We start from the raw sequence: 144,179 nt of genomic DNA, 5'->3' as shown, positions 1-144,179 counted from the left end.
ACCCATCGCTGTTAATCCACCCACTGATGTTACACCCATCACTGTTAATCCACCCACTGATGTTACACCCATCGCTATTAATCCACCCACTGATGTTACACCCATATCGCTGTTAATCCACCCACTGGTGTTACACCCATCACTGTTAATCCACCCACTGATGTTACACCCATCACTGTTAATCCACCCACTGGTGTTACACCCATCACTGTTAATCCACCCACTGGTGTTACACCCATCACTGTTAATTCACCCACTGGTGTTACACCCATCACTGTTAATCCACCCACTGGTGTTACACCCATCACTGTTAATCCACCCACTGGTGTTACACCCATCACTGTTAATCCACCCACTGGTGTTACACCCATCGCTGTTAATCTACCCACTTCTTTCGTAACACCCGCTTTCAGACACACATTTACCAGCCGATTAAACTCAACTCCACGATTTACGATGAAGTTGAGTGGCGACTAATATGTGCGGCCTGGAGCTCTGACGTTCTATGTTATTGTGGGCTATTCTTTGGGTGCTGAAATCAGTAGTGTTTGATTAAAACTTAATTTTATGTGAAGTCGGACTCGAGTCCGCCTACACTAATTGCCGCTCAACTCCATTGTAAATTGTGGAGTTGAGTTTAGTCGGCTAGCAGTTACCCATACTTAAGAAACTACCACTGGGAAACCTGCCATTGTTCTTATCTCCTCTACGGTCAGCACTTTTGTAGGAAGTTTGTGTATAAGTTACATGCCTTCTACATGAGTTTAGTATCTTCTTCTTGATTGGTATGTCTGGTCATTTGTGTGGGTGGCTTTATGAGATTACAATAGCGGTCTGTTTTGTTTTGTCTGTGACAAACTATTAGACATAAAAGACTCGCTCCGTCAGCACCCCTCTATCCGCCCCCTCGAGAAGATTTACCTTGCAATTTATATGCTATGCTAGTGTGTCAGAGTTGCCCTCAGGGCATATCTGTCTGGTATGTGGCAAACTATTGCTGTGTGCGTGTGTGCGTGCATGCTTGTGTGTTTTTTGAAGCCTGTATGTGTGTGTTTAGCATATAGAACCTAAAAGTATCAATGTGATTCCCTGGAAAAGAACCAGTATGTTTAGCAAACAGATCATCCGAGGCGTGTGTGTGTCTGGGAGTGCGTGTTTGTGTGTGTCTTTGTACTAAAGTGAATGAGCAGGTTCCCTTTTTAGACCTGTGGCATACAGTATACAGGGGAAAGAGGTCTTTGAAGTGCTGGGTCTGCCATCCATCTCCAAATTGCTGGCTTTCATTTCACGCCAGCTACTGCAGAGGCCAGGGCTATTAAAGAGAAACGCTCACTCGGCTCCTACCCCTGCCTACCAAATCTCCATGGTGAAACTACAGCTAGAGTACTAGGCCACTTACTCGGAGCACAACTTAAAGATATGGTGAGGAGATGATTATACTGTCAGAATGCTTTAGTGTAGGGCAGAACACAATATAGAGAACTACAGTGGGGTAGAGTAGAGAAGTAGAGAGTAGAGAAGACTCATTGTTCAGTGGAATAGAGTACAGTCAAACATAGCACAGATAGTAGAGAAGACTCATTGTTCAGTGGAATAGAGTACACTCAAACATAGCACAGTTAGTAGAGTAGAGAAGACTCATTGTTCAGTGGAAAAGAGTACAGTCAAACATAGCACAGTTAGTAGAGTAGAGAAGACTCATTGTTCAGTGGAATAGAGTACAGTCAAAAATAGCACATTTAGTAGAGTACAGCAGCGTTTCCCAAACTCAGTCTGGCTGTCCCTCTAAGTGCACGTTTGTTTTTTTACCCTCGCACTACACAGCTGATTTCAAACAATCAAAACTTGATGATGAGTTGGTTATTTGAATCGTCTGTGTAGTGCGAGGGCAGAAACCAACACGTGCACCCAGGACCAGGTTTGGGAAACCCTGGAGTAGATCACAGCAGGCGCATGAGATCCGTGTGACACTCTCCAAAGTGAACCTCTGATCTCTTACCGCAGGTGCTCCTCCGCCCCCAGCTTCTCAGTCCTCTGATCTCCAAAGCAAGGTGTCTACTTTACTCGCCAGGAGCCATAATGGATGCCAGCGCATTTAAAATTAACACTGGAGGGGGAGAAGGAAGGAAAACCCGGCCTATATCCATTGCCCTGCCGCTTTACCACAGTAGACAATACACAGGGCCTCCGTGAGTGTCTGAGGCAGGTTGTCTCTCCTAATGGCTTTTAGCTCTCAATTAGGCCCAGTGCAGGCTTTACGTAAGTAACAGACGGCTAGACAAAATGCTTTAACCATTGATAAGATGGAAAGTGTTACTCCTGAAGGATGTCAGTTCACCAGGAGGACTGCTCTGAACATAAGACCTCCACAAAGCCCAGATTAGCCTGCTCCTTTGTTGCAGGGAGCTGTGATCTCTGTGGCCAGACTCAACCCTGTCTGCTGATAATCTCACAGGACATGTTGCAGTAAAGGCTCTGGCTCGGCACAGAAAGAATAGGAGGTTGAACAATGGTGTGGTTCAGTACCTTTAACGATGGAGGAGAGGTTGGGCTAATCTGGAACAGGGTCTGAAGTGGATCAGTGTTATATGGTACCAGAACCCTGAGCTGGGCCGCAGGGCTGGCGCGGCTTGAAAGGCAGCGTAGGTTGGAGGAGCCCGGTCGGTTTTGTTGTTCACTTGTGTCTGGTTCTGTTTCCCGGGACGTAGAGGCGGTCATCTTGTTTTTATAAAAGCTATTTATTAGGAGTGAGGTCCCGCTCGGTTGTAGTGAAATGCGCTGTAGCCTCACTGTTTCAAATCATGCCGATTTTTGGGTAAGTCTGGCTTTGATGGTACAACAGCCATGGGTAGGCCTTAGACACACAGACTCACAGAGAAACACACATTTGACGCATGCATGCCCCCCCCCCACACACCAGTCCACTTGTATTTCATGATACTTCCTTGTTGTAGTGTCTATAAATTGAACTGAAAGACAGCCTCAGAAAATCAGTGTATTGGATTGATCTTCTCTCATTATCCCAGTAAATCCTCTATAGAGAGTTCCGAGACCTGGGATGGGATATCCTGCCCAGGCTTGCCCCTCTAGGTTCTGTCCATGGTGGGTGTGGTGCCTTCTCCCCAGGCCTGTCCATAAGAGAGCCACCGTGTCCCTGCTCCTTCTCTTACTCTGTCCTGCTCTCCCTCATGCTCCTGGGCCTTCACTTTGTGACCACATTTTTCCACTGAGATGTCTGCCTGGAAAGGGACGTTTGTCTGTGTGTGCGTGCTTGTGTCTGTGCCATTTTTGGAAGAGTCCCTGTTTTCTGTCTGCCCCAATGCTCAGTAGACTCATTGAGCTACGGAAGCCCAGCAGGTCCATTTCTCCTGTGGCTCAACCGCATAACCTGGGACGGAGCATCGGTTGGAAATGTGTCTTTTTTTCCACAGATCATAAAACGGAGAGCCTCCCCCGTTCTCTCCAGCCCATATTAAACAGCTCCATTGGCCTGGTTGCCGCTGGTTACAGTAAAAAATCAACACCTCGTCTGCCCCAGACTGAGGCATTTCAGTGTGTGTGTGTGTCCATCTCTGCTCAATCATCAGCAGGTCTGTGTGTGTGTGCTACTCCAGTGCCTGGGCCAAAACTCTCCTCTACCTCTGAAGCTCTGTAACTGCAGCCTCTGAGGGAGTTTGAGAAAGGGGGCTGTATTTCTTTCCCTGTAAATGTGCTGATGAGCATGTGTCTGACTTGGAACCATCTCATCAGTAGTAGACCACAGTGTCAGCCATTGCATCATACTAATTTACAATTATCTGCATTTGATGGATGATGACCCAAAAGTCATTGTCTGCTGTCAAATCAAATGACATTTATTCGTCACATGCTTTGTAAAGAACAGGTGTGGATTAACAGTGAAATGCTTACTTACAGGTCCTTCCCAACAATGCAGAGAGAAAGAAAATAGAGAAATAATAGAAAAGTAAAACAGTAATAATAGATACACAATGAGTAACAATAACTTGGCTTATATACAAGTGGTACCAGTACCGAGTCGATGTACAAGATAATTGAGGTAGACATGTACATATAACTAGGAATAAAATGACAGATGGTTAAAAGTAGCAGCAGTGTATGTGATGAGTCAAAGTTACTGCAAAAAGTGTCAATGCAGAACGGGTATCTATTTGGTTAACTATACTGAACAAAAATATAAATGCAACATGTAAAGTGTTGGTCTCATGTTTAATGAGCTGAAATGAAAGATCACAGAAATGTTCCATATGCTGGGGATAATGAAAGGCCATTCTAAAATGTGCAGTTTTGTCACACAACACAATGCCACAGATGTCTCAAGTTTTGAGGGAGCATCCAATTGGCATGCTGACTGCAGGAATGTCCACCAGAGCTGTTGCCAGATAATTTAATGTTAATTTATCTACCATAGGCCGCCTCCAATGTCATTTTAGATAATTTGGCACTACGTCCAACCGGCCTCACTACCGCAGACCACGTGTCACCATGCCAGCCCCAGGACTTCCACATCCGGCTTCTTCACCTGCGGGATCGTCTGAGACCAGCCACCCGGACAGCTGATGAAAAAAAGCTGTTCAGGGTCCCGTTGGTTCAAGACTCGGTGCATCGGTATTGCTTGCCGTGCGGTAGCAGGCAAGTCTATGATGGGTGACTGGACAATTTTTAGGGCCTTCTGACACCGCCTGGTATAGAGGTCTTGGGTGGCAGGGAGCTCAGCTGGGCCGTACGCAGTAGCGCCTTGTGGTTGGATGCCATGCAGTTGCCATACCAAACGGTGATGCAGCCAGTCAAGATGCACTCAATGGTGCCGCTATAGAACTTTTTGATCTGACGGCCCATGCCAAATATTTTCAGCCTCCTGAGGGGGAAGAGGTGTTGTAGTGCCCTCTTCACGACTATGTTGGTGTGTTTGGACCATGATAGATCCTTAGTGATGTGGACACTGAGGAACTTAAAGCTCTTGACCCGCTCCACTTCAGCCCCGGCGATGTGAATGGGGTCGTGCTCGGCCCTCCGTTTCCTGTAGTTCATAATCAGCTTCTTTGTCTTGCTGACATTGAGGAAGAGGTTGTTGTCTTGGCACCACACTGCCAGGTCACTGACCTCCTCCCTATAGGCTATCTCATTGTTGTCAGTGATCAGGCCACCAACGTGTCGTCTGCAAACTTAATGATGGTGTTGGAGTTGTGCGCGACCACGCAGTCGTGGGTGAACAGGGAGTACAGGAGTGGACTAAGCACGCACCACTGAGGGGCCACTGTGTTGAAGGTCAATGTGGCGGATGTGTTGTTGCCTACCCTTACCACCTGGGGGAAGTCCAGTATCCAGTTGCAGAGGGAGGTGTTCAGTCCCAGGGTCTTTAGCTTAGTGGTGAGCTTGTAGGGCACAATGTTGTTGAACACTGAGGTGTAGTCAATGAACAGCATTCTCACGTAGGTGTTCCTTTTGTCTAGGTGGGAAAGGGCAGTGTGGAGTACAATAGAGATTCCATCAACTGTGGATCTGTTGGGGTGGTATGCAAATCGGAGTGGGTCCAGGGTGTCTGGGATGATGGTGTTGTGAGCCATGACCAGCCTTTCAAAGCATTTCATGGCTACAGATGTGAGTGCTACGGGTGATAGTTCTTGGGCACAGGGACTATGGTGGTCTGCATGAAACCTGTAGGTATTACAGACTGTGCTGTGCACCCCTCATAAAGTGGTGTTTGTGATATACTGTACTGATGTTGTTTAATGTTAAGATGTCTCATGTAACCACTTTTTTTCAATTTTCAATCTTTTTTATTTCCTGTTTTTCCTTTTTATAGTATTTCTTGTCTTTCTGGTATCATTTTGATGTGCCAGTACCCTCCCTCTTCTCCCCGCTACTCTACCTGTAACACACCTGACGTGACATAATGTCCTCCTCTCCCCTGTCATTCACCCAGCCAGGTAGCGTCTGCCCACTCTAGCCTGTCTGAGACCTGTACAGTACAGTATAATATTTGGTGGGCAGGTATCCACTCGGGAAGGCAGTGGAGGAAACAATAGCAGGCCAGAACAATGGGCTGGTTCCAGATCTGTAGAGCCGTGCTTGGCCTCACCCAGACGCTACGTCTTATTTCCTCTTTGATTACTTTTGCCTGCCTCACGAGCGGTAGGCGCACTCACAGGCTTGTCTGTTTGTCCGTGAGAGAAAGGACAAAGAAAAGGCTTTTTGTCAGTGACTGGATTTTTGAGGCTGGAACACTTTTGTGATCATGTTGCATACCCCTTGACTTATTCCACATTTACAACCTGATTTCATAATTGATTACGTTTATACTTTTTTCTCCTATCTACACACGATACCCCATAATGTCAAAGTGAAAACATGTTTTTTGAATTGTTTTCAAATTGATTGAAAATGAAATACAGAAACATCTCACTTACATAAATATACACATCCCTGAGTCAACATTAGAAATACCTTTGGCTGCGATTACAGGTGTGAGTCTTTCTGGGTAAGTCTCTAACAACTTTGCACACCTGGATTCTACAATATTTACACATTCTTTAAAAACGTCTACAAGCTCTTGCCATAGATTTTCAAGCAGATTTAAGTCACAACTGTAACTAAGCCACTCAGGAACATTCAATGTCTTCTTGGTTTAGAAACTCCGGTGAATATTTGGCTTTGTGTTTTTGTTTATTGTCCTGCTGAAAGGTGAATTTGTCTATTGAATGTCTGTTGGAAAGCAGAAAAAAAGCACTGTTCTGCACTAACTGTAATTTTTATTCAGATATTTGGAACAACACAAATAAATAATCATAAGATTTAAAACTATAGAAATAGAAAAATATATACAAAAATAAGACTCATAAATGTCAAGAAGTAACAAAGACAAATAGAAACAAATTGTAGTTTATAAATGCAATTAAAGAGAAACTAATTATTGCACTATTACCCTATTGCTAACAAAAAACACACAAATAAAACTAAATTGCACAAATCCTGTCATGCCCTGACCATAGAGAGCACTTGTTTCTCTATGGTGTAGTAGGTCAGGGTGTGACTGGGGGGTATTCTAGTTTATTATTTCTATGTGGGGTTCTAGTTTATTTTTCTATGTTGGTGATATGTATGATTCCCAGTTAGAGGCAGCTGATAATCGTTGTCTCTAATTGGGGATCATATTTAGGTAGCATTTTTCCCACCTGTGTTTGTGGGATATTATTTTAGGTTTTGTGCATGTGCACCACATAGTCACGTTTCGTTGTTAGTTTATTGATGTATTGTTTTTGCTAAGTTTCACTTTATTAATAAATTATGTGGAACTCTACATCCGCTGAGCCTTGGTCCGTCTCTCCACACCTACGTGACAAATCCTATATTACACAAATAGTATAAAACACTAATAAAGAAGAGAACCTGATTATTACACTACTGCACTTCAAACAAGAAACACACAAACTAAATTGCACAACTGTCATCTAAACTTGACTTTTCTTGCCTTCCTTGATGCAAAGTCATCAATTACATCATCATAAGAAATCTGCCCAGCAATTGCATGGTTAATACTGATGACAGCAAGGCCACTAAGGCGTTCCTGTGACACGGTGGAGCTCAGGTAGGATTTGATGAGCTTCAGCTTTGAAAAGCTTCTCTCTGCTTCAGCTATGGTCACTGGAAGAGTAAGACAAATTCTGAGAGCAGTCCACAAATGTGGATACATTTCTGAGCTCCCATTCATGTATAAATATCTGCAGCTCAAGCAGGGCCATGGTCTTCGATGGCAAGTCAGGCAAGTTCTTCAGTTTCTGTGCAAGCTCTCTGCCATCCAAGTCTGAGTGTTCTTTATAGTGCAGTGTCATACTAAGGGCCTCACATTGTTCTGTCAGCTCCTCATTTGAGAGACTTTGGAAGGATGACGGCACTCCAAACTTCTCTCCCACATTTTCCAATGTGGAAAATCTTTCCTGAAGGGCTGAGGTTGCAGCACCAACAACGACATTGAGAAATGTCACCACCAGCTTCTCCAGGGCATCACTCAAAGGCGGATCAAATGATTTGTATGAAAAGTGCCGCTTTGTGGACCTCAGCCTTTTTTGTTGTAGAACGGCCTCTACATTCATACCCTCGCAAATATCCTTGGCTGATGTTTGTGCGGCCATAAAGCCTGTTGCCCTGTAGTTGCTGAGACCTCTCTCTGTTTTTCTGAGAAGACTGACTGCAACATCCACATGCATACTGGGAGACTGCATCAGCTTGCTTACATGTTGGATCTGGCTCAAGATGTCATACAACACCACTGTACAGATGCTGAAGCGGTACGATGGCCACATGTTTTTTCAGGATGGCCCATCGCTGTGTGAAGGCTGAGAACAAGGAGTACAGTTTGTGTAAGATGCCAAAGTAACCTGTGGCATCGACAGAGCTTTCAGCAGCATAAGGCACAACCAGGTTCAACGTGTGAGCCCCACATGGCACAAATAGAGCTCTTGGATTCATTTCCAGGAGTCTGGCTTGGACACCTTTGTTTTTGCCTCTCATGTTGGCCCCAATACCTTAAGACTGTCCTCTGCAGTCCTCAAAAGGAATTTTTGAGAATCAGGGATGCCAAATGTGGACTTCTCTGCCTCCAAAAAACCCTTAAAATGTTCCTTTATGTGGGGCTCCTTCAGTGACACAATTCTAATCACAATTGACAACTATTCAGTGTGGCTGACATCTGAGGTGCAATCTAGAATCATAGAGAAGAATTTTGCCAGCTTGATGTCACCATTATTGAAAAGACCTTGCTGCTCAACAAATCAATGAGTTAATTCTGTATTTGGTGGCCAAGGTAGCTGGTGGTGTGACTCGAGGTCCTTTTTTGGACATGGTTATGGTGCTCTTTCATGACTGGATAAAATTGTGCCATCAGTTCAACCTCTTTGAGGACATTTCCATTTTATGGAGAGCACAGTGTTTCTGTGTTGTGTCTTAGTGCCAGATTTCTAATTGCCAGAGACTGCACAATAGCAGTCAGACGTGTCAACACCTCTCTCCATCTTATCCTCTCAGCCTCCATAAGTGCCATCTCATGCTTTCAATTGTTTCCCTTCTTTTTATCCTCATTGCCAGTTATTTTCATGTTTTCATGCAGTTTTGGTGTTCTGGGCTGCCGTCATCTGAAGTCAGCAAAAAACTTGCATGATTCCAGTCAGTCAGTCCTGAGCTTGCTAAATTATTGTTCTTCTTAGAAAAGAGTTTGCAGCATAAGAGGCTGTTATTTCTTTCAGAATACACCAACCAACTTCTAGGGATTTCTTCACCACTCACCAAGGTCTTCCCGAAATACTTCTTCCATCACTCTCATTCCCTGGAAAGACAAAGTCAGGTGGTACCTCACTTGGTCCTCTGAAAACGAGTTGTGTCCGAATTCTGTCAGTCAGAACTGAAGGCCAGTTAGCAGGGTCTGTAGACAGTTGTTCGTCCTCAGCAGCAGGGTCTATAGACAGTGGTTCATCCTCAGCAGCAGGGTCTATAGACAGTGGTTCATCCTCAGCAGCAGGGTCTGTAGACAGTGGTTCATCCTCAGCAGCAGGATCTGTAGACAGTGGTTCATCCTCAGCAGCAGGATTTGGTGGGGATGCTGCTACAGGCATTTCTAATGGAGAGCACATGGGCATTAGTTTACACACATTATTCATAGCATTTATAGTGGTGGAACCTCCCACATACATACATACACAGTAATCATAAAATCATCATTGTTACCTACAATATCGAAACTTAAAACTTTGCAAAAGGGAAATTCTTTATTTTATGTTATGCAGGGATGCATACACAAACACATGTGCGTGTACCCACACATACCCACACGTGCGCACAAACACACCTGGAGAATCCTGCTGGGGAGAAGTGGAAGCAAATGGCTCTTCCTCCTCAGGCTCAGACAACATTTGTGAAGACAACTGTGGGGCTGAGGCTCCTCATGCTGAGGGTCCGAGATGATTCCTGAAGAGGCCTGTGTGGCTGAGGAGGTAGATGGCTCCTCATTCTGAGGCTCTGAGATGATTTCTGAAGAGGCCTGTGTGGCTGAGGAGGTGGATGGCTCCTCATCCTGGCCAGTGCCAGAGTGTGCTTGAAAATATTTCAGGAGTGCCCCTAAATACATTTGTTGCACAATTAAATATACCTGTCATTATGCACAATTTATCAAACTTTCAGAATAGGAACCAAATGAACCATACAATCTCCTTGGCTAATTCTAGGCATAAGACACCCCAAAAGACTCAATATATCACACAATATGCATAATACAGATGTCTTTTAAGTTAGCCTACAGCATTGTAAATTCCCCTTACTGAGCTCAGGACCTAGTCAATACAATCACAGAAAACCTTTATGATGTCACCTCAATGAAAGTTAACCAAATCAATAATGTGCTATTTAGGTTGTAATCGTTCTGCTGCAGGCTGTGAAATTATATCCAATGTTATGTAAGCTAGTTGGACAGAAAACTGAATATTGTTGCCCTATGTGTAATAGCATAGCAAGCAACATAGGCTAACAAACCTAAGTATTATACTAGCCTACATCATTACATGCATAATATTATACTCATAAAGAGATGACATAGCTGCATACCTTTTATCTTTAGTGCGTTTCTCCTCTTCTTTCCTCTTTTTACTAAACTGGGCATCTGGTGGCTTAGACCTTTTCTTATCCATTTGTGCTGATTTGGCACTCGAGCATCAATATATTATCCATCCCCCAACACTGTCAACTAAGAGTCAAGACTGAACCAAATCACCTTGGTGTGTGTGCAGACTGGTTTTATATTACTCTTAACGAGGTTTGTAATTGGGAGGCAACAGTACGTTCCAGAGTCTTAGCAAGGAAGGAAAGGTTGGAAATGGGGCGGAAGTTATTGAGGATGGTGGTGTCCAGGCCTGGCTGTTATAAGAAAGAAGTAACTGCAGCTGTTTTGTAGTTGGAGGGGACGGTTCCATGGGCGAGGGAGAGGTTGATGATGTGTGTGATATATAAACAGGGAGCAGGCAGGCTTTGATGAGAACAGTGGGGAGAAGGTCCAGGAAGAAAGTTGTACTCTTGGATGACATGATGAGTTTTGAGATATAGGGAGAGTCAATGGGAGCAAATTCGGACAGCCGGGTCTTAGGGGTGACGACTGGGAGGGGCAGCTGAGGGAGATGATGATCAATGATGAGTTTATTTTGGTGATCTTGGAGGTAGTAGAGAAGCTGTTGTCACTGGGCTGAAGTAGTCCGGGAGTTCTTTTTGGAGCTGTTGATGATGTTGGAGAAGTAGGTGGACCTTGCAGCACTGAAGGCATCTCTGTAGGTGGAGAGTTTATAGGCCTCAGTGTGGACATTTTGAGCCCAGACTACCTGCTAAGGTGCTCCAGGCAGCGGCTAGCTTGCTTCAGGGCGCGGAGTTCAGGGGTAAACCAGGGGGAGGAAAAGGAGACCGGTTTAGTTTGGAGGGGGGCCAGAGAGTTGAGGGAGAGCAGTATTGGATTGGGCAACTAGTTCATCAAATCAAATTTGATTGGTCACGTACACATGGTTAGCAGATGTTAATGCGAGTGTAGCGAAATGCTTGTGCTTCTAGTTCTGACAGTGCAGTAATATCTAACAAGTAATCTAACAATTTCCCAACAACTACCTAATACACACATCTAAAGGGGTGAATGAGAATATGTACATCAAATCAAATTTTATTTGTCACATATACATGGTTAGCAGATGTTAATGCGAGTGTAGCGAAATGCTTGTGCTTCTAGTTCTGACAATGCCGCAATAACCAACGAGTAATCTAACCTAACAATTCCACAACTACTACCTTATACACACAAGTGTAAAGGGATAAAGAATATGTACATAAAGATATATGAATGAGTGATGGTACAGAACGGCATAGGCAAGATGCAGTAGATGGTATCGAGTACAGTATATACAGTGCCTTGCGAAAGTATTCGGCCCCCTTGAACTTTGCGACCTTTTGCCACATTTCAGGCTTCAAACATAAAGATATAAAACTGTATTTTTTTGTGAAGAATCAACAACAAGTGGGACACAATCATGAAGTGGAACGACATTTATTGGATATTTCAAACTTTTTTAACAAATCAAAAACTGAAAAATTGGGCGTGCAAAATTATTCAGCCCCCTTAAGTTAATACTTTGTAGCGCCACCTTTTGCTGCGATTACAGCTGTAAGTCGCTTGGGGTATGTCTCTATCAGTTTTGCACATCGAGAGACTGAAATTTTTTCCCATTCCTCCTTGCAAAACAGCTTGAGCTCAGTGAGGTTGGATGGAGAGCATTTGTGAACAGCAGTTTTCAGTTCTTTCCACAGATTCTCGATTGGATTCAGGTCTGGACTTTGACTTGGCCATTCTAACACCTGGATATGTTTATTTTTGAACCTTTCCATTGTAGATTTTGCTTTATGTTTTGGATCATTGTCTTGTTGGAAGACAAATCTCCGTCCCAGTCTCTGGTCTTTTGCAGACTCCATCAGGTTTTCTTCCAGAATGGTCCTGTATTTGGCTCCATCCATCTTCCCATCAATTTTAACCATCTTCCCTGTCCCTGCTGAAGAAAAGCAGGCCCAAACCCTGATGCTGCCACCACCATGTTTGACAGTGGGGATGGTGTGTTCAGGGTGATGAGCTGTGTTGCTTTTACGCCAAACATAACGTTTTGCATTGTTGCCAAAAAGTTCAATTTTGGTTTCATCTGACCAGAGCACCTTCTTCCACATGTTTGGTGTGTCTCCCAGGTGGCTTGTGGCAAACTTTAAACGACACTTTTTATGGATATCTTTAAGAAATGGCTTTCTTCTTGCCACTCTTCCATAAAGGCCAGATTTGTGCAATATACGACTGTTTGTTGTCCTATGGACAGAGTCTCTCACCTCAGCTGTAGATCTCTGCAGTTCATCCAGAGTGATCATGGGCCTCTTGGCTGCATCTCTGATCAGTCTTCTCCTTGTATGAGCTGAAAGTTTAGAGGGACGGCCAGGTCTTGGTAGATTTGCAGTGGTCTGATACTCCTTCCATTTCAATATTATCGCTTGCACAGTGCTCCTTGGGATGTTTAAAGCTTGGGAAATCTTTTTGTATCCAAATCCGGCTTTAAACTTCTTCACAACAGTATCTTGGACCTGCCTGGTGTGTTCCTTGTTCTTCATGATGCTCTCTGCGCTTTTAACGGACCTCTGAGACTATCACAGTGCAGGTGCATTTATACGGAGACTTGATTACACACAGGTGGATTGTATTTATCATCATTAGTCATTTAGGTCAACATTGGATCATTCAGAGATCCTCACTGAACTTCTGGAGAGAGTTTGCTGCACTGAAAGTAAAGGGGCTGAATAATTTTGCACGCCCAATTTTTCAGTTTTTGATTTGTTAAAAAAGTTTGAAATATCCAATAAATGTCGTTCCACTTCATGATTGTGTCCCACTTGTTGTTGATTCTTCACAAAAAATACAGTTTTATATCTTTATGTTTGAAGCCTGAAATGTGGCAAAAGGTCGCAAAGTTCAAGGGGGCCGAATACTTTCGCAAGGCACTGTACATATGAGATGAGTAATGTAGGGTATGTAAACAAAGTGGCATAGTTTAAAGTGGCTAGTGATACATGTATTACATAAAGATGCAGTAGATGATATAGAGTACAGTATATACATATACATATGAGAGGAGTATTGTAGGGTATGTAAACATTATATTAAGTGGCATTGTTTAAAGTGGCTAGTGATACATTTTTTACATGAATTTCCATCAGTTTCCATTATTAAAGTGGCTGGAGTTGATTCAGTATGTTGGCAGCAGCCACTCAATGTTAGTGATGTCTGTTTAACAGTCTGATGGCCTTGAGATAGAAGCTGTTTTTCAGTCTCCCGGTCCCTGCTTTGATGCACCTGTACTGACCTCGCCTTCTGGATGATATCGGGGTGAACAGGCAGTGGCTCGGGTGGTTGTTGTCCTTGATGATCTTTATGGCCTTCCTGTGACATCGGGTGGTGTAGGTGTCCTGGAGGGCAGGTAGTTTGCCCCCGGTGATGCGTTGTGCAGACCTTACTACCCTCTGGAGAGCCTTTCGGTTGTGGGCGGAGCAGTTGCCGTACCAGGCGGTGATACAGCCCGACAGGATGCTCTCGATTGTGCATCTGTAGAAGTTTGTGAGTGCTTTTGGTGCTGCGCCTTCTTCACAACGCTGTCTGTGTGAGTGGACCAATTCAGTTTATCCGTGATGTGTACGCCGAGGAACTTAAAACTTACTACCCTCTCCACTACTGTCCCGTCGAAGTGGATAGGGGGGTGCTCCCTCTGCTGTTTCCTGAAGTCCACAATCATCTCCTTTGTTTTGTTGAAGTTGAGTGTGAGGTTATTTTCCTGACACCACACTCCGAGGGCCCTCACCTCCTCCCTGTAGGCCGTCTCGTCATTGTTGGTAGTCAAGCCTACCACTGTAGTGTCGTCCGCAAACTTGATGATTGAGTTGGAGGTGTGCATGGCCACACAGTCGTGGGTGAACAGGGAGTACAGGAGAGGGCTCAGAACGCACCCTTGTGGGGCCCCAGTGTTGAGGATCAGCAGGGTGGAGATGTTGTTACCTACCCTCACCACCTGGGGGCGGCCTGCCAGGAAGTCCAGTTGCACAGGGCGGGGTCGAAACCCAGGGTCTCTAGCTTGATGACGAGTTTGGAGGGTACTATGGTGTTAAATATAAATATACATATAAATATATGTATGAGCGGTGGCCGAGCGGCATTGGCAAGGTGTAATAGATTGTATAAAATACAGTATATACATATGATATAGGTAATGTAAGATATGTAAACATTATTAAAGTGTCATTATTTAAAGTGGCATTGTTTAAAGTGACTAGTGATCCATTTATTAAAGTGGCCAGTGATTGGGTCTCAATGTAGGCAGCAGCCTCTGTGAGTTAGTGATTGCTGTTTAGCTGTCTGATGGCCTTGAGATAGAAGCTGTTTTCTGGTCTCTCTGTCCCAGCTTTGATGCACCTGTACTGACCTCACCTTCTGGATGGTAGCGGTGTGAACAGGCAGTGGCTCGGGTGGTTGTTGTCCTTGATGATCTTTTTGGCCTTCCTGTGATGTCTGGTGCTGTAGGTGTCTTGGAGGGCAGGTAGTTTGCCTCCGGTGATGTGTTGTGCAGACCGCAATACCCTCTGGAGAGCCTTGCAGTTGAGGGAGGTGCAGTTGCCGTACCAGGCTGTGATACAGCCCGACAGGATGCTCTCGATTGTGCATCTGTAAAAGTTTGTCAGGGTTTTGGGTGACAAGCCGAATTTCTTCAGCCTCCTGAGGTTGGAGAGGCGCTGTTGCACCTTCTTCACCACACTGTCTGTGTGAGTGGACCATTTCAGTTTGTCTGTGATGTGTACGCCGAGGAACTTAAAACTTTCCACCTTCTCCACTACTATCCCTTCGATGTGGATAGGGGGGTGCTCCCTCTGCTGTTTCACGATCATCTTCTTTGTTTTGTTGACATTGAGAGGTTATTTTCCTGACACCACACTCCCAGAGCCATCACCTCCTCCCTGTAGGCTGTCTCGTCTTTGTTGGTAATCAAGCCCACTACTGTTGTGTCGTCTGCAAACCTGATGATTGAGTTGGAGGCGTGCATGGCCACGCAGTCGTGGGTGAACAGGGAGTCACAGGAAGGGGCTGAGCACGCACCCTTGTAGGGCCCCAGTGTTGAGGGTCAGCGAAGTGGAGATGTTGTTTCCTACCTTCAGCACCTGGGGGCGGTCGTCAAAGTCCAGGACCCAATTGCACAGGGCGGGGTTGAGACCCAGGGCCTCCAGCTTGATGATGAGCTTGGAGGGTACTATGGTGTTGAATGCATTCTTACATAGGTATTCCTCTTGTCCAGATGGGAAAGGGCAGTGTGAGGGTGATTGCATCATCTGTGGACGTTTTGGGGCGGTAAGCAAACTGAAGTGGGTTTAGGGTGGCCGGTAAGGTGGAGGTGATATGATCCTTGACTAGTCTCTCAAAGCACTTCATGATGACAGAAGTGAGTGCTACAGGACGATAGTCATTTAGTTCAGTTATCTTTGCCTTCATGGGTACAGGAACAATGGTGGCCATCTTGAAGCATGTGGGGACAGCAGACTGGGATAGGGGGAGATTGAATGAGTTGGGGGCGTGGTCAAGGGGCAGGGCAGAGCAGATGGCATCAGAAAGTTTGAGGGGGTCAACCGCTTTGATGTTGCGGAAGGAGATGAGGCGTTTGTCAGTGTTGTGGGGTGAGGATGAGGTAGAGAGAAATGAAGGATCTTGTAGTCAGACGATGGGAACAGGGAGGGGGACTAACCTACTTATAACCAGCTAGCATTAGAACCCACAGTCAAAACACATCTGAAACACAACCTTTGCCAGCAGAGCGAAAGCAAAGAGAGAGCGGAAACTTACTCAATGACATTGACGGCTGGGGCCCACACGATAGCAAAGTGGTGGCTGGGTTACCAGAGCGAGAGTCAGGGAGAGAAGTTCTAGCCGGCGAATAAGCAGGAGGAGGCAGGAGCTACACCGAGCCGTGGGAGAGTCAAATAGGGTAATCCAATAGGTATTCCAGAGGGAGGTATATGGTGAGGGAAATCCAAAATAGATAAATTCCCAAGGCAATAAACCAGAGGTGGGTCAGGGAACCAAGAGCCCAGCGATCAGAGGAAGAATCCAGGCAAGTGGAGGTGATCACAGCAGCGCTGTCCAGACTCAGAGGTAGGCCAACATCCAACTAGCAAGCTAGCTAGCACTAATATCCAAGCTTCCACGGTTTCTAAGAGTCACAACACTCCAGTAGCCTTAAAGTTGACAAAAACAACAGGCCGAAAAGTAGACAAAACCAACACTTAACGAAAAGCAGACGAGTGAACACTGTTACTAAACAGGTACCAGGGAGAAGCGGCAGTCAAGCACGACGCCAGCGATACTCTGGCCCGGAAATTACTCACTGCTAATGTTTTGCCAGTGTAATTGAGAATGCAGTGCATGCACTTTCTCATCCTACAGTTACAAATAACAACTCCTTTCAGAATATTAAGTAGCAGCCCAGTTAGCTCTTGGTCGGTATAGCCTATCCTTCTCTTTTAACTTTTAATTCTGTAATTTTTATTTAATCTCCCATTGATTAGATATCTCCTAACTTTTGCCCCACATGGAGGCTCTATGAATGTAGCCTATTTCCGCTTTGATGACTTATGATTGGCCAACAACAAGCTACACGCGCCATTCTCCACTCTCGTGGAAAGCAAGAGCAGCAGCATAAGTTATCACATTTCTCTCTCTCTCGTCTGCAGCTGTCGCATTCGGATCTGTATGGGCCCTTCCGGACAAGTCGGTTACAATTACACATACCCGATTACACATACCCAATCAAATCAGACCCAGACCTGTGATATTATCTAGAATTTGGCTCCCGGATCAGGTCTCGAGTACTCTAGTGCAGGTGGATCCGTGAAGACCTCTTAGTTCCAAGGTCTGCCCAAAACAGCCTTTAAACACAGGACTGGTAGTGCTGCCATGGAGGCCCAGACTGTAAAGCCACCCAAGTGTGCAGATCGCCTGCAGTGGGCTGGTTCTCCATCACCCACACCACCCTTGCCTGCGACCAGAACCCCCAGCACCCCCCTTCGGAATGAACCCAATTAAGGTGGTATTTAAAGAAAATTGGAGCAAGGCCGGATAAGTTGGGGCTTTTCCAAAAACCACAAAAGGAAAAGTCCAGGGCCACTCATAGGCAAAATATGGAATGGCTGCAGGACAAAAATGGAATGGCACTTTTGGGGGTTGATGGTGTTGAAAATATTTTTTGATATTCCCTTTTGATACTGTGATACTTTCTCTTACTCTTTACCAATACAGTATTCCCTGTGCCGAAAGTCTGTCTAGAAATGTATCCTCTGTATAATTCTAGCTGTGGCAAATTGGAGTTTAAATATAACCCATTAATCATGTGAATCTGTTCTTGGCAATGGTGTTTCTTATTCGAAACAGAGGATCAGGGAGAGATGGATGCTCAATAATGACTCTGACCAGGATGCATGGCTGCTTTTCCTCTCCTCTTGTCCATGCCTGCTGTGAGATCTGGCCCAGTGTAGAGTATAGACAGAAAGCAGCACTTCATAATGTGTGTATGGAGCATAGCCAGGACACTACAGGGGCCAAATCCACTCTGGCTCTTCTGTCTAAGCCCCTGGTTGGAAGAGAGGGGCCTCTGTGAAAGCACAGAGCCCCCTGGAGCTGAACAGTGAGGAGGAGTGTGGAGTGTGTCTATGGAGTGTGATAGTGTTGCCTGATCCAGTGGGCTGTCAGTATGAGTGTGTCTGAAGCAGTGTAGTATGTGTGAGTTGATCTGAGGGGATCTTTAGAGCCAGAAAGCTTGTCTGGGATCAGCAGTAATTGCCCACCTTGGTCGGGGACATTAGCACTTTTCTAGCGCTCTCTCTCTCTGATCTTCCTCCGCACTGTCATCTCTCAGGAAAATCCCCTCATGACTGAGCCCAGAATGTAAATGCGCAATTTTTACCTCCCCCCCACAAGTAGGCTTTGTTGCCTCTCCCATTTTGCTATTTTTTTATATTTTTATCTCAGCACTTAAAAGCAATTATACCCTAAATATGAATATTTTGGAACAGACGTTGCTATTCAAAAGTATTTTTTCCTCCCTTCATCTGTCTCCATTTTGCCTTATGGGCTAAATCAAAGGGAGGACAGTCAAGGTGTCTGGTGTCTGAAGATCTCACTCCCCGGCTGCAAAAAAGAGAGTTGTTGTAATGTGATCTCACGTTAAGGATGAGATCAAAACAATGGGGATGCGCCACGTCACTGCAGAGGAACCATGGTAACTGTTTCTGAGCCCAGCGATAAAGACTCCAGTCACCCTAGTCATAGACTGTTCTCTCTGCTAACCGCATGGCAAGCGGTACCGGAGCGACAAGTCTAGGACCAAAAGGCTCCTTAACATCTTCCAAGCCATAAGACTGCTGAACAACCAATCTTAATCAAATAGCCACCCGGACTATTTACATTGACCCCCCCCCATTTGTTTTTACACTGCTGCTACTCGCTGTTTATTATCTAAGCATAGTCACTTTACAAATTACCTCGACTAATCTGTACCCCAGCACATTGACTCAGTACCGGTATCCCCTGTAAATAGCCTCGTTATTTTTATGTAATTTCGAACTGCATTGTTGGTTAAGGGCTTGTAAGTAAGCATTTTATGGTAAGGCCTGTTGTATTCGGCGCTTGTGACGAATAAAATGTAATTTGATTTGATTTAACTACGAGACGAGAGGGAGTGGAACACAGTCACGTGCTGGCCACATGATGAGATAGGACTCTATAATGCAGAAACACTGTTGTGGATAGGAGGGCCACACAGCAGTGTCTGATATTCGCAGATTCAGGCTCAAAGTTGTCTGGATGTTTGTGTGATACTGCTGCTCATGAGGATGATGCCGATTATGTTAATTGTGCTCGTGCTAGATGATGATGATCACAGTGGTGACGATGAAGAAGAACAGAGTGATGATGATTTATCAGAGGCTGTGGATTGGCTTGGAATGATCCCTCTGTGTCAGTCCTCAGTTATTAGAAGACACGGGTCAATAGATCTGCAGACCACCCTTGTGTGCCATCTATCTACATCTACAAAGGAGCGGATAAGGTCCCACTTTATTTGGATAGACCAGATAGTCCATCTGTAGATGCTCTACAGATACTATCAACAAAATATCTGTTGATTAGCAACTGCTTGCTAAGGTTATCAGCCTCCAGCCTCCAGCCTCCAGCCTCCAGTATTTATGCTGCAGTAGTTTATGTGTCGGGGGGCTGGGGTCAGTTTGTTATATCTGGAGTACTTCTCCTGTCCTATTCGGTGTCCTGTGTGAATCTAAGTGTGCGTTCTCTAATTCTCTCCTTCTCTCTTTCTTTCTCTCTCTCGGAGGACCTGAGCCCTAGGACCATGCCCCAGGACTACCTGACATGATGACTCCTTGCTGTCCCCAGTCCACCTGGCCATGCTGCTGTTCCAGTTTCAACTGACCTGAGCCCTAGGACCATGCCCCAGGACTACCTGACATGATGACTCCTTGCTGTCCCCAGTCCACCTGGCCATGCTGCTGCTCCAGTTTCAACTTCCACCTGACTGTGCTGCTGCTCCAGTTTCAACTGTTCTGCCTTATTATTATTCGACCATGCTGGTCATTTATGAACATTTGAACATCTTGGCCATGTTCTGTTATAATCTCCACCCGGCACAGCCAGAAGAGGACTGGCCACCCCACATAGCCTGGTTCCTCTCTAGGTTTCTTCCTAGGTATTGGCCTTTCTAGGGAGTTTTTCCTAGCCACCGTGCTTCTACACCTGCATTGCTTGCTGTTTGGGGTTTTAGGCTGGGTTTCTGTACAGCACTTTGAGATATCAGCTGATGTACGAAGGGCTATATAAATACATTTGATTTGATTTGATTTGATTTGGTTATGGTTAGGGTTGGGTTTAGAATAAGGTTAGGTGTAGGGTAAGGTTTAAGGTTAGGGTTAGTAGATAGTTAGTTGAAATGTTACTAATAGTCTGTAGAGCATCTACAGATGGACTTTCCAAATAAAGTGTGACCGCAGATTATCTACAGAGAAAAACATGAGGTTACGCACACTAAACAGTAAACATGAGTACAGTATGACATTTTATATTGAAAACGGCACTGTCGTTATTGCCTCTCCATAGCAGCTTCCACTGGGAAGCATAAAGTGAAAGGAGGACTCGCATATCCAGTTTTAACAAGCCTTTGTTTTCCCATGTGACTGAAAACAGACTAAAACAATCATCATTTTACTCACTGCCTGTGCACACAGATGTAAAAAGCGATAGAGATAAAGAAAGAGAGCGAGAGATTGTGTATGTGAACTAGAGAGTGAGCATGTTCACTTCTCATGCAGGAAGTGAACAGAGACCTGGTCCACAGGGATACCCGTTTCCCCTTTTCGCCTCGCTCCCCCCCCACTCAACTCTAGATTCCACGGTAATGGAGGGAGGCCCGAGAAGAGCCTGGCAGAGGCTAGAAGTGTGTGTGTGTGCGTGTGTAATTTAATGTAGTATGAAGGAAGCACTAGCTCTTCACATGAACATGCGATTGTTATTCAGAGTTTACTGTGTGAGAAAGAGGACAATGTGTATCGATTATCAGGGAACTGTATTGGAAACAGTTCAACCGTGTGGATGTTTTTTAAAGACATTTCTGGGAAACCTTTTTTTTTCTCCCTCTAATTAGTTGTCCTACTGTAGGTCACTGATGATGCACAGATATATAAAGTTGAATCCAAAATAAGGAATCTAACTCATGCAAGAACCTAATACAGTGCATCAGTGTTGTTCTGAAATGGTCTGAAAGAGATTTGCTTTGCACTCTATTTCAAATGTTCATTTTTACTCTATGAATGTGGCCTAATCAAATGAGGGGTAATTTGGTACGAAAATATGAAGCTATGTGGACATTATGTAATGAAGGAACCCACAAAGAACAACTCAAACCCATTAAGTGGTCATAATTAAGAATGTGTATGTTGTGGTCTTGGTCAGTAAACCCCATGACCACCCACTGGACACAGACGTCAATTCAACATCTATTCCACGTTGGTTCAACATCATTTCATTGAAATAATGTGGAAACAATGTTGATTCAACCATGTGTGCCCAGTAGGCATGGTCTTAGTTAAGGAACTTGCGGTCTGATTGTCTGTCCTGCTGTAGTGGTCTTGCAGGGGAGTAAGGGAGAAGCTCTTTTTGTCTATAAAATAGCGCTGCTTCTCATTAAGTTATTATAAATAACCATTTTTTTATCCTCAACTCAAATTCATGTAGGCAGTTGATGATGTATGTAGTGTGAACTACATCACTTTAATAAAAAAGTAGCAAATTGAGAAGTGCATGCAACTGTATCATAATTATTCAACAGCACTTCACCTGCACCATATACAATGAGAACTGGACAGTCTGATCAAAGATGAGAGCAGAGTTTCTAAGCTTTTCCAACCATTTTGTTTCAAACTAAGCTCTGATACTGTGTCTCTCCACACAGAGGCATTACGTTTATCTACATCTGATAGTGTGATTTCGTCAGATTATTTTCTGAGCTGGTCCTTCGTCAATGATCCTCATGGGTCTCCGTGGTAACAGAGGTTTAGTTCCATGGAGAGTTCTTCCGCTGTGGGAACTGCATGGTGTTTGGAGAAACAGAGAACTGTCTCTGTAGAGTTACATTGTATGAGAAACTACTTTAAGTGGGAGATTCTCACCCATTCTTCTTCTGCATCTCTCTCTCTCCTCTCTCCTCTCTCTCTCTCTCTCTCTCTCTCATATATCATGTTCCTCAGTGTGAGAGGGGTTGTATCACTACTCTGATAGACCAAGAGCCCTTGGCTCTTCCCGTTCTCGGTCAATGTGTGGGAACCGTGATTTTGGACAGCAGCCGCTTTTCCCACCACCAGTCCAGTTGGAAAATAGACCCAGTCATACTAAGCACCCAAATCAAGCCAGTTTTAGCCCGCTTGCCTCTTCTCACGAGTTCTGGGAGGAGAGATCAGCAGCTCCAGAATAAGCTCTAATGGGTTTCGTATGCAGGTACCGCTAGGCCGCTGTGGTCATGAGAAATTATGGCTTTACGATCATGCACTCTTTCCAAAAAAAACATTTTACTTACTTCTTCCCAGTTTGTATTTATAAATAGCGTTTCTCATCTTTTCTTCTTCTCTAACTGAAAAATAGTATTTTCTCTTTCAATTGACTCGGTTTGACATCTCAATATCGGACACACCTTCTTTTGCAGGTCATTGGTTGAAGCCTTATTCAATCACACCTAACAGTCCAATCAGAGCTTTGTGGATGTACGCCCCATATGTTTATATAACACCCTGCACTGCTCTGGTTTCCAAATTTTTTGGTTCTTCACGTGTCTTTGGTTACTAGCCCGTTAAGCAGCTTTCTTCAGAAAACTAGCTCTCAACTTAACTGTCCCTTTCGGTGTGGGTTACTACCCCACCACAGAGCGTTGAGTGGCAAATGTTTATATTTTCAGGAATTCAGCTTCACTTTACAGAGTGAAGTTACCTAGGTTAGCTTGTTAGCAGAGCTTTTTGTCGTTAGCCAGCTACAGTTCACCTTTTGCCTGGCCAACTCACAATTGGCATTGTTAGCTAGCTAGCTCCACTGCTTTATCATCCTGCTAATATCGTCCGTTCTACCTCGAGATACTTGGTTTACACACAGAGTCGGCACTTGGTATCTCAAGCGGTGGCTCGGCTAGCTGGCTATCATCACTCAGGTGAAGATAGCGTCGCTGTTGGCTCTACTTTCACTACACTGAAAGTATAAATACGGCATTTTGTTTCCCACCACCCTGTTAAATAAAGTTTTCTGTTTCTACTTACCTTGCTCAAGCGCACATTAACCTGTGTTTCTTCCGACTTTCCATTGTAGTAGCAGTGCATGGAGTAGCTAGCTAGCCCCCCGGTAACTCGATTGGCTTTAGTCTGTCCGGGCGAAACGAGATGTCGACAGGCTTACCGGCCAAGTTGTCAGGGAAGGGGGAGAAAAAGCAGCACAAGCCTAGCAAAGCTTGCTCTGGCAATTGTGGGCATCACATGTCCGGTACGGATTCCCATCTGCTCTGTACTACTTGCCTCGGCGTTGAACACGCTATGGAGGATCTCGTCGACCACACAAATTGTGTGCATTGTGCTCGTATGGGCTCCGGTGTCCTTAGAGCGAAGTACACGGAAAGTATTGCCCAGGCCTCATCCTTGCTCGAGGACCACTTTGCTGACAACGAAGTCCCAGAGGAGGGAGAAGCTACTCAGGCATCCCCTCTGTCTGTGCTTCAGGCTGTTTTGGAGAACCCTCACCTTTCCCAGGGGGCGGACCTTAATTCCAACGAATCCGGAAGTGAGGACGACGGCATGTCTCTTGCCGCATCAGGCAGTGCCCTCTCTGACCAGGAGATGGAGTACGCCCTTGAATAATGTATCCTCTCTGCTCAGTTTGTGCTACCCAGCCAGACTGAAGAGGTAGGGCAGGAGTCAAAACAGTCCTCCCCTTATTCGAGGCAATCAGATGCTGCCATCCAACTTGATTTTGAGAATCTCACGCCTCCCCAACTTCTAAGAAGACTAGGATGGATACAATCTCCTCTCAGAGAAATTCTACATCCGTCTGACAACGTGTACCAGTCTTCCTGGGTGGAGCCACTCAAGGCACGGCATGGAATCATTGGGATGGCTCAGCCCGCCTTCTGTGGAGCCTTCCCTGGCTGAGCACTTCGACCCGAAGGCTTTGAGCTCTACTTCCTCTGCCCCCAAGCTCACTCATCCCAATCACTGCTTCACCGTGTCTATGTATGAGAGGATCTACCGATCTGCAGCTCAGGCTGGGTGTTCCGTGAACGCAGCTGCCCTCCTGTCCATCTACATGGAGGTGCAGGCTAAGGAGCTGTGCAACTCCCTGGCGAATGGTCGCACCATCACCCAGGAGAAGCTAATGGAGCAAAGTCACCTTGCCGACCATACCACCTGCACCCTCAAGTGTACCGCTGAGGCTTCTGGGAGGGTCATGGCGCACACAAACGTCGGCCAGAGAGCCCTCTGGTTGAACAACGCAAGGGTGTCTGAGAAGGGGAAGATCCTGAATGAACAGATTGATCCCACCAGGTTTGAGTCTAAGAAAAAGGAGACTGAGGCTCGGGGCTTCCTGATACCACAGAAACAAAGCCCCAGAAGCCCACGTTCTCCCAGTTTGTCACCATGAGGCCTCCCTCACAGAACTGGAGGATCCCTAAGAAGCCTCAGCAGCCTTCCTGGCAGCTCCGACCCAGGCACAGACTCAGTCCGCTCACCAGAAACATGGTGCCTCAGGGCACAGGCCTCACTCCAACGAGCAGCGGAGATCCCTTCCATCTAGAGGGAAGGGGAAGAAGCGGCACACCTAGCACAAGGTGTGGCGGCTCAAGGAGCCGGCAGAGCTCCTCTGACCTTCCGATCAAATCAAATTGATTTATATAGCCTCTTACATCAGCTGATATCTCAAAGTGTTGTACAGAAACCCAGCCTAAAACCCCAAACAGCAAGCAATGCAGGTGTAGAAGCACGGTGGCTAGGAAAAGAAAGGCCAGTCTCCTCGGGAGTCCTGCGACAGGTCACACATGGCAGCGGTGTAGCACGGAAGCCCCCCACCTCAAGATCCACAAACCCTCGTTGGGGCGGGTCAGCACCACTGTTCCCCAAGTTCAGTTCTCAAATAAAGAGTTTCCATCACATCCAGGCCCACGGCTGAGGATGATTGTTTTGCATAGGAACATTCTGAACAATCAACCTCTCGAGGGCGTCCTTGTTTGGCCACCAGGCCTGGCAGGCCCCCTGTGGGACGACTGCTACAGGGCTCCCCTGTCCCCCCCCAGAGGACAGGCGGGTTCCCTTGCTCCTCACAGAGAGCAGTGGCATGAGTGTGCAGTCCTACTCACCATAGACCAGGAGTACAGACTACAATTTGCAGGGGCCCCCCATGTTTCATGGGAATAGTGCAGTCCACAAGGGTAAGCGGGTTGAGTCCTCGGAGAACCGTTTGAATGGTTCTGAGAGAGGAAGCTCCCAGGGCTTTGATGCTAACACATCGCATGCTGTTAGATTAAATTCTGCCAAATGAGTGGTTCACCACAGACCTCAAGGATGCTTATTTCCACATCAGAGTTTATCCTGCACACAGGAGATATCTAAGGTATGCCTTCGACGTGGCGAGAGCGACGGCTTTTCGTCACTGCCTCTGAGTTTGCCTGGGAACATCAGTCATGTACAGGATGTGTCTGAGTCTTCTTGGGCTCATGGCCTCCATGATTGTGGTAGTTCTGCTTGGTCTTCTCCTCATGAGGAGCATTGGGTGACCTCCCTCTGCTTGGACCTGTTTCTCCACTGGCACATGCGCATGCTTCTCTCTGCAAAGTGTCTATCAGCACTGGAGAGACCCATAAGGCCGTTCTGCCCTACTGTGAGAGCCTTCATGCGCAAAGTAGTAACAAGGGATGGGGGGCAGTCCACGAACGGAGTACGGTGGGCTTGCCTCCGAACGTGGTTGCCACAATTCAGAGCGCCAGAGCCCCTTCTACAAGAGGTCTTTACGACCTGAAGTGAAGGGTATTCAAGAGGCAGTGTGAGAGATGCGAATTGGTAACCTTTCAGTGTTCCATCCCTGCCGTTCTCTCCTTCCTACAGCAATTGCTTGACAATGGCAAGGCCTTTGTCGTTAAGGTCTACTTGGTGGCGATTTCAGCCTGCCGTGTAGGACGAGGTGAGACGACGATTGGGGCACACCCTCTGGTTTGACATTTTATGTAGGGAGCGTACCGTCTCCGTCCAGTCTCCAAGCCACTTGCCCCGTCATGGGACTTGGGTCTGGTTCAGGATGCACTTACAGGCAATCACTTTGAACCCCTGGAGACAGTGGATCTTAAGACTCTGTCTTATAAGACAGCCCTGTTGCTCGCCTTGGCTATGGCCAAGTGCGTTTAGCGGCCTTCATGCGCTCTCGGTTCATTCTTCATGCACTCAGTTTGCCCCTGACTACTCCAAGGTTATGATTTGTCCTAACGCTCATTCCCATGACTTATAGTAGTCAAGCCACTGACCTCTTTCTCCTCCACCCTCCACCGTTCCTTTCTCCAGAGCAGCGACGCATTAACACGTTGTGTCCGGTGCGCACCCTCCACATCTACATGGACAGGACGAGGCCATTCTGGAGTTGTGACCAACTGTTGTTTTGCTTTGCCAAAACAACAGGTTCAAACAATGCCTCTCCCATTGGAGGCTATCGCCAAGGCGTACAGTTGTCGGGGATTGCAGTCTCCCCTGGTTGTCCAGGCACATTCCACTAGAGGAATTGCCACGTCAAGGGCACTGTTCAGAGGCATCTGTCTTGGAGATATGTGCTGCGGCTAATTGGGCTTCCCCTCACACTTTTGTGAGGTTCTATTGCCTGGACGTTACTGCGCCCTCCCTGGTACACACAGTCCTTGGCGCTGGAGGTGAGTAGGATGGATTATGTACATTATTATGTACCACAACAGGCTTTTCAGGAAACGGGCTATTTGCTATCGGGAATTGTCCCATAGTGAGATGTCGAACTTAGTCGACTGAAAGAGATCTTTGGGTTACGGTATTTAAAGAAGAAGATGAGGGAGACATCTCACAAGATTGCCCCTCTTGCACAACTCGGGTTCTTAGAATGAGGAAACTAGAGCAGTGCAGGGTGTTATATAGACATGCAGGGCCTGATTGGCCTGTTAGGCGTGATGAGGGCATGTCCAATGGTGAGATGTCTCCTTCAGAGAACCGGGGTTACATACCATAATCCAAAGTTTTATGTTGTATTACTGTCATCTAGCTGATGAGTTGTGTGTTTGCTCACATGCATTTTGGTGTTTGTGTACCAGTATGTTTGATTGCCATGTATCTGTGGGATTGCTCACTGAAGAATAAATCTCCCAATCTCCTCATACTGTAATACCATTCATCAAGCCGTCTGACTTCTATCACATCCATTCAACTTTGAGTGTGTTTCCCGTCTTCATGGAGAGCTACAGTTTTAGGAAGATGGAAACAACGAAGGAACAGAGGGAACATTAAAAACACTGAACTCTTCTCGTCGTATGTCTATGACAAAGCCAAAGCCAGATGGGAGTTCTTCTGGCCCTCACATGTGAAGCACATGCTCACAGAGTGTGTGAAAACAGCTGTAAAATTCCCCAGAGCTCTAGCTAATTGAAAGCTTACCATCTTCTCTTTGTATTTCCTGAGCCGTGGGGGAGCAGCGTGGAGGGACACTGGCTTTGTGATGAGACTAAAGGAAGTGGATGGGAGTGTTTAAGACAGCACAGATCTGTCATACACTGTGAAGTGGAGCGCCACTCTTTCTGTGTGAGAATCTAACCGGTGTGAGATCTGTCAGCGGGGATTCTCTGTGTGTGTGTGTGTGTGTGTGTGTGTGTGTGTGTGTGTGTGTGTGTGTGTGTGTGTGTGTGTGTGTGTGTGTGTGTGTGTGTGTGTGTGTGTGTGTGTGTGTGTGTGTGTGTGTGTGTGTGTGTGTGTGTGTGTGTGTGTGTGTGTGTGTGTGTGTGTGTGTGTGTGGGGGGGGGGGTTCTGAGTTAATTGAATGCAGTGGTGTCTGGAGCCTGTGTGTGCTCATCCTGAGGCTTTGTTGCCCACAGAAGGCCTGACAGAGCTAAACCCATACAGATGTAGGATCTTAATTTGAGCCAGTTTGCTACAGCAGGAAAATTATCCTGCAGCAACAGGAAATATGAATTATTATGGGGAGTAAGTAATGGATATTTTCGTAGGGTTTGATATTTTTTTTGTAAGGGGAAATCAAGTCTGAAATTTCTAATTAGAAATTACAAACTTCAGAAGCCTTTTTAAACCTCAAATACACCAAGTTTTTAGTTTCCCGCATAGCAGGAAAGTTCTCCCTCAACGTGGTGATCAAATTAAGATCCTACATCTGTACGGTGAAAAGAAAGGAGAGAATAAAAGAGGAGATGAGAGAAAAGAGTAGCTTGGGAGGAGAAGAAAGAGTTTAAAGGTAAAAAGGAAGAGAGAGAAAGCAGCATACCAGGGAGGGAGAAAGAAACAAGGGAGTGAAGGAAGCAGCGGACCTTTTCATGGCATCTCAAAAGGTAGAACTAGTTTAAGAGTTAGAGATTGTGGGCATTGTATTTCAGGTTAACCACAGAACTGATATCAGACCACCCTACGAGAGAGTGTGTTTAATCCTGTGGGCAGACATCAAATGGCCCAAATAGATGCCATCAGCACTGCATAAATTAACACCCAACCTTACAGTGGAAAAGAACGCCGACATTCCTAACTTTGACTCTTTTGTTTTTTAACAAGTGACAACTTGCCAAGGTGCACTGTGCTGAGATTGCCAGGGTGGTGTCAGATTCCTGGGACGTGCTTTATTTACGCCCTGGGTACTGCCGTGTTGACAGCTGTGGCGTTTGTGAGGCACTGAGGAGTGTGGGTAATTTGCCAATGAGAGGCGTACTGATGGTAGACTGGGGGATAATTAGGAGGGTAGGCTTGGGTAATGCACCACCATTGAGATGATGAGATGACAACACAGAGAGAAGGGTTTTGTATTTCTGGGTCTAAGCCTAAGAGGGCATTGGATGAGAACATAATTTGCCAGAAAGTCATGAATTAGAATGCATTGAGTTTGATTCAACTTTGAGATGTTTTCCTGCTTTGTACCCATTATACTGTACCCGTTAGTCTGCTGAGGTGATCCTGTTTGTATTTCTAGGGGTTGAATTATAACCTTTGCCTACGTGTTACCGTGTTCACTTTCAACACCTTCCCTTTGCTAACCATAGAGGTATTTACAATCCAGACTTTTCAATATTTAATGTCAGAATTGAAGAAGTATTATCCAGTGGAATGTCTTTGCAGTAAAGCTAATCATGTTGAAGAATTTGGTCGTAAATATTTGAGACCCCTCCAGTATTACTCAATGGTTCTATTGTGCTATAACTTGTGTTGACTTAACTTTTCTCCTTTTTTATTTAACTAGGCAAGTCAGTTAAGAACAAATTTTTATTTTCTATGACGGCCTAGGAACAGTGGGTTAACTGCCTGTTCAGGGGCAGAGCGACAGATTTGTACCTTGTCAGCTCGGGGATTTGAACTTGCAACCTTCCGGTTACTAGTCCAACGCTCTAACCACTAGGCTACTAGGCTATATTATAATTAGAATAAAAACAACGATCACGAGAAAAAGCTGAAATTGATGTTTTTTTTAATGAAAATTGTTAAAAACTACATTATCCGCACACTTTACAAGCACTTAATACAGTCTTTAAAGATATTACATGGATGAAAATTAAATTAACATATCAGCTTCAGACATACATGCTTTGAGCATTAAGAAAAAGGAAAGAGAGCAAAATGAATTAACATTAAGGTATAACAAAATGAAGAGGAGCTTCTTTAAAATAAACATCAAAAGATCCAACAGAAAATAAAATACAATTAAATTGTATCATTTGGCCTCCCTGTTTTGCAAATGTCATATGATATACACACAACCTCTTTCATAAGAGTTGTGGACATGTTTTCGACAGATCTTGGAAACCAACCAAGGCTTTACAAAAGTTACCACAAACAATTTGTGTAAAACAACAGATCCAAACTTGCAATGGAACAATATTACAGGCATTTCTTTGGTTTTGATATAACCACATCATATCAGGTACATCTTTGGTTTCTCATAGCTGCATGAATTTTGCCCAATCTAAAGTTAGGCCTTCAAACCCAAATGGATGAGTAGGAACACAGTCTAGGACATGCAATGTTTTCCCTCCACTCACCAGGAGATAGGAATGAATATTGATATTATTGATGGTCTTGAACAAGAATAAGGCATAGGGAAGTAGATACTGTATGTGATTAACCATCCCTAAATGGTAGAACATAGGCTCTCAAGAAGCCCCAACAAGTCTCATCCTCCTCCTTATCACAAAAGAAAAACTCTGCCAGTTTGTAACATGAGACACCTGACACCATGACTTAATTAAGTGGCTTTAACACAGCTCATACAAAGATGCTCTGTCCTGACATCATCTTAATCCTGGGCAGAGCCCTGAGCTGCTGGCACTAATGAGCAGTAAATTACAATAGGATGGAGAGAGATCCCGTTTATAAAGGCTTCAAAGGACTCACAGCTCATGAAGAACAAAGGGGCTTGTTTTTTTGTTAGGATTGCCCATGTTGTTGGTAAGAGGATCCCACTTTGACCTCCCTTCTCTTCATCCCTACTCTAGGTGTCCCCCTGGGGTACAGGGATCATGGCTGCGACAGCATGGGGAAAGGCCCTTGAGAATGTGCAGACCTGTACCTTTACCTCTGTCACTGCTCAATCTACTGTGGTTCTAGTAAGGATATCAGAAGCTTGTTCTCATATGAGCGGTGTGTGTGTGTGTGCATTTGAAAATGAGCTCACTTCATCGCTAATGTTTTGTGAGTCAGTTTATTCAGACATGCCAAAATGGTTTGAGATGAAGCCAATTAAAGTCTGAGGTTTCAGTCGTTCTTCGTGCAGGTTAGTATCTTTGTCTGATATACAAAGAAACAAGATCTGCATAGCCACATAATGTGGGTTGGATTGACAACTGTGTGCCTTAGGTATGTAACCATTTTTTCTCTCTCTGAAAGGAAAATCTGTGTACATAAAAGTTTATTATGATAATTGAATGTTTAGAACAGTGCAAAAAAAAAAGTTTTTTTGCGATGAGTTTGGGGCCTTAAGGAGGCTGGGGGGGATCTTTAATCTTTATAAGTAATGTGATTGGTGAAATCTGCTGAGATCTGTGGTTCTGATGGTGGAATATCATGAAAGTTTTTAGTGCATCTACGCTACATTGGAATACAAAATAATAACAATAGAAGTGTATTTTTTTCATAATTTAGGAGCAATATATTACACAGATTCAAATTTTTATATTAAACAACAAATGAACAAAATAGTTCTATAAAAAGAGAAGTTGGAGAGAATGCTAAATGATTTTGGGCATAAGTGAACATTTCCTTAAATTTGGCTCAAATAAATATAAAAAGTCAACTGTGCTATCCAGTTCAAACATACTATACTAAAACAGTTTGCATACAGAATGAAAAAAAAAGCACTGAGTGTACAAAACATTAACAACACCTTCCTAATATTGAGCCTCAATTTGTCGGGTCATAGACTCTACAAGGTGTTGAGAGCGTTCCACAGGGATTCTGGTCCATGTTGGCACCAATGCTTCCCACAGTTTTGTGAAGTTAGCTGGATGTCCTTTGGGTGGTGGACCATTCTTGATACACACTGGAAACTGTTGAGCGTGAAAAACATAGCAATGTTGCAGTTCTTGACACAAACCGATGAGCCTACTACCATACCCCATTCAAAGGCACTTTCATATTTTGTCTTGCCAATTCACCCTCTGAATGGCACACATACACAATCCATGTCTCAATTGTCTCAAGGCCTAAAAATCCTTCTCCTCCCCTTCATCCACACTGATTTGAAGTGGATTTAACAAGTGACATCAATAAGGGATCATAGCTTTCACCTGGATTCAGCTGGTCAGTCTGTCATGGAAAGAGCAGGTGTTCTTAATGTTTTGTACACTCAGTGTATATATCATAAGTAAAAATAAAGAAAACAGTCCAACAAACTAAAACAAAAGGAATCCATAAAATTCCTGCTTAAAAAAAAAAAATCTGCTAATGTCCTGTACAGTCTTCAAAATATCAGCTATTCTACTGCATAGATTATCAATACATTAACAACTTTACAGGGGAGCTTCACTCAGACATCAGTACAAATAGTACATTAAATTGTCAAGCAATGCAGAATTACTTTGAGACCATGTATTGTTTTTAATGATGTTTCATGGACTGAAGGGTGAATCTCCAAACCTCACACCAAATAAAAGCTTCAGAATCAACTGTTATGTTACATTAGCAATACAGCCACAAGCCATCTAGGGCAGGTTCTGAGACACTCGTGAAGCAAACATCATATTTGACCTCTGTTATCACCTGACAGTGAAAGGCCGTTGAGGCAGTACAGTCACTGGTCTGGATGCTTAGCTTGTAATGCCAAGAAAGGTACTGTCATCTGAGGGAAAAGGATCGTTTTGGTCGTGTTGGCTAGTTAACCACAATAGCACTAGCATTTTTTTCAGTTCATCAGCTGCATAGAGTGAATGGCTATGAAGGTTTTGCCTTTCATAGTCTTTGGTATGCATGTACCTGTTTTTCAAAAGATCCTGATATATTACTATGGCTTTTTGTTGTAACACCATAACATCTATTTACAGTTATTTTGCATTTCTTACTCATCAATTGAAAAGCATGAGATTTGTATGGTTTCAGAGCCTCAGAGAGTAGTCCCTGTCACAGTGCAGGATATACCCATGGCTTGCATAAAGGCAATCTCTGGCCATGGCATCCTGACAGACAGTGAATGTCTTTGGTCAACTAGGAAAAGGGTACGAAGCAAGTGCGCGAGAAATAAAATACAAACATGCAGCATTTATTTTTGGGGGAGGATTCATCTTTTTTTGTTCGTTCATCTTCTTTACTTTTGCTCTTTCTCTCTTCTCTCTCCTGCATTTCCTCTAGCTGTCTGACAGTCAATAAGGCCTCCAGACAGACTCGTCCATGCGTCCAGAGCCGCTCATGGCCGTGGGGGAGTTGCTGTGGCTGCCGTCTGCCTCCACCCCCTCGCTCTGGTTGTTCAGGCCCTGGTTCATCAGGCTGTTGCCCCCTCCAGAGGCTGAGACTCCAGAGCAAGGCAGCAGGCGGGTGGGGGAACGCTCACCCCCGGTCCCGGCCGGGCCCACCATGGAGAACTGGTAGGAGCCGGACCCGGTGCCATAGTACAGGTGGTAGGGGGAGGAGTTGGACTGGAAGTGGCTGCCCTGGTTCTGGTTTCCAGGGTAGGGCGGGGGCAGGTAGGTGTGATAGCGGGAGGAGGCAGACATGCCTGTCACACTGAGGCCTCCGATGCCTGTGCTGGAGGGGTTGGCTGAGTAGGTGAAGGCCCCTGGGTAGTGCATACGTGGGTCTGAGAAACGGGGGTCGGTCAGCGGGGACAGAGAAGGGAAGGTGGTCCTCTGGGGGAAGAGGTCAGCGGTGGGACCTGAGCGAGGGAGAGAGACATGACAGATTTGGTTTAGAAACTCCTGGCGCACATAGATCAAACTCATGGAAATGTTTCAGAGTCAAAGTGAGATAGGGACAGAGTTCCTTCCTTTGACAGGAAGCTGTAGTGAAGTACCACATCCCCAACTGACAGTGTGGGGCCTCCAGTCTACAACCCTGCAAACACTAGCTACAAGTAATAAACTGAGACATCAAGCTGTGACAGCACATCACCACACAGCTCTGTGAACCAGATGAAGTTATGAGTGTCCTCCCTCTCAGCCTTAACATAGCCCTCCTACAGAACCCTACCAGCTGAACTAGAGTAATGTACAGGAACAGTGTTCTCTGTTGTTTGTAGGAATGAAAAGAGGTATTGTCAGAGCAGAGTGGTGCTTTGAGTAAACACTGACAGCTTGTTGTGCAGCGTGTGCTGTTGTGTAACTCTACATACCGTACATCAAACTGATGAGAGAGAACAGGAAACTAAAGAGGTAACCATCCCATTCAGACAAACAGAGGGAGGGAGAGGGAGAGATTTCTATGTATTTGTGTATTTTGTAAAAGTAATGCAAGCCGTCTCAATGTCACATTCTTGTCAGTGCTAAACTATCCTGAAGTGTAGTCACATAGGTAACACAGCACACAAAAGCCAGCTGTTTTGACTTAAATTTCATTCCCTGATTTATTCAACTGATCTTGCTCAAGGGTTTGACTCTGCAGTTTTTCTCGCTGGGATTTGGGGCAGCTCCTGTCACCAGCATATTTCCTTAAACACAACACCATACCGCCCCCCAAAAAACATGCATGACTGCAGGGTTAGGCTGATTTTGCAGTTCTTTCCAAATGTGTGTGTTTCAAGTTTTAATGTCACGTACAGCGAAATGCCTTTCTTGCCAGCTCTGACCCCAACAATGCACTAATCAATAAGAATGTAATACTAAAAATAACAAGAGAACAAAAACACACAAGAAATACAAATAAGAACACGAGAAAGTAAGTAAGCATACTATATACAGGGTCAGTTCGTTTGTGTGTGTGTGTGTGTGTGTCTCTCTCTACCATTGATCTGGTAGCTGGCTGTTTTGGCTACAGCATGCTGCCACCTACTGTACTGTAGTATCTGGGTTTGATAGGTACATACAGGGACAGATACACACACCATGCATTGAATGTATGCACCTAGGCCTTCAGCTAGCCTACCTGTTGGATCAGTCAGGTAGAGAACCCATAAAGGCTCCACTTACAATTACCAATATTGACAACGGTGATTTTTCTTCTTCATTCCGTGTGATGTAGGCTTCTGTAAACCAATAAACTGATGTTTAATGTTAAACGGACTACCCTTGTATTTTAGTTGGGTTTTGACTGTCTCTATGCACACTCTCAGGACTCGACCCACTCACGCACACTGACACTCCAACACGCACATGACATGCACACACATTTATACTGACTCTACGCACGCGCACACGCGCACGTGCACGCGCACACGCGCACACACACACACACACAACCTTCGTTTACGCTGCTACTAATCTGTTTATCCTGTATATAGCTTCTTACTTTCCTCTGTTCTTCAATTTGTGTTTATTGTGTGGTTTCTGTTCTACGTTAGGTTATTTTCAATACTACATTGAGTTTGCAAGAAAGGCATTTCACTGTACTCGTGCATGTGACATTAAACCTTAACTCACTACTCGATCAGTTTCACTTCATTTTGGCAGGCAATCAGGAATGAAGGTTTGCTCAGGGTGCGGCAGTCAATCACCTCTGAGAAAGTAGGCCAACGGGAGCCATAGAACACCTGACAACTGTCACTCATCTCTTAGGTCATGTCTCACGGTTTTCTTGTAACTGAAGCCATGGTTTTTGGAATAAGAAATATATGTATTATGACATTAAATATGCAGCATAGGCCTATATCTGAGACTTATTATGGCTTTGTCATTTAGACTTTGTTATGGATTTTGGTTTTTGCCAATACCATTCCCATGCTCACCTGTGTCATTATTGGTAAGTCTCCCCCTCTTGCTATCCTACTGCAATGTTCCTTCCCTATATGCTGTTGCCCACAGTGTATTGATGTATAAAACATTAAGAACACCTACTATTTCCATGACATAGTCTGACCAGGTGAATCCATGATCCCTTATTGATGTCACTTGTTAAATCCACTTCAATCAGTGTAGATGAAGATGTTAAATAAGGACTTTTAAGTCTTGAGGCAATTGAGACATGGATTGTGTATGTGTGCCATTCAGAGGGTGAATGGGCAAGACAAAAGATTTAAGTGCCTTTTAAGATTTAAGCACCCGTTTAAGTGTGTCGAGAACTGCAATGCTGCTAGGTTTTTTACGCTCAACAGTTCCCCGTGTGTATCAAGAATGGTCCACCACCCAAAGGACATCTAGACAACTTGACACAACTGTGGGAAGCATTGGAGACAACATGGGCCAGCATCCCTGTGGAACGCTTTCAACACCTTGTAGAGTCCATGACCCGACGAATTGAGGCTGTTCTGAGGGCAAAAGGTGTTCCTAATGTATTGTAGAATCGGTGTATGTTTTAATCTAGATGTACATGGATGGATGTACATGGCTGGATGATCTTGTCAGTAGAACTTTATATGGCCTGTAGCATGGGTGATTTTCTAGTACATAGGAAAGAATGGCATATGTGTACTGATGAATAGTTAGTTATTGGGTAATGTGGGCATGCAGGTATGCATGTATGCTCTGGAATTTGATTGACTTCCTTGTCTTTTGCTGTGGCTTGGGAGTGCTCAACCTACATTGTGAATGCCAACACCAACAGGTGTGACATGGTTCCTTGCCCCCCCTCCCCCCGGCTGAACCTACTCATTTGTTTGTCTGATTCCACTGGATTTGGTTTGGATGGGCTCAGTGTTCCCACATGACTCTAGTATAAAATGTGGATTTGGATGGCAGAGAAAAGACAGGCTGTATTTGTGAAACAGCAAGTGCTTGCACGCCACAGCCCCGAGGGGGGAAGATGCTGAACTTGCACACCACAGCCCCGAGGGGGGAAGATGCTGAACTTGCGTGCCACAGCCCCGAGGCGGGAAAGATGCTGAACTTGCGTGCCACAGCCCCGAGGGGGGAAGATGCTGAACTTGCGTGCCATAGTCTTGTTGAAATGTCTTTCCCCTACGTCTGGAGAATTGGGTCCATTTTCAGCAACAAAAAAATATGTTCCTTTGCAATTTCCACGGCTCCTGCTTTCTTTTCTCAAGAACACATTTATTTTCTGCAGTTGAAAATCTCTTCCTTTTCGGATGAAGGGGGGTTAGTGAGGAGGGTTGGGGGTGTTGTTTCTTTTTCCAGAGTCTACCAGGCACCAGAGTCGGGCCCCGTATCTGATTTCACGCAAAGAAAATCCAAACCTTCAGCTGCTGTTGATTCAGTATAAGTGGAGTCGGCCCACTAATTCCTACCGGACTCCCAAAAAGCTCCCTTTCTCTCTCTCCCTCTCTGTCTCTCTCCATCTCTGTCTCCCTGATAAATATAGGCTTCAGGGTGGAGCCTGTATCTGTGGCACGGGGACTTGATGGCTCTGGCGGCTTTGGCCCACCCCACACATGATCTCTATTTAATTGTCGCCAGTGGAAACGTGTTGACTAAATTGCGGCGGGGAGAGGCTCCTGTATTTTGTCAGGGGAAACTCAACTGGACACTTATCACAACACCTTAATGGGGTTGTGTCCCGTCACAACCTTGGCGGTGGGCCAGCCAGTCTCCACCACTGTTTACCTCTCAGCAGCTCAGCTGCTCCCTCTAGAGGAGACGGGTAGATCAGCAACTCTCTACTCAGACACAGAACCACAGTTTTGCAATCTTCTGTTAGCTACCCTGATCTACACACAGCCCCCTCCTCATCGCTCTGCCAGCTAATTATAGGCTGAGGCTCTGCGGCTCCGGGGCTCTGGGGCTGTGGTAACAGCGGGGCTGTGGGTACAGGGGAGGAGGAGTGTTGGATCTTTGGTCCTGATGCGGCCTAGCTGGTAGCAGCGGCCCACCCAACACATGATCTCCATTAGGCTCAGCTGAAACGTGTTGACTAAATTGCAGGGACAGGAGTGGGGATGGACCCCAGAGGGCTGGTTGGTGCGGCCCGCCGTCTGTGATGTTCCCACTCTAAAAGGGGTGGCGGCTGGGAATCAAGTTTTTTTTAATAGAGAACACATTGTTCTAGCGCGCTCCTTTTTCTCCTTCACTCTCCTCTCTCTCTCTCTCTCTCGCTCCCTTGCTTGTGTGCACGTTCCCATATTGAGTTCTGCCACACCGCAGGAGCGGGGGAAATCTCTTTCTCTCTGTCTCTCTCGCTTGCTCTCTGAGGTCCACTAGTCCACAGTCAAGCGTGTAACCCAGATATGGAGGGAGGTTAGCCTCATTTGCTTAGGGGAGAAACTGATTTTGGTTGTTAACATAAGGGCGAGCTGAGTTCGCCAGTGAGGTGTGTGTATGTGGAGGGGTGTGGTGGTGGTGGGGGGGGGGGGGGGGGGGGATGCAAATCCAGGCCCTCACCTGTGAAATGTTTACTCAGGCTGAATGCAAACTGTGACGAGCAGCGTCCAGGGAATGGTGTCTCAGGCAAATAAGTGGAGGGGCGGGAAAGGGGGAGAAAACCTCAGACCAGTCTGGTCCAGAGAGAGAGAGATGGAGAGAGAAATCTCTTCTCCTTTCATCTCCTTCCCTCAGACCGCAGCCAGAGAGGAGTGACTGTCCCATGCTTCCCAGACCATCACTGATTTAAGAGTAGATTAGATTTTTTGTTGATGAGTTGTGAGAATGAAAAGTTATGTTACGAAAGTTTGGCCAAGAAATACATTGCCAGGGAAATAATGTTGGTCCACAAGCCAAAGAATAGGAGACACAAATGAACACAAATGATCCTTAGATGTTTGTTTAAGCGCTCAGGCCTTGGGGTTGGAGCTTCGCATCGGATGCAAATAGCCTTCACCTCTTACCGTGGCTCTTCTGAACTAGAACAACACGGTCAACAACCCCAAAGCCCTCTCCATTGCAGCCACTGTAGCATGTGAGCCCAGCAGGTTTTGCATGGCTCTACCTATCACTAGCAACACGATTGAGGCATTAGGGAGTTTGTGATGATACAACACCAAGATGTTCCTAATGCATGAATGAAGTTACAGCCGAGAGGAATGAGCCAATTGTAAGCTGGGGATGATTAGGTGACCATGAGGGCCAGATTGGGAATTTAGCCAGGACACCAGCGTTACCACCCTTACTCTTACAATAAGTGCCATGGGATCTTTAGTGACCACAGAGAGTCAGGACACTCATTTAACATCCCATCTGAAAGACAGCACCCTACACAGGGCAATGTCCCCAATCACCGCCCTGGGGCATTTATTTTAGGCCAGAGGAAAAGGTGCCTCCTACTGACCCTCCAACACCACTTCCAGCAGCATCTGGTCTCCCATCCAGGACCAAACCTGCATAGCTTCAGAAGCAAGCCAGCAGTTGAATGCAGAGTGGTATGCTGCTGGCCAATGAGTTCTGGCCAGGTGGCATGTGCACTCTTCGATATTATTATTGATCGTAATAGTTAAAAAATCTGTCTCTCTGGAATTGGATATGAAGTTCATGATTAGACATTAGGACTTCTGCCCACTACCGTTAGTCCCCATCAAACGCCAATTCCACTTTTCACACCCTAGTGAGTATTTTGCTCTGAAGTGAATATCTGTCAAGGGAATGTCTCGCTCGCGTAGTGTCAAAAGTAAATATGTCAATCTATACATTCCATCTCTGCGTATATTCCATCTTCTAGTCATTGAAAAATTATGAAACTGCTGCATTGTGTTTGGAAATCACTGACAGTCACATCTAAAGTCTGTTTTACAACGGGGGCTTTCTCTTATCAAACCTTTTGAAAACCATGATTTTCCAACAAGCCTAATTGATGAGTCATACAGAAGAGGCTTAGTATGAGGATCCACAAGGAGTAACATTGAATGGTGTGTAAGCAGATGACTCAGCAGGTCTGGTGCAGTGTGCTTCGGTGGTTTCTGGGAAGAGAACGGGTGGGTGGCTGTGGGGCAGGAGAAGAAGAGTGCCAAAACACCAGGGAGGGAGGGAGGAAGGGGGTGTTTTGGAATGTTCTGGGATCCAGAGCTCTGAAGGCAAACCAAAACGCATTCCCCAAAATGTCACAATGAGTGGAACGCCCATTGCATATCCTTCGTCCCAGCTCTTCCATTATCTCTATATTAATTCCACCTTGTCAAAGAGATGATTGACTGACTATTGATATGAAGCAGAGTGTCTTAATTGTTGTTCTCAGCTACTCCTGAAGATGTTGGATAGTGTGAATTGGCTAGGGTAATGTTGTGTATGTAGTCCAAGCCTCCTCAATCATCCCCTCTCTGTACATTTCATGCCTGTTTTCTCAGACTAGTAATTATGGCCATCTCTTATTGCTCACCACGCCTCTCGTACTGCTCAGTGATTGGGCCTGGCATGTTATGATTAAGCCTCAGAAACAAACAAACAACACAAGCAAACCTCTTTCCCATATAGGCCTGCACAGAGATATGACTTGCGCGGAAATGCACCTAAAACCGGGGTCATATAAGCAGAGCAGGATACTTGTTCACTTCCTACCGCTGTGCGAGGGTGTGTGAATGAGAGAGGCCGAAAGAAAGAGAACAAAACAAAAAAACGAGCGACAACAATAGAGAGAAAGCACAAGTGAGAAGTAAGGCGACGTAGAGCAGTTTGGGATAGGGGCCCCAGGTAGAGTAGATATAATATCTCTCTTACTTGACCATCTGAGGTCGTCCTCCACCTTGCATGTCTTCAGAGTTGGTGGGTCAATCTGGTCAGACCACAGGGCTGCAATGGACATAGATAGTATGTGTTAATGAAGGAGAATTTAGACATGACACTAGCCTGACACTACTGTAGTCTGGGCGGGTATGACAACGACCTCATTACATGAGTGTTTCTAATTCTGATGCACAGTAGAAGCGCAAGAGGATTAGAGAGAATTGTTTCCGGTTATGATTCTGTAGGTTCTGTGCATGTACTGTGTTCGAGTGAGGGGAGTGCAGATCTCTTCAATGCCCTAAAAAAAGCCAGCAACATGTCAAAGCTATCTGAGTGTGGTGGTTTGGCTGTCTACCTGTGACAGGCTTGCCTGTGCTGACTGAGCAGAGAGGAGGGCAGAAGGGGAGCTCTCACTGGAGTGAGACTAGAGAGAGGGCTTGGGAAAACAGGGCTGAGAGGCTGATGGAGCTAACAGAGATATTTTGGTTTCTCAGGGGTCTGGGAGGAGGAGGTGTGAGGCCTTTGTTGGCCTGTCCAGTCAGCGTGTCAGGGAGAGAAGAATCCTTACAAGCGCAGCGCGTGAGACCCTGGTTCACACTCAATGGCCACACCGCAGGAATCTGACAATTTGACATGCAAAGAGTGTTAGTTTGCTCTCGGACAGAGATAGGGCAATTGTTACAAGCCAAACTGTACGAATGAACCGTGGACCTCAAACACACATGCTTTTACTTGTACACGCACACACATGCACACACATGCCCACACATTCTCAAAAAACCACTAGTTCATATACAGATTCAGACATACTGATAGCAGTGAAACGGTTAGACGTTGGCAGTCATATACTGTATCTCCTGTTATGAACAAAAATATAAATGCAACATGCAACAATTTCACCGATTTTACTGAGTTACAGTTCAAATAAGGAAATCAGTCAATTGAAATTAATAAATTAGGTCCTAATCTATTGATTTCACATGACTGGGCAGGCCCACCCACTTGGGAGCAAGGCACACCCACTGGGGAGCCAGGCTCAGCCAATCAGAATTACAGACAAAAAATACTTGTCAGTTTCATCAGCTGTCCGAGTGGCTGGTCTCAGACAATCCCGCAAGTGAGGAAGCCTGATGTGGAAGTCCTGGGGCTGGCATGGTGACACGTGGTCTGCAGTTGTGAGGCCGGTTGGACGTACTGCCAACAACGTTGGAGGCGGCTTGTGGTAGAGAAATGGACATATAATTCTCTGGCAACATCTCTGGTGGACATTCCTGCAGTCAGCATGTCAATTGCCACTCCCTCAAAACTTGAGACGTCTGTGACGTTGTGTGACAAAACGGCACATTTTAAAGTTGCCTTTTATTGTCCCCAGCACAAGGTGCACCTGTGTAAGGATCATGCTGTTTAATCAGCTACTTGATATGCCACACCTGTCAGGGGGATGGATTATCTTGGCAAAAGAGAAATGCTCACTAACAGGGATGTAAACAAATTTGTGCACAAAATGTAAGAGAGATAAGATTTTTGTGGGTATGGACAATTTCTGGGATATTTTATTTCAGCTCATGAAACATGGGACCAACACTTTATATGTTGCGTTTGTATTTTTGTTCAGTATACTGCAACTCTAAAATGTGCAGTTTTTTCACACAACACAATGCCACAGAGTTTTGAGAGAGCGTGCAATTGTCATGCTGACTGCAGGAATGTCCTCCAGAGCTGTTGCCAGAGAACTGAATGTTAAATTCTCTACCATAAGCTGCCTCCAACGTCGTTTTAGAGAATTTGGCAGTACATCCAACCAGACAATGTGTATGGCGTCATGTGGGCGACCGGTTTGGGGATGTCAACGTTGTAAACAGAGTGCCCTATGGTGGCGGTGGTGTTATGGTATAGGCAGGCATAAGCTATGGACAATGAACACAATTGCATTTTATCGATGGCAATTTGAATGCACAGAGATACTGTGATCAGATCCTGAGGCCCATTGTCTCGCTATTCATCTGCTGCTATCACTTCATGTTTCATCATGATAATGCACGGCCTTATGTCGCAAGGATATTTACACAATTCCTGTGAGCTGAAAATGTCCCAGCTCTTCCATGGCCTGCATACTCACCAGACATGTCACCCATTGAGCATGTGTGGGATGCTCTGGGTCGATGTGTACAACAGCGTGTTACAGTTCCCGTCAATATCCAGCAACTTTACACAGCCATTGAAGAGGAGTGGGACAACATTCCACAGGCCACAATCAACAGCCTGATCAACTCTATGTGAAGGAGATGTGTTGCGCTGCATTAAACAAATGGAGGTCACACCACATACTGACTGGTTTTCTGATCCATGCCCAAACCTTTTTCTAAAGGTACTGTATCTGTGACCAACAGATGCATATCTGTATTCCCAGTCATGTGAAATCCATAGATTAGGACCTAATGAATTTATTCCAATTGACTGATTTCCTCATATGAACTGTAACTCTAACTCCGTAAAATCGTTGAAATTGTTGGCTGTTGCGTTTATATTTTTGTTCAGTATATTTATATTGCAGTTTTGACATGAACATACAGTAACTAAGGCCTGGAGAGTTCATGTCCCTGTCCCTAGCCGGGCTACAGTAACACTACACTATAGTATGAGCTGAGGAACAACATCCTAACCGCTATATTAGCAGTTGTGATCCTGACCTTGAGAGGGGCCAGGAACAGGGGGAGGAGGTGGAGGGGGATGTTCACCTATGCCCACACTGGGCCCAGGCTGGCTGGGATTGGGGTGTGTAAAAGCTCTCTCACCCCCGGAGCTACTCTACTTCCTCTCCAAAGGCCCGGATCAGCACTTAGCCTCTGAGAGGTCCCGCGCTTCGCCCCACAATGGGAAATTCTTACACATAAATGGGGTTATTCAGAAAGGTTTCGAAGCAGCTGGTGCGATCCGCTCAAGAAAATAAACATTTCCTTCAAATATTTTGATTGGCTGGTGGACAACGTCAATACCAGCGGCACAGATTACCCCTGTTAATATGAGTCTCAGCCCCCTGGGTGGGGATAGAGATTGGGGGAAGGGGGTAGGTGCATTAGGGGTAGAAGACGACGACCGCGTCACAAATATGAACGTTTTTGGGGTGGCATCAGCGATGGCTGGGAAGACACAAATAAACACATGCTCTGCTTTTTGAAGTACATTTGGAGATGAAAGGGCCAAAATGGCGTCTGTCCTCATGACTCCGGATTCGGCAGCGCCTCAGAGACATGTAATGCGCCTGTCGTAATGAAGCGTGTCATTGAGACACAGTGAATGCTGGGCCTTGTGCTGGCTTCCTGTTTCGCTTAGGCCCTAGGCGTCACCATGGAGAGATAGAGAGAGAAAGAGAGAGAGAGAGAGAGAGAGAGAGAGAGAGAGAGAGAGAGAGAGAGAGAGAGAGAGAAAGCGAGAGAGACGCCAGCAAGGAAGGGAGAGGGAGAGAGCGTGTTAGAGAGCGAGTGAGAGGGGAGGAACATGGCCTTGGCTCAGCTATGTGGGACATTTGATATGTCTTTTGAGCCCTCACTTAAACATGAGTAAAAACAAACACATCGACTGAAAAATCCTATGTTCTATTTGAGAGCCCCCTGCCCTGCCTCCCTTTCCCCTCTCCTCAGACTCAATAGAGACTGTTCATTGCGCACATGTAGTTTCTGTAATTGCTGAAATGTAAAGCTCGACCCGGCTCTGATGTTAAATTATAACTAACACAAACAGTTGAGTCTGGGAAAAAAGCTCTCTTTTCTCTTTTTCCAGCTTACTGTTTAGAGATGGCTTCAAAATAGTTTTTTTTAAATTGGAGAACAAAAACATTTTCAGTTTGAATAATTCAGATCTAACTAAGGTCACAAAAACAGAGTAACCACAAGTGCAGCTCTTAGGCACCATAACAAATAAACCCCATGGCGACCATTGATATATTATGTAAATACAGCGCGAGAGAAGTAAAACAGAATCTCTCGTCGCTGGTCTGGATTCCCGCTAGTTTTGGTTGCATTTGGCCTGAGAGCTCCTTTCCTGTATGGGTTTGGCACGGACCAGCATGCATTGCTGCCCAAATGGAGCTTGGAGCCAACAGCATCTCCACCAGGCTCACAGCATGGCCACCTCTCTCTGGTCTGACAGACAGTCAATGACCCACAAACCAACACAATAACCTAGTAAGCACATCTGGTACTAAACAGACATGGAGGCACGATGCTTTGACCTTTCCCTCTATAAGCATGTGCTATGTGCCCGGCTGCATGTTCCAGGGACTGGCATACTTGTGTCTTACAGTGACTCTTTGTTGGTTATAATTGGTTGATAATGTCATGCTGGGTGTTAGAGTGGTTTTGAGGTTTGAGGTAGACACAGATCCAGGATCAGATTACCCAACTCCACATCCTAACATTTACCATTAGGAGGATTAAATAATATCTGACCCTGGACTAGCGGTTAGGGGCTCTGGGTCTGATCAGGGCTGTTAGTGGTAGACTGGAGCAGGCATTCGCTTGGGGGGCCAGCCGGCTTGTTTATGTGGAGTAAACAGTGTGGTCAGTGTGGACAGGAGAGGAGGGGTAGAACCTCCCTCTAGCTAGCAGGACTCACAACCAGAGAGAATCTGGGATAGATTCACCTGTTTGACCTTTCACCACAGCAGAACTGCTGCAGATGTATGCCATTGGAAGAGTTTTGGTTTATTGGTGGAGTATCTACGGTAACCACCAGTAAATTGTTTTATTTTGACCCCTGCTATTTTGTAACCTATACCATACAGGTGCCACGGCTTAGCATTCGACCTTGTGAACAGTATTATATAATTAATACAACTAGAGTGTGTTTTATCACTCACAGCCAACACACACACACACACACACACACACACCACAAGTTTATTGGGCCCTCATCAAAGCAGTGGAGCACTTGACTAGATGGCCGAAAGGTATGCTAGTATCTGATATTCATCTCCAGTCAGAAAAACACAGGTGTTGGAACAAACAGCATGTTAAATGATACTACCTCAAAAGGCAAAATACTTTCTTTTGGATGATTCAATTGCTGCTGTCTTTTTTTCTTAAAACACATTTAAGTTAAAAGAGCAACTTTGTTCTGGCGATCTTGTTTAGTTTAGTCTCCTTTTGAAAAGGGAAAGAGGAAAACTGAAATCAGGATTATTTCTGTAGCGTCCCGTTGAGATCAAATATTTTTTCCATTTAATCTTAACGTCTTTGTCTGGATGGTAAGACTGGTATGAGCTGTAGACTTTATACCCAGGGTGTGTTAAGGAGATTGCATTCTCTAAAAATCATTAAAACACACATACACACACCACACACCTGACATTTAGTAAACCAGAATAACAATTTTGTAGTCGATTGTCTGAGTGTGAGATTTGCTTGACTGCCCTGGCAGAGCCACACACACAGCTCCCCACACGCCCTCCCGTAGGATCATTCCTCACGGCAGCCTCACCTGTGGTCACGGCTGAACAAAAACAAGCGGCTAGCCGAGCAAGCGCAGTGTCTGCCAGGGCTTGAATCCTGTCACTGCATGCGCTGTAATGAGCTCTTAATTATCCTGGCTGTCTAGAGCGCTAGCAGAGCTTGCAACATTGGCACGTAACTGTGTGTGTGGTGTGTGTTTGTTAGAACATACTGTGTGTGTGCGTGTTTGTTACCACATACTGTGTGTGTGTGTGTACGTCTGAGAATCCCGCGCAGCGTTTAGCAGACGTCTCAAAAGCGTTGTGTTGACAACAAAACTCTGTCTCTGTTTCATGGCTCAGACAACAATATGAAGCAAAGGGCTTCATTAGGAGATGATATTGTATTTTCTCACGTTGTCGTCAGCTGGAAAGTCCAGGTTTATGTGTGGATAATGGAAAACATTTTTTTTTGCAACAGAAAGGTGGGAATCAATTTAATTATAAAGTGTTGACGGCTCACTCATCTATTACCCTGTGATCCTCCGCAAAATACAACTCTGCCTGAGACGGCTGCCAAAAGCAGAGGCGTGTGTCGTGTTTATATGTAAATACATCCCTGTTTCCAAATATATTTATTACAAAAGGTACTATTTTAGTTTGAGCTGGGTTTGTAGTTGTGTGTTGTCTAAGCTGGCATGGAGATGCCCAGGTTTATGTCACTGGGTAGCTGAGAGGAGGGCGAATGTATCTTCATTGTTATTGAATTCTTTTAGCACTAGCCCTGAGCTACAAAGTCATGATGGTAATATCAGAGATTAAGGTGTGTGGTTTTACAGTCCTCCACGAACGCACACACGCACACACAGAGACACAGAGACAGACAGACACACACTCTTCAGAGAGGGCCCCTAGCACCTGCAGGTGTTGTGTGGAATCAGTTTGGAGCTCTATACCTCTCATCCCTGGCGGCTCTGAGCCACATTAATGTGTTGTGTCTATGTTGGAGGTGTGTGTGCATGTGTGTTTGTGTGTGGGGGGTTGTGCATATATATACGCCCCACGTGTTTGTGAGCGTGCCCTGTGTGTGTGTGTGTGTGTGTGTGTTCTACTGGTGCAGGTCTTTGAGATCTGACAGGCCTATGAAGAGGTAATTCATGCCCTAATCCTCCTGCAGCTATGCAGACAAGTACAGAGCCTTTCTTCACATGCCATCCCAGCATTGTCTGTACACCTCTCCTGCTAGACAATTTGGAGATATTAAGAAATCCCTTATGGATAAGTCCCTCTGGATAAGCTTACCTGCCATGGCCCTTCCATTGGCAGACAACACGCAGTAAAGTACAGAACCCAAACTTAATATCATGAAATATATATTGTATCTCTGTCTAAATGCCAACTAATCCTGGTCCTACTGGTCCACAACACTAGCAGATGATTTTCCTTGGCCATGTTCAGTACATTACATGGCACTTATAGAGGAACAACAACATCAGTTAAACTAAGTCCAAGCTGGTGCTGATAACCACAGTTGTGTAAGCTGAGCTGTACGATAGGTAGGTCCACAGTGGTGAGTCAGGAGCACAAGGCTAAACCCCATGAGAGATACACTTCCACCCACAGATAGCAAAACACTCCTAAACACACTGATAGAGACTCATTAACTGGGAAGTAGCCTTACTCTGTCTGTCAGCCTTAACCCCCTGCATGAGAACTAGGGAGTGGGTGGGAGAGGACAGCGTGTATGTGTGTGTGCCTCGTGTGTGTTTGTGTCTGTGTGTCTGTTCGTGTTTTGTCTGCACACATCCAGACATGCCATCACGTTAAGAAGCTCTGACACACAGTACCAGTCAAAAGTTTGTACACACCTACTCATTCCAGGGGTTCTTTATTTTTACTATTTTCTACATTGTAGAATAACAGTGAAGACATCAAAACTATTAAATAACACATATGGAATCATGTAGTAACCAAAAAAGTGATAAACAAATCAAAATATATTTTATATTTGAGATTCTTCAAAGTAGCCACCCTTTGCCTTGATGACAGCTTTGCACACTCTTGGCATTCTCTCAACCAGCTTCATGAGGTAGTCACCTGGAATCCATTTAAATTAACAGGTGTGCCTTGTTTAAAGTTAATTTGAGGAATTCTTTCCTCAATGTGTTTGGGCCAATCAGTTGTGTTGTGACAATGTAGGGGCGGTATACAGAAGATAGCTGTTCTTGCCATAAATAGGGCTAAAAAAAGCAAAGAGAAATGACAGTCCATCATTACTTTAAGACATGAAGGTCATTCAATATGGAACATTTCAAGAACATTGAAAGTTTCCTCAAGTGTAGTCGCAAAAACCATTAAGCGCTATCATGAAACTGTCTCTCATGAGGACCACCACAGGAAAGGAAGACCCAGAGTTACCTCTGCTGCAGAGGATAATAAATTCATTAGAGTTAACTGCACCTCAGATTGCAGCCCAAATAAATGCTTCAGAGTTCAAGTATCAGACACATCTCAACATCAACTGTTCAGAGGAGACTGTGTGAATCAGGCCTTAATGGTCAAATTGCCACAAAGAAACCACTACTAAAGGACACCAATAAGAAGATACTTTCTTGGGCCAAGAAACACAAGCAATGGTGATTAGGCTGGTGGAAATCTGTCCTTTGGTCTGATGAGTCAAAATGTGAGATTTTTGGTTCCAATCGCCATGTCTTGGTGAGACGCAAAGTAGGTGAACGGATGATCTCCGCATGTGTGGTTCCCACCATGAAGCATGGAGGAGGAGGTGTGATAGTGTGGGGGTGCTTTGCTGGTGACACTGTCAGTGATTTATTTAGAATTCAATGCACACTTAACCAGCATGGCTACCACAGCATTCTGCAGCGATACGCCATCCCTGGTTTGTGCTTAGTGGGACTATCATTTGTTTTCCAACAGGACAATGACCCAAAACACACCTCCTGGCTATGTAAGGGCTATTTGACCAAGGAGAGTGATGGAATGCTGCATCAGATGACCTGGCCTCCACAATCACCCGACCTCAACCCGATTAAGATGGTTTGGGATGAGTTGGACCATAGAGTGAAGGAAAAACAGCCAACAAGTGCTCAGTATATGTGGGAACTCCTTCAAGACTGTTGGAAAAGCATTCCAGGTGAAGCTGGTTTAAAGCATGCCAAGAGTGTGCAAAGCCATCATCAAGGCAAATGGAAAATAATCTAAAAGAAGAATAATCTAAAATATAAAATATATTTTTTATTTGTTTAAAAATGTTTGGTTACTACCTGATTCCATATGTGTTAATTCAAAGTCTTGATGTCTTCACTATTATTCTACAATGTAGAAAATAGTACAAATAAAGGAACCCTTAAATGAGCAGGTGTGTCCAAACTTTTGACTGGTACTGTATGTCTGAGAGCGAACTTCCACCCACGTACCCCCTCTCCCCTAAGACACACACACCTCCTTCCCCCTGTCTCCATTGCAGATCTGCCCTGTTGTGCCAGTCAGTCTGAGACTGACGTGATTGCGGAGGAAGCGGGCGGCTGTGAGATTCCTGAGGCTGTAGAGTGGTGTGGTGAACCAGCTCCAGCCCCAGTGCCTTGGCCAGGCTGTTTGGCAGTGATCAGGTTGCCACCTGGCCCCAGACTGGACCCTGTGACCGATGCAGGGCATTCGGGGACAGAGCTGGCATGAGTGAGCGGCCCCTGCCAGTAAATGTACTGGACCCTCCCCCGGGTCTGGGCTCTCATATCAGTAGGGAGGGTTGTACTCAACATGGGGCTTCAGCCTGCCACATACAGGCTAACTCAGCCCATAAAGCCCATTATGGGTCACAGTCAGACCATACAGGCTAACTCGGCTCATAACACCACAGCCATGAGCTGTTCACTCCCTTACCGTCAGGGCAGATGATATTGGAGCATGAGGTCCGATACAGGCTCAGAGACCGTTTCTATCTACAAGCCATCAGACTGCTGAACGCTTGAACTGGACTGACCAACTGGACCACCTGGACTGACCCCTGACTCTCTACACCTTAGCAAGCATTCACACAGACATAAACTCCTGTATTATACTTATTCCAAAAGGTTTATTCTATTCTACTGAGCCATTTACTTTATGTTCCTATTCTTATCTTTTATCTTATCTTTTTTTCTTAATGTTGTTTCATTGTCCAGAAGGAAGCTGCAAGTAACCATTTACTTGTAGTGTATACCATGTGTATCCTGTACATACGACTAATAAAACTTGAAACTGATAGAAAAGTCAGCTCTCACTGTCGGCAGGGAGAAGCATTTGTACCGCTAACCCCTATATACAGTGCTGTAGCAGAAGGTGGAGTGTTTTGTGATGAGTGAGCAACACTGACTTGGGACAGACGGTGTGAGTGAGTCAGTGTGATAGTTGTTCCTGTCTGGTCAGCGGCCCTACCTTGTATCTGGGACTGGGTAGAGGGCCCCAGGTGGCTCTGGGACATGGGCCGGGGCTGGGGGTTACCAGGCCCCATCCTCAGGCTGGCCCGCTGGTAGCGCTCAATCTCTGTCAGCCTATCAGAGAACTGCATCTTCTGGGGATCCTCCATCTTCACCCTGTGTCCTGAAAGAGAGCGAGAGAGGGAGAGAAAAAGAGAGAGAGAGGAGAGCCAAGTTACCACCTACACAGCCGGGAAATCATGGCTCTTTATTATTTTTTCCCAGCGGTACCAAATGGTCAAAAATAGTAAAAGCAATAACACATCCAAATGTTAGGTCTGCTGTAATATTTGAGTTGTATTTCCTCAGGTCTGGGCACCAGCAGTTTACAGCTTATTAGGTTTTGTGAGGGTTTGTTTAGAAGTGGAATGGTTATATTGGCAATGGCATCCCATTCTATTCTAAGACATAATTAGTGTGAAAACAGTGACAGAATTATATACATGAATAAAGGCCACTGTCCTCCACCAACTAATCTGATTCAGTCAGATTATATGAAAGCTTTCTTAGAAATATAACAGTACTCATAGAATGTTGACAGGCACTAAAATCATTAAAATCAGATAAACATTCATATAGGAATAGCACTAATACTCCGGTGTATATCAATAGTACTAGCACAATAATATAATTATAGTATGATAATAATAGTATGAAATTGTTTAACTTTACGGCATGAGAAAATTCTGCACTCAGAAGTACAACCCCAGACTGGGTCTGCTTGTCGAAATGGTGACTATACGTCATACAGCGACTCAGGTCTGACCAAGCAGTTACTCAGTGAGGGAAACACCCAGGAATTGCTCCTAGACTATATTACTCATCAGACTGGAACACACTGTGTGGACGGTTGCGCATATGTGCATGTGTGTGTGTGTGTGATGAGAGAGGTGGGAATGTACGAGAAAAAGCATATTTGGCACCTCGAATACATTTGATCTGAACAAGACTTGGAAAGACAAATCACTACACTCAAACCCAAATCACTTTGAATAGTTTTTCTTAAAAGTTATACTTGAAAGGCTAATTCCAGTGCAATCTCTCTCCAGCTTTGCTTTATCTTGGCCAGGTCGTAGTTGTAAATGAGAACTTGTTCTCAACTGGCCTACCTGGTTAAATAAAGGTATTCTCAACTGGCCTACCTGGTTAAATAAAGGTGAAATAAAAAAAGACATGTATTTAACATGTGGTGTCACAATAGAAAATGAAATTGTTGACATAAATATTGCCAGTGTATATTCTACACACACCTAAATGCCATAGGTGAGTCCGGATGAGGGACTCCTCTAATGGAGAAAGTGTTTTATATGTAACTATCAATGCAGCAGACACATGTCTGAAAGAGCATGTAAACATTGTGGTTTTCTCCCTGGCATCTCTAATGTGAAGTAATGGCTGGATTTGAATATTTTATCACTATATAAAGGGGGCCAGCAGACAGACTGATATGGATTTTGCCCATCCTCTCTCCAGACTTGACCCATGGTTAATATATCCTCCCTCCCTGCGACTTGACCCAAGGGTAATATATCCTCCCTGCCTGCGACTTGACCCAAGGGTAATATATCCTCCCTCCCTGCGACTTGACCCAAGGGTAATATATCCTCCCACCCTGCGACTTGACCCATGGGTAATGTATCCTCCCGTTTACCACTCTGTCCATTTGGTAGAGATCACTCCCTCTTCTCTTTTCATACAATATAAAATTCTCTATCTCGCCCCTGCCCTCCTTCCCACACACACAGACGTACACACACCAATGATGTGGACTGAGCTTGGCTCCCAAGTAGAATTGAACAGTATACAATGCTTCCAATGGCTAGATGCAGACACATTCAACACTCACATGCATGCACATAACAAAACATAGATAAATACCCATAACCCGCACAATCACCTCCCCCCCATCACACACACCAACACATTTTCTCTTGCCAGTAAAAAAAACACCCACACATGTTAACTCACATACTCACACTGGGATCAACACCCTCCCTTGTGTGTGTGTGTGTGTGTGTGTGTGTGTGTGTGTGTGTGTGTGTGTGTGTGTGTGTGTGTGTGTGTGTGTGTGTGTGTGTGTGTGTGTGTGTGTGTGTGTGTGTGCGTAATCCGTTACATGTAAAGGATGAAAAAAAAACGGTAATCCATTCCGTTACCAGCTAAAATATTGTAATCCGATTACAGATACTTTTGAAACTTCGAGGATTACTTTTAAATTCAGAAAGGGTGTTTATTTGACACCTTTCTGTTTTCTCAATGACATTCAAATGAGCATTGAAAAAGACGCAAGTTTGACCACAAGTCAGAGACCACTATGATGACACACCACATGTGTTTGATGGATCACAGGAAAATAGCAGGAATCGGCTTTAGGAGGCTAAGCTATGTCTTCCAATGATGCGACCAATGATTATCCAACTTGAATAAAGGTAAGAGGTAAGGATGACAGTAGTGGTGTAGCCTACGGGCGATATGGATATCACTTATTATTGATATCTACATAGCACATTGATGTGAATCACACTGCTGCTCTCTCATGTAGGTTTGCTCCTTGCTCCTTATTTGCTCCTTACGGATTGTGGTTGTTGTGGATGGCTGTTCACAAATGTGTATGTGTATTTTAACCCAGTAATGGTTGAATTGATTACGTTTAAACTGCCTATCAATCATTGTTTTTGCAACTAGTGCGGATACAAGCCTATGAAATAAAGGTTTGATGGGGTCCCTCCATCTAAAGTCCTCTGAGGCATTGTGTTCCATACCGTCAACCACTAGTTTCATTTAAGAAGACTAGTGGGGCGTTTATTGTTAAATCTAATGTGTGCTGATAAAAAAACATAGGCCTGATGGCCTAATGCTCAAACTTGCACACTTTTGATAGACTTGCATATCTGCATATATTATCAAGAAATCAAAGCGTAACCAACAAAAATGTAAACAATAGGTCTATAGCAAATGCAGTATATGGCATTCATTTTTCACATTCAAATAGCACTTTTAGGTAGTGCTCAAAGCAAGCCATTCCATGAGAGCAGCATTCATTTTTCAACTCGAGGCAATGAATCCAATCAGTCCTCCATGACAATAAAAATCATAAACAACAGAGTAGGGCTTTCTAATAAGTCCTTAGTTTTGGGCTTATGCTCATGTAAAACAATTTGGCTAATCTATATTTCGATATTTCCAAGTCCTATTTTGGAAGGGGTATTACATTAATTGGAATGACTGGAAATCTGTCAGACTTTGGAATTTAATGTAAATATACAATTGCATTATTATTGTTATATGTAGTAGAAAGTGATGGGTTAGAAGAAGCCTAAATAACCAACCCATAAAGTAAAATGCAACACCCATTTATGGCCAGCTATGTCAACTCTAACATTGATTTATCCTGCAATAGATGTCTTTCAATTGGTAATATAAATGTTTGTCTTCTAATGCCTCTTTAGGGGAAAGTCATCTAAAAGTAACGGAATGTAACCAGATTACGTTACTGAGTTTGGGTAATCCAAAAGTTACATTACTGATTACAATTTGACAGGTTACTTGTAACAGATTAAATTTAAAAAGTAACCTACCCAACTGTGTGTGTGTGTGCGTGTGTGTGCATATGGATGAGAAATGTGTCAATGCGGAGACCAGGGCTGTTGGACATCTCCAGCTGTTTGTGTTCCCTGTGTTGGAAGTCAGACTTGTAGTAGGATGCAGTAAAAGTGAGTGACCCCACCTATACACCCACCATCTCACTATGACACAGGGACACAGTCTACTCCAGACACACCCGCTTAAGCACACTTTTACAACTAGTATCTTGTTATTCACACATTTCTGAACCCGGTCCCCCTCCCAGTCCCCACACCATCGAGAGGGAAAGTGGGACACACACAGGCAGCTACAGAGCTTAGCTGGCTCCATCTCCCACACAGACACTGTGGCTACTGTCTGCTCCACCCCAGAGCAGGGGAGGCCAGGAGAAACGGCCCTCCAAATATAGACCAATAGTTAGTGCAGTTATTAAGAGATTTACACCACCTCAAACGGCTGAGGTCAGGGAAATGATACATCCCAGCTCTGTGGAAGAAGAAAAAAACAACCAGGGGGAAAATGTAGAATTGGTCACTTTTTCTGTGGCCTGTGGTGGTCTGGGATGAATTGGTTGGCGCTTTGGGGATGAAAGTGATTGTACCGCATGATCACACACACACACACAATCACACACACACACACACACACACACACACACACACACACACACACACACACACACACACACAGCAGTGGATCTAGTGGCTCAGGTCCAGCTGGCAGGGAGTGTGTGGCAACACACTGTACTGTACTTCCAGTAGAGGGTTTGGCCAGCCATGAGAGAGAACTATAGGAGCAGAGCTGAGGCTTCATTAGGACCATGCCTGGTGCTCATTACCCCAAACCCCACAGTTACTGTTAACACCACTAATCAACTCACATGGTCGACTCTAGCTCTCCTCTCTTCCCCCTCTTCATTCCCGACTTCCTCTCTGTCTGTCCCCTCTTTCTCCTTTTCTCTCTCTCGCCCTCCCTCCCTCTCATTTACTTTTTTTATAGAAGAGAAAACTTCAGCAGTTTCCCATCTGGAAGCTAACACAGTTTATACAGTATACACAACCTTCCTCCTGTTTTCTTCTGTTAGATATCATCACCACTCTAAGCCTCAGAGAGAGGAAATGGATTGGTGCGATGGAGGGAGAATGGATGATTGGCTTTTCTAGTCCCTGTCTTGGCCTTGGTTAAGAGACCGACAGAGCCCATGGCCTGCTTGCTGTTCAACACAGTGTTTAAACCTCTTTTCGGGTCTGACCCCAGCTTTTCCATGAGTGTGTCTGGTAGATTGCCAGAGGTTGACTCCCACTTTGCAGGGTCTTGACCATGGGTTTCTGCGTACCACGGACCCATTTCGGAGGGGATTGTGTGGTGGATGAATATTTTATGTGTCAGGGTGCACTTAGTAGAGAATGCACAGTTTTTTTCTCTATGATATCATAACCACAAGATAGAGCTGGGAGATGGAGGCCAACGGGGAGGCAGGGATGATGTGGTTCAAACACCAGCCCTCAATACATGGAAGAGGTAAAATGGATGCCAGAAGCTGTAGATTTACTAGCTTCCTCTCTAGATGGCTGTTGCATCATCTTACAGCATTATGAGGACTGTGACGAACACATAAAAAGGTTGATACAAAATGTCTGGTATTAATGATGTACTGAAAATCCATTTAACTGAAAATCGCTTTAGAAATAATGGCTGTGCCCTTCCCACCCAGCGTGTGTGTTTTTTTTGTTTTGTTGCCCAATACAATACCATTTTATCAGCAGATTAACTAAAGACATAGGGCCTTGATGTCCCCAATGTTTTTTTGTGCTCTTCAGAACATGTAGATAGGTTCAAGTATAACAGATAAGATACATCAGTGTGGGAAACTGACCCTGTGACTGGTCCCTTTGAATTGAAACACTGATGAGCAAAATGATCAACCCTGATCACCTACAAATTGCATTGAGCCACAAGGAGCGGGATGATGAAGGTTAGTATTTGGGAATTCTAGAGCTGTGCCTATGGGCAACTCTTACTCAGAGCTCACAACCCCTTCAGACGAGCCAATCTCAGCAAGTCCCGCCCTAACCCTCTAAAGCCCATATCAGTGGAACACATAGACAGTGTTTGCTCAGAGAGTGTTAATGACAGCTCATAAACACGGCCCGGGTCCAGCTGAATGATCACACGATACAGCTTTTTTTTCTAACATTGAAAGAAAGAAACATATGTTCCCTTCCAAAGAGAGACACATTGAACACAAGCTTTTTTTAGTAAAGGGCTGGGCGAGTTTTCAGGGGCAAAGTGAAACTCTATCTGGACTGCAAAGGGCAATACGTGCCTTGGCCAGGACCCAGGGCTGTGCTGAATATATTTGAAGTGTAAATATTTGTATTCGTCGTATAAATGGACTTGAAAGGCACTTGATAACAGACTAGAATTGGTTGAGTGCCTATATCAGACTGAAAACGTCTAGCGCACCTCTATAAGGACTATGGGCATGTCCATGTAAATGGACCCAAGTTCATAGGAGCATATCAAATTGGGTGTCAAATGAAAGCTAAGAGTCTATATTTTGGGGAAATTAAGGCATAGTTACATTTAGAAAAAAAACAATTGCAGAAGTAAAGGCTTTGATTTCTGGATAAACAGATTTACCAAAAAACAACATATTTTCTAATTTCTCTCCCTCATGAGGGAGGATAATAAAAGTTCACAGAAGTAACAAGTAAAGGTAGGCCTATCAATTGGTTATAGTGTTTTACTGATATACATTTTGTTTATGAATTATTAAGTGATTAAAACTCATAAAAAAATCAAAATTGGTAACGGAATTACCAAAAATTCTGTAGTGGAATTACTGCAACTGAATTGGCTACAATGGGAAATCATCACAAACCACAGTTAGGTCACCTGCTACTATCCGCCCTTCCACTGGCATACTGTTATGTTCAGCTCATAACTGTTTTATTTCTCTTTCTGTCGAACCAAGAGTGTTAAAAGTCTGAGTCTGGACAACCTCTCTATTTCTCTCTTACTTCTTTCTTTCTTTCTTTCTCTTTCTTTCTTTCTTTCTTTCTTTCTTTCTTTCTTTCTTTCTTTCTTTCTTTCTTTCTTTCTTTCTTTCTTTCTTTCTTTCTTTCTTTCTTTCTTTCTTTCTTTCTTTCTTTCTGACACCTACCCATGAGCCCCCTCTCTTTCCATTTAATATTGACAGCTTCCTCACCCACTGGGCACCGACCGACGCCAGACGTCCATGGACGTTGGAATTTGGTCAGTCCACCCTGGCCTTGATATTAGCATCCACAGACGGACCAGAGCTCTGCCTTTATACAATATAGGTGTACATAGTAAGGTAGGTACCTTATATGTTGGCACTGTACCAACAGCTGTAGAGCAGAGGTCTGTGTTTGTCACTCTATTGTCAAGACATGTTGATGTCAGCCTCTCCCTGTCTGTAGTGTGTGGATACAGCTGCTGAGATGATTCATTGAGACACAAAAACAACACATACAACTAACATGCTGCTGTTGTCTCTGTTCAGTGATGTGTCTGAATATGCATGTATTAAGGGAGGAACCTTTCAAGGCAATAGGCCTTGTACTTTCTATCCTGAACTATAAACTCTCTCAAACGGTTTCTTCGTCAGTCAGAAACGTCAACCTGCCTCAGAATGACAGTTGAGAGGGTGTTGGAGTGGCGTCGGTCGGTTCGCTAGTGAACTTCCGCTTTGTGTTGGCGCTCGAAGACGTTTCAACATCTGTTGAGCGAAGCATTGCGCACCTGTCTTCCTTTTCCTCCTCTCTTGACTATTTTGCCTCCTGCCTTTCCCTACCCCCTTTGACTTCCCCTTTCACTCTACTACTGGTGCCATCGAGACGCCTGAGGCTTTGGCGATCACACTGCCCCTACAACTCAAATCAATGACAGAGTTGGGTTTTAGAGGCTGTCCAATCATAGATCAGTTTAAGGCTGACCCAGAAGGATGTGAGGTTTATTTCTTAGTAGTGTTTGTGGCTGTCTAGTCTGGCTAAATGAGTTTTACAGACACACACAGAGACACGTAAACACACACACACACACACACACACACAATGAACTCTTTTAATGTCTCTTGTTATATACATTGACGTCCGGTGTCCACGTCATGAACTGAATGGATGCATTATTTCAGACTGTAAACTATCACCATGAGACGGAGGGCCTTTAGCAAGTAGTAAATTCCACCATGGGATTCCATGATACTTACGTGGCTGTGACTAGTCGACTGTCACTCTGCCCATGTTGCACACTGAGGTCTGTGTACTGGTGGGATTTCCACAGCCTACACCAATCTATCAGGGGAAGCTTAGCTAAGCCTGGCTCTCTTCCCAGCCTGTTACTGCTGTCTGTCTGTCTATCTCTGAGCAGATGCTAGCTATGCTTCCCCTGAGGACCATCCTCAGCCTGAAATCCTCCTGTCTACAGCAGGGCTGAGAGAGAATGTGAGACCGTGATCCAGTCTTGATGAAGGGATAAGGCTGTGTGTGTGTTGTAGTGTAGTTAGAAGTGTGTGTGTGTTTAGTGAGGAATAGGGGCTATGCCACACAGGGACAGCCCTACAGTGGTGCAGGTCAGGGCAGGCAGTGTGAGTGGAGGGGTGTAGGCTAGGCCCCATACAGCCGGATCCACTAACAATAAAGAGAGGCCTGTAGCACTGAGCAATCAGCCCTCTTTTGTCCCACTACACTACTGTACGTGTGTGTCTCTCCTCTGGAGAGGGGTGATGTGTGTCAGTAGGGCGGAGGCAGTAAAGGTGGGTGAGGAGGGGGGTTGTTTTTCAGCACTTCTGCTGCAGAACAGAGAGGGCCCTTTTTTGCCCCGGTGACAGATCCTATTAAAGAAATAAGCTGCACTGAGAGTGTTGTTTTAGCTCTGGAGGTGCGAGGCTGTAGGGGTTGCAGGGATGTGTGTGCAGGGGTAGCCAGGGCTTGCTAAGCAATGAGGTGTTGGTAGGAGGGAGGGGAGGTGTCCTCTCAGATCTGTGTGAAAGGAAAGCAACCATCGTCGTCACATGCGTCAACGCAATGCTAGCAGATGTGTCAAACGGTTTCTTATTCACACCTCGGTGCGCATGAACTTAGCTACGAGCACACGCAAGACCCGTCTGCACGCACACAAGACCCGTCTGCACACACACAAGGCATGTCTGCACACACACAAGGCCCGTCTGCACACATGCGCTCATGGGTCGCACAAACACTGCTCAGTGACAAATGACAGGAAGGTAGACTCCAGATGTGTCAAATGGGAGGTGTGAATTTTCTTGTGTATTTGCGTGTGTGTAAGTGCATGTGAATGTTTACAAGCACGAGTTTGTTTTATTGTTGCAATATCATGTTGTTCTACACTTTAATCTTGACTCCGATCAAGGTCAGCAGAGTGCCACAGGAAAAAGCCCTGTCCACATTCTCATAGGGGGAAATTCCAATTCCTTTCTTTTATGCCCTTTTCTCTCTACACATATTCTGACCTCGAACTTAAGCATGAGAATAGCATGCTATTCACCCGCTATTCGTTTGGGGTTGAAGATCTAAGAATTGAAGGTTTGGTAGAGGTGTGTCTACAGATGTACCGTATTCTGACCTTGACTTAATGCCCTCATAATTCCACCCCCCTTACATGAGAGGACACCACGAATAAGGACGAGCGACCTGTAGGTTGCGGAAAAACGTTTACCTTAAAAAAAATGTACGATAGAAATAACACCAATCTCCATGCACTGTAATTTATACATTGATTAGAACTACTGTATTGATAAGACCTGGGTATATGAGTAATCCGTTTGGATAAGGGGATTGGAAATATAAATTACAATGATTTTTGATCTATTTTACCCTATGATCACTGAAAAGTGAATTTCCACAGTAAAGTATCAATAGCTGTATTTATTCAGAATTTGTAGGCCTATAGCTTCATAATTTTTGGGGGGGATGACATTTGGAGACCCAAGCCAGGGCTGTAGCCTATGGAAACATGTTCACACTGACAGTAGCGTTGAACCTACAGAGTTGATTTATGCACTGTAGAATGTTTTTCATTATATGCCCAGACCTTTCCTCTTTTTTTGAATGACCATTTCTATCATATTAAATATGAAACACTATCAGCAGCCACCGTCAGTAATACACACATACAGTGCAATGACTGTTAGTTTTCTTCCATTTGTAGCCTACTTTTTGCATCATTCCATTCACCTTTCTTTCCTCCATCACGTCCGTGTGCCTTATGGCGTATTACATGATTGTCAATAATTAAGGGCATGTAGCCTATTTGAATAATTATGGAACGCAGACCATACCTAGCAGTTTAAACCTGGAGTCGCACAGTTCTGTGGTTAATGAGGATTAGGGTAGACTGTTGTTCAACCCCTGTTGTACACTTTTCTATTCTTCCAATATTTCATGGATTGAACAATTGAATATGGCAAATTTCAGGATGAATCAAACCCCTGTATTTTTTATTCAACAATGTATTTTGTTCATAAATGCTCTCCAACCCTGTTTATGTATGATTAATAAATATTTTCCTAACCCTAAATAATGTACAAGATCAGAGTATTTTTTTAAATCTACCGATTGGCGCTGAAAGGTGATGAATATGTGTGTACTTAGATTGCTTTCTGTCATTGATCCCTATTCTGAACCTGTCTGTCGAGAAAATGATATTTAAAGGTACACCATATTTAAAGGGGATGGCTTTAGATAAATGTCCTTACTGAAAACACTATTGAATGAAAACTCCACAAGAAAATATTTTGGCCAGCAAGTTGGATGGTTTTCAGCAGTTGAATGACATTTATTCAGTGTGCGTAAGGGAACCACGCCTGCAAAGCCCATTATGCACCTGTATATGTTAAGTCTGAATACCAACTACTGAGAAGAGTTTAAATCAAAACGCATAAAAAAGGAATAGATTTCCTAAGTCTGAATTGGGCCCATAGTCCAGACCAGACATTAATATGCTATAACAGGCTGGCCAGTGGTTAGTATTTGCTGCCTTTGTTAAAGTGATGTTTGAACCAGAGGCTGAAGAGCCAAGGCTTCTCTCCCCCATGTTTACCCAAGGGATTACTGACTCCTCCAGCTCTGGAACCAACATCTCCAAACACCTATTATTTGCTGACTGTTCCTTACCATTAAGTCCCAGAAAAATAAATATGTCAACCGCAGTCATCCACAGCGTTTTCCAGTAAGCCACAGGTACTCCTTCACACTATTCACCCCCTCCCCTCTCCATAGAAAAACTGTTTGTCATAATGCAGTAAGAGAGAAAACATTCCAAATCATGGGCTATTTATTTGTCTAAATCGAGATCTGAACTTTTATTAAATTAGGTCTAAAAGGTCGTAATGACTCCCTCCTGTATGGGTGAGTGTAAATAAGGAAGAAGCAGTAAACAGAGTGGGCTTATACTTCCCTCCATTGGTAGGTAAACAGGAAAGACATTTGGGGATGAAAGGGGGCTGAGTTTGGGTATGCAATTTGCCGTACTTCTCTCTGTTTCTGAGAAAAAGCGTCTAGGTTGCCTCACTTGCACCATCAGGCAGAATTAAAAGTACGGGCAGAGGCCTCTGTAAATAATTCTGTAATTCTTTGCGTGTCCACTTGCTGCGTATGACGTCAGCGAATACAAAGTGAAAAGGTTGTTGGAGGAAACCCCCCCGGGGCATGTGTGTGCACATAGCGAGGTGTGTGTGTGTCCCCAGACAGGAGCAGACTTGAGCCTATATAACTAACCTGAGGAGTAGAAAGGGGGCATAACAAAGCAGCAGACAATGCTATGCTCGTCCTTTTCTCCTCCTTGATAGAAACGTCTGCAGTCATGTCACAACGACTTTCAGAAAAGCAAACAGAGAGACACAGATGGGGAGAACTGAGGAAAAAGAGCCTGTGATGGGCTCTTTCTCTTCGCCTGGACCAGGCTGAGGTATTTAGGCTCATTTGCAGTGCTCTCACAAGGGAGCTTTAGTGGGATTATCTACAGTGGTGTGTTGTGTCTGTTTCTGTCTGCCTGTTTGTCTCTCTTAGTGTGTGTTTGTGTGTATGGAGGGTTTGGGGGTAGCTGAGAGGTTTGGGGGTAGCTGAGGCAGAGTGTTTCCCTTTAGGAGGTTGTACTCGATGCTGATGGATGGGTGTATAGGTCGCATCAGCCAGGGTCAAAGAAGCATCACCTCCACCCTCTCAGCCGTACCTCTCCACTAATGAAGGAACTTAATCATGCCATGGCTCTACAGGCCTCACCTCGGGCCTCTAACTGGATGGCCGAGGACACTAGCAGATGGAAGTATTATAGCATAGTCACTGTATACATGGCATATGCCAGCTCCCTCTTACCCCACTCCTGTACCTAGTCAGAGTGAATGATGTGAATGTTTGTCCCAGAACATAGGTTTCTTCTGAAACCAATCGAAAATATTCAATTTACAGACTGCATTCCAGCGGATTTATCAGTCAGTCAGTCAATATTTGCTCTGTTTCTAATCGCAGAGGCCAAGTGTGATGGGGAGACTGAGTCCAGAGAGAGCGCTCGCCATTGCCTCACGTCATTCCAAACAACACTCTCTCCATACCTCCGGCTTGACTGGCCATAGAAATGTGTGTCCTTTATGTCTTTAACAGCCCCTGTCCAATTCCACATCAGATGACATCACGGGTCTCTTAAAGGAGGTGTTTTTCTTCTTTGACATAAGTGCTGCTGCTATGTCACCATGTCTGCAGGTTGTGCATCTGGGAGTTTTAGTGAGGATGGCTGGGCTGGCTATGTGGTTAGGCAGGAAAGCACCCAACGTCAGACAGACGTGACACTTTTTTCTCTCCTGGCACTGGTACACCTGTAGGCTTTTTTCAAAAACACCCATCTCCATTTCAACATCAAAGTGGCCTTTGAGATAGCAATTGGCACCGAGGGCGAACCTTTCATGTGATTTGTGGAGCATAGGCGTGGCCGAGCTGCTGACTTAGGGTATGGACACACCTGGCAGGTGCACACACACACACACACACACACACACACAGCTGTGTGCACATAAACACATTAACACTCGCCTCTCTTTGTTTACTATGAAGAGAGACTGCACTGTCAAGAAAAATAGCAACGCAAATGTCATTGTCTATTTGCATTCTTTGTACAGTCTGCGTGCCAAATGCAAATAGAATCTACCTGCCCACCCTCCCCATACCCCCCCCCCCCCAATCTTCTGAAGCTGTGTGAACACACCCAACAGAATAAATATTGGCAACAAAACACAGCAATGATCAAGTGAATTCTGTACAAGTACAATACTGTGTGTGGGAAAGAGTGTGGTAGTATCATAGAAACAGGATAGAGAGCAGTAAAGGGCCTGCCATGACTGAATGCATGCATGCGCATACATATGTCTCTGTTTGCATGTATGTAAGCTGATGAACTGTACACACAGTGTCGTGCACCATGGCTGCCTCTACTGCCTCTCACCTAGGGTTGAGCTACGAAACAAGTGGTCCTCTTCCTCTGTTTTTCTCATAGTCATGTATGTTCTCAGCCCAGCCCCGTGTCCTTCGTCTCTGGTGAGTTCCTCTTTCTCAGGAACTGATTAACTCTGGGTGAGATACATAAAGTACTAACAGCCCTTCCCCTCGGAGGATATGTGATGGGTGATGTCATCACTCAGAGAGAGAAGACGGAGGCTAAATGCGGTTAGGGGATTAATTCAGCTGAACTCGGTAGGGAGGAGAGGGGAGAGAGAGAGGAAAGGGGGAGGGAAAGGTGTGTGTGTGGGGGGGGGGGCAACTGCATGCGAGCAGCGACAGGGAGGGTCTCAACACTTCAGTCATATCTTGCTTCCTATCGCACGTCTTCCTTCTCTCTCTCTGATCGTCAGCAGAACATTGACGTACACAAAGCTGCTTCTCAGAAAGCACAGGGTGGCTCTAATCAAAGAGACTGTGCTGTAGGGTTCACTTTGTAAAATGTTGCTCATAGGCCTACTGGACAGCAAGTGGAGTGTTTTGGGACGAAGTGACACAAAAGCAACATAGTGTATTTGAGGGGAAGAGGAAAATGTCTAATACTTTCAACATTAGCTGGAAAAAATAATGCGTGTCTGCAAAGCATTTGTGTGTGTTTCTGTGTATGGGTTTTTGGATCATGCTGTGTGAGGTGAGTGTTGTGTGTTTGGCAGATCATTGCCGCAGGGGAGCTTCCTTCCTGTCCGTCAGGTTTCCTAGCTGGATTTGTAAACGTTAATAAAACGCCTCCCTCAAACTGTACCAGCCTCTTTGCTGGCAGCCATGGAAATGCAGGCCCTACACAAACACACAGTAAAGCCCTGAGCAGCCTGACCCGCTCTACTCTGCCAGCCAGCCAACCGACAGGTGAACGTATGCAGGCCAACCAGGGAACAGGCTCTCATTCATCTCACAATGGGATAGAGGGATGGTCATCTGCTTTGATGTTATACTTAAACTTATATGCAGACAGCTGGTTAACTGAGGATATCATAAAGTCTGTGTTTTTAATTTTTTATGTATTTTTTACACTGAAATATTTAGGAAGGAATAATGTAAGGATTGTCATTATAAAGTACAAACGGGGTGGTGCCATTCTCTATTTGAGTCCACTCATATCATCCTTTTAAACCTTTTTAACACAAAATTCCCCTTACCTAAATTAAACCATGTCGCTGTATAGCAGGATGGGGCCTGGCCACCAGGGTGTATAGTGAATAAAAGGCCACTCTGATGCCTTGAGTGCAGACATGTAGACAGATAGGAGACTGCTTTACCGTATGTGCATGCTTGTTTCTAACTACAGGAAGCCAACACACTGCCTGTTTTTCTTCAGCAGTGCATGCACGCAGACACAAACAAAATGCAGTACATATAATTTACTACATACAGACATAGCCAGCAACTCTATCACATTTCACACAAACACAAAGGATATTATTATCTATTCCTCCCCCTTCCCTTTCTCCACACTGTTCTCCTCCATTTTCAACGCCTCGTCAAATAGCCTCCAGCCTGGCAGGCGATGCGCCACCCCTCGCCCTTCACCCCTTGCTAGGATCCCCATGTCCCCTCCATGTGGCATACAGAACCGCCTGGCTCCCTGCATTGGCCAGTTGGTCAGTTTTGACTGGGCTGAATCCACCCTATCCCAAATAAGCGTAGCAATTCACCCATCCGGGGCAACCACTAAAAACCTGTACAGTAGAACCATAATAAACATGATTTCTCAACAGGAAGGATCATTTAACCCTATACCCATCTGATCTGACTGGTGTCAGCCATGCATGGTCACACACACACACACCAGCAGCCTTTAGAGGTTGACTCATCCTTGTAACACAATCCTCCAGTCTTTCACATGATCACACATTAAACCACTTTGATATGCATCACTACCCAAATGATGGCTCTAACGGCTTTAGCATATTGGGCTAAATCTGTTAGCATAAACCATCTCTTTAAGAGTATTAAGTCAAGGAGCCACTTATGTGGTCACCCAGGTATGACCATTTGACCAGAGGCAGCAGGGTGAGGCCATAAGCGTTTGGTATTAGCTGCTTGGAGACACACAGCTCCTCTTAGCGGTCTCTGATTATGCATTAATACACTTTACCGTTTCCTCTGACAGTGCCACTCCCCACACCCTAATACCACACAGACACGAACACTGCTGCACCATCCAATACACAGCATTGTCTCCCATTAACTGCAATTGCTGGTCAACTGTTGTTGATCCTCCCACACACTGACCGTACCCACCCACACACACACACACCCACTCACACACACATGGACACGCACTCACATGGCTACATTTTCTTGTATCATCTGCATATGACTCATGTATCTCTTTTAGTCTCCAATGATGGCACCCTGTTCTCTCATCCCCTACACCAAGAATAACCTCTCTCTTTCTCTGTGAATCCCTCTACACACAGCTCCTGATATAGCAGCACATTAGACTTCTGACAAGACAAATATTCTCATGTACCCTGTAAGTACTCACGTCTGGGTTCCCTGGGCCCATCCACAGTCACTTTAATGGCACGGTGGTAGGTGGCCACCTGAGGAGGACCGGTGAAGACTGTGATGGTTAGAGTGAAGCTCTTTCCTGGGTTAGATAGAATAGAGAGGGCCTTGGTAAGTGAAATGCATCAGTAAGACATAGATTCAGGAGGAATATCATGTGTGAAGGTTTATAGGCGTGGGTAATTAATTGTGGAAATAAACCGATTTTTGTGGAACAAGCACTTTGGTAATGACCACCACAGTCAACTTGCTGAATTAAAAGTGCCTTCTGATATGCCTCCCTTTTAAGTTTGTGAATTAAAGGGACCACCTCTTTGATGAGCTGAACTGTGGGCATGATTTGAATTATTGAGAGAATGTATTCCAGATTCTCTGAAAGGCTTACAGCAACAGTTTATTGTTCAACAAGGCCGATTGTTGAACAATAAACTTGGGCTCTCATCCTTGAGCTCCCCATCTGCATGAAAGGCGTGGGGAGAGCGCTGGATCATGCAACAGTCCGTTTTTCATCTCAGGCTATGAAGCGGCGCTTTAATAAAAACAAGGCATAGCCTATCTTGTTAAAGAGACTGTTGGGGAAAAGGGAATCCTGGGGTGGGATAATTGACTACAAAAATGAAAGGATCTACTAGAGCGTTTTCCATTCATCAGTCAGCAACTATTTAAAGTGTGAATGCGCGGGCCAGGAGGAAGGAGAGGGAAGAGAGAAGGTTCTGGTCGAACGTCAGCTATGTGAGCGTTAGTTTTTAAAGGTGTGTAAACAAGCAAGTCCCAAGCCTTGAACTGAATATTCTGGTCCAGGCATTTTGGTGATTTGGACATGTAAAGACAATGGTATAATGTTCATATAATATACAGGCTGCGGCTACTAACCCGATCATCTTTTGAGAGGGGCGTGCGTGATGGTCAATTATAGAAATAACTGTGGTAATGCCTCACTCAGCATTAGGCTGTAGTTTGAAATTGGGTTTCGCTCTATGTCTATTAAGCATTTTCAAACGAAATCTTAAAATTTGGAATAATTATATTGTGCTCTGGATTTCCCGTCTTCCAATAAACACTGGTAATGGTTGTACGCGCTTTAAAGCTATTACACCAGGAGATTAATTTCGACGTGGTTTTCATCTGATTCTCACGTCCCCTAAACCTTTTAATTTTATCCATTAATTTATTTGATCACTTTCTTTGTTTAAAATCGATTACCAAAATGAGGTATACTTAGGCTATAGTTTTGCAAGTCAGTGCAATGACGCATGCAGGAAGGTGTTTTGTATGTGAAGTAAACTCTTCATTATTAATTATGTAAGATAGAGGTGCGTGACTCCTTCCGCTCACCTCGTCCGCTCCTGCCCACGAACCGCAGGTCGTTGAAGCGGGCGACCTGGTTCTTCATCACCGCAGACGCGTTCCTAAGCTCCGCTGAGTAGTTCTCGTCGTTCCCCGCCATCACTGTGACCAAAGTCCCGTCGGGCACATCACCGAGTGCGACAACCTGTGAGAACACAACGCGGTCAACCTGGATCACCATGCTAAACAAACACAGACTACACCAAACCACATCCGGTGGAAGAAAAGAAAACGCACCATAAAACTAAAATATTACACCTGATTTCCAATCCATTAAAAAAATAATTGTATATTTAATTAGAAAATATTTGGGTCCAAATATAAAGGCCTATTGTGCTATAGGTGGGTTAAATTACATGGTAAGATGCTTCCTTGAAGAAAGCTTGCAATTGAAACAATATTTTAAGCTATGGAAATGACTTTTACATTTGATCGGCCAATATCCAAATCGCTTTTAAAAAGAATGTTAGCACATTTTAATAAATAAGAATACGACCTCAACAAGCATTTTTACATTTGGATGTGATACAATAAAATATATTCAGGCTATTTTACAAAACATTACACTTTTAGCCCACGAATTCTATCACTTCCTGGTGTATAAATATAATTGATAACGTGCAGTGAAGCATCGTTTCATTGCTTCGAAATATGCAGATTTTATTCTGCACTGAAATGCCTTTCAAAATAGAAATGTAATAATAACTATATCAACTATAATTAATTAATTGTATTATTATCATTATTATGACTAAATTATAATTATTTGTATTATGTTGTATGCTAATTGTTCCTTCATTGTATGTAGGCCTATTTGCAGGTCGTGCAAATCCAAACACTAGGCTGTGTAAATGTCATATTCAATTGGGTCAAATGCAACAACAAAAAGCTACAAAAAAATAAATAAATACAATTATTTATATTACATAACATGGATCTGCGTAAACTTTGTAATACTAATGCCAGTTTATGCCCTGTTGGCTATATGAAGCTCAAGAAAACATAAAAAATGCCATTTGACACTTGAGTTCAAATTATTCTGCGGTAGCAGTAATACATCATTAGGTCGTTCATTATTTTACAAGTGCCCATTTGTAATTTGTAATTTGCCTTACCTTGAAAGCCACAGGGAGTGTCTTGTTGCACCTCCAGTGTGAGGGCAGCACGGAGCAGAGGAAGTTTGGGCTGTCCGTCCGGACCAGTTCGCCAGCGTGGTCTGACAGGACGTCCACCACATTCCTGGCCTCGGGTCGTGTCCTCAGCGGTCCAGGGGTGCCCATGGTCCCGCTGCCGTCTCCAATCTTGCTGCAGGGGAACGACGTGGAGGGCGGTGTGAACCGTCTGGTGGTGGTAGGGTCTACGGGAATATGCATCACAACAGCTTGGGTCACGGCCACTTCTCTAGGGGTTTTGACGAGTGTTCGGGGCTCTTTAAAAAAAAAAATGTATATTTTCTCGTTCTCTGACACTTGCTCCTTTGGTCTCGGCGAAGTCCAGTGGTTTACGCGATGATGGAGCTGAGCGCACGCAGCCCCCGGTTAATCTATCACGATGAGTCCTGGACTGTCCAGTGTGTGTAGTAGATGTCGTACCTTGCAGAGACGATACAGTTTAATGGTTGCGTGTTATATCATCTGCTCAGGATGTAGCTACCTGACAAACATCAAGTTGGTTTCTGTTTCTCACTGACTACAACAAAACCAAGAAACCGCAAACTCCGATCTAACCTCTTTCTCACTGTGCTCTGTTCTGGTTGCCTATGCTATGGCTCACTTTCTATTCTGCACTATTCAGCACTTGATGCGACGCCCCTCCACACTACAATTTTGGCCGCATATTAGAAAATAAAGGTCTAAGGCAAACTATAAAATCCAGTCGTTTTTGCAATATTCACGGAAGCTGACGATTCGAGTGCTGCTTGTTTGCGCTTCAACTTCACAGCAGAATGTTCTCAATCTTGTTTCACCCTCGGTGACTGAATGAGCTCCTTCAATTGAATTATGCTCATCGAGTCTCGCCAAAGTAGGCTACAGTGTACTCAGTAATTCACAGTTCTCGACGCAGAGTTTGATACGAAGAATTCCGATGGTTACACGCGGACGTCAAGTGAAGAAGTTTCTTTTTATTCAATGATTTTTGTTCCTCGGTATCAAATGTCCTGCCACTTGCCACATATTATCCTTAATGAAACTAAAAAGTAAGTCGAGATCCCAAAACTATTTTCTTGTGAACTATTCTCTCTCTAGGTTGAAATAGGCGCTTGACTGAGTGGTGGTGCGAGAGTGAAGACTGCCGTGATATTATTTACCCAAGTCATTTTACTGTTTAGTGGTTGGAGTGTGCGGATGACTTCGACCAATGAGTCGCCTGGGTTGGGCTTTCTTTCATTAGACCAATCAACGTCTCCGGAATATAAACGAAGTGAAGCGCTCTCTGCTTACTCTGTTATACTCACACGATATATTATTGACAGACTACGTATCTTGTGCTTTTCTACACTATGTGCTTAGTTGTTTTAATGTTTTGCACAGTTAGGCTACATTTATACGTAAAATTACAGCAACTGTTCTCATGCATTCATTATAGTGTTGAAATTACATCCGGCATCGCGGCTGAATGGTGAAGTTATAATGCTAAATAAAAGTTCGGCCTATTTGTTTATTGAAGATTTAAAAAAAACGTCGTGTTATGATTGATCAGTCTTCCTTCTTTATGCCTATATATGACACCGGCAAAATTATATAGGCTACTACCTTCGAAGAAATATAATCACATAATGCATTCTGCTTATATTAGCACATCACCGCAGTGTGTTTACATAGAGTCTGAAAATATAACAATAATTCAAGCTGGCGCATTTATTTGGTGACTGCAGAAGAGACATTTAGGGAAACATATATCATTTATATTTTGATGATAAGTAGGCCAGTCATATAATGTAACGTAGGTCTACTTATGATATTGTTATGGGTTTATACTCACAATTAGCAAAATGTAGTTTTACTAAAATTAATAGGCTGCTACATCTGAATGCATAATTGTCAATCAACTGCAATGTGCTATTTATCATGTCAGGAGTTCATGCACCTTTCAAATGACATATGGTTGATCAATATGAGTTGTGAATTTGATATGATTTTCCCATTCTTGTCCCTGCAATTCACTCCTGCTTTTTTTCAGAGAACATCAAAGGCATCTATGGATGAATGTGTTTGGTTTAGTACTATGTAATATAGAGTAATAGGCTTGGGCTAGATTAAATTAACCGTAGTGCTGCTAGGGTTAGAGACCTATTGACATAATATGTGGAATTAGCAATACACGTTTTGTTCTCTTTCTTTTCCTTTTAAAATATTATTTGTTACCCCCATATCCAGGGAAATGGGCTGAATTAGGCTAATGATGAGTACTATAAATAAATAATATTGGCCTCCATTTGACACAATATGCATAGTAGGTGCATCTTTGTAAATATAGCCTATATAATTACATATAATTGTCTTATCACTTTCATTCGATCACGCCAAATGGAAACTAATAGGCTTACATAACAACTACAATTGTGCCAAGTACAGTAGCCACAGGCAATTATTAATTGGAATTCCATCCATTAATAGGTTACTATGTACTGCACAAGAAACGACACACCCTGTTCAGTCCTTCCCAGGCAATGATGGCTCGCAGGCGCTAGTTGGCGCAATTTGTCTTTGTCAAATGGACCTGCTTTCAGTACAGAGGGGGTCTGGATAGAGAAACGGCATTTATACCATCAGAGAAATTAGAAATAACAACATATATACTATATACCTGCACCAAGACGAGAAAATGTGAGTCATAGACGACCTATTATCACCTGTGTCGAACTTGACGTTTTTTTGTTGTTGAAAATTCATCAGAAATTGTACTCGGGATCCCAAATAATAACATTTACATTATTTTCTGAATTAATGTATAGGCTTCTAAGGGGAAGTAAAAATCACTCAAGCTTTATTCGTTTAATGTCACCTTTTACTTTCTAATGAAGTTATGAATAAATGTGTTGTTTTACTCCCATAGCCGATCATTTCGATTAAGGACGTGGATTTTGTTTTAGAATTCTGACTTTTTTCCACCGCAGGTGTATGGAGGGATATTTACCATTTTGTCCAACGCACAATAAATTATGGAATAAACAAATATATGACTGTATAGCCCACATATCAAATAGCAGTTATTTAGTAAGCATACAAAAGTAAGCAAAAAACATTATGGAGATGACCTACAATCGCATTCGATATAGGCCTAGAGTACATATTAATACAAATCCAAAATTAAAATGAAATGTCAAATATTTGTGGATAACTTGTTTTTTATATCAAGAGGCATTTGATTGTTGGGGCTATTTTGTGGTGTTAAATGATCCATAGATGCACACAAACCACAAAGATATTAAAAACCGCTCCCATCAGAATTATGTCAGAAATGAATAACACAAAACACATCCAAGGATGGAATAAATACCTTGCAACGATTCATTGATGCAAGCTGTTACAATTTACCTCCCAAAGTGTGGATCTAAGGTCAATTTACCTCCCAAAGTGTGGATCTAAGGTCAATTTATCTCCCAAAGTGTGGATCTAAGGTCGATTTATCTCCCAAAGTGTGGATCTAAGGTAAATTTATTCGCCTTCAATTTTCCAAAGTACTGTTTAGTTGCAGGCAGTAGGCTGTATATTATTGCGTTACTGAAGTTAATTCCCAATGCGATTACTAATGTAGGTTAATAGTGTTTGATATATAATTATCCATGACAATAATTAGACTACTCATAATTAGACTATTTAAATGTACATTTAAATGTATTTTTCCCACTTATGTTGACTATACTAAGTGTGTGTGTGTTTGTTTGTGTGCGTGCATGCGCGCGCGCGTGTAGCGCGGGTACGTTTCTTCTGTAGTTTTTTATTTTAGATAGTAAGGAAATTGTGGTAAGGAAGGGATGGGAGTGGGTTTAGATGTACCCTTCATTTTCTTTATTATACTGATGTCAGTCAGATAGATACGAAGCCAAAGTCTTGCGGGTAGAGTGGCGAGGGAGATGGGATGAGAAAATTATACACTCTTCACGCCTGCCAAGGCCGAGACCGTTAGGAGGGAAGCCATTTTAAATCATATTTTAACAACACGAATTGGCGCCAAACACATTGATAACAATTATCACACAGCCATTGTCTGTCTATACAGTGCCTTCAGAAAGTATTCACACCCCTAGACTTTTTCCACATTTCGTTGTGTTACATACGGCCTGAATTTAAAATGGATTGCATTTAGATTTTTTAAATCACTGGCCTACACACAATACCACATAATGTCAAAATGTAATTAGGTTTTTCGAAAATTGTACAAATTAATGCAAATTTTAAAAAGCTGAAATGTCTTGAGTCAATAAGTATTCAACCCCTTTGTTATGGCAAGCCTGAATAAGTTCAGGAGTAAAAATGTGCTTAACAAGTCACATAGTAAGTTGTTTGGACTCACTCAGTGTGCAATAATAGTGTTTAACATGATTTTTTAAATGACTACCTCATCTCTGCTACTCTGTACCCCACACATACAATTATCTGTAAGGTCCCTCAGTCAAGCAGTGAATTTCAAACACAGACTCAACCACAAATTCCAGGGTGGTTTTCCAATGCCTTGTATAGAAGGTCACCTATTGGTAGATGGGTAAAAAATAAAGCAGACATTGAATATCTCTTTGAGCATGGTGAAGTTATTAATTACACGTTGGCTGTTGTATCAATACACCCAGTAACTACAAAGATACAGGTGTCCTTCCTAACTCAGTTGCCAGAGAGGAAGGAAATAGCTCAGGAATTTCAACCATGAGGCCAATGGTGACTTTAAAACAGTTACAGTTTAATGGCTGTGAAATGAGAAAACTGAGGATGGATCAACAACATTGTAGTTACTCCACAATACTAACCTACATGACAGTGAAAAGAAGGACGTTTTTCCCAAACTCGGTCCTCAGGACCCCAAGGGGTGCACGTTTACTTTTTTGCCCTATCACTACACAGCTGATTCAAATAATGAACTCATTATCGAGCTTTGATTACTTGAATCTGCTGTGTAATACTAGGGCAAAAAACAAAATGTGCACCCTTTTGGAGTCCCCAGGAGAGAGTTTGGGAAATGCTGCGTACAGAATAAAAATATTCAAAAACATGCACTAAAGTAAAACTGCCAAAAAATTTGTCAAATAGATTTACTTTATGTCCTGAATACAAAGCATTATGTTTGTGGCAAATACAAGACATAACTGAGTACCACTGTTCATGTTTTCAAATATGGTGGTGTATGCATCATGTTATAGGTCTGCTTGTAATTTATTTGCAAGGACTATGAAGTTTTTTAGGATAAAAATGTACGGAATAGAACTAATCACAGGCAAAATCCTAGAGGAAAACCTGGTTCAGTCTCCTTTCTAGCAGATACTGGGAGACAAACGCACATTTCAGCAGGACAATAACCTAAATCACAAGACCAAATATATAATAGAATTGATTACCAAGATGAATGTTCCTGAGTTTACTATTTTATTTTATTTTTAACGGCTTGAAAATCTATGGCAAGACTTGAAAATGGCCCTTGATCAACAACCTACTTGACAGAGCTTGAATCATTTTTAAAAGAATAATGTGCAAATATTGTACTATCCAGGTGTTCAAATCTCTTCGAGACTTGCCCAGCAAGACTGATTCTAACATGTATTGACTCAGTGGGTTGACTACTTGTCTAATCAAGATATATTAGTGTTTTATTTGTCATATATATATATTTTTTACAAATGTTAGAATGACAATTTAATCCATTTTAAAGCCACTTTGTAACACAACAAAATGGGGTTTGAATACTTTCTGAAGGCACTTCTGCTAGGCGGTTGTCTAGAGTGCAGACTGCATAGTGATGTGAGCCCTCAACGGTGTGAGCTGTCAGCAAACCTGTTTCTTTACGAAGAGAGAAAATTCTTAATTGCCAAATGACCTCAAAGATCAAGGCCTGTGGCTTTTGGAGAACAAGGGACATTTGTCTAAAACAGGTCATTCTTCTAATTATGAACTCATATGCCTAATATCTTCTGAGTTTCTATCTGAGTAGTTAGAAAGTAACTATTCAACCAACTGTTGAATATAATAATAACATCTTAAAATGTAAATGCTATATGATCTCAAAATGTAGGCTAAATTAGCTGAAGCTGCAGGGTGCATATTTCAGGACCTCATGTCTTCAAAAGTATCGCCTATCATTGTTCGCTATTTTGAGGCAATGAAAGAACTAAAGTGGGACAATGACATTGGCAACATTTCAGTCATCCTCCTGCCTCTGTTTATTATTAATATATGACCACACGTCCAGCTACCCTGCGCAGCGGTAACACGCGCTTCGGGTTCCTGTCATATTTATACTCCTACATTGCAACACGCAGTTTCTATAGTTTCAGCCACACAGACACTGAGGACGTAGCCTGTCGTGCCCCTGAACGATTTTTAATGATCCAAGTGGGTTCAGCTCAACCGAACGCAGAACTCCAGGAGGATGTCTAACCCCAGACCCACCTCACGCAGACGCTAGACTAGTTTTTACCCTCTACTTTTAAAACCCAGAGTTTTCAGCACTAGCCTCTATAGGCCCAGTCAAAACACTACATGCCTCCAGTTTGGAAAGAGTTTGGGGGGTTAGAGTAAGAATGGTTAGGGAGAGCTCCAACCAAAATGAATAGATTCCCATTTAAGTTTCCTCCTTTAAATCATATGAACTCTTACTGTGAACTGTGAACTGGCATATAAACCTCCAGCCCTTCTGTCCCCCTCTGTTTTCAAGAACTTAGGACCATATTACCATCAAGGTTTTCAGAAGAGAAATCACAGGAGAAACACATCACACACTTTCAGCCCTTTCATTCCCACTTGAGGCATGTTTTCAAATTAGCGTACTCAGGCCTGCCTTGCCCTGCATTCGCCAACCAACACACCAAACCATGGAAGATCAAGGGGAGTGGCAACGTTTTCTTCCTCTCCATTTTCATATGGTTTGGCTAATAATGAGACAGCATGTAAAAGCTAATAGTTTGAATATCATCCCCATTAGCTGAGAAACCCACACAAGCCTTTGAGGTGTCAACCTATACCCGACGCTATCATGCCCGCCACCCAGCCATATCTCCCATGGCTGATGTCACTTTAAAGAGGCTTTGATGGGGAGACACTTTCAGATATGTGAGGAGATACAAAAGTGAAATGTTCATTCTCAATATGTATATGAATAACCACATAAATACACAAGCTATTTTCAGGCGTGTGCACATGTGACATTGGAGGGGAACTTTTCTTTTGAAAAAGTGGGCTATGGGGCAATTAGAAATAGTTTGAGGTTAAATGATGACATAAGACAAAGATTTCTATCTTTAGCGGCTGTGGCGGTCGCACATTTCTGTACATTCACAAATTACAGGGCGAGTCTGGCCCTCAACCCACCGAACGCATTCCTTCTGAAAAGTGTCTGCTCGAATTTCAGCCGGGGGTTTTCTGCTCAGTGGAAATATGAGTGTTCTGAATGGACGACTCCTATGAAATGGAGTTTTATTCCTCTCGGATTAAATGAGCTCTACATTTGGGATCAGGGTATTTTTTTGTACCAATGATGGATTCTGTGGTATAGTTGAAATGCCAGAGCTGTTTACCCGCTGTCGTTTTTGAAATGCAGTTTGCTATGAAATGGACTTCTGCAGCTTGATATGACAAGAGTGTCAGTGATTAGTTTTCCAAGCATGACGTAAGTCATCAAAGCATTCTGTCCCTCGTCCCAAAGCCAAATCATATTCTAGCATTTGGATGTTTACACACAGACTATAGAGAGACTTTTAGAAGTAATCCTTCACAGATAAACTGGGTAAAGATTGTTTCATTTTGTATGGGGATTCTGATCTCCGATTGCTGATGTTTTCTCAAATGATGATTATATAATGTGTCAGCACATTGCAGTTGGTGGTCATTGTTGTCCATTATGATGTAGACCAGCAAATAGGAACCACATTGCTAGTTTTTATCATACCTTCTCAGATCTAAAGTGTTAGCCAATTACTCCTTCATCATACGATGTTCCATTTAGCTGCCTCAGATACGAGCACCACTACTCCTTTATTGAGATTACACAATCTTTCTTTTCTAATGACTTTAAACTAATTTGGGGTAAATCACAAATTGAATACTGTAGGCCTTCACTTGAGTATATGCATGTGATTCATGAGAAAGTCACGGTCTCATTGGGGATCCGTTTAGGCAGTCAGAATATATATCCCATAAACTGATGAATGAGCCTGTAACATTTCCAAAACCAGCAGCTAATTACTATGTAAGCATGACGAGCTGAAATAGTGCAGTCGCAGAGATAGACAACCAGCACATTCAGCTCATTCATCTTTAATCCACAGCCTACATGTTTTAAAAGGTGCGGAGTGTAGCCAAGGACTTATTAAAGTAAAATAATGGCGGCTGGAGTTGTCTCTGTCTTGTCTCTGGGCCTTACAGCTAGCTACAGTAACTGAGTGAATACATTGGTCGCGATGAAGAGGCCAGTCAGATCACTGTTATCAACACACTCCGAGACATTTGACATTTAACTCTCAGCACTTGAGAGAGATATAGGACAAACACCACATTGAGACTGCATGCAGAATTCTGCAAAAATATCCGCGGTGTACAATGTAAAACACCAAATAATGCACGAGCAGAATTAGGCCCATGCCCGCTAATGATCAAAATCCATAAAAGAGACGTTAAATTCTGCGACCACCTAAAAGGTAGCGATTCCCAAACCTTTCATAACAAAGCCATCACCTACAGAGAGATGAACCTGGAGAAGAGTCCCCTAAGCAAGCTGTCCCAGGGGCTCTGTTCACAAACACAAACAGACCCCACAGAGCCCCAGGACAGCAACACAATTAGGCCCAACACATGACAAAACAAAAAGATAATTACTTGACATATTGGAAAGAATTAACAAAAAAACAGAGCAAACTAGAATGCTATTTGGCCCTAATCAGATAGTACACAGTGGCAGAATACCTGACCACTGTGACTGACCCAAACTTAAGGAAAGTTTTGACTATGTACAGACTCAGTGAGCATAGCCTTGCAATTGAGAAAGGCCACCGTAGGCAGACCTGGCTCTCAAGAGAAGACAGGCTATGTGCACTCTGCCCACAAAATGAGGTGGAATTTGAGTTGCACTTCCCAACGTCCTGCCAAATGTATGACTGTCACGACTTCTACCGAAGGTAGCTCCTCTCCCTGTTCGGGCAGCGCTCGGTGGTCAGCGTCGCAGGTCTACTAGCCATCACCGATCACTTATTCCTTTTCTGTTTGTTTTGTCTTTGGTTCTGTTTCACACCTGGTTTCCTTTGCTTTCATTTCTGTGTGTATATATTTACCCTGTTGCCTGCCTAGGTTTGTGCGGGATTATTCTTTCATTATGATGTGCTCGGTGAGGTTATGTCGTTTTCACGGATTCTTAAGAGTGTTATTGTCGGAACTTTGTTTGTTCCTCCGTGCGTTTGTGCGGGTTCTCTATTGTCGAGGGCGTTGTACCTTTGTTGATTGTGTCATTCTTGTGTTGGTGGACTTTCCTATTAATGTACACTTCTCAGACATCTCAGCTCTCCTGCGCCTGACTCCTACACCTACCTCCTAAACGCAACACTATCACAATGACCATATTAGAGACACATATTTCCCTCAGATTACACAGATCTACAAATAATTATAAAAACAAACCAAATTTGGATAAACACCCATATCTATTGGGTGAAATTCCACAGTGTGCCATCACAGCAGCAAGATTTGTGACCTGTTGCCACAAGAAAAGGGCAACCAGTGAAGAACAAACACCATTGTAAATATCTCATATTTATGTTTATTTATTTGACCTTTTGTACTTTAACTATTTGCACATAATATGACATTTGTAATGTCTTTATTCTTTTGAAACTTTTGTGAGTGTAATGTTTACTATGAATTTTTATTGTTTATTTCACCTTTGTTTATTATCTAGTTCACTTTATTGACATACCAGCCCATGTCCCATGTCAATAAAGAGAGAGAGAGACGATAGAGAGAGAGACGATAGAGAGAGAGACGATAGAGAGAGAGACGATAGAGAGAGAGACGATAGAGAGAGAGACGATAGAGAGAGAGAGAGAGGGAGCCTCTCCTCTAGAGGGGGCTGCTGCAGACGTGACTAGGGGTGAGGTGACTGTACTGTATGTTCTGTTGTAGTAGTACTCATATACTCTCCCTCTGATACACCCTAGCATTTGTCCAATTCTTCTAAAGGCTGCACTAAACCAGACAAAAAAGTACTACACTATAACGATTGCATAATAATTCAATTTGGTAGCATGACAATTATCGGTATACAAAGATCAATTGACTTGTGTGACCTCACATTGACATGCTTTATCAATACCAGATCAAAGATGTTGTGTAAGAAATAGTTTCAAGTGGTTCGTGTTTGATTTGAAGGTTTAGATCAGGGTGTAGGGTTTACTCCGTGGTTAGACCCCACCCCTGTCACCCCTGTCCTTTAGTAGCAGTTCAAGGGGACACCTCCAGGCCTGCCCTGAGGACTCTCTCTGTGAACTCTCATGTCACCATTGGTCCGCCCTCACACATCATCTGTCGGGTACACTCGCTCCACGATGACAGTTAGAAGGCTGTGATGTGGTTATGCATGGTGTTTATTCATTGGAAAGCCACTAAGAGTACCATTGGATGATAAAGTCACGAAAAGAGCTGTGTTATTATAGGAGCACGTTTGGTTGAGTTTTGATCCAGTTGGTTGCGTGTGAGTTGTGGGCCCTTTCTTGCCGAGCTAGCGGATCCAGGATGATGTATTGTTGAGGGCAGTAGACTGATGACCTGACCTGAAGGTTGCCTCATCAACTCCATTATACTGCCACGTCTGATTAGGCTTTGAACCATGTTTTGTATACATTGACGTCATTTTGTAATTGGTAAATCATACACTTCAACTTCTGCACTCTGCAAACTTGAAGAGACTTGTTTATCCTCCAATAAGAATATTTAGCTTCATGGTGAAGTAGCTGATTGTATTTAGAGTGATCCTTACTTGGCCCTAACTGTCCATGACCTTAGTCTCTAAATGTGTCTCATGAATGCACCAACTCATCCATCGTTTGAGGTTTTTTAGTATGACTTGTAATCATTTCTCTTCTTTCTTTGTCTCTTTGTCTGTCTATAAGTTTGTCTGTCTGTGCAGGCACCCATCCCAGTGTTTCTTCCTCTCTCTGGTGAGTTCTTCTGATGCAAGGAAGGCAATCTGTAATCTGTAGTAATTGCATGTTGCAGAAAAACATTTTTCCGCTGTGGTAATCGCTGCAATATGTGCCTCGGCATTGCCAAAGTGACAGCAGCCCCACCCCCACCCCCAACACACAGACACACACACCCCCCGACTGGCTGACTCACTCTGGCTAGCCTCAGCCAACTGTGTCCGGCTACAGGAGCCGTGATCCTAACCTCCTCTGGATGGGGGAGATACGGTAGACAGACGGCTGTAGAATACAGAGGAACTAACTGGCAGGCAGCACACCTGTGGCAGCAGCAGCATCACGCTACATTCACCTTCAGCAGCAGATTTATAGTTCCTCCCAGTGACAGTTTAACTGCCATTCCACACCACTGCCAGAGCCGTGCCGGAGCCAGATCACAGCTCCAGCTAGCCTCAGCTACCACACGCAGGCTGACGCCAGGGCCAGGGAACCACTTGGGACAGGGAGGCAGCTCCAATTCTATGTCTGTGTGGTAGAGTTTTCAGAATGTGTTTTGTTGCGCATCGCACAAATAGGCTAAAAGGATATTATGAGCATACCGATATTCTGTTTCTTTGACAGTTATTCTTGCGACCAAATTCCCTTTAGTTACTTTCCTTAAAATGTTCTTTGCTTAATCATTGTTAATAGGCATAATTGAGCCCCTGGTGAGGAATTCTGTGAATCGAGCTAAGGTCAGATAAAGGTAGATATGTCTCCTGCTTCGGGCTATGACTGGGCTGTTGATGCATGTTTATCAAGCCATTGTCCACCACCCTACCACTCTAAAACTTCGACACTCCACCACTAACACTCCACCACTCTAAACTTCACCACTCTAACACTCCACAACTAACATTCTACCACTAACACTCCACCACTCTAACACTCCACCACAGTAACACTCCACAACTCTAACACTCCACCACTCCACCACACTAACACTCCACCACTCTAACACTCCACCACTCTAAAATCCACCACTCTAACACTCCACCACAGTAACACTCCACCACTCTAACACTCCACAACTCTAACACTCCACCACTCTAACACTTCACCACTCCACCACTAACATTCTACTATTAACACACCACCACTCTATCACTCCACCAGTCTAACACTCCCAACTAACACTCCACCACTAACACTCCACCACTAACACTCCACCACTCTAACATTCCACCACTCTGACACTCCACCACTCTGACATTCCATCAATATAACACTCCACCACTCCTCCACTCCACCACTCCACCACTCCACCACATTCTACTACTAACACCCCACCACTCTAACACTCCATCACTCTAACACTCCACCACTCTAACACTCCACCACAGTAACACTCCACCACTCCACCACTAACATTATACTAATAGCACTCCAACACTATAACATTCCACCACTCTAAAACTCCACCACTCTAACACTCCACCACTAACATTCTACCACTAACACTCCATCACTCTAACACTCCACCACTCTAACACTCCACCACCCACCACAGTAACACTCCACCACTCTAACACTCCACCACTCTAACACTCCAAATCAGTAACACTCCACCACAGTAACACTCCACCACTCTAACACTCCACCACTCCACCACACTAACACTCCACCACACTAACACTCCACCACACTAACACTCCACCACACTAACACTCCACCACTCTAACACTCCACCACTCCACCACTCCACCACCCCACCACAGTAACACTCCATCACTCTAACACTCCACCACTCTAACACTCCACCACAGTAACACTCCACCACTAACATTCTACTAATAGCACTCCAACACTCTAACATTCTACCACTCTAAAACTCCACCACTCTAACACTCCACCACTCTAACACTCCACCACTAACATTCTACTACTAACACTCCATCACTCTAACACTCCACCACTCTAACACTCCACCACCCCACCACAGTAACACTCCACCACTCCACCACTCCACCACCCCACCACAGTAACACTCCATCACTCTAACACTCCACCACTCTAACACTCCACCACAGTAACACTCCACCACTCTAACACTCCACCACTCCACCACACTAACACTCCACCACACTAACACTCCACCACACTAACACTCCACCACTCTAACACTCCACCACTCCACCACTCCACCACCCCACCACAGTAACACTCCATCACTCTAACACTCCACCACTCTAACACTCCACCACAGTAACACTCCACCACTAACATTCTACTAATAGCACTCCAACACTCTAACATTCTACCACTCTAAAACTCCACCACTCTAACACTCCACCACTCTAACACTCCACCACTAACATTCTACTACTAACACTCCATCACTCTAACACTCCACCACTCTAACACTCCACCACCCCACCACAGTAACACTCCACCACTCCACCACTCCACCACCCCACCACAGTAACACTCCATCACTCTAACACTCCACCACTCTAACACTCCACCACAGTAACACTCCACCACTAACATTCTACTAATAGCACTCCAACACTCTAACATTCTACCACTCTAAAACTCCACCACTCTAACACTCCACCACTCTAACACTCCACCACTAACATTCTACTACTAACACTCCATCACTCTAACACTCCACCACTCTAACACTCCACCACCCCACCACAGTAACACTCCACCACTCTAACACCACCACTCCACCACACTAACACTCCACCACACTAACACTCCACCACTCTAACACTCCACCACTCTAACACTCTACCACTTCACCAATCCACCACTCTAAAACTCCATCAATCTAACACTCCACCACTCCAACACACTAACACTCCACCACTCTAACACTCCACCACTCTAAAACTCCACCACTCCACCACTCTACAACTCCATCAGTCTAACACTCCACCACTCTAACACTCTACCACTCTAAACCTCCACCACAGTAACACTCCACGACTCCACCACTAACATTATACTAATAACACTCCATCACTCTAACACTCCACCACTCTAACACTCCACCACCCCACCACAGTAACACTCCACCACTCTAACACTCCACCACTCTAACACTCCAAATCAGTAACACTCCACCACCGTAACACTCCACCACTCTAACACTCCACCACTCCACCACACTAACACTCCACCACACTAACACTCCACCACTCTAACAAATCAAATCAAATCAAATTTATTTATATAGCCCTTCGTACATCAGCTGATATCTCAAAGTGCTGTACAGAAACCCAGCCTAAAACCCCAAACAGCAAGCAATGCAGGTGTAGAAGCACGGTGGCTAGGAAAAACTCCCTAGAAAGGCCAATACCTAGGAAGAAACCTAGAGAGGAACCAGGCTATGTGGGGTGGCCAGTCCTCTTCTGGCTGTGCCGGGTGGAGATTATAACAGAACATGGCCAAGATGTTCAAATGTTCATAAATGACCAGCATGGTCGAATAATAATAAGGCAGAACAGTTGAAACTGGAGCAGCAGCACAGAGCACTCCACCACTCTAACACTCCACCACTCTAAAACTCCACCACTCTAAACTCTACCACTAACATTCTACTACTAACACTCCACCACTCTAACACTCTACCACTTCACCAATCCACCACTCTAAAACTCCATCAATCTAACACTCCAACACAGTAACACTCCACCACTCTAACACTCCATCACAGTACCACTCCACCACTCTAACACTAACATTATACTAATAACACTCCACCACTCTAACACTACCCCACTACCCCACTCCACTCCACCACACTAACACTCCACCACTCTAACACTCCACCACTCTAAAACTCCACCACTCTACAACTCCATCAGTCTAACACTCCACCACTCTAAACCTCCATCACAGTAACACTCCACCACTCCACCACTAACATTATACTAATAACACTCCACCACTCTAACACTCCACCACTCTAACACTCCATCACTCTGACACTCCACCAGTCTAACACTCCATCACAGTAACATTCCACCACACTAACACTCCCCCACTCCACCACACTAACACTCCACCACTCTAACACTCCACCACACTAAAACTCCACCATTCCACCACTCTAATTCTCCACCAGTCTAACACTCCACCACTATAACACTCCACCACTCCACCACACTAACACTCCACCACACTAACACTCCACCACTATAACACTCCACCACTATAACACTCCACCACACGAACACCCCACCACACGAACACTCCACCACTATAACACTCCACCGCTCTAACACTCCACCACTCTAACACTCGACCACTCAACCACTAACATTCTACTACTATTACTCCACCACTCTAACACTTCCCCACTCCACCACTTTAACACTGCACCACTCTAACACTCCACCACTTTAACACTACACCACTCTAACACTCCACCACTCTAACACTCCACCACTCTAACACTCCATCACTATAACACTCCACCACTAACACTCCACCACTCTAACACTCCACCACGCTGGTTTGCTATGTGTGATTGTGGCGCATGTTTATGAGGTCACCATATCAATCCCCCCCACCTCCGTCCCACGTCCCACACACTGTACTGTGAGACTGTGGCATGAGTTGATGAAGTCCTCGCCCAGCATTTCACCAATCCAACAAACAGCTTCTCGATGTGTAACTGTGGCTAGACGTGGCCCACGTTTGTGAAGTCATTACGCACTGCATCACCACTCCTGTACTCAACACAGCCCCAAGACATGTTAGCTCACTGATGCTGCACTTCCTCACACTCCACACTGGGTAACCACACACCTATGGTGGGCAGGGACAAAAGTAATGCCATGAGACATTTATAGATTCAGTGTACAGACACTGTGATTACATCCAGACTGTCCACAGTGAGGTGAGCAACCCTTTCCTCTCTGAGCTGCTGCCTGGTGCCCTGCTGCACAGCACTGCCTATCAAACCACCCAGCAGTTGAACTTCCCTCTGTGTATTAAATGGTCTCTGAGAGATCAAACATGTCACCCTGACGAGAAGAGGAGACAGCTCGGAGCTCTGGAAGCCTTTCAGTCTGACAGCCAAGCACGTTTGACTGGCAAACAGAGACATTTTTTCCCTTCCCCCTGCCAAAATGGGAGTATGTCTGTGATCCTGTAGCTCGACATCGCACACAAATATAGAAGCGCAATGAGAGACCCAGCGAGGGGTGAACCCTAGCCCGCCGGCTCTGAAAATAAGTTGAGGCGTCCCTCTCGCACAAAGGCAAAGCCCCATAACTCAGTTTTTTTCCCAAATGAAATCGCATGTGAACCGAATATTAGGAAGTGTGCTTGGCTGCCAACAGCCGCCAAGCCATTATAGCCCGGCCTGTTAACCACATTTTCACCAGCAGACAATGCCCCTTTGTCCTCGTGTGTGGCTGTCCCCTCTGCCGGAACCCAGAGAGGAGCCCTGTACAATTAAACAGTGTGGATGAGGAGAGGGGAGCAGAGAAGAGGAGAAGAGAAGAAAGATGGAGATTGGGGAGAGGAGAGCAGAAGAAAGGGGAGGAGAGGTGGAGAGGAAAGAGGATGTATAGACTGGAGTGTCAGTTCTGTTCTCTAGTTAATTAGTCACAGTCGTGTCAGCAGGAGGCAGGGGAGCCTGCCTTCATGGCCAGAGGAACCTTTCATGTGGTTACTCACGGAATGCTGTTGTTCATTCCTTCCTGCAACAAAAGCCACATGTTTTTATTTTTTTGTAGAGTATAGGCTGTCCCCATGGAAATATGAAGGAACAAGACAAGGTATGTCACGTATGAGTGGTATGACTGCTAAGAAGAAAAAGGCTGTCTGGTGAGGAATTCACCAAACAATCCTGACTGTGCCAATATGATGATCTTTGGTTCATGTTGTTAAAAACATTTTGGACCATAAACTGGCCACCACCCCCTTTGCCTTCAGGACACTCTAACACATTGGTGCCTACTGTAAAATACAATATATTTAAGTAAAAATACTTAAAAGTATAACTTAAGTAATGTAAATGATGTCTGAGTGTTGGAGTGTGCCCTTGGCTATCTGCAAATAAACAAATAAAAATGCATTCTTGTTTGCCTAATATAACGATTTTTTTTTTAAATATTTGAATAAATTATATTTATTTTTAATACTTAAATATATTCAAAACCAAATACTTTTAGACTCTTAATCAAGTAGTATTTTACTGACTTTCAATTTCACTATTTCACTTGAGTCAAGTATCTTTACTGTTACTCAAGTATGACAATTGGGTACTTTTTCCACCACTCTCTGCACTGTCTACACACTCACTCACTCACTCACTCACTCACTCACTCACTCACTCACTCACTCACTATCTCATTTGCTGTCTAAGCAGCTACCCTGCCCTGTTAAACTCCTTCATCCTTGTTTGGGTATTTAACGGAGGTCATCCCAGGTTCTGTCACACATTCAAGTGTAAAGACGCCTCAAAGAATTTCTAGATATTGAAATCGCATGTATTTCTCTTCACTGGAGTTCAATCTCCTCGGCCCTGTCTAGCTCACTGGAGAGCGAGACTAGAATAAAACCGTGACCCAGCGCCTGTTTCCTGACAACTGTCCACGGTACTTTCCACTGCAGACTTGAGACAACTCTGAAAGCAGCGAGCGACTGCACTGGGCCTGAAGGCTTTCATTCCGATGCAGGAAGGGTGTGGCTCCTCTCAGTCAGAGAGTTTAAAGAGTCTCACAGACATACATTATTTTCATCACCTGCAATACAACCACTCCTTTGAACACAAAATCATTACTGTCAATCATCAAATTGAACCCAATTGAGTTTGAATGAAATCCTGAGAAGAGAAGAGACCAGCTGTCATCACTGTGATTTTACTTGAACTCTCGTCTCTTCTCTGAACTTTTACTGTGTCCGGACAGACGGACACTATCTCTCTCCATTGCATGCAGCTCTCTCTGTCTCTCTATGAGTTCCATGTGTCCATGTGGCTGAATGTTTCCTCTCATAATCTTTGTGACTAATCACTAGTGATGTTGCCCATGAGTGGTTAGCACCCTGCCCCATGCAGTGCAATGTAGTGTACTTTCCTCACCCTCTCTGTGACTCAGAGCCTCTGAGGAGCCCTAACTGCTCGCTAATCCTCTGATTGCTGTGTTTGGCCCCTCGGGCTCCTCAGCGCCAGGGCGGGCCAGGCTAACGACAGGCTAATGACGACGACAGTGAGCGTTTATAAACCAAATTAGGAGGCTAGAGTCTGGCTTGTCGTGTGGTGATTAGCCTGATCAAACGCTCGCTGACTGACTGACTGACTGACTGGCTGACTGTTCGCTGTGTCATTATGCTGATTAAAGGAGCCTCGGTTGGTCCCTAGCTACATGTAACACACATTTTTCTGCTGGGTTGGTTAAGTTAGCAGAGGTAGCCCTGCAGTAGTCTTTATCGTGCGTGAAAGCCAAGGGGATGGTGGATGAGATGGTGTGAAGATAAGAGGTTTTGTGTTGATGGTGAAATTAAGGTTCAGTGTAGGTTGTGTGGCCGCAAAAAGAGGAGTCTGGTTTGTGAGGCTTTAAATCTCAGTGGTTTAACTCTCTGGTGATGTTCTGGTTTGTGAGGCTTAAAATCTCAGTGGTTTAACTCTCTAGTGATGGTCTGGTTTGTGAGGCTTTAAATCTCAGTGGTTTAACTCTCTGGTGATGGTCTGGTTTGTGTATGACAGCATGTAAGAGGTGATAGTACCTGATTTCTTAGGTAGGACGGCTTCCATCACATTAATACAACCAGTATTTTTCCAATGCAAACAAAACGAAATAAATATGCATGTACAATCAAATCTCTGTTATAATTTAGGTTTTCAAAAATTCTGTTTGTAAATTTACTACACCAGTATTAGTCATTTCAAGTCTGCGTTTACTCCAACTGTGGGTTGTCCTTTGACTGTGATAAAAGCAGCAGGAGGCCATCTGTGAGCTCTTACAGATTATTACACTGAGGTCAGACGGGATTGAGAGAGAGAGAGAGAGAGAGAGAGAGAGAGAGAGAGAGAATGATATGGTCATCACGTTGACACACTGTACATCACTCCTCTCTGACTCAAAGTCATGCCACTCTCCAAGGTGGCATAGCAGTTCAGACGTCTTTTGTCCTCGTCTTGTCGTGTCCTGTATATATATATATTTACAACTTTTTCACATACATTTTATTTTTATTTTCCATCAACTCATCTTCAAAACACTCTCCTGCAACCCGCCTCACCAATGTATATTTATAAAAAAGTATTATTTACCTCAGATCTGTAATCCTCCAAGAAGCTAGCCAGAAACTCCAAGAAGCTAGCCAGAAACTAGCCAGAAGCTAATCCAGAAGCTAGTTCAGAAGCTAGTTAGCTCCTTTACTGGCAAATCGTTAATATTCAGCTAACCACGGTTTGTGGTCATCAGCTATCCTTTAGCTCGAAAATCTATCGCCAGTTCTGTACGGCGCAGCGCGGCTCGGAACGGAACATACCGGACCAATTTTTCTCTCCATGTCCCTGGACATTCATACCCGGATCTCACAGCTAGCTAGCTGCTATCCGTGTGACCATCGGAGCTAGCAAGCTCCGTCAATCACTCCTGAGTTCCATCAATCACACCTGGGCTGCAGTCACCTATCCGGACCCGTTTTACTGCCTTCGCGGAGCCCCACCGGGCCTTCACAACTGGACTGCCGACGTTATCTACCCGAAGGAGTTATTCGGCCGGCTCCTCCGTCGCGACGTTACCTGAACGCCCATCTGCGGCCTGCTAACCGTTAGCTGTCTTACCGGCTGCTATCTGAATAGACAATCGGACAATTTTTTTATTATTATTTTTTTTAAATTATTTTTTTAATTATTATTATTATATTTTCTTCTTGGGCCTCTATAACTATATCTATTGTTTTTATTTTTGTTGTTGTTGTGTGATTTGGATTAATCCCCTCTACCACACGGAACCCCACTAATCTACTGACGGAACGCAAGAGGTAGCTAACAACAGACCTCCATCCTATGCTAGCTTGCTACCGATGCCCTGGCTAGCTGTCTAAATCACCAACCAACCTCTCCACTCACCGGACCCTTTTGATCACTCGACTAAGCATGCCTATCCTTAATGTCAATATGTCTTGTCCATTTCTGTTCTGGTTAGTGTTTATTGGCTTATTTCACTGTAGAGCCTCTAGTCCTGCTCACTATACCTTATCCAACCTATTAGTTCCACCACCCACACATGCAATGACATCTCCTGGTTTCAACGATGTTTCTAGAGACAATATCTCTCTCTTCATCACTCAATACCTAGGTTTACCTCCACTGTATTCACATCCTGCCATACATTTGTCTGTACATTATACCTTGATGCTATTTTATCGCCCCCAGAAACCTCCTTTTACTCTATGTTCCAGACGTTCTAGACGACCAATTCTCATAGCTTTTAGCCGTACCCTTATTCTACTCCTCCTATGTTCCTCTGGCGATGTAGAGGTGAATCCAGGCCCTGCAGTGCCTAGCTCCACTCCTATTCCCCAGGCGCTCTCTTTTGACGACTTCTGTAACCGTAATAGCCTTGGTTTCATGCATGTTAACATTAGAAGCCTCCTCCCTAAGTTTGTTCTATTCACTGCTTTAGCACACTCTGCCAACCCGGATGTTCTAGCTGTGTCTGAATCCTGGCTTAGGAAGACCACCAAAAATTCTGAAGTTTTAATTCCAAACTACAACATTTTCAGACAAGATAGAACTGCCAAAGGGGGCGGTGTTGCAATCTACTGCAAAGATAGCCTGCAGAGTTCTGTCCTACTATCCAGGTCTGTACCCAAACAATTTGAACTTCTACTTTTAAAAATCCACCTCTCTAAAAACAAGTCTCTCACCGTTGCCGCCTGCTATAGACCACCCTCTGCCCCCAGCTGTGCTCTGGACACCATATGTGAACTGATTGCCCCCCATCTATCTTCAGAGTTCGTGCTGCTAGGCGACCTAAACTGGAACATGCTTAACACCCCAGCCATCCTACAATCTAAACTTGATGCCCTCAATCTCACACAAATAATCAATGAACCTACCAGGTACCTCCCCAAAACCTTAAACACGGGCACCCTCATAGATATCATCCTAACCAACTTCCCCTCTAAATACACCTCTGCTGTCTTCAACCAAGATCTCAGCGATCACTGCCTCATTGCCTGCATCCGTAATGGGTCAGCGGTCAAACGACCTCCACTCATCACTGTAAAACGCTCCCTGAAACACTTCTGCGAGCAGGCCTTTCTAATCGACCTGGCCGGGGTATCCTGGAAGGATATTGATCTCATCCCGTCAGTAGAGGATGCCTGGATATTTTTTAAAAATGCCTTCCTAACCATCTTAAATAAACATGCCCCATTCAAGAAATTTAGAACCAGGAACAGATATAGCCCTTGGTTCTCCCCAGACCTGACTGCCCTTAACCAACACAAAAACATCCTATGGCGTTCTGCATTAGCATCGAACAGCCCCCGTGATATGCAGCTGTTCAGGGAAGCTAGAAATCATTATACACAGGCAGTTAGAAAAGCCAAGGCTAGCTTTTTCAAGCAGAAATTTGCTTCCTGCAACACTAACTCAAAAAAGTTCTGGGACACTGTAAAGTCCATGGAGAATAAGAACACCTCCTCCCAGCTGCCCACTGCACTGAAGATAGGAAACACTGTCACCACTGATAAATCCACCATAATTGAGAATTTCAATAAGCATTTTTCTACGGCTGGCCATGCTTTCCACCTGGCTACTCCTACCCCGGACAACAGCACTGCACCCCCAACAGCAACTCGCCCAAGCCTTCCCCATTTCTCCTTCTCCCAAATCCATTCAGCTGATGTTCTGAAAGAGCTGCAAAATCTGGACCCCTACAAATCACCCGGGCTAGACAATCTGGACCCTTTCTTTCTAAAATTATCTGCTGAAATTGTTGCCACCCCTATTACTAGCCTGTTCAACCTCTCTTTCGTGTCGTCTGAGATTCCCAAAGATTGGAAAGCAGCTGCGGTCATCCCCCTCTTCAAAGGGGGGGACACTCTTGACCCAAACTGCTACAGACCTATATCTATCCTACCGTGCCTTTCTAAGGTCTTCGAAAGCCAAGTCAACAAACAGATTACCGACCATTTCGAATCTCACCATACCTTCTCTGCTATGCAATCTGGTTTCAGAGCTGGTCATGGGTGCACCTCAGCCACGCTCAAGGTCCTAAACGATATCTTAACCGCCATCGATAAGAAACATTACTGTGCAGCCGTATTCATTGATCTGGCCAAGGCTTTCGACTCTGTCAATCACCATATCCTCATCGGCAGACTCGACAGCCTTGGTTTCTCAAATGATTGCCTCGCCTGGTTCACCAACTACTTCTCTGATAGAGTTCAGTGTGTCAAGTCGGAGGGTCTGCTGTCCGGACCTCTGGCAGTCTCTATGGGGGTGCCACAGGGTTCAATTCTTGGACCGACTCTCTTCTCTGTATACATCAATGAGGTCGCTCTTGCTGCTGGTGAGTCCCTGATCCACCTCTACGCAGACGACACCATTCTGTATACTTCCGGCCCTTCTTTGGACACTGTGTTAACAACCCTCCAGGCAAGCTTCAATGCCATACAACTCTCCTTCCGTGGCCTCCAATTGCTCTTAAATACAAGTAAAACTAAATGCATGCTCTTCAACCGATCGCTACCTGCACCTACCCGCCTGTCCAACATCACTACTCTGGACGGCTCTGACTTAGAATACGTGGACAACTACAAATACTTAGGTGTCTGGTTAGACTGTAAACTCTCCTTCCAGACCCATATCAAACATCTCCAATCCAAAGTTAAATCTAGAATTGGCTTCCTATTTCGCAACAAAGCATCCTTCACTCATGCTGCCAAACATACCCTTGTAAAACTGACCATCCTACCAATCCTCGACTTTGGCGATGTCATTTACAAAATAGCCTCCAATACCCTACTCAACAAATTGGATGCAGTCTATCACAGTGCAATCCGTTTTATCACCAAAGCCCCATATACTACCCACCATTGCGACCTGTACGCTCTCGTTGGCTGGCCCTCGCTTCATACTCGTCGCCAAACCCACTGGCTCCATGTCATCTACAAGACCCTGCTAGGTAAAGTCCCCCCTTATCTCAGCTCGCTGGTCACCATAGCATCTCCCACCTGTAGCACACGCTCCAGCAGGTATATCTCTCTAGTCACCCCCAAGACCAATTCTTTCTTTGGCCGCCTCTCCTTCCAGTTCTCTGCTGCCAATGACTGGAACGAACTACAAAAATCTCTGAAACTGGAAACACTTATCTCCCTCACTAGCTTTAAGCACCAACTGTCAGAGCAGCTCACAGATTACTGCACCTGTACATAGCCCACCTAAAATTTAGCCCAAACAACTACCTCTTTCCCAACTGTATTTAATTTTTATTTATTTATTTATTTTGCTCCTTTGCACCCCATTATTTTTTTTATTTCTACTTTGCACATTCTTCCATTGCAAAACTACCATTCCAGTATTTTACTTGCTATATTGTATTTACTTTGCCATCATGGCCTTTTTTTGCCTTTACCTCCCTTCTCACCTCATTTGCTCACATTGTATATAGACTTGTTTATACTGCATTATTGACTGTATGTTTGTTTTTACTCCATGTGTAACTCTGTGTCGTTTTATCTGTCGAACTGCTTTGCTTTATCTTGGCCAGGTCGCAATTGTAAATGAGAACTTGTTCTCAACTTGCCTACCTGGTTAAATAAAGGTAAAATAAATAAAATAAATAAAAAGTCTGTATGTGTGTGTCTGTATGTTGTGTATGTTTGTGTGTAAATGTGTGTGTGTCCGTGAGAAGAGTTTCAGAGCCAGACAGAGTGACCTAGCACCAGACAGAGAAGGGAGAGAGAATGGGAAGGGATAGAGAGACCACTTCTGCTCCATAGCCGAGAGGGGATTCCCTCGTGTAGGGCTTTCTGCTGAGTTTTTACAGAACTGAGCAGCTGGAGAGAAAGTACAGCAACAGATCCACACTAAGGTTACCTTAGGTCAGTCTTTTAGGGGGGGGGGGGGGGATGTATTCATATATTTCATTCTGCACAACTCATATTACATCGTTTTTTTGAATTCTTGTCATTCTTAGTAATCTTGTCATGTTTACTGTCAATGGGCATTTCAGTATTAAGTTTCAGTATGCAAGCATTGTTGTTCATTTTTAACTACCCTTTTAACAAAAACTGTGCCTTGCCATGGTAACTACACTGAACAAAAATATAACGCAACATGAAATCATTTCAAAGATTTTAGTGAGTTACAGTTCATATAAGGGAATCAGACATGAAATAAATTCATAAGGCCCTTATCTATGGATACCACATGAACGGCAACACCGATATGCATCTGTTGGTTACAAATACCATTACAAATGACTTCGGTCGTCAGATGGACGGTGTTTCCTCCGACACATTGGTGCGGCTGGCTTCCAGGGTTAAGCGAGCAGTGTGTCAAGAAGCTGTGCGGCTTGGCAGGGTCGTGTTTTGGATGACTCTCCACCTTCGCCTCTCCCGAGTCTGTAGGGTAGTTGTAGCGATGAGACAAGATCGTAACTAACAATTGGATATCACGAAGTTGGGGAAAAAAGGAGGTCAAGTAAAAATAATTTTAAAAGTAGGGGCGTGGATCAGAAAACCCGTCAGTATCTGGTGTGACCATTTTCTTCAAGCAGAGTGACACATCTCCTTCGCATGGAGTTGATTAGGCTATTAATTGTGGCCTGTGGAATGTTGAATGTTGTCCCACTGCTCTTCAATGGCTGTGCGAGGTGGCTGGATATTGGCGGGAACTGGAACACGCTGTTGTGCACGTCGATCCAGAACATCTCAAACATGTTCAATGAGTGACATGTCTGGTGAGTATGTAGGCCATGGAAGAACTAGGACATTTTCAGCTTCCAGGAATTGTGTCCAGATCCTTGCGACATGCTGAAACATGAGGTGATGGCGGTGGATGAATGGCATGACAATGGGCATCAGAATTTCATCACGGCATCTCTGTGTTTTCAAATTGCATTCAAATTGCCATGGATAAAATGCAATTGTGTTCTTGTCCATAGCTTATGCCTGCCCATACCATAACCCCATCGCAACCATGGGGCAATCTGTTGACATCAGCAAACGTTGACATCAGCAAACCGCTTGCCCTCACACGACGCCATACACGCTGATACACGCTCGCCCCCACACGACGCCATACACGCTGATTCACCTGTGAATCTTCTCTAGCGTGCCAGTGGCCATCGAAGGTGAGCATTTGCCCACTGAAGTCAGTTACGAAGCCGAACTGCAGTCAGGTCAAGACCCTGGTGAGGACGACAGCACACAGATGAGCTTCCCTGAGACAGTTTCTGACAGTTTGTGCAGAAATCCTTCGGTTGTGCAACCCCACAGTTTCATCAGCTGTCCGTGTCGCTGGTCCTAGATGATCCCGCAGGTGAAGAAGCCGGATGTGGAGGTCCTGGGCTGGCGGGTTACACATGGTTTGCGGTTGTGAGGCTGGTTGGATGTATTGGAGGCGGCTTATGGTAGAGAAATTAACATTCAATTATCTGGCAACAGCTCTGGTTGACATTCATGAAGTCAGCATGCCAACTGCACGCTCCCTCAAAATTTGAGACATCTGTGGCATTGTGTTGTATGACAAATCTACACTTTTTAGAGTGGCCTTTTAATGTCCCCAGCACAAGGTGCACCTGTGTAATGGTCATGCTGTTTAATCAGCTTCTTGATATGCCACACCTGTCAGGTGAATTAATTATCTTGGTTAATGATAAATTCTCACTAACAGGGACGTAAGCTTTTCGTGCGCATGGAACATTTCTGGGATCTTTTATTTCAGCTCATTAAACATGGGACCAACACTTTACATGTTGCATTTATATTTTTGTTCAGTATACATACTATGCATGTAAAAATGTCTCAAATCCTGTGGCTGGTAGAGCTGAATCACCTGTAAAATACATTATGACCACCAAAACTGACTGACATTTGTATTTGTATTTATTAGGGATCCCCAGTACTCTTCCTGGGGTCCAAACACCAAAGCACCCACATTACATATAAAAGAAAAGATAAAACAGTGAACTATGTTTGTACTGAATGAGCTAAAGATAAAACAGTACATCATATACAGTTGAGGTCGGAAGTATACAAATACATTTATCCTAGATTTTCACAATTCCTGACATTTAATCCTAGGAAACATTCCCTGTCTTTGGTCAGTTAGGATCACCAGTTTATTTTAAGAATGTGACATTTCAGAATATTAGTAGAGAAAAGGATGTATTTTCTTTTCTTTCAGAAGTTTACATACACTCAATTAGTATTTGGTAGCATTGCCAATAAATTGTTTAACTTGGGTCAAACGTTGCGGGTAGCCTTCCACAAGCTTCCCACAATAATTTGGGTGAATTTTGGCCCATTCCTCCTGACAGAGCTGGTGTAACTGAGTCAGGTTTGCAGGCCTCCTTGCTCGCACACGCTTTTTCAGTTCTACCCACAGATTTTCCATATGATTGAGGTCAGGGCTTTGTGATGGCCACTCCAATACCTTGACTTTGTTGTCCTTAAGCCATTTTGCCACAACTTTGGAAGTATGCTTGGGGTCATTGTCCATTTGGAAGACCCAGTTGTGACCAAGCTTTAACTTGCCAACTTGATGTCTTGAGATGTTGCTTCAATTTATCCACAATTTATACACATCACTTTCCTTTCTCATGATGCTGTCTATTTTGTGAAATGCACCAGTCCCTCCTGCAACAAAGCACCCCCACAACATGATGCTGCCACCGCCGTGCTTCACGGTTGGGATGGTGTTCTTCGGCTTGCAAGCCTCCCCCTTTTTCCTCCAAACATAACAATTATGGCCAAACAGTTCTATTTTTGTTTCATCAGACCAGAGGACATTTCTCCAAAAAGTTTGACATTTGTCCCCATGTGTCGTTGCAAACCGTTGTCTGGCTTTTTTATGGTGGTTTTTGAGCAGTTGCTTCTTCCTTGCTGAGCGGCCTTTCAGGTTATATCGATATAGGACTCGTTTTACTGTGGATATAGATACTTTTGCATTCGTATCCTCCAGCATCTTCACAAGGTCCTTTGCTGTTGTTCTGGGATTGATTTGCACTTTTCGCACCAACATACATTCATCTCTAGGAGACAGAACGCGTCTCCTTCCTGAGCGGTATGACGGCTGTGTGGTCCGATGGTGTTTATACTTGCGTACTATTGTTTGTACAGATGAACGTGGTACCTTCAGGTGTTTGGAAATTGCTCCCAAGGTGAACCAGACTTGTGGAGGTCTACAAATGTTTTTCTGAGGTCTTGACTGATTTCTTTTGATTTTCCTATGATGTCAAGCCAAGAGGCACTGAGTTTGAAGGTAGGCCTTGATATAAATCCACAGGTACACCTCCAATTGACTCAAATGATGTCAATTAGCCTATCAGAATCTTCTAAAGCCATGCCATTCTAAAGCCATAAGCCATGCCATACAGTCAACTTAGTGTATGTAAACTTCTGACCCACTGGACTTGTGATACAGTGAATTATAAGTGAAATATTCTGTCTGTAAACAATTGTTGGAAGAATGACTTGTGTCATGCACAACGTAGATGTCCTAACCGACTTGCCAAAACTATAGTTTGTTAACAAGACATTTGTGGAGTGGTTAAAAACCACTCCACAAATAAGTGTATGTAAACCTAAGTGTATGTAAACTTCCGACTTCAACTGTAACATCCCTACACCACATATCCACAACACAAATGTTCAATACCACCATACAACAATATCACAATGTGTGTATATGCATGTGTCTGTACCTTTGTGTGCGTCTCTTCACAGTCCCAGTTGTTCCATAAGGTGTACTTTTACCTGCTATTTAAATCTGATTCTACTGCTTACATTAGTTACCTGGTGTGGAGTAGAGTTCCATTTAGTCATGGCTCTATGTAGTACTGAGCGCCTCCCATCGTCTGTTCTGGACTTGGGGACTGTGGAGAGACCTCTGGTGGCATGTCTTGTGGGGTATGCATGGGTGTCCGAGCTGTGTGTAGTATTTTAAACAGACAACTCGGCACATTCAGCTTGTCAACACCTCTTACATAAACAAGTGATGATGAAGTCAATCTCTCTTCCACTTTGAGCCATGAGAGATTGACATGCATGTCATTAATGTTAGCTCTACATGTACATTTAAGGGCCAGCCATGCTGCCCTGTTCTGAGCCAACTGACCACACTACTGAACAGTAGTCCAGGTGTGACAAAACCAGGGCCTGTAGGACTTGCCTTGTTGATAGTGTTGTTAAGAAGGCAGATCAGTGCATTATTATGGACAGAATTTTTCCCCATTTTAGCTACTGTTTTGACCATGACAGTTTACAATCCAGGGTAACTCCAAGCAGTTTAGTCACCTCAACTTGCTAAATTTACACACCATTCATTACGAGATGTAGTTGAGGTTTAGGGTTTAGTGAATGATTTGTCCCAAATACAATGCTTTTAGTTTTGGAAATATTTAGGACTAACTTATTCCTTTTTTTCCCATTCCGAAACGAATGTCCAAATTTGTGAAACGTAGATGTCTATGATTCGTTCAGATATGGTCTGGACCAACCAAATTTGGTCTTGTTTGGGGGAAGAGCTCATTAAAATAATAGTCAGTGTGTAGAATAATACCCAGATATGCAGAGGAGGATATTGCACATTTCTACATTTGTGTACCAATTTAGGATACATCCCCATTTGTATTTGTATCTATTAGGGATCCCCATTAGTTCCTGCCAAGGCAGCAACTACTCTTCCTGGGTTCCAAACACATTAAGGCACTTACATCACACATACAACAAAAAGACCATGAAGAGAATGGCATTCATGTCCATAACTATGCATTTCTGAGTAGCACAGATAAGGGTCCCATGATGAAATTCCTTTACTGTAATCCAGGCATTAATCCACTTCTTTACTGCAGTTCAATGACCAAAATAATAAACCCAGGGTAAACCTAGGTTGTCATGTCATAGCTGACACCTTATTCTTCCTGCAGACATCTTTTAATCATAATTTGGAGCAGATTTGAAAAATGTTTTTAGAATACATGATCACATAAAATTGCCCCTGTCTAAAAAGTCAAGTTGCAAAAAAAGTCAAGTAGTCATTTCCCATTTCTGAAAAGATGATCTCTTTAAATAACTTTTTCTACTTGGGAAGGTTGTCACGTCCCTAAAACGTGTTTTATTGCACCAAAGATAATTAATTAATAGAAACAACTTGAGATTTTTCTGGGGAAAACGGAGAAAATATTGTATCAAAAACAATTTCATAGCCTGCAGCTTATATATCCTATCATTATCTGCATCTTTGCTCCACCATAATTAACTTGTTTCTTTATTGCTTTTGGGAAGAGGGATGGGCTATGGACATTTTGAGCATGAGATTTATCGTAATGAAGGAAGAAGAGGCTTCAGTCTTTAGTTCAGTTTCACATTCTGGCTTGTTGAGCTGTTTTGCTGTTGAATTGTTCGATGTCTCCACGTTGAAAACCAGATGTACCATACTGTATATAGGCAACTGAAATGAGCTGCATGTGAAAATAAAACTATGCTGAAATAGTTTTCATACGCTATGCTAAATGGGAGGATTCTTCTTTATGTTGTGTCTACAGATCGGATGTTGTTGGAAACATCTGTTTAACGGTATTACTCAGCAGGGAGGGGTCATGCCTTATGAAAAACAACAACATTCTGTAGAAGCTTCAAATTCACTTCAAATGGACTCTGTCTAGTGTTGGCTTCTTTTGATAGACAAGACAGTTAAAAAAATAACATATAATTCATTTATTTTCAAGAAGGATCTTCATTTTCATTCTTTAATTTCCTGTAAATTCGTTGTTGGTTGTAATCTGATCTATTATCTCCTTCATTAGTACAACTAGAGTCTCATTTAGTTAATTAATCACATGGTAATTAACACTTAATGGCATGACAAAATTACTTAATAGCACTTATATAAGCTTCCGGTAACTTAATTATTGCCAAACTTAGGTCACCATGCATAATCACTGGTGGTATTAGACTGTTGCTTGTCCCTAATTGTCAGCTGCCTCAGTGCATGAAACTAGCTGTGGTTCAGGGCAGCTGTTATACAACTGCATGATAAGTGATCGAAAACATTACAAGCCTGGGTTTGTTCATAATTCAATTCTCTCAGACAAAAGGGATGAGGTTATTACAAGCATGATAGCAGGGATTTAATCAATACCACAGTAAGGGCCTAATGAAATATGATCATCTCATAAGAGAACGTAATTAAGCGTAAAGAAATGACTCGGAATATTGTAACTATAAACAGTAGATATAAGACTTTTAAAAAAACAACCAGAAAATGATATTGTGATCATTTCCATCTCCTTGTCCAGTTATCCAAATACTTTCGTCGTCTGAATACTTTCCTGCCTGCATGCTAGTGTTTCTGTTCCGATATTTATTTTCCACATCGGAGGGTCCCAGTTAAAATAGCTTGTCTAGTTATGAATTCCGCTGAGATCCCAGTGCATTGTATCATGACAAATTTGGACATTTGTGTCTCTCACCATACCAATTACGCCGTAGTTATTAAGTAAGGGCATGATATGTATTTTCTCCTTTTTGCTTGTCTGAGGGAGGTGTGGTAATGTATTTACCATACATTCAAAGAGGTCAGTCCCCTCAGAACTGCCATAGACAATCAGAGAGGTCAGTCCCCTCAGAACTGCCATAGACAATCAGAGAGGTCAGTCCCCTCAGAACTGCCATAGACAATCAGAGAGCTGCTCTTAATGTGAAGTCTAACTCCGGATGAACTGTGCTAAAGGGGTTGAGACGCCACACAGAGCTTTCTTAATGCTTCAGTCTGGCACAATGCCTACTGACTCACTATACACACCAGCCATGCCATACTACACAAAGTCTACCTTGAGTTTGTTTTCAAGATGAATTTCAGAAACATTTGTTGATCACCCGTCCAGTGCTGTTTGTTGATAGAAAGTTGTCCGCCCTTCCGAAACAATTACTTGTTCAAACTAAATTGTTACCAAGAGACCAATACAGGAAATATCCACATTATCAGATTGGAGACCAGCTCCAGAGAATCTGGCCCTTGTGGTTGCCGGTCGACCACCAGAACATTTGATTTACTACAACACTTAGCACAACTTTAACCTTGACCAACGTTATATAGAGTTTAGCGTGCTCAGCCAAACAATTTAGGGGAGACGGGGTTTGGAAATTGGTTGACCACATAATCAGCAGACACCGCCTCCCTTCCTCTACCTGGAAGCCATCTTGTTGGCGACCCCTGAAGGTGTTATCCATCAACAGGTGTTGACAGATCTCATCATTTTGTTAAATTCATCTTGAGGCTAATCTGTAATGTGAGAGAATTCATTTGAGGGTTTTACCCAAAGTTTATTTTTCTCATACAATTCTAACAGTTGTGAGTCTTTTAGCTTTTTATTTCCGAGTTGTAGAACTAACCAGACCACCTCCCAGAATCCACCAAAAATAAACTCACTACTACTGTGGCGAAGCATGGCGTGTTTCTCACACAGAAACCCTAACTTTCATTCATACAGTGCAACAAGCCAAACATATAAAACCATTCCCACCCTAATAAACTGGGTCCTTTTTTCTGCCACAAAGGGAACTGGCTCCCATGAGCGTTACACTCTAAAATGCCCCCCCCCCCCCTGTCTACAGGGCCTATTGGGTAAAAAGCTTCCTTTCCAGCTAGGAGGAAAAGCGGTCAGGGAACCAAGCCAAGGATATGACCCAGTACCCACGCCCAATCAGAGTCACTGTAAACCAGGAACCTCACCTGACTCAATCGCTGAAGACAGCAAAAGTGGCAGGTTTGTAACCCAATAAAAGTTTATACATTTTTCTCTACAGAGTGAAATAGTTGCTATTTTCACTCGTATCACCTGGTATTTCACTCGTATCAAGAATGTGGGATACCAAGCTGCTAATGTTAGTTCTGCGAGTATTTAGCATACCTCATATGTGTGTGTCTGGATAATTGGTCTGTTGTGAGAGAGGAGCAGGTGTAACCTCATTGTGGTTATCGGGGAACGGCAGGAGCTCTCTTAGACTGCATCAGATTAGCACGTTTAGAGAGCACCTCCATCTCACATACAGCCTGCCCTAGTGTGCTAACTGTCAGGGCCTCGCAACTGTTTTTGGAGGTGCTCTCTTTCTCATTACAAATAGCGTGACAGCTTCAGCGTCCCTCTCTCACTTCTCTTCTCTCTTCTCTCTCTTTTCTCTCTCATCTTCTCTGTGCTACAGGAGTGAGGTTTTTGAGGTGAAGCACATTCTTTTCTCACACAAAGCGCGTCAGATGTTGCACATCACGTGCTCACATGTGTATACTTCTCAGCATGAGATATACTGCTGCTTAATGTGATGGAGCTAAGAATATCATTCTATACTTGCTTATGGACAGGGCTCCTGTCTACTTGTATTTATGTATTCAGATGATCGTGTCTGAATGCATATTCATCTATGGGTAGCCTATCTCTCTTGAGGTGCTAATCATTAGATATAGATCTTGCAAAAATGATGAAGAACATGAGATGTTTGGGATCTGACTTTTTTTTTTACCAGCATTTTTTTTTTTTAAGTACTTTAGAAGTACAATCTATAGGCAGAGTTTAACTGTAACACTTTGACTTCTGAAAACATGTATACATCCACATTTCCATGGTATTAAATTCAGGAATTGGAAACATACAATATCCACAAACAACATCCTCTTAATTTCAGTCCATTTTTTAAAAGTATTTTCCAAACTGCTTTGCCTGTGTAATGCAAGTTGTTAAACTAACCGCCAGAGTATTTCTCTCACATGAAGCAGTCTATTTGAATTGCTTTCAAATTGAACTGGAGGATTTAATGACTTTTGGCCTTTGTTCTATTACAGTTTGCTTTCATTTTCTCCACTGAATAAATTGTAAAAGGATATTGCATATTCATTAATGATTTCCAATGGTGATTACAGCTTTAAACACTCTCTATTTTTCCATCCTATCTTTTGCATGCACGTTGGTTTTCCCCTGTCGCTACAGTCAAAATACAAATTCAAGCATCCGAAGCGCTTTACATAAGAGGCCCGCTAAGCGTAAGATCTGATCCCAACTTGGTCCTTATTCAGACATTAGAGGGTTGCACACTAAGTAAGGCCGTAATGCTTTAAAGGAGAATAATCAACCAACAGCCAGACCTCATGCTCCAGTCTGAATGATAGCGGGAGAGAAACATTTAGTGATGTGGAAGAATGAGAGTGAGAGAAAGACATGGTGCAGAGATGTGGCTTTGTCAAGAGGAAACTATAAATGACTGAGTATCTGTCTGAGCTGTGAGAACACTGAAACACCATCCTCTGTCACTCTGCTCACTGCTCCAGTAGGGATATCAGAGGCTTGTTCTCATATGAGTGGCAGATGTGTGTGCGTGTGTGTGCGTGCGCGTGTGCGCATGTTTATAGAGGGGGAAACTGGGCTCCAGAGATTTTAAGATTTATTCTGCAAACAATTAGGAGCTGGTAGTGCTTATCCAGTGGTTCTCTAATTACCACAGCAACCAGGACGTAATCGAGGGTAGATTTTCTGTCGCTGTTTATTTTTTATGTAGTAGGGAACCAATCTCCCAGACCTCCTCAGATTAATACTCTCACAGCAACATGCCCTCGAAAGAATGACATGTTGGGGACTTGTTCAATTAATAGCAAAATTATGCAAACACATTTTCAAGCAGCTAGAAAGTGAAGAAACCATGTAAAACTTCTGTTCTGTTTGTCACGGGAGAATATCTGACTTCCACTCCAAATCGAACTGTTGAAACTGTTGGCTGAGGCCTTTCGCAATTGAACATAATTGAATCTTCTATCGCTATATGTAATCTAATTTATTACATTGTTATTTAATAATCTTATAATTTATTGTTTCATTATATCAGCGGGAAAATTCTCTCCAAACTTAGCCAACAGTTTATACAGTTAATTCAGAGTTTTCAACAGTTAGATTTAGAGTGGAAGTCAGATATTCTCCTGTGACAAACAGAACAGACGTTTTACATGGTTTCTTCACTTTCTAGCTGCTTGAAAATGTGTAATTTTGCTATTAATCTAATTTGAACACAATTGAATCTTCTATTACTATATGTAATCTAATTTAGTACATTGTTATTAATAATCTTATAATTTATTGTTTTATTATATCAGCGGGAAAATTCTCTCTAAACTTGACTTCAATCTAGGCTTTAATCCAAGTACTGCAGGACTGAGGTAACCATGGGAAAAAAATGGCTCCTTCATTAACAGCAGTCTTTAGCCTGAGTGTAATGCACTCACCTCACCACACAGGCCAAGAGTACCTCCTGTAAGTAGTGAAGGAGACAGACCAATGTTTTTTCTCTTTCTGTTTTATCGTATCGCTGTGTTCCAGTAAAGGCCAATCCGATGGAGCCTTCCTTCCTTCTATTCTCCCAGAGAGCTAGAAAAAAACCCTCTTGATGGCTGTGGTGAGAAGCCCATTATTGGTGTGCTCCATCAAGACTATATCAGACGCAGCCCTGAGGCCCACAGCTGTAAGGGCCCTGTCACTAACGGCCTCGGCTACTGTATGGACCCATGCCTCCTTTTACACCCATTTAATAGGAACGTTAGGGCATTCAGCGTGTGTGGTACGATCCTTTCAGAGAGGGTCTACTCAAACACCAAAACAAAGTCTCTCGTTTAGAAGTGTTGCTGTCCCTGCTGTTTTGGAAAACGCACACACCCCCACACTCCTTCGTGTTGCCAAACAGACGAGGCCACACATTTTAAACAACTGGGAGCGGGTGGACCGCCAGAGCCGCCAATATCATTCTCTCTCTGACGCCTCGAGCCACAGACATGACAGAGGAGAGAGAGAGGGAGAAAGAGAGAGTATTGAGGGGAGGAGAGAGTGCTTACCTCTCAGTAGAGTGGGGCCGTAGTTCCCGAAGCAGTCAAAGATGCTGTTGGAAGCCATGTCCTCGTGGCTGAAGTGGTGCCAGAGCCGTCGTCAGCCCTCTCTACAGTCGATAACGACCAACCTTGGAGAGAAACGGTGGTTGAAATAGAGAACGAAAGAGTGAGAGAGAGGAGAGCGAGGGAGAAGGATAGATCCTGGAACTCGGAGCCCATTTGCAACCAAGAATTTGGGGTTTGTAACTACCGCAGGAATCCCTCGCCACAAGCCTGCAAAGAGAGCAGTATAAGTATGCAGCACCAGGGGTATGAGACATTCAGAAAGAAAGAGAGGAAGAGGGAATGATAGGGGGAGAGGGAGTGAAAGAGAGGGAGAGGGAGAGAGAATGGTAGACTGGGGGGATGAGGGAGAGGGAGAGAGAGTGGGAGGGTGAGGGAGAGGGAGAGAGAATGGCAGGCTGGGAGGGTGAGGGAGAGGGAGAGTGAGAGAGAATGGGAGGGTGAGGGAATGGTAGACTGGGAGGGTGAGGGAGAGGGAGAGAGAATTGGCAGGCTGGGAGGGTGGGGGAGAGGGAGAGAGAATGGCAGGCTGGGAGGGTGAGTGAGAGAGAGAGAATGGCAGGCTGGGAGGGAGAGGGAGAGTGTGGCTACACTGAGATGCAGTGGTATCCATCCCTCTCCAGGACTCTGGCCTTCCAATGCACTCACCGTTGTTGTATCGGGTCTGGACGTCTTGTTAGCAGGCCACGGTGGGGTGGCAGGGAGGTGTGGTGCTGTGCTGGTCCGGTCCGTCAGTGGGCAGGGGCTCTGAGGTTAGCCAGGTAATCTCTCTCTCTGTCAGGAGACGTGGTGTCCCACGGTGGTGACCTGACTGGAGCGTCAGTGTTAGCTAGCGCCGGCTAAAGCCACAGCTCTCTTTGCGTCCTCGCCATCCTCCAACTCCCCTCCGTGAGTGGAGGAGCCCACGTCACATGTCACATGAGGTCACAGGGCCTCTCCTCCCCTCTCTCTCTTTTCGCTCTTACTCGGTGTAGCTTATTTTTTCCTCTTTGCTTTTACTTTTTCAGCTCTCTGCTTCCCTCTCTCTTTTCTCTCTCTCTTTTGATTGGTCGGCCAAGTTTTGGAAATGTTCTGTTTTCTTTAAGCTCAAACCAGGCAGTGGCCTACGCCATTCAAAGTCTGTGAGGCTTTCAGAGGGCGCCGAAACCCAATGTGAACAACCAGAAAAGCATTGAACAGGCATTAAGAGAAATAGAAATAAGAGAGAAGAAAGAGTGAGAGTGAGGGAGAGAGAGAGACCGAGAGAGAGCGTTGACTGTGGAGACTGGGGCTTGCCGCTGTGCAGAGAGAGGAAAGGAGCAGAGCAGAGTAGAGAGGGTTCTGTCTCTGAGCGCTTTCAGAGAGAGACTGTGTGTATGTATGTGTTTGTGTGTGTATGTCTGACTCACTGCGCATCTGTGTTTGTAAGAGCTGGTGGTTTTGGGCCTGGAAAACCAACCCTCCACCCTCACTTACCGCTTGATAGTATCGTAATCTTAGCTGCAGTGCTGCTCTGCTCTGCTCTGCTGTCCCCTCTATTCTTACTACCTCTCTCTCACACACTGTCCCTTTCACTCTGCTTCTCACCAAGTCTATTCTTACCTACCACACAATAAAATTATTTGGGAATATTTATTTCACACCTGTAATACAGGACAAAGGAGCAATACACAAAGGTTGATGAAATATGTAGAAAATACAGTATATAAACATAGATCCACTACTACATAACTTACTAAAAAGCATTTTGGCTTTAAGCACAGCCTGAGAGTGAATAGCATATTTCCAGTGTGTTGTGGGTATGTCAGAGTTTCCCCCCCTCAAATATCTAAACCGGATTTAACCTGATTGTGGTTTTGACACTTTCAGAAAACACAATCTGGTCAGGGCTCTAAAAAGAGAAGCCTATAGAGCCCTACATTTGATATATTGCATAACTACACAAGTGTACGAAACATGTGTTGCTGCCTTGTTAACTTGTTGTCTTAGGCCTCTCTTTATGTAGTGTTGTGCTGTCTGTCTTGTTGTGATGTGTGTTTTGTCCTATATTTATATTTTATATATATTTAAATTTTTAATCCCATCCCCCGTCCCCGCAGGAGGCCTTTTGTCTTTTGGTAGGCCGTCATTGAAAATAAGAATTTGTTCTTAACTGACTTGCCTAGTTAAATAAAGGTTCAATAAAAAACATTAAGAACACCTGCTCTTTCCATGACATAGACTGACCATCCCTTATTGATGTCACTTGTTAAATCCACTTCAATCAGTCCAGATGAAGGGGAGGAGACAGGTTAAAGAGGGATTGTTAAGCTTTGAGCCAATTGAGACGTGGATCGTGTATGTGTGCCATTCAGAGGGTGAATGGGCAAGACAAAACATTGAAGTATCTTTGAATGGGGTATGGTAGTAGGTGCCAGGCGCACTGGTTTGTGTCAAGAACTGCAACGCTACTGGGTTTTTCTCTCTCAACAGTGTATATGTAATATGAATGGTCTGCCACCCAAAGGACATAGAGCCGTCTTGACACAACTGTGGGAAGCATTGGAGTCAACATGGGCCAGCATCCCTGTGGAACGTGAGTCCATGCCCTGACGAATTGAGGCTGTTCTGAGGGCAAAAGGGGGTGCAACTCAATATTAGGAAGGTGTTCTTAATGTTTTGTACACTCAGTGTATGTTACAAGATGATACAAGATGCAAACCAGACAGACAGACACACAGACAGAGTTGCAGACAGACATTGTCCTCTAAAGTACTAGACACTGCATGTGCGAGTCATGTAATTGGGTGTGCCTTAGCTAGCCAAGCTGCCCAAACTTTTTCTCTCTCTCTCTCTCTCTCTCTCTCTCTCTCTTTCTCTCTCTCTCTCTCGCTCTCCCTCCCAGTCACGCTAAACAACAGGACCCACAACCACTGTCTGGACAGTCATGTGACCCACGGTTACCCTGGGCAACCAGTGTTTATTTGTGTGTGTCCGCACATGTATCTTTTTATGCTACTTGTGAGTTTGTATGCATATGTGAGTATTGTTGTAAATCATTTTAGGATTTGCAGCATTTTGCGTGTCTATGACTCATAGCCATGTTTGTCTATGTGTAGTGAATGACTCGTGACCCGCACGTGCTCATGTGCTAATTGCTGGACAGGGCTGTATGCTCCATGCTCTGGTCTGTGTGTTAGTGTGTATCTGTGCGCCTCAGAGCCCACACTGCCCTGTAAATGAGCAGTTGCCGTTGGTTAGGCGGCAACGCGGGGACGGGAAAATGACATGGCGTCGGGGAGTGTGGCCGAAGGCTGAGGTCACAGCACGGCCCCAGGGCTTTATTCAGTACTTCTCCTCGGCCACTACAGGCCTCCGACAAAACCTCACACCCACAGCACAGCCTCCCCTTCTCACACCTCTGCAGCCCACGCTGTGCCAGGCCACCAGGGGATTACAGCTCTGTGGAACTGTTATGTACAGTACCAGAGAGCCTGGATAAGACATCCTGGGCAGAAGTTTGACATATTTGACATGTTATGTGAAGAGGTTGTATGGTATATGGATTCCAGCTCTAGGGAAGACCCTTTCTGCGTTGTACACACAGCCCTCAACACAGAGTTGTTCAGTCGGGCCAGTCAGGCCTGATCGACTCTGAGGAGAGACTGACTGCATCACTTCTTCTTCTTTTTAGAAGAAACATGAATGTATTGTAAATCCCAAATTGTTTGCATAGTCAATTTACACACACACACTTATCCCACCAGACATGCCACCAGGGGTCTTTTCACAGTCCCCAAATCCAGAACAAATTCAAGAAAGCTTACAGTATTATATAGAGCCCTTATTGCATGGAACTTCCTTCCATCTCATATTGCTCAAATAAACAGCAAACCTGGTTTCAAAAAACAGATAAAGCAACACCTCACGGCACAACGCCCCTCCCCTATTTGACCTAGATAGTTTGTGTGTATGCACTGATATGAAGGCTACACGTGCCTTTAAAAAAAATGTATGTAGTTCTGTCCTTGAGCTGTTCTTGTCTATTGATGTTCTGTATTATGTCATTCTGTATTATGATTCATGTTTTGTGTGGACCCCAGGAAGAGTAGCTGCTGCTTTTGCAACAGCTAATGGGGATCCTAATAAAATACCAAATAGAGGGAGCAACCCCCCTATCCATATCGATGGGACAGTAGTGGAGAGGGTAGTAAGTTTTAAGTTCTGTGAAAAGACCCCTGGTGGCATGTCTGGTGGGATAAGTGTGTGTGTCACAGCTGTGTGTAAACTGACTGGCCTGACTGAGCAACTCTGTGTTGAGGGCTGTGTGTACAACGCAGAAAGGGTCTTCCCTAGAGCACTAATCTCCTCTATTACTCTCCACTACTACTCTCCTCCACCACTCTCTACTACTCTCCACTACTACTCTCCTCCACTACTTTCCTCTACTACTCTCCTCTACTACTCTCCTCTATTACTCTCCACTATTACTCTCCTCTCCTCCACTACTCTACACTACTACTCTCCACTACTACTCTCCTCCACAACTCTCCAATACTGCTCTCCACTACTCTCCTATATTACTCTCCACTACTCTCCTCCACTACTCTCTACTACTACTCTCCTCTACTACTCTCCTCTACTACTTTCCTCTATTACTCTCCTCTACTACTCTCCTCTACTACTCTCCACTACTCTCCTCTACTACTCTCCACTAATCTCCTCTACTACTCTCCACTACTACTCTCCTCCACTACTTTCCTCTACTACTCTCCTCTACTACTCTCCTCTATTACTCTCCACTATTACTCTCCTCTCCTCCACTACTCTACACTACTACTCTCCACTACTACTCTCCTCCACAACTCTCCAATACTGCTCTCCACTACTCTCCTATATTACTCTCCACTACTCTCCTCCACTACTCTCTACTACTACTCTCCTCTACTACTCTCCTCTACTACTTTCCTCTATTACTCTCCTCTACTACTCTCCTCTACTACTCTCCACTACTCTCCTCTACTACTCTCCACTAATCTCCTCTACTACTCTCCACTACTACTCTCCTCCACTACTTTCCTCTACTACTCTCCTCTACTACTCTCCTCTATTACTCTCCACTATTACTCTCCTCTCCTCCACTACTCTACATTACTACTCTCCACTACTACTCTCCTCCACAACTCTCCAATACTACTCTGCACTACTCTCCTCTATTACTCTCCTCTACTCTCCTCTATTACTCTCATTTATTAATCTCCTCTACTACTCTCCTCCACTACTCTCCTCTACTACTCTCCACTACTCTCCTCTATTACTCTCCACTACTCTCCTCTAATACTCTCCTCTATTACTCTCCTCTACTCTCCTCTATTACTCTCCCCTATTAATCTCCTCTACTACTCTCCACTACTCTCCTCCACTACTCTCCTCTACTACTCTCCACTACTCTCCTCTATTACTCTCCACTACTCTCCTCTACTACTCTCCACTACTCTCCTCTACTGCTCTCCTCTACTCTCCTCTATTACTCTCCTCTACTACTCTCCTCTATTACTCTCCTCTACTACTCTCCTCTACTACTCTCCTCTATTACTCTCCTCTATTACTCTCCTCTACTATTCTCCTCTATTGCTCTCCTCCACTACTATCCTTTACTACTTTCCTCTACTATTCTCCTCTATTACTCTCCACTACTACTCTCCTCCACAACTCTCCAATACTGCTCTCCACTACTATCCTCTATTACTCTCCTCTACTCTCCTCTGTTACTCTTCTATTAATCTCCGCTACTATTCTCCTCTACTACTCTCCTCTACTACTCTCCCCTACTACTCTCCACTACTCTCCTCTACTACTCTCCTCTAATACTCTCCTGTACTACTCTCCTTTACTACTCTCCTTTACTACTCTCCTCCACTACTCTCCTCTACTACTCTCCTGTAATACTCTCCTGTAATACTCTCCACTACTCTCCTTTACTACTCTCCTCTACTACTCTCCTCTACTACTCTCCTCTGTTCCTGAGCTGTTGGAATGGAGGGCCTCTGTGGCTTCCTGGCCTGTTTCATCTGTATGTGTTTATGGAGGGGGAGACCAGAGATCAGTAGTGGAGAACCGTAATAGGATCATTGGTCTCACAGTAGGGGCTTTGCCGGCTAGGTCTGTGGCAATGCGTTTGGGTGTAGCAGAAGTGGTGTGCAATGTTTAAGCTTTACATCGGAACAACAGTGTATGTGGTTTGTATGCATAATTTAAATATTGTTGTTCGTGGCATGTCAATGATATATTATGTATTCACATTTAATTGATTCCTTTTCAATTCTATTGGTATTTTGGAAGTTTACAAGAAGAAAAGCACTTCAGACAATCAACAGTTTCCTTCTTTGCTGTTGCTTTGTGTGAAGAAATTGCATCTGGATTTTCCATGGGGGAACATAGAAAAAGGAATCAACCCCAGCCTTTCTCTTAATATAGTTATACTACATGTGACCGTTATTGTTGCTGAGCAATAAATATCATTGGCTCTGTCCATCTAGTTGCCCTAGCTAAATCACAAATTCAACTGAGTGGATTCAAGGCTTTGTCTTTGTCCTCTCTTCTCTTTGTATTTGCTCTTTGCCTAGGTAAACATCTGCTCCGTGTTTTGAAATGCATCCCAGTTGCTCTGCCCATGACCGTGAGAGAAATGGTCAGAAGATCATTGTGGTCTTTTGGATCATTTTTTCTGCTGCCCATGCCTTGTTTATCAAGTCCCTGTATTTAAGCTCAATATAACTCCTGTTTTGCTGAGAAAACTGTGGTGGTTTAATCACTGTCAGTGGTCCTACGCCTTTCGGGTGTGGCTCGGGAGGCAAAAAGGACCGAGTGCGGTCGTGCGTCCAGCTGCAAAGGGTCTTATTTTGTGGTCTAAAAATTGCAGGCTTCCCCATATGTTCCCCATAAACGTGGAATGCACTGTGGGACTTGAGGAGGCTTTTATAATGAAGTGGCCGTCATTGCACCCATCGCCGGCGGGGATATGGGCCGCCCTTTTGTCCACTGGTCCTGGGCTTGGATTTAGACAGTAGTCAGGCTTAGTATCCTTACTGTTCACAACCACCTTGTCTTCTCTTGCTATACCAATACTGCCCATTCGTAATTGTAGAAAATAGATGTGAGTGCATGTTACTTGTATATGTTTCTGTGCATATAAAGTTTGTACACAGGTTGTTATTAAGGATTGATGAAGATGACTGCAGATGACAACAGATGATGTACAATCCAAAATACCATTTGGAATCAGTTACACTGACCTTTTGTAAAGCAGACATTTTCTTGGAAATTCTAAACTTTCTCTCTCTCTCTCACTCTCTCTCTCTCTCTCTCTCTCTCTCTCTCTCTCTCTCTCTTTTCCCCCAGTAGTGGCACCTCCAGAACCCTCACCAGGAGGAAGTTGGTGTGCCGCCATGTGTAGAAGAATGATAACGTGTGAAAATGTGAAAATAACATACTGTTAAAAACACAGCCAAACTGTCAGTCATTTCCTGAACTCATTGAGAGCCTTGTGAAGCATTGTTACGGCAGTTATACCATCCCAAACTGAGCAGAAGCCCACGCCGCTAGGCCTTGTGTGTTTTTGCTAAAGCAAGGTACTCCCAGATGCAGTGCAGTGGTTGAGAATTCAGTATCGTGGTTGGAAGTGATCACTCTGCCCATTATTTATTTATTGGCTCTAGCAGACATAGAGACTGTGGTGAGCCCACAGAGAGCAGAGCAGGCCGTTGTGTCGCTCTATCACACACCGTAGGGGAGTTCTGCCCTGTGGCAGCTAGGCCTGCACAACAGACCCTGCAGGCAGGGCCGGAACTCTGGGAGACCACTGTCAGGGGAACATACTGTAGGGATAGAAGGAGAAACTCTTTAAAGACAAGCCAGGTTTTATGTTGTGGTGGAGCTGTAGGACTTAGTGGAGGGGAACTTTAGAGGATCCAGACTAATACACTGATATAGTTCATGTTGAAAATAGGTATAATAAAGTACAGTACTGATGGTGGAATTATAAAACAGAGTTTTGAAGATGAGTTGTGTTACAATCTCTTTACTATTTTCTGGTTCTGTGGTGCACCCCCCCCCCCTCCCCCCCGCTTGCTTTACCCTAGCTCTTCCTGTTTTTCAGACACAATGTGCCAACCGAGACACTAAACTCTCTGCTTCTCACGAGCCGCCAAAGCATTCACAGTTTGCATGTACTTTGGATTGTGACTTAAAAATATAAAACGGGTGTCATTGTATGAAGTTGTGCTGTCTCACGTGTATTTGGAAAGGGTTTTGATTTGTTTTGGTTTAACCATCAGTGCGATGGTAACGACACCGTGGGGTACCATACTATGGGGTGCCACGGCGATACTGCAGCTGTACTTGGGACAGAAAATGGCTGTGTGTGTGTCAGCGTCGGTTTCTCTTCACTGGCGGCAACAGTGATTGATGGGCGCTGAGTGGGTGGAGCTGCCTTCTGTGGGGTTTCCATCTCTTACAGTCGATAAGCGCCGAAGCCTCTCAAAAATCCCCAGCAACCCCAAGACCTCAAACACCCAAAACACCAAGCACACATTCCCTAAACCAAACCAGGCCGGGCCCAGCTCAGACCAGACCAGATCAGACCTAACCCAGACCAGAATACGGTCTACCATCAACCCAGGTGCTCTCCACCAACCTCACAATGCTGCCAGGAAACGCAGAGGAAACATTGCTGCAACGTTGCGCATTTGCATCAAAACACTTCTTCTACATGATTGTTGTTTCTGTCTTTCCAGCTGCTTGTAACTCATGTCAATTGCACACCATGTCTGTTTGCAGGGAGGTTTTGGCAGAGCATTTGTTTTACACAGTTACTAAGTCATTTAGGCCGTGTTTTATTACCTGTGTGTGTGTGTGTGTGTGTGTGTGTGTGTGTGTGTGTGTGTGTGTGTGTGTGTGTGTGTGTGTGTGTGTGTGTGTGTGTGTGTGTGTGCGTGCGTGTTTCCTGTGGTTCAGACAGAGGTTTGGATGTGATAGACTGGTCTGCTCACACGCTCGTCTGTCTGTGGAGGCAGGATGCTGCTCCACGCTAGCTACTCAATTAGTGCACAGACAGCTGCACGGTGACTTACTTTCTGTGTCTGTGTCTGTGTCTGTGTGCATGCGCGTGCGTGCGTGTGTGTGTGCGTGTGTACGTGTGTGTGTGTGTGTGTACTGCCTGTACTCTTTCACATGTATACAGTACTTGACTTGGACTGAAATAGGTTCTGTTTATATTATATTATTTATACTGTTCATATTTAGGTGCAGGAGCTCCACAATACTTTTGCTCTAATATTCTATAAGAGGAACAGGAGCTCAAGCAGTAGAACATTTGAGGTGCCGGTACTCAGCTCCAGTGAGCTCCTGTCCAAGTCAAGCTCTGTATGTATGGCAGAGCCTGGTGCCATTCATACAAACAACGGTGATGTGTAAAACAGAATAAACTTCAGGTGTCACTTTCAGTTACAGTTACGGAAAACTGTCACTTTCAGATGTGGGCGGTTCTGTGGGAAAGTCAATGCCCAAATAAAGTCATTTAGTAATTAGTAATTTCCAAAATGTAACCATGTTTACATTTATCTTTAAGGTCTATATGCTGGAGTTCATGCTTTATATGAAAAGTTTAAGGAGGAAATTGCAATGAATTTTGGTCATTTCAGAGTAAGAGTCCAAGTCTCAAAAACGTATTTTCAGTCAATCATATGTGACCAACCGGCTCGATTCGGTCTTATGTAGCAAAATCTGAAATTATGTTTTTACATTGGATAAATGTAGAGACTCAGAGCTAGAAAATGGTATATCATACACTACAGTTGAGGAACAAAGGTAAAGTCATTCTGCTTTGAAAGTTGATAAACCTTTAACCCCAATCCTGAGAAAATGTCCCTGTTTTGGAACACCTACTGCAGAGCTCTTCTTTGTCTACACCCATTCAGAATTGTTCACACCCTCTTGTCTTAGCCCCACCCATCTCTATAAGGATTCACATGTGAGGCCATGTGCTAAACAGAGTGAGTATGGTAGTGTACTAAGCAAACAAAGACTTCAAGACTAAAGGCAAGTTTACACTACGTCTATCGACATGTCTGTAGACAGTTGTCGCAGTGGCGTCATGAACATTCTATTGTCGTCCGACATCAAACTTGTCGTTGCCGTTATGAAGTATAAATACAAAACCTACAGGCTACATGACATCATCCGTTTATAAATGAATTTAGTATGTGTCAATCTTGCAAACTAGGCAACTAAAAGCAACTTTCTAAACAATGTTTTGGTTCGTTTCTAGCTCGTTAGCTAGCTAGTGAATGTTAAGTTATCTGGCTAGCCAGTTCAAATAATGACCATATGTGACCCGTTTCAGGAAGCTAGGCATATGAGCATATTTCTTCTTCTTCTTTAAATGTGTTTTTGGGCAGAAATGCCTTCTGGAACATGTGAACTTTCATGTGCCTTAATAACAAACGTGTAATATATCTGTATATACAAATAAAATGGTTAAATTACGAGCCTAGTTGGTTTAGTCACGGAAAAAAAAACAGGAACCTTCCCGCTAGCCATGATTGGCTGAGTTAATGGATGGGCTGGACATGCCGGGCGAGGAGTTTGGATTGGTCTGCCATGTAGTATGCTTCTGTCTATAATGTGAGCTGCTCAGCATGTGTCCTTTCTACATGGCATTTTTGAAAGATATAACATTAGCCTTTGAGAACTACAAATGTTTTGCTGCTTTTCTCAACAACATTGATGGACTATCGACAGATCAGTTGGAAAAAGTTGTAATGGGATACTTTTTGCACACTCAACGGTCAGTGTGAACCAGAATGACTTGACACAATGCTAGCTAAACAAGATGTAGCAAGAAACAAAACTGAGTTAAATGGTTCCAGTCTGCCGTGAAGCGTTCATCCATATATACAGGTAAGAGTCTAGCTAAATGTTCAGATATTATACATTTCTAATTTTGTCAGAAAGTCGTTTTCATTGCAAGTTAAAGTGTATTTTTTGCTAGCTAACGAACGTTAGCTCGCTGGCTCGCTGGCTCGCTAGCTAACGTTACGCTTATGATCTGTGTAGTACTATTATTTGAATCAGAAATCAATTTGCATTTGCTAGTTATAGCCTATCGTTAGCTAGCTACCATTGAACCTAGTTGGTTAGCTTTAGCTAACTGCAGATTTATACTACAGCTATGACAATGTTTGTATTGGTATTAGTGTGAGTTGGGATTATGCTAGTTCATTGTTTAGCTAGCTACATGTCCAAACAAAATAATCCACTTTGACAGATGATTACATGACCCATCAAGTTAGCCAGGTGTGTCTGGGTTTGATTACGGCCATCTATTGTCGTTCATGAACATGTCTAGAAAATAGCGACCCATCCGCTTAGTTAGATGTGGCTGGGGGTGGTTATAGCATTTATTTCACATGACCCATCAATTTAGACAAGTCTGTCTGGCTAGACATTTTCTTTTTTGATATTGCTACTATGCAAGTGACCATTTCACTGTACCATTCTGTATCCTGTGCACACCTTCTGTATCCATTTCACACCTTCTGTATCCTGTGCACACCTTCTGTATCCATTTCACACCTTCTGTATCCATTTCACACCTTCTGTATCCTGTGCATATGACAAATAAACATAGATTGTATTTGATATAGTGTGTGTTCACCAGAGACAGTAATGTGAAGAATAACGTGACCTGCACCAAAGACAGATTAGGATATACAGTACATTCGGAAAGTATTCAGACCCCTCAACCTTTCCACATTTTGTTAGGTTACAGTGTTATTCTAAAATGTATTAAATTGTTTTATTTCCTCGTCAATCTACACACAATACCCCATAATGACAAAGCGGAAACAGGTTTTTAGAAATGTATATTAAACACTGAAATGTCACATTTACATAAGTATTCAGACACTTTACTCAGTACTTTGTTGAAGCACCTTTGGCAGCGATCACAGCCTTGAGTCTTCTTGGGTAGGATGCTACAAGCTTGGCACACCTGTATTTGGGGACTTTCTTCCATTCTTCTCTGCAGATCCTCTCAAGCTCTCGTCAATCTACATGGGGAGCATCGCTGCACAGCTATTTTCAGGTCACTCCAGAGATTTTAGGTCGGGTTCAAGTTCGGACTCTGGCTGGGCCACTCAAAGACATTCAAAGACTTCTCCCGAAGCCATTCCTGTGTTGTCTTGGCTGTGTGCTTAGGATCGTAGTCCTTTTGGAAGGTTGAACCTTCACCCCAGTCTGAGGGCCAGAGCACTCTGGAACGGGTTTTCATCAAGGATCTCTCTGTACTTTGCTCCGTTCATCTTTCCCTCAAGCCTGACTAGTCTCCCAGTCCCTATCACTGACAAATATCCCCACAGCATGATGCTGCCACCACCATGCTTCACCGTAGGGATGGTGCCAGATTTCCTCCAGACGTGACGCTTGGCATTCAGGCCAAAGAGTTCAATCTTGGTGGCATTCAGCCCTTCTCCCCCGATTGGTCAGTTTGGCGGGGCGGCCAGCTTTAGGAAGAGTCTTTCTTGGTGGTTCCAAACTTCTTTGATTTAAGAGTGATGGAAGCCGCTGTGTTTTTGGGGACCTTCAATGCTGCAGAAATGTTTTGGTACCCTTCCCCAGATCTGTGCCTCGACACAATCCTGTCTCGGAGCTCTACGGACAATTGCTTCAACCTCATGGCTTGGTTTTTGCTCTGACATAAAATGTCAACTGTGGGACCTAATATAGACAGGTGATTGCCTTTCCAAATCATGTCCAATGAATTGAATTTACCACAGGTTGACTCCACTGAAGTTGTAGAAACATCTCAAGTATGATCAATGGAAACAGAATGCACCTGAGCTCAATTTCGAGTCTCTTAGATAAGGGTCTGAATACTAATGTAAATAAGGTATCTGTTTTAATTTGCATTATGTCAAAAAATGTGTTTTTGCTTTGTTATTATGGGGTATTGTGTGTAGATTGATGAGCGAAATGTTTTCTTTAATCTATTTTAGAATAAGGCTGTAACGTTACAAAATGTGGAAAAGGGGAAGAGGTCTGAATACTTTCCAAATGCACAATACATCTGAGTCCCTCCCCCAGTTGTAGGTCAGTAAAACTATCCTAAAAGCAGGTCGTGCCCACACACTCTGCCATAGAGAACACACTCTGCCATAGAACACACACTCTGCAATAAAGAACACGTTCTGCCATAGAACACACACTCTGCCATAGAACATACACTCTGCCATAGAACACACCCTCTACCATAGACCACACACTCTACCACAAAACACACACTCTACCACAAAACACACACTCTACCATAGAACACACACTCTACCATAGAACACACACTCTACCATAGAACACACACTCTACCACAGAACACACTCTCGTGGAAAACAGATCCAGAGAAGTTTGACCATTGTGGTGACAACATGACTCACCTTTCTGAGAAACCAAAAAAAGAAGTACCAAAACACCTTTCCTCTGAACAGCTACATTATCGAAAAATGCTGCCTTTTCTTTTCATGTCAATGCATGTGGGCGCAACAACAACAACAAAAAATATGCTCAGGGTAGGCTATGCTAAATGCACACAGTGCCTGTGATTTTTAAACTGTTCCTACATAGCAATACATGTATTTTTCTGTATGTCTGTTCTCCAAATCAAACCATATGCAGTGCAGGGAGGGTTAGGGTGGCTCAGGGTAAGGCAGGGACAGGCCTGGTTTTAATAGTGAGAAAACATCAGCGGTCCTGTAACAGAGACCTACAGACGATTAAGCGTTATTGTGCTTTGAAATGATAAACATTCTTCTAGTCCAGGAGCAGTGTTCATAGACTGGTCTACAGCTGCACATGTTGAGTCTATAGTCTAAATGTGATGCATTTTGCTTTATGAGAAAGTTCACTGTATACAATGTCGAAACGCACACCTTTGGAAGTGATAACCCAGAATGATAATGGTGTTTGAGGTTTCAACAGAAATGAGGACTCCCCTACATGTAAGGGATTACAAAGAAATGGTAACTGTAATTCATTAGTGGTTCCATTTAGTGGTTCCATTTCTCCATGTCCCTCCCTCAGCTTTTTGCCAACAGAGACGGGGCGATGATTGTGTTATTGTTTCATTTGTGGATTTGCTCTTTAAACAGCTGCATATTATCAAGATATCAAAGTGTCACCAACAAAAAGGTAAACAGTAGGTCTATATCAAATGCAGCACATGGCATTCATTTTTCACATGTAAATATCACTTTCAGTAGTGCTCAAAGCAAGCCATTCCATGAGCGCAGCATTTATTGTTCAACTCAAATCAGTGAACCCAATCAGTCCTCCATGACAACAAAACATTAACAACAGAGTAAGGCTGGCTAATAAGTCCTTAGTTTTGGGTTTATGCTCAGGTAACACAATTTGGCTAATCTATACTTCCATATTTTAAAGTCCTATTCTTAAAGATCAAGGTGCATATCATTTATTGGAATGACTGGAATTCTGATAGACTTTGGTTTTTAATGTAAAGATATAATTTAACGTGTTATTATATGTAGTAGAAATCGATGGGTTTAGAAGAAGCCTACATAACCAACCCATAAAGTAAAATGTAACATCCATATATGGCCAGCTACGTAAACTTTAACATTGATTTATCCTGCAATAGATGTCGTTCAATTGGTAACATACATTTTTTTTATTTTTCTAATGCCTCTTAAGGGGAAAGTAATCTAAAGTAACTAAATGTAATCAGATAACTTTACTGAGTTTGTGTAATCCAAAAGTTACGTTACTCATTACAATTTTGGACAGGTAACTAGTAACTGTTTAGAACATTTAGAAAGTAACCTACCCAACCCTGGTATGCAGACCCTATGTTATGAGACTGAAAATTGAGCTCAGGTGCATCCTGTTTCCATTGATCATCTTTAAGATGTTTATACAACTTGATTGAAGTCCACCTGTGGTAAATGAAATTGATTGGACATGATTTGAAAGGCACACACCTGTTTATATAAGGTCCCACATTTGACAGTGTATGTCAGACCAAAAAATAAGCCATGAGGTCGAAGGAATTTTCCGTAGAGCTCCGAGACAGGATTGTGTCGAGGCCCAGATCTAGGAGTGTACCAAAAAAATTCTGCAGCATTGAAGGTTCGCAAGAACACAGTGGCCTTCATCATTCTTAAATCAAAGAAGTTTGGAACCACCAAGACTCTTCCTAGAGCTTCCTAAACTGACAACTCGGGGCAGAAGGGCCTTGGTCAGGGTGGTGACTAAGAACCTGATGGTCACTGACAGAGCTCCAGAGTTCCTCTGTGAAGATGGGAGAACCTCCAGAAGGACTACCATATTTGCAGCACTCCACCAATCAGGCCTTTATGGTAGAGTGGCCAGACGGAAGCCACTCCTCGGTAAAAGGCACATGACAGCCCACTTGGAGTTTGCCAAAAGGCACCTAAAGACTCTCAGACCACAAGAAACAAGATTCTCTGGTCTGATGACACCTAGATTGAAATCTTTGGCCTGAATGCCAAGCATCACTTCTGGAGGAAACCTGGAAGCCATCCCTACGGTGAAGAATGGTGGTAGCAGCATCATGCTGTGGGGATGTTCAGCAGCAGGGACTGGGAGACAAGGATGAAGGAAAGGTGAATGGAGCAAAGTAAAGAGAGATCCTTGATGAAAACCTGCTCCAGAGCGCTCAAGACCTCAGACTGGGGACGAAGGTATAACTTCCAACAGGACAACGACCCTAAGCACACAGCCAAGACAACACAGGAGTGGCTTCGGCACAAGCCTCTGAATGTCCTTGAGTGGTCCAGCCAGAGCCCGGACCTGAACTCGATCGAACAACTCCGGAGAGTCCTGAAAATAGCTGTGCAGCGGCGCTCCCCATCTAACCTTACAGAGCTTGAGAGGATCTGCAGATATGAATGGGAGAAACTCCCCAAATACATGTGTGCCAAGCTTGTAGCATCACACCCAAGAAGACTGGAGGCTGTGATCGCAGCTGCATTAAGTACTGCAGTACATCTCCTCCTCATGGACTGCACCAGATTAGCATGTTCTTGCTGTGAGATGTTACCCCACTCTTCCACCAAGGCACCTGCAAGTTCCCGGACATTTCTGGGGGAAATGGCCCTAGCCCTCACCCTCCAATCCAACAGGTCCCAGATGTGCTCGTTGGCCATGGCAGAACACTGACATTCCTGTCTTGCAGGAAATCAAGCACAGAACGAGCAGTATGGCTGGTGGCATTGTCATGCTGGTGGGTCATGTCAGGATGAGTCTGCAGGAAGGGTACCACATGAGGGAGGAGGATGTCTTTCCTGTAACACACAGCATTGAGATTGCTGATAATGACAATAAGCTCAGTGCGATGATGCTGTGACATACCGCCTCAGACCATGACGGATCCACCACCTCCAAATCGATCCCGCTCCAGAGTACAGGCCTCGGTGTAACGCTCATTCCTTCGACCATAAACTCGAATCCGACCATCACCCCTGGTGAGACAAAACCGCGACTCGCCAGTGAAGAGCACTTTTTGCCAGTCCTGTCTGGTCCAGCAACAGTGGGTTTGTGCCCATAGGCAACGTTGTTGCCGGTGATGTCTGGTGAGGACCTGCCTTACAACAGGCCTACAAGCCCTCAGTCCAGCCTCTCTCAGCCTATTGCGGACAGTCTGAGCACTGATGGAGGGATTGTGCGTTCCTGGTGTAACTCGGGCAGTTGTTGTTGCCATCCTGTACCTGTCCCGCAGGTGTGATGTTCAGATGTACCGATCCTGTGCAGGTGTTGTTACACGTGGACCGCCACTGCGATGACGATCAGCTGTCTGTCCTGTCTCCCTGTAGCGCTGTCGTAGGCGTCTCACAGTACGCACATTGCAATTTATTGCCCTGGCCACATCTGCATTCCTCATGCCTCCTTGCAGCATGCCTAAGGCACATTCACGAAGATGAGCAGGGACCTTGGGCATCTTTCTTTTGGTGTTTTTCAGAGTCAGTAGAAAGGCCTCTTTAGTGTTCTAAGTTTTCATAACTGTGACCGTAATTGCCTACCGTCTGTAAGCTGTTAGTGTCTTAACGACCGTTCCACAGGTGCATGTTCATTAATTGTTTATGGTTCATTGAACAAGCATGGGAAACAGTGTTTAAAACCTTTACAATGAAGATCTGTGAAGTTATTTGGATTTTTACGAATTATCTTTGAAAGACAGGGTCCTGAAAAAGGAACGTTTCTTTTTCTGCTGAGTTTATATAGTCTATTTCCCATCATTCTAAATCCTCTGGGAATAACTTGTCGTTCTTTAAACTTGCAGCCCACTCCGGAATACTACCCTGCCTTAATTTCCTTTATTCGATGTGATGTGGATGTGGATTAGACAACATGTGTAAACAAACAGCATAATCAGTTGGTTGGCAGTTTCTCCATCTCTCAGCAGAGATCTGATAATGGTTCAGACTCTCAGGCAGGACTGATAAGAAGACAGGCGGGTGTGAGAGGATCATTGTACCAGCCTCTGTGAGAAAGATAGAGAGGTTATAACACCAGGAAACTGTTGCAGGGGCATTGCATGTAGCTATGTGCCAAGGGCTACTGCACACACAGCTTGTGTGTGTGTGTGTGTGTGTGTGTGTGTGTGTGTGTGTGTGTGTGTGTGTGTGTGTGTGTGTGTGTGTGTGTGTGTGTGTGTGTGTGTGTGTGGTGTGCGTGTGTGTGTGTGTGTGTGTGTGTGTGTGTGTGTGTGTGTGTGGTGTGCATGCGTGTGTGCGCTCGTCTTACAGAGAATCCGTTTCTCCTCCCAGTTTCAAGTGGGGGCAGTTGTTGGCTTTTGTCTTTTTCTATTTTATTGCAGGGAGTCCTCATTTCTGTTGAAACCTCAAACACAATTATCATTCTAGGTTGTCACTTCCAAAGGTGTGAGTTTCGACATTGAATACAGGAGCTTTCCATCACACATAAACAAACCATTAGCTCATTTACAGTGAACTTTCTCATAAAGCAAAATGCATCACATTTAGACTATAGACTCAACATGTGCAGCTGTAGACCAGTCTATGAACACTGCTCCTGGACTAGAAGAATGTTTATCATTTCAAAGCACAATAACGCTTAATCGTCTGTAGGTCTCTGTTACAGGACCGCTGATGTTTTCTCACTATTAAAACCAGGCCTGTCCCTGCCTTACCCTGAGCCACCCTAACCCTCCCTGCACTACATATGGTTTGATTTGGAGAACAGACATACAGAAAAATACATGTATTGCTATGTAGGAACAGTTTAAAAATCACAGGCACTGTGTGCATTTAGCATAGCCTACCCTGAGCATATTTTTTGTTGTTGTTGTTGCGCCCACATGCATTGACATGAAAAGAAAAGGCAGCATTTTTCGATAATGTAGCTGTTCAGAGGAAAGGTGTTTTGGTACTTCTTTTTTTATTTTTTTCTCAGAAAGGTGAGTCATGTTGTCACCACAATGGTCAAACTTCTCTGGATCTGTTTTCCACAATAGAGAGTGTTTTCTATGGTAGAGTGTGTGTTCTATGGCAGAGTGTGTGTTCTATGGTAGAGTGTGTGTTCTATGGTAGAGTGTGTATACTATGGCAGAGTGTGTGTTCTATGGCAGAGTGTGTGTTCTATGGCAGAGTGTGTGTTCTATGGCAGAGTGTGTGTTCTATGGTAGAGTGTGTGTTCTATGGCAGAGTGTGTGTTCTATGGCAGAGTGTGTGTTCTATGGTAGAGTGTGTGTTCTATGGTAGAGTGTGTGTTCTATAGTAGAGTGTGTGTTCTATAGTAGAGTGTGTGTTCTATGGTAGAGTGTGTGTTCTATGGTAGAGTGTGTGTTCTATGGTAGAGTGTGTGTTCTATGGCAGAGTGTGTGTTCTATGGAAGAGTGTGTGTTCTGTGGTATAGTGTGTGTTCTGTGGTATAGTGTGTGGGCACGACCTGCTTTTAGGACCCCCCCCCTCCCAGATGTATTGTGCATTCGGTAAGGTATTTAGACACCTACCCCTTTTCCACATTTTGTAACGTTACAGCCGTATTCTAAAATAGATTAAAGAAAACATTTTGCTCATCAATCTACACACAATACCCCATAATAACAAAGCAAAAATAGTTTTTTGACATTTATGCAAATTGAAATAAACAGTATTCAGCAGGGTTGGGGAATATTATTGCATTATTGTGCTTTGAAATGATAAACATTCTTCTAGTCCAGGAGCAGTGTTCATAGACTGGTCTACAGCTGCACATGTTGAGTCTATAGTCTAAATGTGATGAATTTTGCTTTGTGAGAAAGTCCACTGTAAACAATGTCAAAATGCACACCTTTGGAAGTGATAAACCAGAATGATAATGGTTTTGTGGTTTCAACAGAAATGAAGACTCCCCTTCATTGTAAGGGATTACAAAGAAATGTTAACTGTAATCCGTTACAATACCAGCTAAAATATTGTAATCATATTACGATTTCTTCGAGAGTTACTTTTAAATTCAGAAAGGATGTTTGCGATTTTTTGTTGTTGTTGACACTTCTTTGTTTTCTCAATGACATTCAAATCAGCATTGAAAAAAGACGCTGAGCGAGTCTGACCACAAGTCAGAGACCACTATGATGATACACCAAATGTGTTTGATCAATCGTGGGAAAAGAGCAAGAATTGGCTTTGTAGGCTACAGTCCAAGCCATGTCTTCCAATGGTAGGACTGCTGTCGGCATCCAAAGATTATCCAACTTGAATAAACGCTTGGAGGTAAGGATGACAGCAGTGGTGTAGTCTACGGTGATATGGATATCACTTATTATTGATATCACGCATTGATGTGAATCACACTACTGCTCTCTCATTTACCTATTTGTGCCTTATGGATTGTGGTTGTTGTGGATGGCTGTTCACAAATCTAAATATGTATTTGAACCAAATAATGGTTGAATTCAAGAAGTTTAAGCTGCCTATCCATCATTGTTTTTGAAACCAGTGGACAGCCAGTGAAAAATGCGCTCTCGCAACAGCTGCATAGTGCAGATCCAAGCCTATGGAATAAAAGTGGGGCTTCTTTTGCTCAATCTAATTTATGCTGATAAAAAAAGCATCCATATGCCCAATGGACACATGTTCAAACTCGCACACCTTTGATAGACTTAAAGGGGACTTGTGTCCTCCGAAACACAACCCAACCATACCACACTGCTTCTTGACACAATGCCTGCCTTACCCGGAAGCCAGCCACACCAATGTGTCGGAGGAAACACCGTACACCTGGTGACCTTGTCAGCGTGTATGCGCCCGGCCCGCCACAGGAGTCCTAGAGCATGATGGGACAAGGACATCCCTGCCGGCCAAACACTTGTGTGGGGAATACACTAGATCACTCCTACTCTAACGTCGGCGATGCATACAAAGCCCACCCCGCCCTCCCTTCGGGAAATCCGACCACAACTCTATTTTGGTCCTACCGTCCTATAGGCAGAAACTCAAACAGGATGTACCCGTGACTAGAACTATTCAACGCTGGTCTGACCAATCAGAATTGAAGATTGTTTTGATCAAGTGAACTGGGAAAATAACATTGATTTATACGCTGATTCCTTGAGTGAGTTTATAAGGAAGTGCATTGGAGATGTTGTACCCAATGTGACTATTAAAACCTACCCTAACCAGAAGCCATAGATACATGGCGGTATTTGCGCAAAACTGAAACCACGTACCACTGCATTTAACCATGAAAAGATAAATTGGGAGTATGGCCGAATATAAACAGTGGAGTTATTCACTCCGCAAGGCAATCAAACAAGCAAAATGTCCGTATAGGGACCAAGTGGAGTCACAATTCAATGGCTCGGACACAAGACGTATGTGGCAGGGTCTACAGGCAATTATGGACTACAAAAAGAAAAACAGCCACGTCACGGACACGACGTCTTGCTTCCAGACAAACTAAATACCTTCTTTGCCCGCTTTGAGGATAATGCACTGCCACCGACATGGCTACCAAGGACTGCAGGCCCCCCATCTCCTTCTCCGTGGCCGATGTGAGTAAGACATTTAAACGTGTTAACCCTCGCAAGGCTGCCGGCCCAGACGACATCCCTAGCCGCGTCCTCAGAGCATGCGCAGACCAGCTGGCTGGTGTGTTTACGTACATATTCAATCTCCCCCTATCCCAGTCTGCTGTCCCCACATGCTTCAATATGGCCACCATTGTTCCTGTACCCAAGAAGGCATAGATAACTGAACTAAATGACTATCGCCTCGTAGCACTCACTTCTGTCATCATGAAGTGCTTTGAGAGACTAGTCAAGGATCATATCTCCTCCACCTTACTTGCCACCCTAGACCCACTTTAATTTGCATACTGCCCCAATAGGTCCACAGACGATGCAATCGCCATCACATTGAACACTGCCCTATCCCATCTAGACAAGAGGAATACCTATACCCTCCAAGCTCATCATTAAGCTTGAGTCCCTGGGTCTCAACCCCGCCCTGTGCAATTGGATCCTGGACTTTCTGACAGGCCGCCCCCAGGTGGTGAAGGTAGGAAACAACATCTCCACTTCGCTGATCCTCAACACTGGGGCCCCACAAGGGTGCGTGCTCAGCCCCCTCCTGTACTCTCTGTTCTCCCATGACTCCGTGGCCATACACGCCTCCAACTCAATTGGAAGTTGAAAACTCAAAGTTTTCTGTCCACACAACAGTAGTGGGCTTGATTACCAACAACGACGAGACAGCCTACAGGGAGGAGGTGAGGGCACTCGGAGTGTGGTGTCAGGAGAACATCCTCTCACTCAACGTCAACAAAACAAAGGAGATGATTGTGGACTTCAGGAAACAGCAGAGGGAGCACCCCCTTATCCACATCGAAGGGACAGCAGTGGAGAAGGTGGAAAGTTTTTGGTTCCTCGGCGTACACATCACAGACAAACTGAAATGGTCCACCCACACAGACAGTGTGGTGAAGAAGGCGTAACAGCGCCTCTTCAACCTTAGGAGACTGAATAATTTTGGCTGGTCACCTAAAACCCTCAAAAACTATTACAGATGCACAATTGAGAGCCTCCTGTCGTGCTGTATCACCGCCTGGTACGTCAACTGCACCTCCCACAACCGCAAGGAAGTCTGCATAACACATCACCAGAGGCAGACTACCTGCCCTCCAGGATACCTGCAGCACCCGATGTCACAGGAAGGCCAAAAATATCATCAAGGACAACAACAACCCGAGCCACTGCTTGTTCACCCCGCTATCATCCAGAAGGCGAGATCAGTACAGGTGCATCAAAGCTGGGACTGAGAGACTGAAAAACAGTTTCCGTCTCAAGGCCATCAGACTGTTAAACAGCCATCACTGACACAGAGAGGCTGCTGCCTACATACAGATTCTAAATCATTGGCCACATTAATAAATTGATCACTAGTCACTTTAAAAATGTTTAGATATCTTGCATTACTCCTCTCATATACTGTATTCTATACCATCTAGCCTATGCCGCTCAGTTATCACTCATCCATATATTTATATGTACATATTATCATTCCATCCCTTTCCATCCCTTAACTTGGCAAGTCAGTTAAGAACAAATTATTATTTTACAATGACAGCCTATCGGGGAACAGTGGGCTAAGTAAAGAGAGATCCTTGATGAAAACTAGCTCCAGAGCGCTCAAGACCTCAGACTGGGGCGAAGATATACCTTACAACAAGACAGCGCAGGACTGGCTTTGGCACAAGCCTCTAAATGTCCTTAAGTGGTCCAGCCAGAGTCTGGACTTGAACCACTCTGGACAACTCTGGAGAGTTCTGAAAATAGCTGTGCTGCGACACTCCCCATCCAGCCTGACAGAGCTTGAGAGGATCTGCAGAGAAGAATGGGAGAAACTTCCCAAATACAGGTGTGCCAAGCTTGTAGCTTCATTACCCAAGAACACTGGAGGCTGTGATCGCTGGCAAAGGTGCTTCAACAAAGTACTGAGTGAAGGGTCTGAATACTTATGTAAATGTGGTACATTTTTACATTGTCATTATGGGGTATTGTGTGTAGATTGATGAGGAAAAAAACTATATTATACATTTTAGAATATGGCTGTAACCTAACAAAATGTGGAAAGGTCAAGGGGTCTGAATAATTTCCCGAATGCACTGTGTGTGTGTTTGTGTGTATGTGTGTGTGTGTGTGTGTGTGTGTGTACGTATGCACATTTGTGTTTGTGTGATTGAACCCTAAGATCAGGGGACCTGCACCCATTTGAGAACCAGTAATATGACAGCACACACCATTTTTTTCTGAATGTCGCTCTCACTTTCTCTCTCACCCCCTTACACTCTCTCTCTCTCTTTCATTTCTCTCTCTCTCTCTGACAAATGGGAACAGCGTCCATTAGGATGTTTTATGAGGTGATGGTGACACGGGGTGCTCTATGGCCCCTAACGGCTCTTTGAGGCCCTTCAACTCCCCAGACTCCCATCTCTATAACCCCCTGTATGGTTTCTCTCTCTCTCTCTCTCTCTCTCTCTCTCTCTCTCTCTCTCTCTCTCTCTCTCTCTCTCCCTACTCTGCCCTGTAATATTGGAGCTCATCGCTCTTTGTCAACCTTGGCGGGCCTGATACAGATTTGTGCATGTGCTGTCTCTTCATGTGTAAGTGTGTGTGTATGTGTGATCCTGAATCCCCTGGCTCATACGATCCCTCATTGCTTGTAGTTCCAGACGGTGCGGCTGATGTATGGACCTCGGCTGTCTTTTATTCTGCATGGGAGACAGCGCTGCCTTTGTGACCCTGGAGGAGGCAGAGAGGTAGGAGGTAGAGGGAGGCAGGGCCTGCCCCTAATGAAGACCACTCAGGGCAGGTTTTCACTTGGCCTTCCAAACCCCCTGGACTGATGGGGTGCTCAGAGGTATACATGTACGCATAGTGTTGGAACAGTGTAGTGAAACCACCTCCCTCCACCTCTCTTTTTCAACTTAGAGACATAAACACTTTGCCGGGTGTCAAATACCGCCTTGAGACGGCCCCTAATGCCTTTCCTCCTCAGATGACTGTTTGAAGTGGATGGGCTCTCTGGGTGTCAGGGCGCTCTGGGAGAGGACTGGACTGTCAGTCAACGAGGGGCTGGTGGGGGGCTGGGGGGCTGGTAGAATGGATTAACCTGGACATAGGAGCACAATGTAAAAGGGAAGAAGGGGGTAACAGTTTACCATTGACCTTGAGACATACAGGACTGTAGTGATTGACAGGTCCCTTGTGTTTCAGTGTGTCTAACTGCAACTGCTTTACAAGGAAAGGAGACAGCTACAGAGCACTGAGTGTGAGTGTGGTTTTAACACCTAGGTCTTCAGTGCTGTAGTGGGTTGTACAGTACAGACCAAGACTGAAATTAACACCCTCGAGACTGTTTGCTACTTTTTTCTGTACAGTATTAATATCAGACACAGTTATTGCATGGGCAGCAGCAAAGATAATGGTTTCTGAGTTTGTTTCATTTAACTGATAAAATCACTTGGGTATTGGTGGGGTTAATGGTTTGTAGGGCATATGGGACAACAGAAAACCTACAAATCAAAATCTAGATATAAACAATAAGGAAGGGGTCTACCGTGCCTCTGTCCTTTCTTATCTCCACGCTACCAAAGTACAACGCTTCCTCTGAATCTCTGCCCAAATCCTATCTGTCTGCCCAAACTCTTTTCTTAGGGTTAAAGTCTCTCTGTGTGTGTGTGTGTGTGTGTGTGTGTGTGTGTGTGTGTGTGTGTGTGTGTGTGTGTGTGTGTGTGTGTGTGTGTGTGTGTGTGTGTGTGTGTGTGTGTGTGTGTGTGTGTGTGTGTGTGTGTGTGTGTGTGTGTGTGTGTGTGTGTGTGTGTGCATGCGTGCGATACTTGTGGGGACATTTCGTTTTTTTCTAGGGGGTTTAGAGTTAAGGTTAGAGTTAGTGTTAAAATTAGGTTCAGGATTAGGAGCTAGGGTTAGGTTTAGGGTTAAGGTTAGGTGTTTGAGGTTAAGGTTAGGGTTAAGGTTAGGGTAAGGGTTAGAGTAAGGATTAGGTCAAAGTTAGGTAAAACATGGTAAAATATGATTTTGAATTGGACTGAATTGTGTGTCCTCACAAGGTTAGTTATAAATGTGTGTGTGTGTGTGTGTGTGTGTGTGTGTGTGTGTGTGTGTGTGTGTGTGTGTGTGTGTGTGTGTGTGTGTGTGTGTGTGTGTGTGTGTGTGTGTGTGTGTGTGAAGCATCTATTCAGCTTATCAAAATAGCACCTAAATTGTAAATGTAAACTTTGATAAGGAACAGATATGCTGTATGTACATTTAAGCAACAGAGCATGCAGGGTAATGTGCTTCACAACACCTCTAACTTCAAGCATCATGTTTAGGGTAGTTTCCCACGCTCACTGCTTGGGTTCCACTGACACACTCGCTGACACACACACACACAAATTGGAGCACAGGCACGACCATCCATGCAGCACTTCATTCTCAAATGCCTCATGCTCATGCCTTGCTGGCAGCAGGTGCTTGGTGCATCTTCTTCCTCATAATTTTAGGAAAGAGCCAAATTGTGCAACTTGCGTGCAGTATGTCGCATGTGTGTCTGTCTGGGAGAGATTGTAGCCAGGTGCTTGCTGACATACTGGGGCTTGTGGTTGTGGTCAGTGGCTTGCTGGCTGCTCGGCTTCACTGCTCTGTAGACAACCCAGAGGGAACTGTCTCTTTTTGTTTTTCTGCTTAACATTTTTTGGTGCGTGTGTATGGCAGTAACAGAATGCTTTCAGTGTACCCTAAGCACCATTCCACATCACCTGCCTGTCAGACAAGAGGCTTTCGTGACAAGACTCTGAGGTTTGGTTTCCGCCAATGGTGTGTGTGTGTGTGTGTGTGTGTGTGTGTGTGTGTGTGTGTGTGTGTGTGTGTGTGTGTGTGTGTGTGTGTGTGTGTGTGTGTGTGTGTGTGTGTGTGTGTGTTGTTAAGCTTGTACCTACATTAGAACAAGAGTGTTCTAATACTGGCTTCTTAATGTCAGTCCTGAAGACCTCCTCAATATGCAGGATTCCATTCTGAAGTGAAGTGAAGCTATTGTATTACCACTGGCTTTACAGATACAACATTACAGAAACAAACTGACGTCACATATAGGACCAGACACAGTCAAGGGGTCCTGAGGACCCACACTGGAACCATATTGTAATCTGCTACTATAATAATATTGGTGCTGCATTGTTGTTGTTGTAGAATCACTACAAAGCGAACTACTGGTGCAAGTAGGAGGTTTAAAGGGCCCCTGTCTGTTTTTCCTGTGGGCTTTGCTCTGGTAGAGGAGCCACCACTGATGGTGACAGATGCCAGAGATGAATGAGTGCTGGGCCCAGGCAGGGTTTGTGGGCATACACCAAGGCACAATATCTAAAGACATGAATTCCCTATAGTGGGTCTATTAAACTACAGTAGTTTACAGGCTAATATGATGATATGAAGATTAACATGTTGTACGTCACAACGGAATGAATCGGAATTGCAATGGGATGCCATAACGGCAACATGTATCTGAAGTGCAGATTCTGAGTTTCACACAGGGTTGGTTAGAAACCCTTTTACCCAGAAGTCCTGGCCAGGTTCTGCTCAGATGAGTCATGTAGACGTATCAAAAGGTCTGCATTCACCCCCACACAAACCACTGCTCATGATCTGACTCACTGAACATCAGCCTGCTTAAACTCATAGAGACTCACACATACTCTGGTTCACACACATTCACTTTCCACAGCATAACCTGTGTAACCCACTGCAACATCAAATCATTAGACTTCCACAGATATATCAGTCACTGTGATTCATGTGGGTATGACAATGATACAGCCTGTTGCATAATAAACTGGGGATCAGCCAAACATATTGCAACATGGCTTTCATCAGTTGACCTTGGTGCAAAACAGTATGGTGCTCATAACCAGGTGAGAGCTAACTAGTCAAATACATAGTTGACTACGTTATTGTTATCATTATTAGTGAAGTATCCTGCCATAATATTATTTGTTATAGTGCAGTACACTACTGTACCATTGAGCAAACATAATGTGTCGCCATGGGTCTACTGCTGTATGTGTTCTACTGTATGCTCTTCTGTGTTGTGGTTCATAGAGAATACATCTTTCTGCTTGTTTGATCTGTGCATTCAGAGGTTGGCATGAGAATGCTTTGCCCCGGCCTGGCCGCAGACCAGTTCCTGTATGAGTGGATGGTGTTCCTTTCTTGCTTTTCGACCACATATGTGAAGGAAAAAACCATGCAACAGACATGCTGTGTATTTTCTCACTCAGTCATACAATATCCTCTTGGATTCGTCCATACAGACACAAACACGCACGCACACACGTACACATGTACACACACACACACACACACACACACACACACACACACACACACACACACACACACACACACACACACACACACACACACACACACACACACACACACACACACACACACACACACACACACAATCGTCTCTCGCTGTGCTCTCAATCATATCTTCGCCACACCGTGCAGTACTGACCTCTTCCCTTAGTTAGACTGTCATCAGAGGGATTCTACCCATTTCTCTCCCAATGGTACTCAGCCACATACTGTAGGTGACCAACATATGAACATGAGGTCAAATTTTCACAGAAATCAGACATATTAAAATCTGTATTCTAGTCTGTCTTTCCCCTTCAGCGGAGAAAACTTCAGAAAAACATGACTGGACCAACAATGTCTTGTGTCATAAGCCATTTAGCTACATTGGCGATTCATTGAGCTTCTGACGACTTTTGGATTTATTCACTGTCTGACAAGTATAGCTGGATGACTCATGGTTTACATAACCGTTTAAAGACCAAACGGTCAACAGCAAGATGAGAGAGAGAGCGGTGATGAATCACTCCATCCATCACTTGTGGTCTTCTGAATGTCTCAGTCGTTAGGTGCATGTTTCCATTATGCTAATGAGTAAAACAGACCCTGTTCCAAACACTATGATGTGATCCCTCCAGACTGACTCAGTGACAAGCTTCTGTAGACAGTCATTCTGTGGTAGAAGAATATCCAACATGGCTGAACAAGCTACCGTATCTTTCCGTAATCAGAGCTGATGATGAGCGCTGATGAGACTGGAAATTATTTCATAATATAATTGAACTGCAGTCATGACAGTCAATCTTAAGAAGGAAAAAAAGTTCTAAATAATAATTTGATCAACTTTATAGGTGGGGAAGCTCAAATTGAACAGTTTTAATTTGTACTTTTTGTGGGTTCTAGAGTTTTCACTTTCTAATTGGTGGCAGCAGACAGCACTCTTAGACATGAATCATCACATTTGACTTCACACTGTACATATCAGCATTAATATTATTTGTTTTGTTCAGACAGCGATATAGTTCGGGGAGTGGAAAACCACAGACTGCGCATTGTGTGCTTGTTTCACCAGCCTTCCCCAATCTCGAAAGCAGAAGTGAAAAACGGTTTAGAAGTGCGACCGACGCTTTCCTGTGACCACGGAACCCAGACGACTGTCTGAGAAGCTCTCACGCGAACGCTGGCCAGGAACCATGGTGACGGCAGGTTACAGGCGCAGAAGTGGAAGCAAGCAGGCGACTGAGGAAGTCATTGGTTTTTTGATGGCAATCAACGTGGTTTCATGTCACTCCGCACCAGTGGAGGGACAAGGTCTGCAGGCGTGGGAAAGAACATTGATTACACCGATCAACACAGATGACCAGTCTGCTGATGTCTACATCCAGGACTAAGACTCATTCACTTCCTTGATGACCTCATCACATTTTAGATGTAGTTTCTGCTGTTGATTTAATCTGCAATCAAAATATATTGCAGTGCACCAGTCTGTGAGAGCCCCATATTTTACAGCCATCAGTGCTAAGTGCTAAGGACAGGGACAGGCGTCACATCTTTCTGTCTGCGTCTGAGGCCATAAATACATCAGCAACAACAATAGCAGGGACCCAACCAGAGACATGCAAACCACAGAGACTTGTGTTACTGTCGTCTGCTACCATGGAAACAGTGGTGCAGGTCTCACCTGACTACGACACCCCACCATTCCACCCTCCACTTTTACTCTGTCTCTTCTCAGAGGGGGGCATGCTCCAAACAGACAATTACAAGTTATCTGACCAGAGAGGCTTTAGTGGAGTCTTACAGTACTAGCAGCCAGGTTTGGTGGATTCTGACAACAACCAGAGGTTTTAATGGCTGCAGCGCAGGCAGGCTTCCCTGGATTCAGCCTGTTATAGAGGTTTAATAGGTTCTGACCCCCAGTTAGATGGACTCTGTTGATGTTTTAATGGTCTGGTCTTGGTTTCGGCATCGCAGAGAGAAGCTAATGACAATTGATCATTAACAAATATTCGGCAAATAAGCACAAAGTAACTGCAAACTCATGGCGGACGCTCCCTGGCCCTGGCGTTCTCGCGGTTGTCTGGCCAGTGCCGGGTTTCATGGAGGGAAAGTATCTTAAAACTTAGATGGAATTTCATCCCAACTCTCTGCATCTCCTTTTTTTCAGTGTATACCGAGAGCTCGTTTCTGCTTTCAATTTCTATCCATCTCTCCGTGTTCTATATCCTTCCTCCTCGTCAGACCGTGATTGAGGCGAGTATAACATATCTACTGGATGTCCTCGACTGTCTCTCAAGAAAACATATCCACCAAAAGAGAATCAGGCTTTCCTACTCATTCCATAAGCTCAGCCCCCATAGCCATGCTTTTGTATTTTAAAGAAGTATTAGTAGTCAATCTGGAAGTAGTATACGTTACATATATCGTATTGTGTTGAACTTCGCTGTACATTTGTGTTAACTTGTTTTGGCTATGCTGTATTTTGATGCACATGAGTTTCACAATGTCTGTGTGTTTGAGAGACTGTCTCATCATGTGATAGCAGCATGGGGTGGCTGTCATCTCCAGAGCGGTGAGTCTCCGTTAGCCACACCTGCCGCAGCATGGCTAGAGCCTAGTTTCCCTCAACCCAGCTCCTCCATCACTGTGACCAGGCTGATCTATCATGCCACCAACCAGTCTAGCTCTCCCTACAAGGCAACCAAAAAGAGGAGCCGAGAGGGAAACCACTCTGTGCCTCATAGGGTTCTGTGGTTTTGGAAGTTGTGGGAACATACGTCTTTAGGTTGCACGGAGGTTCTGAGAATGTTTTACTATGGTTCCCTTAAAGTTTTCCTGGGAGGTTTCACATATTTGTGATCATTTTTGAGTGGTCCCTGCAGCGTACCATCAAAAATGAATTGATTGGAACGGTAGAAACAGAACGTCTACATACAGTGCCTTGCGAAAGTATTCGGCCCCTTTGAACTTTGCGACCTTTTGCCACATTTCAGGCTTCAAACATAAAGATATAAAACTGTATTTTTTTGTGAAGAATCAACAACAAGTGGGACACAATCATGAAGTGGAATGACATTTATTGGATATTTCAAACTTTTTTAACAAATCAAAAACGGAAAAATTGGGCGTGCAAAATGATTCAGCCCCCTTAAGTTAATACTTTGTAGCGCCACCTTTTGCTGCGATTACAGCTGTAAGTCACTTGGGGTATTTCTCTATCAGTTTTGCACATCGAGAGACTGAATTTTTTTCCCATTCCTCCTTGCAAAACAGCTCGAGCTCAGTGAGGTTGGATGGAGAGCATTTGTGAACAGCAGTTTTCAGTTCTTTCCACAGATCCTCGATTCGATTCAGGTCTGGACTTTGACTTGGCCATTCTAACACCTGGATATGTTTATTTTTGAACCATTCCATTGTAGATTTTGCTTTATGTTTTGGATCATTGTCTTGTTGGAAGACAAATCTCCGTCCCAGTCTCAGGTCTTTTGCAGACTGCATCAGGAGTCCACCATTCTTCCAGAATGGTCCTGTATTTGGCTCCATCCATCATCCCATCAATTTTAACAATCTTCCCTGTCCCTGCTGAAGATAAGCAGGCCCAAACCATGATGCTGCCACCACCATGTTTGACAGTGGGGATGGTTTGTTCAGGGTGATGAGCTGTGTTGCTTTTACGCCAAACATAACGTTTTGCATTGTTGCCAAAAAGTTAAATTTTGGTTTCATCTGACCAGAGCACCTTCTTCCACATGTTTGGTGTGTCTCCCAGGTGGCTTGTGGCAAACTTTAAACAACACTTTTTATGGATATCTTTAAGAAATGGCTTTCTTCTTGCCACTCTTCCATAAAGGCCAGATTTGTGCAATATACGACTGATTGTTGTCCTATGGACAGAGTCTCCCACCTCAGCTGTAGATCTCTGCAGTTCATCCAGAGTGATCATGGGCCTCTTGGCTGCATCTCTGATCAGTCTTCTCCTTGTATAAGCTGAAAGTTTAGAGGGACGGCCAGGTCTTGGTAGATTTGCAGTGGTCTGATACTCCTTCCATTTCAATATTATCGCTTGCACAGTGCTCCTTGGGATGTTTAAAGCTTGGGAAATCTTTTTGTATCCAAATCCGGCTTTAAACTTCTTCACAACAGTATCTCGGACCTGCCTGGTGTGTTCCTTGTTCTTCATGATGCTCTCTGCGCTTTTAACGGACCTCTGAGACTATCACAGTGCAGGTGCATTTATACGGAGACTTGATTACACCCAGGTGGATTGTATTTATCATCATTAGTCATTTAGGTCAACATTGGATCATTCAGAGATCCTCACTGAACTTCTGGAGAGAGTTTGCTGCACTGAAAGTAAAGGGGCTGAATAATTTTGCACGCCCAATTTTTCAGTTTTTGATTTGTTAAAAAAGTTTGAAATATCCAATAAATGTCGTTCCACTTCATGATTGTGTCCCACTTGTTTTTGATTCTTCACAAAAAAAAGACAGTTTTATATCTTTATGTTTGAAGCCTGAAATGTGGCAAAAGGTCGCAAAGTTCAAGGGGGCCGAAAACTTTTGCAAGGCACTGTATGATGCAACAAACGCGTCTAAATAGCAGTGTTGTCTGAAAAGCATCTAAACGATTATCAGGTTATCACAACTGTATTCCTCGATTTCTCCTTTTATTGTGAAAGATAAATGCGGACTTCATCATCCGAGCATCACATGGAACACATCCACAGCCATACTCATTCCATAAACCAGTCTAAATAACAGGTTTCGCTGACAAAAAATGAAACATAAATAAGCGACCTAACAGCTAGCCTTGTTTACAACATACCACATCTCTGGTGAGCAGAAGGGAGAAATGTAATATTGTTCAGAAAAGAGATACGTGTCAGCTAAATTATGAGCAGGTAAATTCTTTATGATGGCAGCCATTCTTGTTTATGTTTGACAAGCAAAAACCCCCTAATCCCAGAATGCCATTCACTATAAAATGCAAATAAACAAAGTCAAAGATGGCTGTGCCCATTGCCCAAATAAAATCTACTTGGTTTGGCCACTTTTCAGCATATTACAAATCTTCGATGTGCTTGTTACAGTGTATACAAGAACCAGAGCAGATGACTTAAAAAAGTAGTTTACAGTTTTTGACAATTCACGAAGCAAATAAAATGTTATCACCTCACAGATTATCACCTCATATACAAGCCTACTGCCTAGCCTAGCAGACAATGCGGTCTTGATGCAGTGAAGGATGCAGAGAATAGCTGCAAAATGCAACATTCAAATTCTAGAACAGCAGCATGGAATTCTGGTACCGCATGCAAAAAGAACTCACGCTGTAAGGGCCATTATTAATACATAGAACTTACACGTCAAAATAATTTTAATAACACTGTTAGCTTAGGTTAACTGTTTTGAACTCCAAGCACAGATAGGACACATGGACATTTATTTATTTAAGCATCATTTAATCATGCAAACACATTTATTTTTTATTATGGTATGGTGTCAGTGAGATTCAAACCTATAATCTTGTGTTCTCTATCCATGGAATTAGTCCACTGCACCACCAGGATGGAGCTAGCATGCCATGTTTTTTCAACTCATACAAGCTGTTCATTTTGGTTTATTCAAACAGACCCCATTTCAAAGGAAACAAGCACTCATTAAGATCAGGTGTGGCCAATTAGTGGTCGCAGCCAACACACCTGAACACACTTAATAAGATAGAGGATAGAGAGAGTTTTGTTGACGCTGAGAATGGAATGTATATGTTTTTAAATAACATTCTTACTCGTACTAATGTTTTCTTGTGGTTTTCATGGAAGGTTTTCTTAATGTTCTGAGAACATGTCTTTTAATAGAACCATAAGGACACCGGCAGAAAATTTTACATTCCCACCTAAGAAACATATGGTCCTCCGAACGTTGTGCTAGCTGGGTATCCAGGACCATTCCCAGAACTTGTGGGAAGATTGTATGCAAAATAACCATAGGACAACCACACTCTCAAAAAGCTCTAAGAAACATACGGTTCTCAGAATGTTATGTGCTAGCTGGGTGTAGACCCACAGCCCAGCCATACTCGGATTAAGCCAAAACAGGGGTGACGCAGAAACAAACACATTAATACAGGATTATAAAGAGTGAGAAGTGTGTATGTGCATGTGCTTGCAAAAGAGAGAAGAAACAGAGAAACGGTCTCTTTGTTTATGTGCTAAATACCAGACTAACCACAGGTGGGAGCTCCTCTGTTGACCCCATAAAAAAAGAAAATGGAGGACCAGTCTTTGTTTGATTTCTTTGTCATTTATAGATCCTTAAAGTTCCAACAGAAGCTAGGCAGAAGCTGCAAAGCTTCTGGCTAACACACTGAGTGCGAGGAACCACAGCTCCGGATGTTCTGGCACAACTGAAATGAATTATTGATGTATGACTCCAGTTTGATTCAGTCATAACCCAGCAATTTAATAATAGACACTCACTGCCCTGATCGGGACAATACTACGCACTCTGCTTGAAAATCATGCAGAGCATTCAGGTTCATTTTGATGTCCTGTGGTTTGGTGACAGGTTTGGTATTAAGTCTTATGGAAAGCCCCCCATTGTCATGTGACCATCACCATAAAGGTTACTGGTTGCAGCACAACATCTCCCAAACTGAACGCACCATAGGTGATGATGAGTCATTCAGTGGTTTTCCCAGGACTTTTTTCTTGCTCTAAGGAATTTCCCCCAAAATGGTCATACAACCCTCAGAGTAATTGATTTTGTCAATCTGATTGTCTAGATTTTGAAAAGTGAAAAAAAAACAGAACATTCAAAATCATGTTTTTCATTCAATTTGATGATATTTGAATGAAAACAGATGAAAGTAGAACTACCAAAGGGGTGCCAGAATTTGACTGCAGCATGTCAGCAAATATAGTTTGAGTGTTCCTCTATTCAGCTAAGGCAGCAATACTTAAAGGTTTCCGCTTTCATCTGTGTCTGGTGTTAGCTGGTAACTGACTAGTTACAGTCCCTTCAGAAAGTATTCATACGACTTGACTTATTCCATATGTTGTTGTGTTACTGCCTGAATTCAAAATGGATTAAATATATATATTTTTCTATTTTCTATCTATACATGATACCCCATAATGAGAAAGTGAAAACATTTTACTTTTTTTCCCTCAAATTTAATGAAAATGAAATACAGAAATATCTCATTTAAATAAGCATTCACACCACTGAGTCATGTTAGAATCACGTTTGGCAGTGAGGGAGTCTTTCTCAGCTGTGGGTGTTTCTGGGTAAGTCTCTAAGAGCTTTGCACAGCTGGGTTGGACAATATTTGTACAATATTCTAAAAACAATTCTTCAAGCTCTGTGAAGTTGTTTGTTGATCATTGCTAGATAGCCATGTTAAAGTCTTACTATAGATTTTCAAGCCGATTTAAGTTAAAACTGTAAATAGGCCACTTAGGAACATGAAATGTCGTCTTGGTAAACAACTCCAGTGTATAATTGGCCCTGCGTTTTAGGTTACTATCATGCTGAAAGGTACATTTGTATCCCAGTGACTTTTGGAAAACAGACTGAACCAGGTTTTCCTCTTTGATTTTGCCTGTGCTTAGCTCTATTCCATTTATTTGTATTTTTAAAAACTCCCTAGTCTTTGCCAATGACAAGCATACCCATACCATGATGCAGCCGCCAACATGCTTAGAAATATGAAGAGTGGTACTCAATAATGTGTTGTGTTTGCCCCAAACATAACGCTTTGTATTCAGGACATACAGTAAAGTTAATTTCTTTGCAACATATTTTTCAGTTTTACCTTTAGTGCCTTATTGCAAACAGGATGCATGTTTTAGAATATTGTTATTCTGTACAGGTTTCCTTCTTTGACTCTGTCATCTAGATTGGTAATGTGGAGTACCTACAATGTTGTTGATTCATCCTCAGTTTTCTCCTATCACAGTCATTAAACTCAAACTGTTTTAAGTCACCATTGGCCTTATGGTGAAATTCCTGAGCAATTTCCTTCCTCTCCAGGAACTGAGTTAGGAAGTATGCCTGTATTGATTTTATTATTTCTTAATTTATTTAACTAGGCAAGTCAGTTAAGTTGTGTTGTGACAAGTTAGGGAGGTATACAGAAAAAAGCCCTACTTGGTAAAAGACCAAGTCCATATTATGGCAAGAACAGCTCAAATAATTAAAGATAAACAACAGTCCATCATTACTTTAAGACATGAAGGTCAGTCAATACGAAACATTTCAAGAACTTTGAACGTTTCTTCAAGTGCAGTCGCAAAAACCATCAAGCACGTGGCGATGCTTTGCTAGTGACACTGTCTGTGATTTATTTAGAATTCAAGGCACACTTAACCAGCATGGCTACCACAGCATTCTGCAGCGATACGCAATCCCATCTGGTTTGCGCTGCGATACGCCATCCCATCTGGTTTGCGCATAGTGTGACTATAATTTGTTTTTCTATAGGACAATGACCCAACACACCTCCAGGCTGTGTAAGGGCTATTTTACCAAGAAGGAGAGGGATGGAGAGCTGCATCAGATGATCTGGCCTCCACAATCCCCCGACCTCAACCAGATTGAGATGGTTTGGGATGAGTCGGACCGCAGAGGGAAGGAAAAGCAGCCAACAAGTGCTCAGCGTATGTGGGAACTCCTTCAAGACTGTTGGAAAAGCATTCCAGATGAAGCTGGTTGAGAGAATGCCAAGAATGTGCAAAGCTCTCATCAAGGCAAAGGGTGGCTATTTGAAGAATCTTAAATATAAAATATATTTTGATTTGTATAACACTTTTTTGGTTACTACATGATTCCATATGTGTTATTTCATAGTATTGATGTCTTCACTCTTATTCTACAATGTAGAAAATTGTTTTAAAAAACTTGAATGAGTACAGTAGGTGTTCTAAAACCTTTGACTGGTAGTGTCAAATATTGATGTCAGACAATGTTCATATTTCATGACTACGATATTTCATGATGTCAAGAAGTTTGTATTAATTTATTGATGTAATGACATGACAACTGTGCCATTTTGGTTAACCATTCCCCCACTTTTTTCCGATGCTGGCTGAAGACCTACAGTGCCTTCCGGAAGTGTTCACACCCGTTGACTTTTTCCACATTTTGTAGTGTTACAATCTGAATTTAAAATGGATAAAATTGAGATTTTATGTCACTGGCCTACACACAATGCCCCATAATGTCAAAGTTGAATTATGTTTGCGGAAGCTTTTACAAAATAATTTAAAATGAAATGCTGAAATGTCTTGAGTCAATAAGTATTCAACCTCTTCGCAAGCATAAATAATTTTAGGAATAAAAATACGAGTCACATAATAGGTTACATGGACTCACTCTCTGTGCAATAACAGTGTTTAACATTATTTTTGAATGACTTCCTCATCTCTGGACCCCACACATACAATTATACAGTGGGGCAAAAAAGTATTTAGTCAGCCACCAATTGTGCAAGTTCTCCCACTTAAAAAGATGAGAGAGACCATGTAATTTTCATCATAGGTACACTTCAACTATGCCAGACAAAATGAGAAGGGAAAAATCCAGAAAATCATATTGTAGGATTTTTTATGAATTTATTTGCAAATGATGGTGGAAAATAAGTATTTGGTCAATAACAAAAGTTTATCTCAATACTTTGTTATATACCCTTTGTTGGCAATGACAGAGGTCAAACGTTTTCTGTAAGTCTTCACAAGGTTTTCACACACTGTTGCTGGTATTTTGGCCCATTCCCATTCCATTCCCATTCCAAAATAACATCAAATTGATCAGAAATACAGTGTAGACATACGTTTACATACACCTTAGCCAAATACATTAAAACTGAGGTCAGAAAATGCCCTGTCTTAGGTCAGTTAGGATCACCACTTTATGTTAAGAATGTGAAATGTCAGAATGATAGTAGAGATAATTATTTATTTCAGCTATTGTTTTTTTCACAACATTCCCAGTGGGTCAGACATTTACATACACTCAATTAGTATTTGGTAGCATTGCCTTTAAATTGTTTAACTTGGGTCAAACGTTTCGGGTAGCCTTCCACTAGCTTCCCACAATAAGTTGGGTGAATTTTGGCTACTTCCTCCTGACAGAGCTGGTGTAACTGAGTCAGGTTTGTAGGCCTCCTTTCTCGCATACGCTTTTTCAGTTCTGCCCACACATCTTCTATAGGATTGAGGTCAGGGCTTTGTGATGGCCACTCCAATACCTTGACTTTGTTGTCCTTAAGCCATTTTGCCACAACATTGGAAGTATGCTTGGGGTCATTTTCCATTTGGAAGACCCATTTGCGACCAAGCTTGAACTTCCTGACTGATGTCTTGAGATGTTGCTTCAATATATCCACGTCATTTTCCTCCCTAATGATGTCATCTATTTTGTGAAGTGCACCAGTCCCTTCTTCAGCAAAGAACCCCCACAACATGATGCTGCCACCCCCGTGCTTCACGGTTGGGATGGTCTTCTTCAGCTTGCAAGCCTCCCCCTTTTTCCTCCAAACATAACGATGGTCATTATGGCAAAACAGTTCTAATTTTGTTTCATCAGACCAGAGAACATTTCTCCAAAAGGTACGATCTTTGTCCCCATGTGCAGTTGCAAACCGTAGTCAAGCTTTTTTATGGCGGTTTTGGACCAGTGGTTTCTTCCTTTCTGAGCGGCCTTTCAGGTTATGTCAACATAGGACACTTTTTTACTGTGGATGTAGATACTTTTGTACCTGTTTCCTCCAGCATCTTCACAAGGTCCTTTGCTGTTGTTCTGGGATTGATTTGCACATTTCGCACCAAATTATGTTAAACTCTAGGAGACAGAATGCATCTCCTTCCTGAGCGGTATGACGGCTGCGTGGTCCCATGGTGTTTATGCTAGCGTACTATTGTTTGTATAGATGAACGTGGTACCTTCAGGCGTTTGGAAATTGTTCCCAAGGATGATCCAGACTTGTGGAGGTCTACAATTTTTTCTCTGAGTTCTTTTGATTTTCCATAGTCAAGCAAAGAGGCACTGCGTTTGAAGGTAGGCCTTGAAATACATCCACAGGTACACCTCCAATTGACTCAAATTGTCACACCTGGCTTTCACTGTGTGTTGGTGGGTGATTGTCCTTATGTCCTTGTTCTGTCGCTGTGTTACTTTGCACCAGTATTAGGCTGTTTCGGTTTTCGTGTTACGTTTATTTGTTTTTGTATTTGATCGTGTTTACTTTGTTTTCATTAAACATGGATCGCAATAGCCACGCCGCATTTTGGTCTGACTCTCTTTCACATAAGGAAAACCGTTACACATAGGATGTCAATTAGCCTATCAGAAGCTTCTAAAGCCATGACATAATTTCTGGAATTTTCCAAGCTGTTTAAAGGCACAGTCAACTTAGTGTATGTAAACGTCTGACCCACTGGAATTGTGATACAGTGAAATAATCTGTCTGTTAACCATTGTTGGAAAAATGACTTGTGTCATGCACAAAGTAGATGTCCTAACAGACTTGGCAAAACTATAGTTTGCTAACAAGAAATGTATGGAGTGGTTGAAAAGCGAGTTTTAATGACTCCAATCTAAGTGTATGTAAACTTCGGACTTCAACTGTATACATATGATATATATATATTTATTTAACATTAATTTAACATTTTATATATATATATATATCAAGCAACATGCAACTTGGATGCAGTGAGGAGTGTTCCAGTGAAATCACCTCAAGCAAATCTGCTGATAAACAAAGCAATTCAAACATTGAAATTGCATGCATATATATGTTTATCAGCAGACTTGCTTGAGGTGATCTCACTGGAACACTGCTCACTGCATCCAAGTTGCTTGACATAGGTGTTTTCAAAGAGCCCCAGTCATTCTCCAAGGTGGCATAGCAGTTCAGACGTCTTTAGTCCTCGTCTTGTCGTGTCCTGTATATATATATATTTACAACTTTTTCACATACATTTTATTTTTATTTTCCATCAACTCATCTTCAAAACACTCTCCTGCAACCCGCCTCACCAATGTATATTTATAAAAAAGTATTATTTACCTCAGATCTGTAATCCTCCAAGAAGCTAGCCAGAAACTCCAGGAGGCTGGCCTGAAACTAGCCAGTAGCTAATCCAGAAGCTAGTTCAGAAGCTAGTTGGCTCCTTTACTGGCAAGTCGTTGGTGTTCAGCTAACCACGGTTTGTGGTCATCGGCTATCCTTTGGCTCGAAAGTCTATCGCCAGTTCTGTACGGCGCAGCGCGGCTCGGAGCGGAGCATACCGGACCAATTTTTCTCTCCATGTCCCTGGATTTCGACTGCTCTCTGGACATTCATGCCCGGATCTCACAGCTAGCTAGCTGCTATCCGTGTGACTATCGGCCTTCGTCGATTCCGGAGCAAACATCAATTGTTCCGGAGCTAGCAAGCTCCGTCAATCACTCCTGAGTTCCATCAATCGCACCTGGGCTGCAGTCGCCTATCCGGACCCGTTTTGCTGCCTTCGCGGAGCCCCACCGGGCCTTCACAACTGGACTGCCGACGTTATCTACCCGAAGGAGTTATTCGGCTGGCTCCTCCGTCGCGACGTTACCTGAACGCCCATCTGCGGCCTGCTAACCGTTAGCTGTCTTACCGGCTGCTATCTGAATAGACAATCGGACAATTTTTTTTATTTATTTATTTATTTATTATTATTATTATTATGTTTTCTTCTTGGGCCTCTATAACTATATCTATTGTTTTTATTTTTGTTGTTGTTGTGTGATTTGGATTGATCCCCTCTACCACACGGAACCCCACTAATCTACTGACGGAGCGCAGGAGGTGGCTAACAACAGACCTCCAT

General features: G+C 43.8%; 1 protein-coding gene across 4 annotated transcripts; it reads right to left on the bottom strand.

Annotated features, from left to right (window-relative positions):
- Positions 1-29,855: 29,855 nt before the first annotated feature.
- LOC109903966 (runt-related transcription factor 3) lies at positions 29,856-105,092 on the bottom strand. Of its 4 annotated transcripts, none has more exons than XM_020501006.2 (8): positions 104,560-105,081; positions 103,855-103,976; positions 68,575-68,816; positions 67,448-67,604; positions 66,075-66,194; positions 50,443-50,607; positions 40,575-40,646; positions 29,856-33,763 (listed from the first exon to the last, which is right to left on the bottom strand). In XM_020501006.2, exons 2-8 carry the CDS (start codon positions 103,910-103,912, stop codon positions 33,255-33,257), a joined length of 1,323 nt encoding a protein of 440 aa, XP_020356595.2. In that variant the 5' UTR covers positions 103,913-103,976; positions 104,560-105,081; the 3' UTR covers positions 29,856-33,254. The 4 variants fall into 4 exon arrangements, with proteins under 4 accessions (XP_020356595.2, XP_020356596.2, XP_020356597.2 ...); XM_020501007.2 differs by having other exon boundaries at positions 66,090-66,194; positions 104,560-105,072; XM_020501008.2 differs by lacking the exon at positions 40,575-40,646 and having other exon boundaries at positions 104,560-105,092.
- Positions 105,093-144,179: the final 39,087 nt, after the last annotated feature.

Source organism: Oncorhynchus kisutch, linkage group LG14, assembly GCF_002021735.2.
Source record: "Oncorhynchus kisutch isolate 150728-3 linkage group LG14, Okis_V2, whole genome shotgun sequence".
Lineage (NCBI taxonomy): Eukaryota > Metazoa > Chordata > Actinopteri > Salmoniformes > Salmonidae > Oncorhynchus > Oncorhynchus kisutch.
The sequence above is the reverse complement of the archived record's forward strand: the minus strand, read 5'-3'. Positions and strand labels throughout refer to the sequence as shown.

Coding starts and splice junctions, on each gene's coding strand:
- LOC109903966 (XM_020501006.2), bottom strand. CDS start 103,912: ATGGCTTCCAACAGCATCTTTGACTGCTTCGGGAACTACGGCCCCACT. Junction 68,817..103,854: donor CGGCCCCACTCTACTGAGAG/GTAAGCACTCTC, acceptor ATATTCCCGTAG/ACCCTACCACCACCAGACGG. Junction 66,195..67,447: donor CGTGGGCAGGAGCGGACGAG/GTGAGCGGAAGG, acceptor TATCTAACCCAG/GAAAGAGCTTCACTCTAACC.